At 32.8% G+C, this 144,179-nt stretch overlaps 1 protein-coding gene and 2 long non-coding RNA genes across 9 annotated transcripts; 2 read left to right on the top strand and 1 right to left on the bottom strand.

Moving 5' to 3' along the window:
• Positions 1-3,081: 3,081 nt before the first annotated feature.
• On the top strand, positions 3,082-3,449 carry LOC127723079 (uncharacterized). The gene is made up of 2 exons (XR_007991847.1): positions 3,082-3,153; positions 3,402-3,449. It is a non-coding gene; the product is annotated as an uncharacterized LOC127723079 (long non-coding RNA).
• A 4,323-nt stretch (positions 3,450-7,772) lies between these two features.
• LOC127723080 (uncharacterized) lies at positions 7,773-8,136 on the top strand. The gene is made up of 2 exons (XR_007991848.1): positions 7,773-7,840; positions 8,089-8,136. It is a non-coding gene; the product is annotated as an uncharacterized LOC127723080 (long non-coding RNA).
• A 56,647-nt stretch (positions 8,137-64,783) lies between these two features.
• LOC127723054 (PHD finger protein 3-like) lies at positions 64,784-140,564 on the bottom strand. Of its 7 annotated transcripts, none has more exons than XM_052229482.1 (24): positions 140,249-140,564; positions 128,706-128,872; positions 127,562-127,816; positions 122,479-122,750; positions 117,397-117,538; positions 115,159-115,209; positions 111,751-114,055; positions 109,947-110,094; positions 108,478-108,599; positions 107,044-107,186; positions 104,806-105,414; positions 103,598-103,738; positions 102,796-102,807; positions 97,000-97,159; positions 93,851-94,253; positions 91,866-92,025; positions 90,742-90,858; positions 87,167-87,301; positions 86,060-86,499; positions 85,552-85,702; positions 84,566-84,655; positions 79,259-79,454; positions 74,700-74,903; positions 64,784-68,200 (listed from the first exon to the last, which is right to left on the bottom strand). In XM_052229482.1, the coding sequence occupies exons 2-24, from the start codon at positions 128,853-128,855 to the stop codon at positions 65,517-65,519; spliced, it is 9,090 nt and encodes a 3,029-aa protein (XP_052085442.1). In that variant the 5' UTR covers positions 128,856-128,872; positions 140,249-140,564; the 3' UTR covers positions 64,784-65,516. The 7 variants fall into 7 exon arrangements, with proteins under 7 accessions (XP_052085442.1, XP_052085444.1, XP_052085443.1 ...); XM_052229484.1 differs by having other exon boundaries at positions 104,806-105,408; XM_052229483.1 differs by having other exon boundaries at positions 109,947-110,091.
• Between the last annotated feature and the right edge of the window lie 3,615 nt (positions 140,565-144,179).

The raw sequence follows: 144,179 nt of genomic DNA, 5'->3' as shown, positions 1-144,179 counted from the left end.
ATTAAATATTGAAAGAAATTAATATAGAATGTTATATACTTCAAATTAATTATTTACTATATTACTTGATTAGTAAGAGACTCTTAAATTTTAACATGATTAAGTATATATATGTAAGCTGAATCAATTTCATTCTAATATAATCCGTATGGAATACATGACACCTACACCAGCCGGACAGGAGCAAAAATAAGAATTATGCTAGCTAGGTATTATACTTGTCATTATTTGTTTGTTATGTTGAATAAAACAAGCACAATTTCAAAAAATCAAAATAGTAGTATCCAATTTATTGCACGTACCAGAACTAAGATGTAATTCAAAATTCACACCAAAAAACACCAATTTTCAAAAATTACCATTGATGCCAGTTAGAAGGATCCATCTTCACTATTCATTGTGAAAAGAACTATTTCCAAATATTATATCCCATATAAAATTCTCATTTTGTTCATGAAAAAAGACACATCTTTTCTTGTTGTCTGCCTGTTGATTCCAAATTCAAATTTTACTATATTGCAATACATGGGGATGTTTAAGGAGTTGTTTGATTCTGTTGAAGTGTTCCCTCAATGATTACTAACAACTGCCTAAATCTTTAAAATGTGATATATTTATTAAGAAAAAAATATCAACTTTTTTCATTAAGATACTTTTATTAAAAGTGATAGTAATTGCAGAACAATGTATTAAGATATGTGTTCTCCTTCATGTGTCCTCAATCTTTTTGTAGATAGTACTTCCTGTCCACTACACAGAGGTTAATTGAAAACAGATGGCACATTTCTACAAGACCACTGTTATCTAATTCACATTAATTATGTTTGATACAACTTCCAAGAAATAATTTGCAAATGAAACTGCTATATAAAAATAACTGCCAAGCTTAGCTGGAAGGCAATTATAACCTTCATCAATCTGGTAGCTTTATATAAGTTGAAATGAAAAAAAAAGATAACTGTCAATAAATAACTGCTCTTGAGAAAACTGCTATGGAAAACTGCTTGGAAATATTTAAACTGCTTGAATTAACAGTTATCATTTACCAGTAAGCAGTTATTTCAAATGCCTTAACAAAACTGCTTTAAACTGCTCCAAAACTGCTACAAATTCAAGAAACTGCTATAAAACTGCTAATGAAATAAGCAGTTCAATTTGACTTCGGCTAGTATATTGAACAACATCCGATATGTGAACATGATGAAATATAAAATATAATTTATAATAAGATAAGGTCTGAGATAAGGAAAAATCATACTTACAAAGTTTCAAGATTCGTGTTCGACGATAACAGATCTTTCGGTAAACTGACTAAGTTGTTGCCACCTAAATTTCTGGAAAACAATCAATAATCTTGGTTATGTAAGAACACGTTTAATTAAAACACTGATACTGAACTTACCACAGATTTCCAATTTCTATCTCCTTGTATTCAATAGTTTATTATATATTTTTTCTTTAAACTGGCATTGTTGTTGGATTTTTTAAGCTTTTTAAGCTTTCAACTGCAACCTTAAAATATTGAGTGACATTTAACGTAAGATTAGAATGCACAAATGAAGTGTGTGTACAAAATAAACCATCTGAAATGTGGACACACAAGCATATTGAGGAACATCAGTTATATGATTATATAAACAAAACAATATAAAATAAAATAAAGTCTGTGATAAGCGTAAATCACAGTTTCAATTCTTGTAACTTTGTGTTCGATGATAACAAACTATCTGGTAATCTTACTTAGTTGTTATTGGATACACTTTTGGAAGAAAATCAATCATCTTGATTATGTAAGAACGTATTAATAAAGACAATAATACTCAAATTACCAAAAGGAATTCTAAGACTAATATTGAAATAATGAATTACATCAAACGTTAAATATGCATGTAAGAAGTAGTGTTTGTAGACAATGGTGATAAACTTGCTAAGCTATTGGCACACACGTATATTAAAGAACACAGGGTACATATGAACGAGCATAAAAAAACAATATAATCTTTAATAAGATTAAGTCTGATATAAATTTCAATTACACTTTCAATTCTGGAAGATTTGTGGTCAGTGTTACAAGACCTTCTGGTAAACTTTCTAAATTGTTATTCAGTTAATATCTAATTGAAAATCAATGAGCATGAACATTTTTAAGTAACCTACTTACATTCAAATTACCAAACATTTCAAAGGGGTATCTTCAGTTATTCAATGAATCTAATATATTTGTCATCCACCTGATATTATTGATGTAATTGTATTGCTTTATAATTGAACATCAAATATTGAACGAAATTTTATATAGAATGATGGCAAACCGAGTATATTGAAGAACATCCGATATGTGAACATGATTAAATATACAATATACAATATAATAAAATCAAGTCTGAGATAAGCATAAATCATACTTACAATTCTCTAAGATTCGTGTTCGACGATAACAGATCTTTTGGTAAACAGTCTAAGTTGTTGTCACCTAAAAATCTGGAAGAAAATCAATTATCATGATTATTACAAGAACAAGTTTTATTAAAACACTAATACTGAACTTACCAAAGATTACCAATTTCCATTTCCTTGTATTCAATAGTTTAATATATAATTTTCTTTAAACTGGCATTGTTGATGCATTTTTTAAGCTTTCAACTGCATCCTAAAAATATTGAGTGACAATTAAAGTATGATAAGAATGCACAAAGGAAATTTGTGTACACAATGAAATGATGGTAAACCTTCTGAGATGTGGACACACAAGCATATTGAGCAACATTAGTTATATATGTACGTTATTATACAAACAAAACAATCTTTAATACAATAAAGTCTGTGATAAGCATAAATCACAATTACAATTCTTTTAACTTTGTGTTTATTGATAACAGACTATCTGGTAAACTTACTTATATGTTATTGGATACACTTTCTTAAGACAATTGTGTTGCCTTGGATTCCCTAATTTATCTATATATTTTGTGTAATTATATTCATGATTAGTTTATATTTTACCGGAGTTAAATCTGGACTTCACCGTGCAACATTCTATTGTTACCGTAGCCTCGCATCCGTCTTTTGCAAATAAACCTTGCCACGTCACATCACTGGACAAAGGACTGTCGCAGGATGCATTCTTAATCACAATTTGTGGCTAACCACAGCGTGAGTAACTTTTGAAATAGTTTGATTGATGCCTTCAAATTGCGCGTGATACATTTGACTGTGCAACAAAAGTATAATTTATATATTTTTACATTGGAAGTATTTTATTTCTTCATTCTGGACTACGCCGTAGCAGAGCATTGAATTGCTACATCCCGGACTACGCCGCTACTCATACCGGATGAATCATTAACTATAATAATATTATTTAACACATTGTAAAATTGTACTTTGTTTTGAATTTTCAGTTATTTACCATTTTTGGATTGGTGATAGAATAAAAGTCAGCACCTGATTGTTTTATCTTTTAGTAAACCCAATCACCTGGTTTAAACTGACTGGTCGAGCCAGCACAGTAAATAAGCTACAACTTGTCTGTTGTGTATTAAAGAATACTCCACCTTGCGGCAGTGACAACACTTACAACCAGACGTCGGCTGTGCATTCCTGTACACAGTAAATTGACAACAACTTGTCTACACATCTCCTGAACAGGAAATACAACGGAGCATCGTTCGTAGCTGTTACATTGACACTACGCAACACAGCTTGTGTGTCCTAGGCAGCAAACCAACAACGTTGAACAAACATTGCCTACAGTTAGTTGATTTATATCATGGATCCCAGTCAAGCGGAGCAGCAATACGAGGTTCAACCCCCAGAGGGAGATGTCTTTAAAGGACAAATAGAGAACCCGTCTTCTACAACACCTTTAGATGAAAATGCCAAGACTAGGCGAGTACGTGAACTTACCGAAAAGGGACAAGGAGTTTTTTACAGAGAAACGTTACAAGTTCTATTATGACTTAGAGGCCTTATGGTCAGACCTAGAATTGCAGTTATTGGAAACGACCATGCCTTCTAACGACCTCCAGCAATTGCTAACAGCACAAGATAAAATTGTACAAGCCTGTACTATTTATCGCAGGCTCACAGACGAGTACTTGAAATTTCTTAAAAATACAAGAACGGTAGACAGCCTTCAAAACATTGATACATGTAAACTTTCAACAGATATCCGAATGTCTAGCAATTGAAACCTTACACGAGCATCGCCTCACCCTGACAAAGGCTAAATCTACGAAAAAAAAGACATCTAAGAGCAAGAAAACCTCGCACAATGGGAGCTCCAACGTCTCTGACATGTCAAGTCTTGCACGGAGGAAGCGTGCCAAAAAAGAGGCTGCTAAGTCTAAAATTGCCTTTGCCGAAAAACATACCCTGATCCTTAAACAGGAGGCCTTATTAGAAGAACAAGCTCTGTTCACACAAACGGAAGTCAAAGCCGAAATGGAGCAAGAAGCCATCCGAGCAGAACAGGAGGCCGCTCAAAGAAAAGCTCAACTAGAACAGGAGGCCGCTCAAAGAAAAGCTCAACTAGAACAGGAGGCCGCTCAAAGAAACGCTCAACTAGAACAGAAGGCCGCTCAAAGAAAAGCTCAATTAGAACAGGAAGCCGCCCAAAGAAAAGCTCACGAAATACGCAGGAAAGCTCAATTGGAACAAGAGGCTGCGCGTGTAAGCCGGGAAAGAGCTTAACTAAAGGCCAATTTGAACCTTCTAGAAGCACAAAGTGAAGCTGCAGCCGCAGAAGCCGAGGCTCGTATCCTGGAATACGACGGCCGCCAAGCATTTAGCGATCTCTCTGACGAAACAGAAGACCTGCTCCAACGTGTGCAAGACTTTGTTAATAAACATCCTGAACCAACTTCCATTCATGACGTGATAGCCCCTCAACAGAAAAAAACAAACTTCTGTTAAGATTGAGCTAAGTCATGAAGCGCCAGACTTCGTGCCCTCCGTGGCATTGAACCTGCCATCACAGAAACCTGCGGTCTTGTCTACACATGCTAAGTCACCGGACGTTAATGAATTCCCAGATCTGGGAACAATAAAAGGCATAGGAAAACAGGGCGTTTCAGAAGAGATCCCTGTTGCATACCAAAAACAAGGCGTTATAGGAGAGACCCCTGTTGCACACCTGCAACAAATCAATCCTACATCAAAGATAACTAGATTTCTCCTACGTAAGGACCTGCTGTTCTCACGGCTAACAAGCTTTAATGACCGGGCAGAATCCTTCCATACATGGAAAGCCAGCTTTAAAAACGTCATAGACGAATTACATGTTTCGGACTCGGAACAGATAGACCTATTGATTAAGTGGCTAGAGCCAGAATCTGCCAAACATGCCATGAGTATAAGGGCATCAAATGCCAACAACCCAACAAGAGGCCTACAGAGGTTATGGCAGAGACTGGATGAGCGATATGGTGCTCCAGAAATGTTGGAGGCCTGTCTCACAAGTAAACTCGTCAACTTTCCTACCTTTACGAACAAAGACAGTGACTTGTCTGACATTCTATCAGAAATAGAATATCACAAGGAAAATCCCAAGCTGGGATGTTTGCTAGCTTATTTCGACTCTTCGTCCGGGATAAATCCAATTGTGGAAAAACTGCCATATGGACTCCAAGAAAAGTGGATAACAAGGGCTTCAAGATACAGGTCTAAATACGAAGTTACCGTTCCGTCTTTCACAGAATTCCCTGCCTTCATCAGGGAAATTAGCAAAATTAAGAACGATCCTGGGTTCATCTCTGGGTCAAAAGTCACACGAAATGCAAAAGGTGCTGCGCCAAAGTTCACAACTCAGACGTATTCTGAAGTCAACGTCCATAAAATAGAACCTGAACAGCAACCTGGAGACAGCAGTGAACAACAAAGTCTTTGCATTTTGCATCATACAAAGCATCCCTTAAACGAATGTCGAGCGTTCCGAGCCAAACCTATCGAGGATCGCAAAGAACTGTTAAGACAGAACAATGTTTGCTACAAGTGCTGTGAGTTAACCACACACAGGAGTCGTGATTGCAACGCGAGCATCAGTTGTAACGAGTGTGGAAGTCAACGACACACCACCGCACTACACATAACAAGGATGCAACCACTCATCATTTCTCAAGATAATTCGCCTGGAACAATCTACGGCGGGGAGCAGACAGAGTAAGCTGAAACAAAGTTAACCTTTCTAGGTTCGACCTGCACAGAGATCTACAAGGATCATAAGAGTGAGAAATCTTATGCCAAGATATTACCTGTGGATGAGTACCACAAGGACAGGACAGACAAAATTATTCGGATGTACGCCATCATTGACGACCAAAGCAACCGGTCTTTTGCCTCGCCTGAATTCTTCAGACAGTTCCACGTTCTTGAAAAACCGGAAAACTACTCTCTAACATATGCTCCGGCAGAGTAGCTACTTCTGGTAAGAGAGGAAGAGATTTCTTCATAAAATCTGTACAGAGTGACGTACAATTTGATCTGCCTACATTAATCGAATGTGATGATATTCCCAATAATCGGGACAAAATCCCTACTCCTGAAGTAACAATGCATCATCCTCATTTAAAAGAACTCAGAGGAAGCATTCCACCAATAGAGGAAAAGTGCAAAATTCAACTGTTAATTGGAAGAGACCTTATAGAGGCACACCACGTCCTTGAACAACGCCTATGACCATCCAGAACTCCATTTGCCCAAAAGTTGAAACTTGGTTGGGTCATAATTTGAAATACATATGTTGACAAGCAAATTGTTCCACTTGAATTCAACACGAAGATAACTAACGTTTCATTTACGGAACCAGAACAACTTCTTGACTCAGGACCGGAAATATCAGTCAAGGACGAGAATCCAATCGTTAGTCAGGATCACGGCCTAAACTTTAAATCGAATGTCAAGGTTGCAAAAACCCATTCCATAAAAATTCTTCAGTGTACTGGACCTAGTACCAAGTATGGTAGATTCACGAATCTTTCTAAAGGAGAAGCACTTGTGTCAACAGAAGCGAAATTTATGGCTTCAATTGAAAATTCTATGGGTAACGAAACTTTCATTCTGGAATCAACAAGACCTGAAAATCACGGAGAAGAAATAAGTTGCGTTCAGAAACAAAAACATATTCCGAAACAAGGACCAATTGCCAATCTCAATCTGCCTTTGAATAAGCTAGGACTACTCCGAGTAGGAAGTAGTATCGTCATATCTGACTCGAATCTTAATGAAAACGAACCAGTGATCTTATCTGGACATCATTACAAAGTAACACCTTTTGGCAGACATTACTTCGACAAAATCAAAAATCGAGATCGTCATATAACAACTAGATCCGCAGGATTAAACGTTAAGAGGAAACGATTTATTTCGCCAGAGACTCACAAATATGTGACTATAGCAAAGTCAGAAGAGGACTATCTTCGATCGCCGTCTCTCAACGTTGGGAAAAATTGTTCTTACCGTTGCAACAACAACAATGTGAAATGTACACAGATGACTATCATATCGTCGGATACTTCCTTTTAAAGAATGAGAAACTGTGCCGTACCAAGCTTCAATTGGGATTTATATATTCTATATTCATATGTGATTTAATCATTGAATAGTAATATCAGTCTGATATCAGACGGGGGGTGTGTTGCCTTGGATTCCCTAATTTATCTATATATTTTGTGTAATTATATTCACGATTAGTTTACATTTTACCGGAGTTAAATCTGGACTTCACCGTGCAACATTCTATTGTTACCGTAGCCTCGCATCCGTCTTTTGCAAATCGTCACATCACTGGACAAAGGACTGTCGCAGGATGCATTCTTAATCACAATTTGTGGCTAACCACAGCGTGAGTAACTTTTGAAATAGTTTGTTTGATGCCTTCAAATTGCGCGTGATACATTTGACTGTGCAACAAAAGTATAATTTATCTATTTTTACATTGGAAGTATTTCATTTCTTCATTCTGAACTACACCGTGTCGGAGCATTGAATTGCTACATCCCGGACTACGCCGCTACTCATACCGGATGAATCATTAACTTTAATAATATTATTTAACACATTGTAAAATTGTATTTTATTTTGAATTTTTAGTTATTTACCATTTTTGGATTGGTGATAGAATAAAAGTCAGCACCTGATTGTTTTATCTCTTAGAAAATCCAATCACCTGGTTTAAACTGACTGGTCGAGCCAGCCCAACAATCAATCATCTTGATCATGTAAGAACGTACCTAATCCAGACAATAATACTCTAATTACCAAAATGAATTCTAAGATTAATTTTGAAATAATGAATTACATCAAAAGTTAAATAAGCATGTAAGAAGGTAGTGTTTGTAAACAATGGTGATACACTTGTTGAGCTATTGGCACACAAGTATATTCAAGAACGCAGGGTACATATGAACGAGGTTAAAAAAACCAATATAATGTTTAATAAAACTAAGTCTGATACAGGGATTGGCACGATTACTGTCAATTGTAATCGATTAATAATCAATTACACGAAGGATTTTTTAGTAATCGATTACACTGATTTTTTAGTGTAATCGAATCGATTACTTTATGAAAAATAATTACATTTCTTTTCGATTACTGTCAATTACATGCACATTGGAAGATTTGTGGTCAATGTTAACAGACCTTCTGGTAAACTTTTTAACTTGTTATTCAATAAATATCTAATAGTAAATCGATGATCATGAACATTTCTAATTAACCTACTTATATTCAAATTACCAAACATGTCATAAGTCTATCTTCAGTTATTCAATGGATAAAATATATGTGTCATCCACGTGATATTGTTGATGTAATTTTGATTGCCCTAAAATTCAACATTAAATATTGAACGAAATTAAAATAAAAAGATGACAAAACTACTGAGTTCTCGTAACAACATAAACGGTCCCAATTTTTCTGCACCAGATGCGCATTTTTACAATCAATTTCTCTTCAGTGATGCTCTAGGCCAAAATATTTGAAAATCCAAAGCTTATTAAAAGCATGAAGAGCTATAAACCAAAAAGGACAAAAAAGTATAGCCAAAGCTGGGCAAGGAATCAGAGCTTTGCATGAGGGAGATGCATTCCTTGATTTTTAATAATTTCCCAAATCTTGTAACAGCAAATTTTAATAACACGAAATCCGTATTTTCATGCCAGTACCAAAATACTGGCTACTGGGCTGGTGATACCTTTGGGGACTAACAAAAGTATATTAAAGAACATCAAATATGTGGTTATGTGATTAAATATTCAATATAATCCATAATAAGATAAATCTGAGAAGAGCATAAATCATACTTACAATCCTCTAAGATTTGTGTTCGACGATAATAGATATGTTGGTAAACTTTCTAAGTTGTTGTCATCTAAATCTCTGGAAGAAAATCAATTATCATGATTATGTAAGAACAAGTTTAATTAAAACACTGATACTGAACTTACCAAAGATTCCAATTTCGATCTCAGTTTATTCAATAGTTTACTATATTTTTCTTTAAACTTGCACTGTTGATGCATTTTTTAAGCTTTCAACTGCAACCTTAAAATATTGAGTGATGTTTAAACACGACGGGTGCCACATGTGGAGCAGGATTTGCTTACCCTTCCGGAGCACCTGAGATCACCCCCAGTTATTGGTGGGGTTCGTGTTGCTTAGTCTTTATTTTTAAATGTTGAGTTTTGTGTACTGTTGTTTGTCTTTTTCTTTTTAGCCATGGCGTTGTCAGTTTATTTTCGATTTATGAGTTTGAATGTCCCTCTGATATCTTTCGCCCCTCTTTTAAAGTAAGATTAGTATGCACAAAGGAAGTTTGTGTACAAAATGAAATGATGGTAAACCTTCTGAGTTGTTGACAAACAAGATTATTGAGGAACATCAGTTATATATATACATGATTATATAAACAAAACAATCTTTGATAAAATAAAGTCTGTGATAAGCATAACTCACAAGTGCAATTCTTGTAACTTAGTGTTCGATGATAACAGACTATCTGGTAAACTTACCTCTTTGTTATTGAATATAGTTTTGAAGACAATCAATCATCTTGCTTATGTAAATATTTAAACTGCTTGAATTAACAGTTATTATTTACCAGTAGCAGTTATTTTAAACTGCTTAAAATAAATCTGTTTTAAACGGCTCTAAAACTTCTAAAAATTCAAGAAACTGCTATAAAACTGCTAATGAACTGCTTTAAAGGGCAGTTCACTTTGACTTCGGCTGGTATATTGAACAACATCCGATATGTGAACATGATTAAATATAAAATATAATCTATATTAAGATAAGGTCTGGGATAAGCAAAAATCATACTTACAAAGTTTCAAGATTCGTGTTCGACGATAACAGATCTTTCGGTAAACTGACTAAGTTGTTTTTCTCTAAATTTCTGGAAAAAATCGATTATCCTGGTTATGAAAGGACAAGTTTAATTAAAACACTGATACTGAGCTTACCACTGATTTCCAATTTCTATTTCCTTGTATTCAATAGTTCAATTTATATTTTTCTTTAAACTGGCATTGTTGATGCATTTTTTAAGCTTTCAACTGCATCCTTAAAATATTGAGTGACAATAAAAGTATGATTAGAATGCACAATGGAAATTTGTGTACAAAATGAAATGATGGTTAACCTTCTTATTTTTTGACACACAAGAATATTGAGAAACTACGTGATTATATAAACAAAACAATCTTTGATAAAATAAAGTCTGTGATAAGCATAAATCACAAGTGCAATTCTTGTAACTTAGTGTTCGATGATAACAGACTATCTGGTAAACTTACCTCTTTGTTATTGAATATAGTTTTGAAGACAATCAATCATCTTGCTTATGTAAATATTTAAACTGCTTGAATTAACAGTTATTATTTACCAGTAGCAGTTATTTTAAACTGCTTAAAATAAATCTGCTTTAAACGGCTCTAAAACTTCTAAAAATTCAAGAAACTGCTATAAAACTGCTAATGAACTGCTTTAAAGGGCAGTTCACTTTGACTTCGGCTAGTATATTGAACAACATCCGATATGTGAACATGATTAAATATAAAATATAATCTATATTAAGATAAGGTCTGAGATAAGCAAAAATCATACTTACAAAGTTTCAAGATTCGTGTTCGACGATAACAGATCTTTCGGTAAACTGACTAAGTTGTTGTTCTCTAAATTTCTGGAAAAAATCGATTATCCTGATTATGTAAGGACAAGTTTAATTAAAACACTGATACTGAACTTACCACTGATTTCCAATTTCTATCTCCTTGTATTCAATAGTTTATTATATATTTTTTCTTTAAACTGGCATTGTTGTTGGATTTTTTAAGCTTTTTAAGCTTTCAACTGCAACCTTAAAATATTGAGTGACATTTAACGTAAGATTAGAATGCACAAATGAAGTGTGTGTACAAAATAAACCATCTGAAATGTGGACACACAAGCATATTGAGGAACATCAGTTATATGATTATATAAACAAAACAATATAAAATAAAATAAAGTCTGTGATAAGCGTAAATCACAATTACAATTCTTGTAACTTTGTGTTTATTGATAACAGACTATCTGGTAAACTTACTTATATGTTATTGGATACACTTTTTGAAGACAATCAATCTTCTTGATTATGTAAGAACGTACTTAATCAAGACAATAATATTCAAATTACCAAAATGAATTCTGAGATAAATTTTGAAATAATGAATTACATCAAAAGTTAAATAAGCATGTAAGAAGGTAGTGTGTGTAGACAATGATGATCAACCTGCTGAGCTATTGGCACACAAGTATATTAAAGAACACAGGGTACATATGAACGAGTTTAAAAAACCAATATAATATTTAATAAGATTAAGTCTGATACAAGGATGGGCACGATTACTGTCAATTGTAATAGATTAATAATCATTTACGCGAAGGATTTTTTTGTAATTGATTACACTGATTTTTTAGTGTAATCAATTACAATCGATTACTTTATGAAAAGTAATTACATTTCTTTTCGATTACTGTCAATTACATGCTTATTTCTTTTTTTTTTAATAACTAAAGAAGCTTTTTTTTTGAATAACTAAAGAAAGTTTACCACAATTATACTGGTCAAAGAGTTTGTTAGTGAAAATTAAGAACTTTACACAAGAATTGCTTTTAAATGTCCTGTTTGTAACAGTTGTTTAGAACGATAAACCAAATAAATTACAAGTTTTTGGAATATGGGTCAACAAGATAGAGTGGTGATAAAGTTCCTGCATTGACTTCCACCAATGCACCAGTCACATCTTTTTATTATGGGTCATTTGCTTCATATTTTGTACATATTTTATAACATACTGTCTTACTGACTTAAATTTTGTTGTTCGTTTAAACTCTTTATTTGCAATAGCAGATTTTAAGTTTGAATTTTTAGATGATAATTTATAATGTTCATTACTATACAAATGTTTGATTTTTATTCTGAAACTTTAAAATAAAAGTGTAATGATTATTTTAGATAATTTGATAATTGAATACTTAAATTTAATTAAATGCATGAATTTATATTTTTGTTTGGATAATCTTCTTACTTATAGATTATAAAGCTGTCAACGGAGTAAAAATTTATATCCTAGGGCCATATAATGTAAATCTGATACTTAATAAGAGATATTTGAAATCAAAACAAAGTCTGCATGTCACTCTTTAAATTACTTTGATCATCTGATCAGAAAAGCCGAAGATGCAGTTGAGAAATTCTTTATACTCTATTTAAACTCATAAACACTATATATTTTTATTGTCAAAACAGAATACAAGTTCATGTGTCTCTTTTATTGATTTAGAATAAAAATGCATTGGTTCATTATCAAGATAGATATCAATTACACTTACAATTCTAGAAGATGTGTGGTCAATGCTAACAGACCTTCTGGTAAACGCTTTAACTTGTTATTCAGTAAATATCTAATAGCAAATCAATGATCATGTACATTTTTAATTAACCTACTTATATTCAAATTACCAAACATTTCAAAGGGATATCTTCAGTTATTCAATGGATCGAATATATTTGTCATCCACCTGATATTGTTGATGTAATTATCATTGATTTAAAATTCAACATAAAATATTGAACGCAATTATTAGAGAATGATGGCAACACTGCTGAGTTCTTGGCAACCGAGTATATTGAAGAACTTCAGATATATGAACATGATTAAAAATACAATATAATCTATAATAAGATAAAGTCTGAGATAAGCATAAATCATACTTACAACTTTTTAAGATTGGTGTTCGACGATAACAGATCTTTTGGTAAACTTACTAAGTTGTTGTCTCTTAAATCTCTGGAAGAAAATCAATTATCATGATTATGTAAGAACAAGTTTTATTAAAACACTGATACTGAACTTACCAAAGATTCCAAATTCGATCTCAGTGTATTTAATAGTTTAATATATATTTTTCTTTAAACTGGCATTGTTGATGCATTTTTTAAGCTTTCAACTGCAAACTTAAAATATTGAGTGATGTTTAAACACGACGGGTGACACATGTGGAGCAGGATCTGCTTACCCTTCCGGAGCACCTGAGATCACCCCCAGTTTTTGATGGGGTTCGTGTTGCTTAGTCTTTATTTTTAAATGTTGAGTTTTGTGTACTGTTGTTCGTCTTTTTCTTTTTAGCCATGGCGTTGTCAGTTTATTTTCGATTTATGAGTTTCAATGTCCCTCTGATATCTTTCGCCCCTCTTTTAAAGTAAGATTAGTATGCACAAAGGAAGTTTGTGTACAAAATGAAATGATGGTAAACCTTCTGAGTTGTTGACAAACAAGATTATTGAGGAACATCAGTTATATATATATATAGATTCTTACATTGATACCAGTGGATTATCGGATTTATCCAATCGAGATAGTTAAATTATCAATTTTAAAGTCCGAGCCTCGGCGAGGACTTTAAAATTTATAATTTAACTATCAAGATTGGATAAATCCGATAATCCACGAGTAACTATGTAAAAATCTGTTTCTCTAATGATTAAAAAATAAATTTTCTTTTTTTGTTAAACGAAAATCCCCTTCGTGTGCCTTTCACATTCCACGAAGTTGTCAATTTCATTAACACCTGTTAGCATATTTTGATTCATCCAGTTAGCTAAAAAGGTTATGACCCTTAAAATCATCCAAAGATCTTTTGAGATCACCGGCAACCACACGTTGATTAAATTTTTTTATACAATGGGTTCGGAAAGGGATAAATTTCCATAGAATTAGAGAAACATGATTATATAAACAAAACAATCTTTAATAAAATAAAGTCTGTGATAAGCATAAATCACAAGTACAATTCTTGTAACTTTGTGTTTATTGATAACAGGTTATCTGGTAAACTTACTTATATGTTATTGGATACACTTTCTGAAGACGATCAATCATCTTGATTATGTAAGAACGTACTTAATCAAGACAATAATATTCAAATTACCAAAATGAATTCTAAGATAAATTTTGAAATAATGAATTACATCAAAAGTTAAATAAGCATGTAAGAAGGTAGTGTTTGTAGACAATGGTGATCAACCTGCTGAGCTATTGGCACACAAGTATATTTAAGAACACAGGGTACATATGAACGAGTTTAAAAAACCAATATAATATTTAATAAGATTAAGTCTGATACAGGGATGGGCACGATTACTGTCAATTGTAATCGATTAATAATCAATTACACGAAGGATTTTTTTGTAATCGATTACACTGATTTTTTAGTGTAATCGATTACAATCGGTTTCTTTATGAAACATAATTACATTTCTTTTCGATTACTGTCAATTACATGCACATCTCTTTTTTTTTTAATAACTAAAGAAAGCTTACCACAATTAAACTGGTCAAAGAGTTTGTTAGTGAAAATTAAGAACTTTACACAAGAACTGCTTTTAAATGTCCTGTTTGTAACAGTTGTCTAGAACGATAAACCAAATAAAATACAAGTTCTTGAAATATGGGTCAACAAGATAGAGTGGTGATAAAGTTCCTGCAATGACTTCCACCAATGCACCAGTCGTATCTTTTTATTATGGGTCATTTGCTTCATATTTTGCACATATTTTAGAACATACTGTCTTACTGACTTAAATTTTGTTGTTCGTTTTAACTCTTTATTTGCAGATTATAAATTTGAATTTTTAGATGATAATTTATAATGTTCATTACTATACAAATGTTTTATTTCTATTCTGAAACTTTTAAATAAAAGTGTAATGATTATTCTAGATAATTTGATAATTGAATACTTAAATTTAATTAAATGCATGGATTAAATATTTTTGTTTGAATAATCTTCTTAATTATAGATTATAAAGCTGTCAACGGAGTAAAAATTTATATCCTAGTGCCATATAATGTAAATCTGATACTTAATTAGAGATAATTGAAATCATAACAAAGTCTGCATGTCACTCTTTAAATTACTTTGATCATCTGATCAGAAAAGCCAAAGATGCAGTTGAGAAATTCTTTATACTCTATTTAAACTCATAAACACTATATATTTTTATTGTCAAAACAGAATACAAGTTCAAGTGTCTCTTTTATTGAATTAGAATAAAAATGCATTGGTTCCTTGTCAAGATATCTTTAAATTGAATTAGGATTACATGTAATCGAAAATGGTGACGATTACAGATTACTGTCGATTACTTGGAAAACTGTAATCAATTACAATTGATTACGAATACAGATTACGATTACCCCATCCCTGGTCTGATATAGATATCAATTACACTTACAATTCTAGAAGATTTGTGGTCAATGCTAACAGACCTTCTGGTAAATGTTTTAACTTGTTATTCAGTAAATATCTAGTAGCAAATCAATGATCATGAACATTTTTAATTAACCTACTTATATTCAAATTACCAAACATTTCAAAGGGATATCTTCAGTTATTCAATGGATCAAATATATTTGTCATCCACCTGATATTGTTGATGCAGTTATCATTGATTTAAAATTCAGAATAAAATTTTGAACGAAATTATTAGAGAATGATGGCAAAACTGCTGAGTTCTTGGCAACCGAGTATATTGAAGAACTTCAGATATGTAAACATGATTAAATATACAATATAATCTATAATAAGATAAAGTCTTAGATAAGCATAAATCATACTTACAAACTTACAAGATTCGTGTTCGACGATAACAGATCTTTTGGTAAACTTACTAAGTTGTTGTCACTTAAATCTCTGGAAGAAAATCAATTATCATGATTATGTAAGAACAAGTTTTATTAAAACACTGAACTTACCAAAGATCTCCAGTTTTTATCTCCTTGTATTTAATACTTAGGTCTTTCCACTATTCTGTAGAAAGCCCTATTGCATTTGTTCTGATTATTTTTTTTTCTTCCGTCTAATTTTTTTTCCTGTGCTGTTTGGTTATTTCGCAAGATGTTGCTTAGTTATTTTATATATGATATCGAACAGTTAATATGCTTTTGAAACTGACAACGCTGAACCGAATGCTTTTCCGTGTAAGAGTTATCTCCCCGAACACTGTTTTTCTTGTTATTTCTAATACTTTGCAACTGTATAAGAAAAAAACAAATTTATTTTACCAAATTGCTCGTTATATCCTTAGGATGTTTTGATTAATTTTTCTAAACAATTGGTTTTTATTTATTTTTTTCCTCCTTCCGCCACATTAATTTCTTGTGTATAATTTTTATTTCGCAAGATGTCGCTTAGTTGTTTGGTATATGATATCGCACAGTTTATGTGCCTTTGAAATTGACCCTGCATAACCGAATACTTTTCTTTGTAGGAGTTATCTTTCCAAGCACTTTTTTCCTTGTGAGTGCATCTCCTCCGTAACCGTAAAAGAAATCGGCAAGTCTATTTTACCAAATTGCTAGATATATCCTCCAGATGTATTGTCCAATTTTGACCGAAGCGACACGAAATGACCTTGAATAAACCGGACGTAGCCATTTTTGCACTTATATAATGGAAAAAAATACCAAGAAACCACATATTTTTTTAATAGGCATGCATAAACCTATCATCTGATACCGGAAGTGACCTTCAATTAACTGGAAGTACCTAAAATCTCCCTTATTACAGACATAAGTATATAGAAACCATATATTTTTGGCATCAGTGTAAATGCAGCTATCATATGAGACCAGAAGTGACATTTTCTAAACCGGAAGTTGGCAATTATCATCCTTATTTCAGGGAAAAATATATAGATACCATTTATTTTTGGAACCAGTGTGAATAAAGCTATTATGTGAGACCGTGAGTGTCATTTCCTAAACTGGATGTAGCAAATTATCTCCCTTATTTCAGACAACAGTATATATACACCACATACTTATTGAATAGGTATGAAGAAACCTATGATTTGACGCCAATAGTAATTTTGAGTGATCGAAAGTAGCTTGTTATTTATTATTTTAAAAATTGATATGGAAAGACCTTCCAGAGAACAATTGGTTTTTAATTTAATATATGTTTTTCTTTAAACTGGCATTGTTGATGCATTTCTTAAGCTTTCAACTGCAACCTTAAAATATTGAGTCATGTTTAAAGTAAGATTAGTATGCACAAAGGAAGTTTGTGTACAAAATGAAATGATGGTTAACCTTCTTATATTTTGACACACAAGAATATTGAGGAACATCAGTTATATATGTACATGATTATGTAAACAAAACAATCTTTAATAACATAAAGTCTGTGATAAGCATAAATCACAATTACAATTCTTGTAACTTTGTGTTCGATAATAACAGACTATCTGGTAAACTTACCTCTTTGTTATTGAATATAGTTTTGGAAGACAATCAATCATCTTGCTTATGTAAATATTTAAACTGCTTGCATTAACAGTTTTCATTTACCAGTAGCAGTTATTTTTAACTGCTTAAAACAAAACTGCTTTAAACGGCTCTAAAACTGCTAAAAATTCAAGAAACTGCTATAAAACTGCTAATGAACTGCTTTAAAGGGCAGTTCACTTTGACGTCGGCGAGTATATTGACGAACATCCGATATGTGAACATGATTAAATATACAATATAATCTATAATAAGATCAAGTCTTAGATAAGCATAATCATACTTACAAACGTTCAAGATTCGTGTTCGACGATAACAGATCTTTTGGTAAACTTAATAAGTTGTTTTTCTCTAAATTTCTGGAAGAGATTCAATTATCTTGTTTATGTAAGAACAAGTTTAATTAAAACACTGATACTGAACTTACCACAGATTTCCAATTTCTATCTCCTTGTATTCAATAGTTTAATATATATTTTTCTTTAAACTGGCATTGTTGATGCATTTTTAAGCTTTCAACTGCATCCTTAAAATATTGAGTGACAATTAAAGTATGATTAGAATGCACAATGGAAATTTGTGTACAAAATGAAATGATGGTTAACCTTCTGATTTTTTGACAAACAAGAATATCGAGGAACATCAGTTATATATATACATGATTATATAAACAAAACAATCTTTAATAACATAAAGTCTGTGATAAGCATAAATCACAATTACTTTTTTTGTAACTTTGTGTTTATTGATAACAGACTATCTGGTAAACTTACTTATATGTTATTGGATACACTTTTTGAAGATAATCAATCATCTTGATTATGTAAGAACGTACTTAATCATGACAATAATACTCAAATTACCAAAATGAATTCTAAGATAAATTTTGAAATAATGAATTACATCAAAAGTTAAATAAGCATGTAAGAAGGTAGTGTTTGTAGACAATGGTGATCAACCTGCTGAGCTATTGGCACACAAGTATATTAAAGAACACAGGGTACATATGAACGAGTTTAAAAAACCAATATAATATTTAATAAGATTAAGTCTGATACAGGGATGGGCACGATTACTGTCAATTGTAATAGATTAATAATCAATTACACGAAGGATTTTTTAGTAATCGATTACACTGAGTTTTTAGTGTAATCGAAAGATTACTTTATGAAAAATAATTACATTTCTTTTCGATTACAGTCAATTACATGCACATTTTTTTTTTTTTTGAATAACTAAAGAAAGCTTACCACAATTAAACTGGTCAAAGAGTTTGTTAGTGAAAATTAAGAACTTTACACAAGAACTGCTTTCAAATGTCTTGTTTGTAACAGTTGTCTAGAACGATAAACCAAATAAATTACAAGTTCTTGGAATATGGGTCAACAAGATAGAGTGGTGATAAAGTTCCTGCATTGACTTCCACCAATGCACCAGTCACATCTTTTTATTATGGGTCATTTGCTTCATATGTTGCACATATTTTATAACATACTGTCTTACTGACTTAAATTTTGCTGTTCGTTTTAACTCTTTATTTACAGATTATAAATTTGAATTATTAGATGATAATTTATAATGTTCATTACTATACAAATGTTTGATTTTTATTCTGAAACTTTAAAATAAAAGTATAATGATTATTCTAGATAATTTGATAACTGAATACTTAAATTTAATTAAATGCATGGATTAAATATTTTTGTTTGAATAATCTTCTTAATTATAGATTATAAAGCTGTCAATGGAGTAAACATTTATATCCTAGGGCCATATAATGTAAATCTGATACTTAATTAGAGATAATTGAAATCAAAACAAAGTCTGCGTGTCACTCTTTAAATTACTTTGATCATCTGATCAGAAAAGCCAAAGATGCAGTTGAGAAATTCTTTATACTCTATTTAAACTCATAAACACTATATATTTTTTTTGTCAAAACAGAATACAAGTTCATGTGTCTCTTGTATTGAATTAGAATAAAAATGCATTGGTCCATTGTCAAGATGTCTTTAAATTGAATTAGAATTACATGTAATCGAAAATGGTGACGATTACAGATTACTGTCGATTACTTGGAAAACTGTAATCAATTACAATCGATTACGATTACAGATTACGATTACCCCATCCCTGGTCTGATATAGATATCAATTACACTTACAATTCTAGAAGATTTGTGGTCAATGCTAACAGACCTTCTGGTAAACGTTTTAACTTGTTATTCAGTAAATATCTAATAGCAAATCAATGATCATGAACATTTTTGATTAACCTACTTATATTCAAATTACCAAACGTTTCAAAGGGATATCTTCAGTTATTCAATGGATCAAATATATTTGTCATCCACCTGATATTGTTGATGCAGTTATCATTGATTTAAAATTCAACATAAAATATTGAACGAAATTATTAGAGAATGATGGCAAAACTGCTGAGTTCTTGGCAACCGAGTATATTAAAGAACTTCAGATATGTGAACATGATTAAATATACAATATAATCTATAATAAGATAAAGTCTTAGATAAGCATAAATCATACTTACAAACTTTCAAGATTCGTGTTCGACGATAACAGATCTTTTGGTAAACTTACTAAGTTGTTTTTCTCTAAATCTCTGGAAGAAAATCAATTATCATGATTATGTAAGAACAAGTTTTATTAAAACACTGATACTGAACTTACCAAAGATTCCAATTTCGATCTCAGTGTATTCAATAGTTTAATATATATTTTTCTTTAAACTGGCACTGTTGATGCATTTTTTAAGCTTTCAACTGCAACCTTAAAATATTGAGTGATGTTTAAACACGACGGGTGACACATGTGGAGCAGGATCTGCTTACCCTTCCGGAGCACCTGAGATCACCCCCAGTTATTGGTGGGGTTCGTGTTGCTTAGTCTTTATTTTTAAATGTTGAGTTTTGTGTACTGTTGTTTGTCTTTTTCTTTTTAGCCATGGCGTTGTCAGTTTATTTTCGATTTATGAGTTTGAATGTCCCTCTGATATCTTTCGCCCCTCTTTTAAAGTAAGATTAGTATGCACAAAGGAAGTTTGTGTACAAAATGAAATGATGGTAAACCTTCTGAGTTGTTGACAAACAAGAATATTGAGGAACATCAGTTATATATATACATGATTATATAAACAAAACAATCTTTAATAACATAAAGTCTGTGATAAGCATAAATCACAATTACTTTTTTTGTAACTTTGTGTTTATTGATAACAGACTATCTGGTAAACTTACTTATATGTTATTGGATACACTTTTTGAAGATAATCAATCATCTTGATTATGTAAGAACGTACTTAATCATGACAATAATACTCAAATTACCAAAATGAATTCTAAGATAAATTTTGAAATAATGAATTACATCAAAAGTTAAATAAGCATGTAAGAAGGTAGTGTTTGTAGACAATGGTGATCAACCTGCTGAGCTATTGGCACACAAGTATATTAAAGAACACAGGGTACATATGAACGAGTTTAAAAAACCAATATAATATTTAATAAGGTTAAGTCTGATACAGGGATGTGCACGATTACTGTCAATTGTAATCGATTAATAATCAATTACACGAAGGATTTTTTAGTAATCGATTACACTGAGTTTTTAGTGTAATCGAATTATTACTTTATGAAAAATAATTACATTTCTTTTCGATTACTGTCAATTACATGCACATTTCTTTTTTTTTTTTGAATAACTAAAGAAAGCTTACCACAATTATACTGGTCAAAGAGTTTGTTAGTGAAAATTAAGAACTTTACACAAGAACTGCTTTTAAATGTCTTGTTTGTAACAGTTGTCTAGAACGATAAACCAAATAAATTACAAGTTCTTGGAATATGGGTCAACAAGATAGAGTGGTGATAAAGTTCCTGCATTGACTTCCACCAATGCACCAGTCACATCTTTTTATTATGGGTCATTTGCTTCATATTTTGCACATATTTTATAACATACTGTCTTACTGACTTAAATTTTGCTGTTCGTTTTAACTCTTTATTTACAGATTATAAATTTGAATTATTAGATGATAATTTATAATGTTCATTACTATACAAATGTTTGATTTTTATTCTGAAACTTTAAAATAAAAGTGTAATGATTATTCTAGATAATTTGATAATTGAATACTTAAATTTAATTATATGCATGGATTAAATATTTTTGTTTGAATAATCTTCTTAATTATAGATTATAAAGGTGTCAATGGAGTAAACATTTATATCCTAGGGCCATATAATGTAAATCTGATACTTAATTAGAGATAATTGAAATCAAAACAAAGTCTGCGTGTCACTCTTTAAATTACTTTGATCATCTGATCAGAAAAGCCAAAGATGCAGTTGAGAAATTCTTTATACTCTATTTAAACTCATAATCACTATATATTTTTTTTGTCAAAACAGAATACAAGTTCATGTGTCTCTTGTATTGAATTAGAATAAAAATGCATTGGTTCAATGTCAAGATGTCTTTAAATTGAATTAGAATTACATGTAATCGAAAATGGTGACGATTACAGATTACTGTCGATTACTTGGAAAACTGTAATCAATTACAATCGATTACGATTAAAGATTACGATTACCCCATCCCTGGTCTGATATAGATATCAATTACACTTACAATTTAGAAGATTTGTGGTCAATGCTAACAGACCTTCTGGTAAACGTTTTAACTTGTTATTCAGTAAATATCTAATAGCAAATCAATGATCATGAACATTTTTGATTAACCTACTTATATTCAAATTACCAAACATTTCAAAGGGATATCTTCAGTTATTCAATGGATCAAATATATTTGTCATCCACCTGATATTGTTGATGCAGTTATCATTGATTTAAAATTCAACATAAAATATTGAACGAAATTATTAGAGAATGATGGCAAAACTGCTGAGTTCTTGGCAACCGAGTATATTAAAGAACTTCAGATATGTGAACATGATTAAATATACAATATAATCTATAATAAGATAAAGTCTTAGATAAGCATAAATCATACTTACAAACTTTCAAGATTCGTGTTCGACGATAACAGATCTTTTGGTAAACTTACTAAGTTGTTTTTCTCTAAATCTCTGGAAGAAAATCAATTATCATGATTATGTAAGAACAAGTTTTATTAAAACACTGATACTGAACTTACCAAAGATTCCAATTTCGATCTCAGTGTATTCAATAGTTTAATATATATTTTTCTTTAAACTGGCACTGTTGATGCATTTTTTAAGCTTTCAACTGCAACCTTAAAATATTGAGTGATGTTTAAACACGACGGGTGACACATGTGGAGCAGGATCTGCTTACCCTTCCGGAGCACCTGAGATCACCCCCAGTTATTGGTGGGGTTCGTGTTGCTTAGTCTTTATTTTTAAATGTTGAGTTTTGTGTACTGTTGTTTGTCTTTTTCTTTTTAGCCATGGCGTTGTCAGTTTATTTTCGATTTATGAGTTTGAATGTCCCTCTGGTATCTTTCGCCCCTCTTTTAAAGTAAGATTAGTATGTACAAAGGAAGTTTGTGTACAAATAAAATGATGGTAAACCTTCTGAGTTGTTGACAAACAAGATTATTGAGGAACATCAGTTATATATATACATGATTATATAAACAAAACAATCTTTGATAAAATAAAGTCTGTGATAAGCATAAATCCCAAGTGCAATTCTTGTTACTTTGTCATGTTTGTGTTTATTGATAACAGGCTATCTGGTAAACTTACTTATATGTTATTGGATACACTTTCTGAAGACAATCAATCATCTTGATTATATAAGAACGTACTTAATCAAGACAATAATACTCAAATTACCAAAATGAATTCTAAGATAAATTTTGAAATTATGAAGTACATCAAAAGTTAAATAGGTATGTAAGAAGGTAGTGTTTGTAGACAATGGTGATCAACCTGCTGAGCTATTGGCACACAAGTATATTAAAGAACACAGGGTAAGAACGTATTTTAATGAATCAAATATATTTTCATCAACCTGATAATGTTGATGTAATTCTGATTGCCCTAATTCCACATTAAATATATAACGCAATAGTATACTGAAGAACATCAGATAAGTTTGTAAATGATTAAATATACAATATAATCTATAATAAGATCAAGTCTGAGATGAGCACAAATCATACTTACAATTCATCAAGATTCGTGTTCGACAAAAACATTTATTCAATAGATCTAATATGTTTTTCGCTAAACTGATATTGGTGATTTAATTTTTGAAACTTTCTACTCTTTTAAGGCCAGTGAATGCGTCGGCATCTGAATTCATAATTTATTAGATATTAAAATGATTTGATTGAATACCATACTAAGATGGATAGACAAATTAAAGGACTGGGCAACAAGTCAACTGTAGAACAAAACGAAATCCCGTCCAACATTTGAAAAGGGTAATGTATAAAATATGTCTTAACACACTCCAATGTAAGTTCAAAAAATTGTTAGGGGTTCTGTGGAACATTCGGTCCTACTGTTATGTCATTGTCAGAAAGATCTCTGAAAGTATGAAAATTAAATCTTATATCGAAAACCAGAGTGAAGATACCAAAGGGGCGACGATCATAGGACGTAGTTCAATATAAGTACAATATTTCAAAGTTTGATACATATAATCTACATTTCTGATACTTTCCAAATGTCAAAACATTCTTTGGCATCTACATGAGAAATTTCATTCAATTGAAAATCTCCAGAAAAAAAATGTTGTTAATAATAACTGAAACTTGAGTGAATTTAAGGAATATCAAAATCATATGATTTGAACCAGTAAAATGATAGACTAACGATTGCATGCACTACATTTGAATGTATGAACTGCAAATACGAGGTCTATAGAATAGACATTATTATGGAAGACTTTCATTTAATTGTTAATTCAAAACAGTTTACTGATATATTACACAATTAGGACAATTTTGAAAAAGTGATAGACAACGTCTGACTAGTTAACACCAATTGTTATTTAGATGCAAAGCATTGGCAGTTAGGTAAATTTTGGGATATCTTTAAGTCGTGGATGAAGTTATATGTATAGATAGAAATCATCTTCATTTATGAAGATCATGGATAAAATAGTAGCTTGATAATAGTAATAAATGCCCTGGGAATATGGGCAGGTCAATAACTTAACACGTTTGGTATATCATATATACTATCCTTTAACACTTCCATTTCATAAATGTTTGACTCACATACACACAAACACAAGCTCAAAACGTATTTAAACGATTGTTGTTCAGTCATATGACTGGCATATGTCCGTACGGCGATGAGTTAAGAACGTCATAGAAACATAGTTATAACACGTCAAGTCACAAGGTCTCGCTCTCCTTCTAGGTCATTGCTGATAAGGACAATAACGAAAACACATTTTTTTTGTGTTCTTTTGAACTTTTTAAAAATGATCTTACTAAAGCTTTGAAGACTTGAGAGCGATATATTTAATATTTTCAAGGGAAACTCATTAAAAATATTTGATCAGTACTTATTTTTGTAATTGTCTGAGACAATGCTGTTTTATACCTTTGATATGAATTTGATAAAAATCTTGCAAAAATTGTACAGACGAGAGCACCTACAATGCAATTTTCCATATAATAGATGTTTCCAAGGGGCATTACTCTTTAAAAAATAATTGATCAGCACTTATTTCCGGACTGGTTAAAGACATTGCTAATATAAACCTATGATATAAGTTTCATACAAATATGGCAAGAATTGTACACATGAGGCCGCTACTAGTGCAATTTCCAAATTATTAATGTTTCCAAGTGGCTAAATTCTTTTAAAAATTATTGATCGGCATTGATTTTCGAACTCGTTTTAGACATTGCTGATATAAACCTATGATATAAGTTTTATAAAAAGACAACACGGCAAAATAACAACTGACCACAGAATGATCCACAGTTAAATAAGAGTATAATAAAAGAAATCCCAAAACAAGGCGGAATTTGTTCTGACGACATGAAAGGATAAGTAACTTTCCCATTTATAACAAGGTAAATTTTAAAAGGGGGAAGTAAATTAAACCTGACAAAAATCCAACGCTCGACCCTATCAACAAACAAAACTAATCGAAAACAACTGTCATATATTCTGCCATGGTTAGGCATTCTGAAAGGCAATAGCGAATTATCAATACTAGAGTCTAGAGATCTCATAAGTCGAGAGAAAGTGACAAGGTCATGACAAAAACCAAAAGACAACGAAAAAAGACAAACAAGTTCACAAAACACCACAAACAAAACTCGAGACTGAACAACACAGATCAACCAATAACTGGGGGTGATATCAGGTGCCTCGAATGGGTATGCATATTCTATCAGAAAGAAGTTACGTATGGCATATGATAGATAGAAAAGCTTACGGGTCTCGATCCTTCTCATTTTATATTAATTTCACTTCCTGTCTGATAGATGATTTCCTTTCACCACTGAAAAATTTTAAATTTGAAGGCTTTGCTGCTGCATCGATTCAAATGAACTTGAACTATAGGAGATAATAGATACAGTTAAGTCTATGTCATATCTTGACTTACATCTTCAAATCATCAATGAGGCTCAGATCAGAACTAAACTCTACCAACAAAGAGATGTTTTTCAATTTTCTAGTTGTGGTCTTTCCATTTCTATGCAGCATCGTCCCAGCAGCGCCTACATACGGAGTAAAGACATTCGACTTATAAGTTTGAATGTCCCTATTGTATCTTTCGCCTATCTTTCGTGAACACAAATACAACTCATACACTATAGTTTATGGTCAACATTAATCGATACAAATAGTTAGATGTTGAAGCAATATTAAGTTGATATATAAAGTCACGACCAACCAACTCGAGACGATGGATATTGACAACCACTTACATAAAATGTGTCGTTAGGTTGTTTAATATCCGTCTATTTTAACATTTTTTAAAGTAATTTCTTATTTATCATTGCAATATCATTATTGTAAAAACTTACTTCCTTGCCTGGGTATCAATACTTACAATTCTGTAAGGGATGTCAACCCAGATAGCTCATTTGTAACTACTGTTATGTTATTGGAAGAAAGATCTCTGAAAGTATAAAAATTAAATCTTTTACATGTATATCCAAACTAGAGAGAAGATACCAAGCGATCAATGATCATAGGACTTAGTTTAATAAAAGAACGACATTTTACATTCTGATATATACAACCTACATCTTTGTTACTTTCCGCAGGTCTAAAATTCTTTGGCATCTACACAAGAAATTTCGTTCAATTGAAAATCTCTATATAAAAAAAGTTGCCAATGATAAATGAAGCTTGAGTGAAAGTTATTCATTATTTAATGAATATTAAAATCATATGATTTGGACTGGTAAAATGATAGAGCAACGATTGCATGAATATGAAATGAAAATACGAAGTCTATGAAATAGACATTATTATGGTAGCCTTTCATTTAATTGTTAATTCAAGACGGTTTGCTGATAGATTTCACAATTAGGACCATTTTGAAAATGTGAAAGACAACGTCTGACTAGTTAACAACAATTAGTATTTAGATGCAAAGTATTGCCAGCACGGTAAATTATGGGATAGTTTTAAGTCGTGAATGAAGTACATAAATAGGCTATATGTATAGATAGAAATCATCGTCATTGATGAAGATCATGGATAAAATAAAAGCATAATACTAGTAATATAGCGTCCGCAGCGCTACTTAAGATTTACCTTCATAATAAATGCACAAAAACCTTGAATTATAACATATGTTATGTATAGTACTTACAAAATTGTTGTATCTGAAGGAATATTTGCCGGTATTTCATCTAAACTCCTTCCATCACAATTAACTCTTGTACCAGTACATGAACAAGATGCAGGACATCCATTGACTAAATGCCCTTTTAATAAGCTAATAAACACTAAAACTGTAACTGAGATCATCATTTTATTTGATAATTTCGTTTTTCTCGTTTTCCTTGATATATCTGTAAAATACAAAAAATAGTGTCCTATAATGTTCTATTGCTAGACAGTCATTCATTCTGATAAACAATCATGCATTTTCGTGATAAAAAGCCAGAAATACATAGATATTACCATTTCAAAGATTTTTCTTCCCTTAATTATATATAAGGGACATTCAAACTCATAAGTCAAAATTAAACTGAAAAGGCCATGGCTAAAAACGAAAAAGACAAACAGGAAAACAACAGTACACAAAACACAACTTAAATAAACTGCTAAACAGAGATATGTCTCGCCTTTTGTGAAATGAGATGTGCCAATGGTAATACAACTGCATACCAAATATCATTGACCTACTAGTGGTTCACCACAAACTAGACCTAATCAGAAAAAAATACATTGTTGACGCCGCCGCCGCAGGAAACAGCATACCTATGTTTCGCTTTTTGACTCCGTCAAGGCGAGACAAAAAAAAAAGACTGAGCAACACGAACCCCATTAAAAACTTGGGGTAATCGCAGATGCTCCAGAAGGGAAAGCAGATCCTGCTCCACATTGTCACCCATCGTGTTGCTCATGTTAATTCAAATCAGGTGCTAATTTTAATTTTTTAGGTCGCATTTGGGGAAAAGAGGACATATTGTAGTTGCGACAATTGGGACATATCCGTTGTCATCTGTAAAACGGATATTCCATACTGGTCAACCATCTCGTGATGATCACTTGGAACTCTTGGTTTTATACCTTCCTTGTGACCTGTGCAAGCCCTCTATCAAGGAAGTCGCAATAGGAAATGCAAGCCCTGGAATATCCATATCCAACTATCGCGGTCATCACGTTACTTTTATAACTAAGTTGTTTATCATAAATGGTCGTTCGTTTTATCAATGAAAATGAACGGGCTACATAGATTTAACGATCATAACCTTTTTGTTACATTGTGTTTTTACCGCCCAACCCCGCGTTTTAAAGATTTTTCTTATTTATAATTAAATTTGTTCTAAATTTCAGTTCAGAAATATGATTTCTTGTTTCAAAGTAAGTTTTAAATCTGAGGTTAACACTCGATAAAACTGCAATGGGACCTTCTAATAAAATCATTTTTCTCAATTTATTTATTGAAAAACCCATTTAAAGGTCGACAATACATTTAATTCAAAGAAATCGAAAACCAAATCAGATTAGCTACCAACTTTTTGCTTCTAAATTTGATTGCAAAGTTCATATTTTGGCATTCTTTAGCAATATTCTTAAAATGGCGGCCGCTTTAGGAAGTAAACAACGACACAACACGTATCAATTTAGTATATAATTAAAAAAGTTTTCTTTGAAATATTTTTAGTGTGTCTTATTGTTTTCAAGAAATTACTTATTTCACCTTCCCTTTGGTATATTTATTCAAAACAGTCTCTCACACACAAAATAAAGGAACATAGTTCCAATGTCCCCCGCGTCGGTCGCACTTATTTTACAAATGTATCTGTTCTGTCCAAGGACAATAATTAAAAAATAAGTTTGTTGTTCTCTAAAACTTTTTAAAGTTATCTTACTAGAGAGTTGACGTCCGATATACTTAACATTTCAAAGGGTAACTTCTTACTTCAGAGTTGAAGACTTCCGATATATTTAATATTTAAAAGGGTAAAACAACTATTTGATCGGCACTTATTTTTGACATTGTCTGAGACATTGCTGTTATATACCTTTGATATGAATTTGATAAAACCTGGCAAAAATTGTACATGCCAGAGCACATACAATGCAACTCTTTTAAAAATAGGTGATTTACACTGATTTTCGAACTCGTCAAAGACATTGCTGATATAAACTTATGACATAAGTTTCATAAAAATCTGGCAAAAAAGTGTACACATGAGAATTTAACAGTGCAATTTTTCAAATTATCAATGTTTCCAAGGGGCAGAACTCTTTTAAAAATGATTGACGTTCACTGATTTTCGAACTCGTCAAGGACATTGCTGATATATACCTATGATATAAGTTTTTATAAAAATCTGGAAAGAATTGTACACATGAGAGCGCTAACGATGCAATTTTCCAAATTATTAATGTTTCCTAGGGGCATAACTCTTTAAAAATAATTTATAGGCACTGATTTTCGATCTCGTCCAAGATATTGCTAATATTGACCTGGATATAAGTTGTATAAAAATCTGGCAAGAATTGTACAAATAACAGTGATAACAATGCAATTCTCCATATAATTTATATTTCCAACGGGAATTAATTAAGAAATGATTGTAATATTTTTTCTGTCTATGAAGAAATAACATACAAAATGTGGTGCACACTGAATAACCCTCGTAGCGGGTTATCTAAAAGTGTGCAACACATTTTTAATATTATTTCGAAAAGATAGAAAAAATATTACAGTCATTCCTTATGATTTAATTCTAATTTCCATTTTTAAGGAGTAAATCATGAAAAAACGTAGATAACGTCATGGTCACATGACAAAATTATGTCTATGTGCTGATAAACTAAAAACTTTCAGCCAATCAGAAGACCTGTTACATCCAAAACTGAATTATTAAAAAAAAAACTCGAATTGATGTTTACTGAGGTGAAATGTCTATATTTTTTTAATTTTCTAAATAATTTATTATAAAGGTAACCAGTAAATTGGACATAATCCTAATTAAACCAGTAACATGCAGAGTTATCGAAATTAATCATGACTGGAATAGTTGCATATGGCATTAACTGGGAGATATATACTCAAATTTCACACATGATTAGAAGCTTCGGTACCTCAAGAAAGGTTGATTGTTGCTAAATAAGATATGCCTTTCTTAGTTTTTTTTTAAATGCAACACAATTCTCACCCATTTCTTGCCACAGTGTATGCCAATTTAAAATTTTCTTCTTACTATCTTTTCGGATCCATATATATCATAGATAAATCAATTTATATATGTTGTGCATTTTTTTCTATGAGTGCTTGATCGGTTTTCAGGGATCACACTAGCGAAAAACAATTCTAACGAAGCAAAGTGAAAGATCGGATTTTAATGAGATTGCCGTAGCCCAGGTCTTAAATAAATGCTAATAACTTAATTTCATATCAGAAACCAGGCTTAAAAAAATAAGACACCATACAAGCGTTTTGTCCACATAAGGTTTATCAGTGGCGCTCACACCAAAGTAGCATGAAGGCCAAATTCAGTTACAAAGAGGACAAGTAAATCATTCTATCAAATCATAATTCAACATGTTGATCAAAACGTTTGGTTAAGTATAATTATCTTTATGACATGTAATAGTTCAAGAAATTATTTATCGAATTCGAAGCTAAATATGTTCAGCCATTTAAAATGAAATGATGCTGTACAAAACAACAAAGTTCGTACAATTTTTATAGATAACATCATAAAAGTCATGCAAACCATATGAAATAATGGCCTTAAATGTAAAAAAAAAATCAGACAAAGTTGCTATTTGTTGATATGACACAACTTGTAACATAACGCAATAAATGCGAGTAAGTTATAAACAGTATGTAATAAGTTAAGGACGTCCACCTCTGAGGAGCCAAAATTTCAGAAATTAAACTTTTTTCTTAACCTGATTTTTGGGTTAATATGACTGTAAGAAATTGTTGGGCTATTATCATGAAAAAAATAACACTTTCGCAATTGTTTCATACTAACACTTAAGATGAAGCGGACCAATCTGAATAAATCTAACTTAAAAAAAAACTATAGGTTGGTGTTAATATTACAAAATTTTATAAAATTTTGTTGCTTTTTTGTGTCAAATTGACCATGCTGTGAATTTTGTAAATTTGGGATTTTCTCTCTATTTTTGAATAAAAGCATATTATTTCAACTTCTTAGTATAAATGATTGAAAAAATACATATCTGAGAATTTTGATAGAACAAATTTTTTTGGGATGTACATATTTTTGGTAAACAAAATTTTTTCCATTCACCCATTTTCTCAACATTTTGGCTGCTGACACTGACCCGATTGGTTATAAAATTTGAAAAATTTATTACTCAAAAACTACTTATTGTAAAATCACAATTGTTTCACAGAGTCTAGTTTGATTATATTTTTTAAATTCATTGATATTTTCCATTTGTATCACATGTTTTGGAAATAATTACCGAACAAGATTTTAACGAGACTGAACCATCTGAAGAATACATCCTCAATAATTCAAAATATAAAGTAAAGGAATGTTGAAGGTGTACAAAAGTTAAACAGAAAAGAAAATGTGTTGAAAAAAGTATAAACTGTTAATGATAATAAATGTTATGAATTGAAACCGTTATTATCTTCTTTTAATTTTCTTATTGGGAGAATACTTAAGTATGCATAAAAATATCATACCAAAAAAGACTGCATAAAAGTAACGAAAACAGACATAAGTGGGGAATGGTATTTGTTTCATTCTTGGACAAATTAAAAGACATGATATTTCCAAACCAACAACATTTGGGGAAAAGTCAAAACTACTAGTACAATCTTAAAACAAAATACTAAGACGGGGCAAAAGGCTAGTAAGATGCACGTAGCACTACGTAGATATTATGTTACGTTTAATTATTTGATATGCAAATATGATTTGAGGACGGGGGAAAAAGGCAAGAATACTAAAAGATAGCAAAACATTTCAAACACATCGTCGTCTGTACAAATGAGAAGGCAATGATGATAGATTCTATAGAAGTTAGTTACTTAGAAAAATATGAAATTTTAATGTATAACTGTACTTACATTATAATAACGACCACAATCTGATCACACAACCGAACAGTTGAAGGTAGATTTCGTAAATAACACGTTGGTAAAGATGAAATGTTCAATATAAACGCATGGGTGGTTCGAGGATGTAACACATGCTTACTGATGTTTCAGTGGTTTAACATGAAAAATATTTTTATCATTTTTTTAGTTGAGAAAGAGCGTGAAATACAAAAATATAAAGATACGTATGAATAACGATATGAAAATAGAATATTTCCATGTAACATCTTGCAAATATTTGTCTAAGAAAGCACTTATTGACTTAAACGTTTACAATAAAGAATTTGCCATTTAATTCAATAAATCATCAATTCATCAGATAAGATAAATTGTTTCAATCTATATTTTTCACGGTTTCTCAAGCGAAGTAATATGTTGAAAATGTTTATACTATTCAGAATTAAAACAAAAAATTCAAAAAAAAGTGTGCACCACATTTTTAATATTATTTCGAAAAGACAGAAAAAATATTACAGTCATTCCTTATAATTTAATTCAAAATTCGATTTTTAAGGAGTAAATCATGAAAAAACGTAGATAACGTCATGGTCACATGACAAAATTATGTCTATGTCCTGATAAACTAAAAACTTTCAGCCAATCAGAAGACCTGTTACACAGTGTATGCCAATTTAAAATTTTCTTCTTACTATCTTTTCGGATCCATATATATCATAGATAAATCAATTTATATATGTTGTGCATTTTTTTCTTTGAGTGTTTGATCGGTCTTCAGGTCTCACACTAGCGAAAAACAATTCTAAGGAAGCAAAGTGAAAGATCGGATTTTAATGAGATTGCCGTAGCCCAGGTCTAAAATAACTGCTAATAACTTAATTTCGTATCAGAAACCAGGCTTAAAAATAAGACACCATACAAGCGTCTTGTCCACATAAGGTTTATCAGTGGCGCTCACACCAAAATAGCATGAAGGCCAAATTCAGTTACAAAGAGGACAAGTAAATCATTCTATCAAATCATAATTCAACATGTTGATCAAAACGTTTGGTTAAGTATAATTATCTGTATGCATGTAATAGCTCAAGAAATTATTTATCGAATTCGAAGCTTAATATTTTCAGCCATTTAAAATGAAATGATGCTGTACAAAACAACAAAGTTCGTACAATTGTTAGACGATTTCATATTGTTTTGTTTCGCATACTTCTCAGCATCAAGCCATGTCCCTTGCTAGAACATGGAAAGGTACAAAGAAATTATTTATTTCAAAACTTCAAACCATAAGTTTTCATTTTTTTTATAATTTATAAGCATTTTCAATAATGCAAAAGAATCTTATATGTTAGTCTGATGGTTTTTAGTTAATAATCAAAATAGTTATCAACGGTACCAGGATTATAATTTAATACGCCAGTCGCGGGTTTCGTCTACATAAGACTCATCAGTGACGCTCATATCAAAATAGTTATAAAGCAAAACAAGTACAAAGTTGAAGAGCATTGTGGACCAAAAAATCCAAAAAGTTGTGCCAAATACGGCTAAGGTAATCTATGCCTGGGATAAGAAAATCCTTAGTTTTTCGAAAAATTCTAAATTTTGTAAACAGGAAATTTATAAAAATGACCATATAATTGATATTCATGTCAACACCGAAGTGCTTACTACTGGGCTGGTGATACTCTCGGTGACGAAACGTCCACCAGCAGTGGCATCGACCAAGTGGTGTAAATAGTTATCAACGGTACCAGGATTATAATTTACAATTTACGTCTACATAAGACTCATCAGTGACACTCATATCAAAATAGTTATAAAGCCAAACAAGTACAAAGCATTGTGGACCAAAATTTCCAAAAAGTTGTGCCAAATATGGCTAAGGTAATCTATGCCTGGGATAAGAAAATCCTTAGATTTTCAAAAACTAAGGATTTTCCAAAAGTGTTGCTTAATACGAGCTAAATGTACTTTTAGTGTGCTATAAAACCAGACTCAATCAACAAATTTCTACACAAGGAAATGCCTCTACCAAGCTATGAATATGACAGTTGTTTTCCATTCGTTTGATGTGTTTGAGCTTTTGATTTTGCCATTTCATAAGGGACTTTCAGTTTTGAATTTTCCTTGGAGTTCTTCTTTTTTGTTAGTATACTTTTTTATATTTTGAATCAATCTCAGTTTTAAAAACTACAAAATAAGGGATAACCGAACAATTGTTCTAATTTTTGAAAGTAAACTTCAGTTACCAAATAAATTTGTACAATTTAAAAATAAGAAGATGTGGTAAGATTGCATATGAGACATCAATCAACAGAGTTCAAATGAAGCGTATGTAAATAACTATAGGCCACAGTTTGGCCTTCAACAGTGAGAAAAACCCATACTGTATAGTCGGCTATAAAAGGCCCCAAAATGAAAAATTTGAATCAACTCATCCCTGAAAAATAACGGACTAATTTATAACAAAACAATTTACGAAAACTTTTTCATTACAGCATTATATGAGTTCTTGCAAATACATTTGCAATCCTATTTTTCACAATTTTTAATTTTCAACCAAATAAGTAGTAAAAATAATTTGCAGTGTTACCGCTGACTTTAAAAGTAAGTGGTTGAATAGATTGAATGTGTTTGTGTTAACTGCAACAAAGTGCAGTGGCTAAGATGTTTAAACAAAGATAAGTAACTTAAACTAGAAAATGGGTATATCCATGCAGATTTATTAAACTATTTTTCAATATATTCATTAAATATTGGTTTCCATCAAAATTGTTTCTGATGATGTAGAAAGATAGTGCTAGACTGACCAAATAAAGCGTTTATTAATTAGCAACATTGCTGACTATAAACAGTGTATTATATTATGCTATATTAAATACATTTTTTTTTTTAAAAGCAATCCAAAACAACACCTTCTCTAACAACATAAGAATAAAGTTATAATTCTTTCTCTATTTCGAACTAAAAAAAAAATGAAAATAAACCTTTCAGAAAATTTATGCGTGGGAAATTTTAGGAATATACCGTTGTAGAGCTCTTTTCTATTTCATTTCATTTCTGCTCTTCCGGCCACTTTGATTCAAGCACTGATGATTCTTTGGTAGGCGCGTTTTCTCTAGATAAGAATAGTAAGTTGCGCTGGAATAAAAAGTCGACCAAAAAGTTCTGTAAATCTACTGTTTATAAAATGTAATAGTATTCTAAAGAGAGTTCATCATGACATCAATATTTTCAAGGGGCATAACTCTTTTTAAAAAAAAATTATCGGCACTGATTTTCAAACTCATCCAAGATATTGCTAATATAAACCTACGATATAAGTTTTTTTTTCCTTTTTTTTCATAAAATTCTAGCAAGAATTGTACATATGAGAGCGCTAACAATGCAATTCTCCTAATACTCTATATTTCAAAGGGGCATAACTTTTTTTGAATAATTGAACGGCACTGATAAACCTATGCTTTAATTTTCATAAAATTCTGCCAAGAATTGAACACAGGAGAGCGATACTATTGCAATTTTCCATATAATCGATATTTTCACGGGCATAACTCTTTTAGAAATAATTGATCGGCACTGATTTTCGAACTCGTCCAAGACACTCGTCCAAGACATTACTGATATAAACCTATGATATAAGTTTCATAAAAATCTGGCAAGAATTGTACACATGATAGCGCTAACGATGCAATTTTTCATAAAATAATGTTTCCAAGGGGCATAACTCTTTTTAAAAATTGATCTGCACTGATTTTCGATCTCGTCCAAGACATTGATAATATAAACCTATGATATAAGTTTCAAACAAATCTGGTAGGATTTTATACGAGAGAGCGCTACCAAGACCAGACGGACTGACGGATGCCCCGTATTTCCATGTTTTCTGCAACGCGTTGCGCGGGGGACAAAAATATTGAATAATAGAAACATCATCAAAAAGTTATACAATCATATATACTAATAAATTTTTATTACAAAATATAAAGAATTAAGAAGTTTTAGGTACATTCCTGTAATATAAAAAAAAAACAGTCTAATCTTATAACTAGATAACATCATAAAAGTCATGCAAACCATATGAAATGAAGATCTTAAATGTACCTAAGGAAAATATATACTGCAAAAAAAATCAGACATACTTGCTATTTGTTGATATGATACTTCTTGTAATATAGTGAACATAACGCAATAAATGCGAGTAAGATATAAACAGTATGGAATAAGTTAAGGACGTTCACCTCTGAGGAGCCAAAATTTCAAGAATTAAACTTTTTCTCAACCTGATTTTTGGGTTTAAATGACTGTAAGAAAGTAATTGATGAAGAAAAAATCATATGTGGTGTACTACAGCCATTTCGAAGTTCCCAATTTTAATGATTTTCTCATATTTCATCAACTTTTACCCATTTCGGGGCTATTATCATGAAAAAAATCACACTTTCACAATTGTTTCATACTAACACTGCGGACCAATCTGAATAAATCTAACTTAAAAAAAACTATAGGTTGGTGTTAATATTACAAAAGTTTTATAAAAATTTGTTGTTTTTTTGTATCAAATTGACCATGCTGTGAATTTTGTAAATTTGGGATTTTTCTCTCTATTTCAGAATAAAAGCATATTATTTCAACTTCGTCGTATAAATGATTGAAAAAATACATATCTGAGAATTTTGAAAAGAAACAAATTTTTGGTAAAAAAAATTGTTCTTCCCTTCACCCATTTTCTCAACATTTTGGCTGCTAACACCGACCGGATTGGTTATAAAATTTGAAAAATTTATTACTCAAAAACTACTTATTGTAAAATCACAATTGTTTCACAGAGTCCAGTTTGATTATATTTTTTAAATTCATTGATATTTTCCACTTGTATTGCATGTTTTGGAAATAATTCCCGAACGAGATTTCAACGAGACTGAACAGTCAGAAGAATACATCTTCAATAATTCAAAATATAAAGTAGAGGTATGCTGAAGCTGTACAAAAGATAAACAGAATAGAAAATGTGTTGAAAAAAAGTATACACTTTAATGATAATAAATGTTATCAATTGAAACCGTTATTATCTTCTTTTAATTTTCTTATTGGGAGAATACTTAATTATGCGTAAAAATATCATGCCAAAAAAAAAATACATAAAAGTAACGAAAACAGACATAAGTGGGGAATGGTTTTGTTTCATTCTTGGACAAATTAAAAGACATGATATTTCCAAACCAACAACATTTGGGGAAAAGTCAAAACTACTAGTACAATCTAAACCCAACATACTTAGACGGGTCAAAATGCTAGTAAGATGCACGTAGCACTACGTAGATATTATGTTACGTTTAATTATTTGATATGCAAATATGATTTGAGGACGGGGGAAAAAAGGCAAGAACACTAAAAGATAGCAAAACATTTCAAACACATCGTCGTCTGTACAAATGAGAAGGCAATGATGATAGATTCTATTGAAGTTAGTAACTTAGAACAATATGATATTTTAATGTATAACTGTACTTACATTATAATAACGACCACAATCTGATCACACAACCGAACAGTTGAAGGTAGATTTCGTAAATAACACGTTGGTAAAGATGAAATGTTCAATATAAACGCATGGGTGGTTCGAGGATGTAACACATGCTTACTGTTGTTTCAGTGGTTTAACATGAAAAATATTTTTATCATTTTTTTAGTTGAGAAAGAGCGTGTAGTACAAATATAAAGATACGTATGAATAACGATATGTACATGTGTAACATCTTGCAAATATTTGTCTAAGAAAACATTTATTGACTTAAACGTTTACAATAAAGAATTTGTCATTTAATTTAATAAATCATCAATTCATCAGATAAGATAAATTGTTTCAATCTATATTTTACACGGTTTCTCAAGTGAAGTAATATGTTGAAAATGTTTATACTATTCAGAATTAAAACATAAAATTCAAACCCAACAATACACATACGGAAAAATGGGATGGGAGGTCATGCTGATTATAAAGATAGTTTTTAGATATTCAATCAAGGTGTCAGACCATCAAATCACTCACTCCAATTTAGAATGCATGACAAAGTATCCTTTCTCTGACAAAAAATAGTGCTTTTGATGTCATTGTTTGCTTAAACTAACCCATTACTTTGCAGAAATGAAACTGTTGATGAAGATAAATATATTTAGACCATTTTAAGCCACAATTTACTTGTCGATGAGCTTGCATTAAAAATTTAGGAATTAATGCGATCCATAGTATACTTGTGTAAGATGTCCAGAAAACAAGGGGTTATTTTTAGTAGTAGTTACCTTCAGCATGTTGGTATTTTTCTACAAGACTTTGAACATGGGTTGAAAAATTGGCATGTAGCAATGTGATACATGTGCAATTCAGGATATACCTGGTTTCTATGAAATTAAACTTAAGGTAAAATATTTAGAAAGCTGCGATAATTGACGAATTTGATTGAATAGATAGGGATTTGTAATTGGTGGTTTGACACCTCTATGCAAAACACCTTTGCAAGTATTTTCTTGCAAATTAATAACTAAATTATCTCCAGGAAATAAAACCTATATTATCATTAAATCAATACAATAAATAGAAGTACAATAAATATATTTCAACGGTTTTTTGGTATATGTGTTTGTATGTCAAAGTATTTACCTATATTCTCTGATGCTCAGTTTGAATTCCTTTTGACAGTTTAAAATCCCCTCTTTATGCGCCCAAGCACACTTATTTGTGCGTGTTAGAAAATAGGTCGCTAATGTTTAAGGTTAATCATGCGTATTACTGTCAATGGGTACATACATATAGGATTATATAGAAAGCAAGCACGATTTCATCCGTCGTCATGACACCAATTTAGTAATATAAAGCAGGTAAATAGCAGTTACTAATGAAACGTAAGATTAAAAACAAGAATGAAAACAAAAGATGTTATACGTATGCCACAAGTTGGCGGATTTTGTAACGCTAAATTGGCAACTGTCAAAGTAGTAGGTCCGGTAAGGGCCGATTTTGGCCTCAAAATTCAGGTTCATCTGATGAAATATTTTTGACACTTTTTAAACACTTAAGTGTCTACTTCAGTCGATTCAATTAGTTTATGTGAAAGATTTGAACTGATTTAGTCATTAAAGACGCTCAAATTCAAGCTTAAATATGAAAAATCTATCAAATATACCATAATATGTCACTTTTCAAAGATGAAAGTGGCCGCATCCGTGTTCATTTTCAACCTTTATATATGTTATGTATTATCATCAAATACAACTTACATTTAAATATTAAGAATGAACACAAATGCGGCCACTTCCATTTCAGACGGAAACCGTCTAAAAATTAACCAAAATGCTAAAATTTCGAAGATTTCAGTAATTTAGCATGACTTAATGATGCTAGTACCCGATACATGTGCATTTTATTGTCAACAACAGCCCATATTTATATAACAGAAGTATTCTTTTTTCCAAAAAATAGCTACAAATTTACATTTTCACAATTTTGTAAAACTGCTATATTTTTGGGCCAAAAAGGGGTCTTACTGGGCCTACTCCGACGAGAACGGTGTTACGTTCACACGCATATCTCAATGTATAATTTAAACTTCACAACACTGCCCTCCGTCAAAATAGAATTTTGTCTCGAAATTTAAAATAATTATCTACAAAATATAAAATCATTTCATTCAATAAAGCAACATCTTAACAAGCATTCTGAGAGTATTGAATGGCAATACATAGTCCCCTACCGGTTAGAAATTAATTGTACTGGAACGAAATGCTAACTTGATCTATTACTTGTCATAGTGTAAACTATAAAACAAATATCAATTCAATATCTTAGAGCATGTCGAAAAAAAGTGTTGAAAACTGATTATTTGCGTGAGTTTTTTTCGTCCAAGGACCATAACTCTGCAAAATATTCACCCAAACCAAACAAAATTCAAACCTGGCCAGTAACTTGTCATGGTAAAACAATATACCAAATTTCAAATCAATATCTTCAAGCATAACAAAAACAAGTGTGGAAAGCTGATTATTTGTGTGAATTTTTTAAGTGCAAGGACCATAACTCTGCACAAAATCATCGGACCGGAACAAAATTTAAACTTGATTTGTAATTTCTCCTCATACTGGAACATTAACAATTTCCTCTGGAATTTCTAGCAACAGCTCAGGCAACATCTGGACATCGGCCTTGTCCGTTTGTGCACCCTCACCACTTGCACTAGTAAGAAATATGTGCACCCTCAACACTTGTACTAGTAATATTTCTAACATGTCCTGGGATCATGACTTTTGTACTCTTAACCTATCTTTCTTTTTCTCAGTTTTGACCTGTATTGGGCACAGTTCTACTAGAACATGATTTGGTTTCAACTGGAAAGGGTGGTCATCAACTTTGATTATCTTTATTGAATCAACTAGCGTACTTGCTACCATGAGATTTCTGTCATCTGCAATTACCGGCTCTACCATCAAATCTCTGGTTGACAGTAACTCACTTCTTTCCGCTTCTTTGTCAATGATTAGCCCAGAATTGGTGTCCTTTACTCAGACTCTGGCTACCCCAACAGTTTGCCTCTTAGTTTCACATGCAATCCACTGACCATTAAACTGTAAGCCTTGCTTAGGATTGATTGTGATGTTTTTTTTATATATTAGGTCACAGCCTAATAACATGTTATCTCAAATGGGTGCTACATAAACTGGCCATTTGAAGGTTTCACTTTGCAGATCCACTTCCATCTCTGTAATTCCTCTCGTCAAGTTCTTTCCGGCCTCAGCAACTACCAAATTTCTTACTGTTCTCTTTAATTTTGGCCGTTTACTCTCAGGAATCTCATTATACATATTCTCACTAAGAACCGCAACCTCTGCTACAGTGTCAATAGCTGCATTAGTCACAATCTTGTTAATGACCACTGGAACTGTAATGGTAGCTGCTGTCACTGGATCAATGATAATGTTCCCTTCTATCTCTTTGATCGGTTCTGCACTACCCATTACCTCCATTGATGTGATCTTTGGTGTGTTCCTCTGTATTTCCTGCGACACCTCAAACAACATCTCTAGGTTTACATCTAGATTCCTTATATCTAGGCTATCTTCCTCAAATGATCTGTGTGTGTGTAAGTTGTACTCACTGTTCCTTCAAATTCTTCTTTATTTGGCAAGGTTTCATGTCATCATTCAAATCCTCATCTGCAAATTTTCTTCAGGGGTAAACACTTGGTCGATAGTCTCAATCCTTAACAGTTTAAAGACTTTTCAGTTTGGTGTTCAATCATTTCATTTTTCCTTTTAAAACCACTTCTGTTTTCTTTATGACAGGGCTTCTCTTTTCTGTCGGACAATCATTTATGAAATGCCCTTCCTCATTGCAGCTAAATTATCTGGAATTGTTCATCTTTGTCTATGGTATACACTTGCTTATTTGGCCATTGACTCTTTCTAACTGAGTCAATCTTTTCTCCGTGACAAATCTCTCCCTCCTACTTTCTTGACCTCTATGTCTTTGGATCTAAGATCATCAGTGTTACTGCAATCTATTTTACAAAGCTAGCAAATGTTGCTGTCTATTGAACCCCTCCTGAAGGTCTCAGATAGTGTGACATGGCGTATTATCTCTGTTATACTTTTAATTCCTTTTGTAAGCAACTCAACTGCAATACTCTGGTCCGGAAGTCCTCTGAGAAGATACTTCACACTCAGTGTACTGTGTGTTGCTGTGTCAATTGTGGGGAGAGACTTCCTGACTAGCATCTCAAACGTTGAAGCATACTCTTGGATTGTTTCTTTCTGGTTCTTTCTTAAAGTATGGAGCTCTTGTCTGTATGTCTCAGGGTACCCATAATCTCCAAATCTTTTTGACATGACTGCACAAAGTGCTGAAAATGATATCTGTCTCCTTGGTGTAAGGAATGAGGCATAGACCATTGCTTCATCTTTCAGGGCTGTAACCAGTTCTATTGCTTTGGTTCATGGACTCCAATTGTTCATTTCCGCAATCAGTTCAAACTGCATCACGTATGTGTACAATGGATCCTTTCTGTTATAGCATGTCCCTCTTGTTCTGAGTCCATTTTCATTAAATCTTGGAACCTCTTTTGCTGTATTGAAATACTGTGGACAACTGGAATGCTGCATTGGTAGCAAGTTTGACTTTGTGATTGGTTGATGCAATGAAAAATACCTACTGGATATTGTGAAAAATTGCTGTTCAGGTCTTGATTCTGTATATAGCGGCTATTCTGTACTGTATTTTGTGAATAATTACTTCTTTGGGTTGTATTATAATGATAGGTGTTGCTAAAAAATTTACTCTGTATATATATATTACTGTTCAGAACTGGATTTGATGAAATGTTGCTGTTTGCAATATCCTGGTTAACATGGCTATGGGTACCAGCATATTCATTCGGCTCTAAATACATTGTTGACTTTGTAATTGTGTTGACCAGATTTTGGTGAGAGTTAGTTTGACTTGAACTGGTACTTGGAAAATGTACGCTGATTTGATGGACTGTTCCCTTCAAATCCAAAGTCTCATTTTTTTAAAGCATCTAATTGTCTTCTTAGTTAAGTGAGCTCATCACTATCAGAGTTTATTGATCTTGAATTTAAATCGCTATCACTTCTACTTTGCAACAAGGATGCCTTACTTTGGAATGGAACCAGGAATGGATTGGAGTTATTCTCAATTCCTTGACTTGTAGCAGGTAAGTTGACAGAATGGTCCATTGTACATGGAACTTTATCAGGTAAGTTGACAGAATGGTCCATTGTACGAGGAAATTTATCAGGTAAGTTGACAGAATGGTCCATTGTACAAGGAAATGTATGAGGCAAGTTGACAGAATGTTCCATTGTAGAAGGAAATTTATCAGGTAAGTTGACAGAATGGTCCATTGTACAAGGAAATTTATCAGGTAAGTTGACATATTACTTAATGGTACGAGGATTTTGATCAGTCAAATGAGTTATCTCCCTTTCTAGTTCAATAATTTAAGTAGGCAATATATTAGAGTATTTGTCAAAGTATTTACCTATATTCTCTGATGCTCAGTTCGAATTCCCTTTGGCAGTTGGAACATCCAAGCAGACTTATCATTGCGTGTGAGAAAATAGGTTAATCATGCTTATTACTATCAGCGAGTTCATAAATACATAGGATAATAGAAAGCAAGCACGATTTCATCCTTCTTGAAACCGATTTAGCAATATGAAGCAGGTAAATAGCAGTTACCAATGAAACATAGGATTAAAAACAATAGAGGAAAACAAACAATGTTATGCGTATGCCACAAGCTGGCAGAATTTCGTAACGCTATAAAATCGGCAACTGTAGAATTTGCTGGGAACGACATTATATTCGTACAAAGATCTCAACGTATAATTTCATGTTCACTACAGTTATCATATAAATCAAAGCGCAATGAAGTGCAAATGTTCAAAACTTGTCCTTTCACACAATTCTACCTGTCTCTATAATGTCGAGTTGAAAAGATAAGTAACTAAGCGTTTTTATATAATATCAAGACCATAGCAACAGTTTTCATATCAGCATATTTTCAACATCCTGAATGTAATTTCAATTGTATGAATACCATAAATAAACAATTAAAACCTTGCTTAACAAAATAAAATGCTTACCAGGAATTCAGAACTTTTTAAAACCCCTATTTTGCCATCTCAGGTTAAACTGGAATGATACGTCTGAAACAGAAATAAGACCAAAAATTGATTCAGGTTGTGTTATCATTTCATTTAAATACAAACTGTATTATTGAGAGAAAAAAATCAAATTCTTGAAAGTTAATCACAAAAAAAGAGAGATGCTTCTCCCTTTTTGCTTCACAATATTCATTTTAACTTTTTTTATGAGAGCAATCAGTAGTAGCTTCATAGCTGAATAGTTGAAGCACTTTGTTTTTAAAAGTTTTAATCCCCCCCCCCCTTTTTCACTGAGAAAAACACTTTCTTGTTATTTGTAAAATTTGTTTGCTCGTACAAAGTGTGTTATTTCCCTTGATTATCAGCTATGCCTGTAGACTTGAATGATAATTGCATCACTATTTTTTGAGTGTGTCATGTTGACTTACAATTTAACAATATTAAATGTTTCAATAACCAGCTAAGTCCCTTTTTCAAGTCAATGACATGTGCCTTTCAGCATCTCATGTAAACTGCATGGATTTTGACAGTGACCAAGTTAGCTTTTGTAGTGGTAGTGAATTGTCTTCTAAATCTAATTGTATATCAGTGCAAAAATATTCACTTTCAACTTTATTTAATTTAAACTGTTTATTATAGTTTATACTGTAATGATTATTAGCCTCTATAGTGCAAATATGTGAAAGTATTACTTACTGTTATTATAGTTTGTACTTTAATGATAATTGGTCTCTATAGTGCCACTATGTGGAACTACTACTTACTGTTATTAAAGTTCGTACTGTAATGATTATTAATCTCTATAGTGTCACTCTGCGGAGGTACTACTTACTGTCATTATAGTTTGTACAGTAATATTTATTGGTCTCTATAGTGCAAATATGTGGAAGTACTACTTACTGTTATTATAGTTCGTACTGTAATGATTATTGGTCTCTATAGTGCCTGTTTTTATAGTTTGGACTGTAATGGTTATTGGTCTCTGTAGTTCCTGGTATTGTAGTTCGCACTGTAATGATTATTGGTCTCTATAGTGCCACTATGTGGAAGTACTACTTACTGTAAATATAGTTCGTACTGTAATGATTATTGGTCTCTATAGTGCCTGTTTTTATAGTTTGTACTGTAATGACTATTAGTCAATAGTGCCACTAACTGGAAGAACTACTTACTGCTATAATAGTTTGTACTGTAATTATTTTTGGTCTCTATAGTGCCACTATGTAGAAGTACGACTTACTGTTATTATAGTTTGTACTGTAATGAATAATGGTCTCTATAGTACCTAATATTATAGTTTGTACTGTAATGATTATTGGTTTTTAAAGTGCCTGTTATTATAGTTCGTACTGTAATGATTATTGGTCTCTATAGTGCCTGTTTTTATAGTTTGTACTGTAATGACTATCAGTCAATAGTGCCACTAACTGGAAGTACTACTTACTGCTATTATAGTTTGTACTGTAATTATTATTGGTCTCTATAGTGCCACTATGTAGAAGTACTACTTACTGTTATTATAGTTTGTACTGTAATGATTATTGGTCTCTATAGTGCCTGGTATTATAGTTTGTACTGTAATTTTTATTGGTCAATAGTGCCACTATGTGGAATTACGACTTACTGTTATTATAGTTTGTACTGTAATGAATAATGGTCTCTATAGTACCTGTTATTATAGTTTGTACTGTAATGATTATTGGTTTTTAAAGTGCCTGTTATTATAGTACGTACTGTAATGATTATTGGTCTCTATAGTGCCTGTTATTATAGTTTGTACTGTAATGATTATTGGTCTCTATAGTGCCACTATGTGGAAGTAATACTTACTGTTAATATAGTTCGTAGTGTAATGATTATTGGTCTCCATAGTGCCACTCTGTGGAGGTACTACTTACTGTTATTATAGTTTGTACTGTAATTATTATTGGTCTCTATAGTGACACTATGTGGAAGTACTATTAACTGTTAATATAGTTCGTACTGTAATGATTATTGGTCTGTATAGTGACACTATGAGAAAGTGCTACTTACTGTTATTATAGTTCGTACTGTAATGATTATTTGTCTCTACAGTACCGCTATGTGGAAGTGCTACTTACTGTTTTTATAGTTTGTACTGTAATGATAATTGGTCTCTATAGTGAATTTTATTATATTTCGTACTGTAATTATTATTGGTCAATAGTGCCACTATATGGAAGTGCTACCTACTGTTATTAGAGTTTGTACTGTAATGATTATTGGTCTCTATAGTGCCACTATGTGGAAATACTACTTACTGTTATTATAGTTTTTACTGTAATTATAATTGGTCTCTACTGTGCCTCTCTGTGGAAGTCCTACTTACTGTTAATATGATTTGTACTGTAATGATTATGTGGAAGTACTACTGACTGTTATTATAGTTTGTACTGGAATGATTATTGGTCTCTAAAGTTCCTGTTATTATAGTTCGTACTGTAATGATTATTGGTCTCTATAGTGTCACTATGTGGAAGTACTATTTACTGTTATTATAGTTTGTACTGAATTGATAATTCGTCTCTATAGATCCTGTTATTATAGTTTGTACTGTAATGATTATTGGTCTCTATAGTGCCTGTTATTATAGTTTGTACTGTAATGATAATTCGTCTCTATAGTGCCTGTTATTATAGTTTGTACTGTAATGATTATTGGTCTCTATAGTGCCGCTATGTGGAAGTACTACTTACTGTTATTATAGTTTGTACTGGAATGATTATTGGTCTCTGTAGTGCCTGTTATTCTAGTTTGTACTGTAATGATTATTGGTCTCTATAGTGCCGCTATGTGGAAGTACTACTTACTGTTATAATAGTTTGTACTGTAATGATTATTGGTCTCTATAGTGCCTGTTATTCTAGTTTGTACTGTAATGATTATTGGTCTCAATAGTGCCTGTTATTATAGTTTGTACTGTAATAATCATTGGCCTCTATATTGCCACTATGTGCAAGTACTACTAACTGTTATTATAGTTTGTACTTTAATGATACTTGGTCTCTATAGTGCCTGTTATTATAGTTAGTACTGTAATGATTATTGGTCTCTATAGTGCCCGTTTATATAGTTCGTATGGGGATGATTATTGGTAACTGTAATTATAGTTTGTACTGTAATGATTATTGGTCTCTATAATGCCACTATGTGGAAGTAGTACTTACTGTTATTATAGTTTGTCCTGTAATGATTATTGGTCTCTATAGTGCCACTATGTGGAAGTACTACTTACTGTTATTATAGTTTGTACTGTAACGATTATTGGTCTCTATAGTGCCACTATGTGGAAGTACTACTTACTGTTTTTACAGTTTGTACTGTAATGATTATTGGTCTCTATAATGCCACTATGTGGAAGTAATACTTACTGTTATTATAGTTTGTACTGTAATGTTTATTGGTCTCTATAGTGCCTGTTATTATAGTTTGTACTGTAATGATTATTGGTCTCTATAGTGCCTGTTATTATAGTTTGTACTGTAATGATTATTGATCTCTTTAGTGCCTGTTATTATAGTTCCTACTGTAAGGATTATTGGTCCCTATAGTGCCTCTCTGTGGAAGTACTACTTACTGTTGTTATAGTTTGTACTGTAATGATTATTGGTCTCTATAATGCCTGTTATTATAGTTCGTACTGTTATGATTATTGGTCTCTATAGTGCCTGTTATTATAGTTCCTACTGTAAGGATTATTGGTCCCTATAGTGCCTCTCTGTGGAAGTACTACTTACTGTTAATACAGTTTGTACTATAATAATTATTGGTCTCTATAGTGCCTGGTATTATAGTTTGTACTGTAATTATTATTGGTCAATAATGCCACTATGTGGAAGTACTACTAACTTATTATAGTTTGTACTGTAATGATTATTGGTCTCTATAGTGCCACTATGTGGAAATACTACTTACTGTTATTATAGTTCGTACTGAAATTATTATTGGTTTCTATAGTGCCTCTCTGTGGAAGTACTACTTACTGTTAATATGATTTGTACTGTAATGATTATGTGGAAGTACTACTTACTGTTATTATAGTTTGTACTGGAATGATTATTGGTCTCTAAAGTTCCTGTTATTATAGTTTGTACTGTAATGATAATTCGTCTCTATAGTGCCTGGTATTATAGTTTGTACTGTAATGACTATTGGTCTCTATAGTGCTGCCACAATGTGGAAGTACTGCTAACTGCTATTATAGTTTGTACTGGAATGATTATTGGTCTCTGTAGTGCCTGTTATTATAGTTTGTACTGTAATGATTATTGGTCTCTATAGTGCCTGTTATTATAGTTTGTACTGTAATAATCATTGGCCTCTATAGTGCCACTATGTGGAAGTGCTACTAACTGTTATAAGAGTTTGTACTGTAATGATTATTGGTCTCTATAGTCCCACTATGTGGAAGTTCTACTTACTGTTATTATAGTTTGTGCTGTAATGACTCTTTGTCTCTAATGTGCCTGTTATTATAGTTTGTACTGTCATGATTATTGGTATCATAGTGCCACTATGTGGAAGTACTGCTTACTGTTATTATAGTTCGTACTATAATGATTATTGGTCTCTATAATGCCTGTTATTATAGTTCGTACTGTAATGATTATTGGTCTCGTTAGTGCCTGTTATTATAGTTCGTACTGTAATGATTATTGGTCTCTATAGTGTCACTATGTGGAAGTACTACTAACTTATTATAGTTTGTACTGTCATGATTATTGGTCTCTATAGTCCCACTCTGTGGAAGTACTACTTACTGTTATTATAGTTTGTACTGTAATGTTTATTGGTCTCTATAGTGCCTGTTATTATAGTTTGTACTGTAATGATTATTGGTCTCTATAGTGCCTGTTATTATAGTTTGTACTGTAATGATTATTGATCTCTTTAGTGCCTGTTATTATAGTTCCTACTGTAAGGATTATTGGTCCCTATAGTGCCTCTCTGTGGAAGTACTACTTACTGTTGTTATAGTTTGTACTGTAATGATTATTGGTCTCTATAATGCCTGTTATTATAGTTCGTACTGTTATGATTATTGGTCTCTATAGTGCCTGTTATTATAGTTCCTACTGTAAGGATTATTGGTCCCTATAGTGCCTCTCTGTGGAAGTACTACTTACTGTTAATACAGTTTGTACTATAATAATTATTGGTCTCTATAGTGCCTGGTATTATAGTTTGTACTGTAATTATTATTGGTCAATAATGCCACTATGTGGAAGTACTACTAACTTATTATAGTTTGTACTGTAATGATTATTGGTCTCTATAGTGCCACTATGTGGAAATACTACTTACTGTTATTATAGTTCGTACTGAAATTATTATTGGTTTCTATAGTGCCTCTCTGTGGAAGTACTACTTACTGTTAATATGATTTGTACTGTAATGATTATGTGGAAGTACTACTTACTGTTATTATAGTTTGTACTGGAATGATTATTGGTCTCTAAAGTTCCTGTTATTATAGTTTGTACTGTAATGATAATTCGTCTCTATAGTGCCTGGTATTATAGTTTGTACTGTAATGACTATTGGTCTCTATAGTGCTGCCACAATGTGGAAGTACTGCTAACTGCTATTATAGTTTGTACTGGAATGATTATTGGTCTCTGTAGTGCCTGTTATTATAGTTTGTACTGTAATGATTATTGGTCTCTATAGTGCCTGTTATTATAGTTTGTACTGTAATAATCATTGGCCTCTATAGTGCCACTATGTGGAAGTGCTACTAACTGTTATAAGAGTTTGTACTGTAATGATTATTGGTCTCTATAGTCCCACTATGTGGAAGTTCTACTTACTGTTATTATAGTTTGTGCTGTAATGACTCTTTGTCTCTAATGTGCCTGTTATTATAGTTTGTACTGTCATGATTATTGGTATCATAGTGCCACTATGTGGAAGTACTGCTTACTGTTATTATAGTTCGTACTATAATGATTATTGGTCTCTATAATGCCTGTTATTATAGTTCGTACTGTAATGATTATTGGTCTCGTTAGTGCCTGTTATTATAGTTCGTACTGTAATGATTATTGGTCTCTATAGTGTCACTATGTGGAAGTACTACTAACTTATTATAGTTTGTACTGTCATGATTATTGGTCTCTATAGTCCCACTATGTGGAAGAATTACTTACTGTTATTAGAGTTTGTACTGTAATGATTATTGGTCTCTATAGTGCCTCTCTGTGGAAGTACTACTTACTGTTATTATAGTTTGTAGTGTAATGATTATTGGTCTCTATAGTGCCTCTCTGTGGAAGTACTACTTACTGTTAATACAGTTTGTACTATAATAATTATTGGTCTCTATAGTGCCTGGTATTATAGTTTGTACTGTAACTATTATTGGTCAATAATGCCACTATGTGGAAGTTCTACTAACTGTTATTATAGTTTGTACTAGAATGATTATTGGTCTGTATATTGTCACTATGGGGAAGTAATACTTACTGTTAATTTAGTTCGTACTGTAATGATTATTGGTCTCTTAAGTGCCAATATGTGGAAGTGCTACCGACTGTTACTAGAGTTCGTACTGTAATGATTATTGGTCTCTATAGTGCTGCTATGTGGAAGTGCCTCTTACTGTTTTTATAGTTTTTACTGTAATGAGTATTGGTCTTTATAGTGCCTGTTATTATAGTTTGTACTGTAATAATTATTGGCCTCTATATTGCCACTATACGGAAGTGCTTCTTACTGTTATTAGAGTTTGTACTGTTATAATTATTTGTCTCTATAGTGCCACTTTGTGGGAGTACTACTTACTGTTATTATAGTTTGTACTTTAATTTTTATTGGTCTCTATAGTGCCTCTCTGTGGAAGTACTACTTACTGTTAATATAGTTTGTACTGTAATGATTATTGGTCTCTATAGTGCCTGGTATTATAGTTTGTACTGTAATTATTATTGGCTAGTGCCACTATGTGGAAGTACTACTAACTGTTATTATAGTTTGTACTGGAATGATTATTGGTCTCTAAAGATCCTGTTATTACAGTTCGTACTGTAATGATTATTGGTCTCTATAGTGCCACTATGTAGAAGTACTACTTACTGTGATTATAGTTTGTACTGTAATGATAATTCGTCTCTATAGTGCCTGTTATTGTAGTTTGTACTCTAATGATTATTGGTCTCTATAGTGCCACTATGTGGAAGTACTACTAACTGTTACTATGGTTTGTACTGGAATGATTATTGGTCTCTAAAGTTCCTGTTATTATAGTTCGTACTGTAATGATTATTGGTCTCTATAGTACCAATATGTGGAAGTATTGCCTACTATTATTATAGTTTGTATGTAATGATTATTGGTCTCTATAGTGTCACTATGTGGAAGTACTATTTACTGTTATTATAGTTTGTACTGTAATGATAATTAGTCACTATAGTGCCTGTTATTATAGTTCGTACTGTAATGATTATTGGTCTCCATAATGCCACTATTTAGAAGTATTACCTACTGCTTTTATAGTTTGTACTGTAATAAGTATTGGTCTCTATAGTGCCAATATGTGGAAGTATTGCCTACTATTATTATAGTTTGTATGTAATGATTATTGGTCTCTATAGTGTCACTATGTGGAAGTACTACTTACTGTTATTATAGTTTGTACTGTAACTATTTTTGGTCTCTATAGTGCCTCTCTGTGGAAGTACTACTTACTGTTAATACAGTTTGTACTATAACAATTATTGGTCTCTATAGTGCCTGGTATTATAATTTGTACTGTAATGATTATTGGTCTCTATAGTGTCTGTTATTATAGTTTGTACTGTAATGATTATTGGTCTCTATAGTGCCTGTTATTATAGTTCGTACTGTAATGATTATTGGTCTCTTTAGTGTCTGTTATTATAGTTTGTACTGTAATGATTATTGGTCTCTATAGTACCAGTTGTTATAGTTTGTACTGTAATGATTATTGGTCTCTATAGTGCATGTTATTGTAGTTCGTACTGTAATTATTGGTCTCTATAGTGCCTGTTATTATAGTTTGTACTGTAATGATTATTGGTCTCTATAGTGCCTGTTATTATAGTTTGTACTGTAATGATTATTGGTCTCTATAGTGCCTGTTATTATAGTTCGTACTGTAATGATTATTGGTCTCTTTAGTGTCTGTTATTATAGTTTGTACTGTAATGATTATTGGTCTCTATAGTGCCTGTTATTATAGTTTGTACTGTAATGATTATTGGTCTCTTTAGTGTCTGTTATTATAGTTTGTACTGTAATGATTATTGGTCTCTATAGTGCCTGTTATTATAGTTTGTACTGTAATGATTATTGGTCTCTATAGTGCCTGTTATTATAGTTTGTACTGTAATGATTATTGGTCTCTAAAGTGACTGTTATTATAGTTTGTATTGTAATGATTATTGGTCTCTATAGTGAATTTTATTATATTTCGTACTGTAATGATTATTGGTCTCTAAAGTGCCTGTTATTATAGTTTGTATTGTAATGATTATTGGTCTCTAAAGTGCCTGTTATTATAGTTTGTATTGTAATGATTATTGGTCTCTAAAGTTCCTGTTATTATAGTTTGTACTGTAATGATTATTGGTCTCTAAAGTGCCTGTTATTATAGTTTGTACTGTAATGATTATTAGTCTCTATAGTGCCTGTTATTATAGTTTGTACTGTAATGATTATTGGTCTCTATAGTGCCTGTTATTATAGTTTGTACTGTAATGATTATTGGTCTCTAAAGTCCCTGTTATTGTAGTTGGTATTGTAATGATTATTGGTCTCTAAAATGCCTGTTATTATAGTTTGTACTGTAATGATTATTGGTCTCTAAAGTGCCTGTTATTATAGTTTGTACTGTAATGATAATTGGTCTCTAAAGTGCCTGTTATTATAGTTTGTACTGATATGATAATTGGTCTCTATAGTGCCTGTTATTATAGTTTGTACTGTAATGATTATTGGTCTCTAAAGTGCCTGTTATTATAGTTCGTACTGTAATGATTATTGGTCTCTATAGTGCCAGTATGTGGAAGTACTACTTACTGTTACTATAGTTTGTACTGTAATGATTATTGGTCTCTATAGTACCTGTTATTATAGTTCGTACTGTAATGATTATTGGCCTCTATAGTGAATTTTATTATATTTCGTACTGTAATGATTATTGGTCTCTATAGTGAATTTTATTAAAGTTTGTACTGTAATTATTATTGGTCAATAGTACCACTATGTGTAAGTACTTCTTACCGGTTATTATAGTTTGTACTAGAATGATTATTGGTCTCTAAAGTTCCTGTTATTACAGTTTGTACTGTAATGATTATTGGTCTCTATAGTGTCACTATGTGGAAGTACTACTTACTGTTATTATAGTTTGTACTGTAACTATTATTGGTCTCTATAGTGCCTCTCTGTGGAAGTACTACTTACTGTTAATACAGTTTGTACTATAACAATTATTGGTCTCTATAGTGCCTGGTATTATAATTTGTACTGTAATGATTATTGGTCTCTATAATGCCTGTTATTATAGTTCGTACTGTAATGATTATTTGTCTCTTTAGTGTCTGTTATTATAGTTTGTACTGTAATGATTATTGGTCTCTATAGTACCAGTTGTTATAGTTTGTACTGTAATGATTATTGGTCTCTATAGTGCATGTTATTATAGTTTGTACTGTAATGATTATTGGTCTCTATAGTGCCTGTTATTATAGTTTGTACTGTAATGATTATTGGTCTCTATAGTGCCTGTTATTATAGTTTGTACTGTAATGATTATTGGTCTCTATAGTGCCTGTTATTATAGTTTGTACTGTAATGATTATTGGTCTCTATAGTGCCTGTTATTATAGTTTGTACTGTAATGATTATTGGTCTCTATAGTGCCTGTTATTATAGTTTGTACTGTAATGATTATTGGTCTCTATAGTGCCTGTTATTATAGTTTGTACTGTAATGATTATTGGTCTCTAAAGTGCCTGTTATTATAGTTGGTATTGTAATGATTATTGGTCTCTAAAGTGCCTGTTATTATAGTTTGTACTGTAATGATTATTGGTCTCTAAAGTGCCTGTTATTATAGTTTGTACTGTAATGATAATTGGTCTCTAAAGTGCCTGTTATTATAGTTTGTACTGATATGATAATTGGTCTCTATAGTGCCTGTTATTATAGTTTGTACTGTAATGATTATTGGTCTCTAAAGTGCCTGTTATTATAGTTCGTACTGTAATGATTATTGGTCTCTATAGTGCCAGTATGTGGAAGTACTACTTACTGTTACTATAGTTTGTACTGTAATGATTATTGGTCTCTATAGTGCCATTATGTGGAAGTACTACTTACTGTAATTATAGTTTGTACTGTAATGATTATTGGTCTCTATAGTGACTTTTATTATAGTTCGTACTGTAATGATTATTGGTCTCTATAGTACCTGTTATTATAGTGTGTACTCGGATGATTATTGGTCGCTATAGTGCCAATATGTGGAAGTACTACTTACTGTTACTATAGTTTGTACTGTAATGATTATTGGTCTCTATAGTGCCATTATGTGGAAGTATTACTTACTGTAATTATAGTTTGTACTGTAATGATAATTGGTCTATATAGTGCTTATTATTATAGTTTGTACTGTAATGATAATTGGACTCTATAGTGCCACTATGTGAAAGTAGTACTTACTGTTATTATAGTTTGTACTGTAATGATTATTGGTCTCTATAGTGCCACTTTGTGGGAGTACTACTTACTGTTATTTGCTATATTAAGGTTGTTCGCTCCTCTTGTTTTTTAATTTTTGTTAGATATTCGGAATCCTCTGGTTTTATCCATATAGTGCCAATAAATATTTTGCCCGCTATCCCCTACTTTTCCTTTCATTATTTTATTACATATAGTTTAAAAGCCATATTTGAAAATCTTATAAAATCCTTGATATTTTTCATAGATTTTGAAAAAAAAAAACGGTTTAATGTTTGAAAAATCTAAAGAGAATCAATTCCAGCCAATTTTACAATGGCTTATATCTCGAAAACAAGGTCACGGACCATTCATTTTTTCTGCTTTTTTAGTTCCATTATTTAAATACAATCTATGTATATCAGTCTTTTAAAAAGCTTGTTATTTTGAAACAGAGTAGCGAACATCCTGAATAACGATTCTTTTCTAAATAAAATATTCCATTATTAAAACAAACCGCATATAGAAATTACAGTAACTATCAAATACAATTGCAAGAACAATATTACATATTCCTCAATGTGCTGGACCTTGAAAAAGTTTTTAGGAGGCAGTGAAGATTTTTTTAGAGGCATAATCACTGAAATCAGTTTACAGATACATTTACTGCTGTCTGATTAGCATCCCTATGACAGGTAGGCAAGACAAAAACTACAAAAGATGCCTGTCTAAGTAACATCCCTAGGACTGGATGTCTGTCTGAGTAGCATCCCTAGGATTGGCAGGTAGGACAAAAACTTCAAAAGATGCATGTCTGAGTAACAGCCCTAGGACTGGCAGGCAGGACAAAAACTACAAAAGATGCCTGTCTCAGTAACAACCCTAGGACTGGCAAGCAGGACAAAAACTACAAAAGATGCCCGTCTGATTAGCATCCCTAGGACTGGCAGGCAGGACAAAAACTTCAAAAGATGCATGTCTGAGTAACATCCCTTAGACTGGCAGGCAGGACAAAAACTACAAAAGATGCGATAATATGAACCAACAATAACATTACAAGATATATAGGCATACAGATATACGTATCAAATATCAGAAAGTGAGTTCTTATTGCAATACTCAGCTAGTCGCATTATTCATATTAAAAAAACCTTGCAATAATTTCTGAATTGTTAGTATACAAAAGAAGCTTCTTGTTTTACTGTTGTGTTTACGTCTCAGAATACCATACAAACAAGCATTCTGAGAGTATCGCATGGTAATACATAGTCCCCTACCGGTTAAAATTTCATTGTACTGGAACAAAATGCTAACTTGATCTACAACTTATCACTATATAACAAATATCAAGTCAATATCTTCAAGAATGATGAAAAAAATTGTGGAAAACTGATGATTTGAGTAAATTTTCGAAGTCCAAGGCCCATTACTCTGCACAAAATCATTAGACCGGAACAAAATTCGAACTTGATCTGTAACTTGTCATGAAAACACTATATACCAATTATTAAATCAATATCTTCAAGCAGGACTAAAAAAGTTCGGAAAACCGAATATTTGAGTGAATTTACTAAGTCAAAGGACCATAACTCTGGACAAAATGATCAGACTGGAACAAAATTCGATTTGTAACATGTCATGATAAAACTATATACCAAATATCAAATCAATATCTTCAACCACGAAGAAAAAAAGTGTTGAAAACTGATTTGCGGACTGACGGATGGACAGACAGACAGACAGACAGACAGACAGACAAACGGATGTGATTCTTCACTGAAGGTAAAAACTGTAATACAGAATTACAAAAAAGAGAAAAAACAAAGCAACACAAAGGATATGTCAGACACAGACATATTATTCTGACTCAAGAGCCAACCAATCTTTGTTCTTACTCCTTAACGTCATGTGCTTTGTGGAGAAGTCGGAAATACCAATTTTAAAGTCTTTGGTCTGACACATTCACGGTTTTAACCTAAGACCTCCCATACTTGAGGCAAACATTCTATCACAAGACAAAAAAAAGTTAAAAACGCATGTTTATCAGAAATGACCAGAAAAAAATGTTATACCATAATATATATAGTGCCTTTTGGTGGAAATATAATATAATTCTATTCACTTTTCCCATTTTATTTCTTCACAATTTTATGTTAAATTTCAACAAATACAACAAGCAAAAGTACAAATAATAATGTACATAACACTTTATACACATAAAGTGTACACAAAATTTTATACACATATATGTGTACATATAATTCTGTACAATTCTGATAGTGAATGAAACTATGTTACTGCATGAAATGGTCCTGTATGGAATTCTATTGTAAATGTACACAAAGAATTGCAATTATAAACATACAATTCCTATATTCTTACAGCAAATGCTACAGATTAATGGGGTAAATTGCAATAGTTGTCACATGGAGATAGAATGTTACATTTCAGGACATGAACTAGTTATAAATTTGGATAATTTGTGCAATTAGATATTTTGAAAATGGAAAAGGCACAAAAATAAATAAACTAACTTAATAAGGAAGTCAAAAATATTAGCAATAAAAAGATCTGATGATATCAGAGTATAGATATAAAAAATTAAGATTTATGAGAATATTATAACAAATCGTGAAATTAAGAGTTGAGATCTCACAAAACATGTTTAACACAGCAACATTTTTGCGCCTGTCCCAAGTCAGGAACCTCTGGTCTGTGTTAAGTCTTGTATGTTTTTTTTCAATTTTGGTTCAGTTATGTTTCGAAGTTTAGTGTGACTTCTATTTTTTGTTGAACTAGTAAACATTATTGTTAAGGGTCCAGTTGAAAACCTGCAGGATTTTCTCGCTGTGTTGAAGACCCATTGGTGGCCTTGGGCTGTTTTCTACTCTTTAGTCGGGTTGTTGTCTCTATGTTATATTCCCCATTTCCATTCTCAATTTTATCTATTATTTATGACAATGATTTAAAGGAATTAAATGGTCAATATTAAAAAAGTTAATAATTTAATGGTTTATGAAGGATGAAAATTAGGATTTGTTGTATTTGTGTTGTCCTTTCAACATCCAGACAAACCATTAAATTTCTTTCATGGTAAGTTCAATAGATATAGGAAGATGTGGTATGAGTGCCAATGAGACAACTCTCCATCCAAGTTACAATTTATAAAAGTAAACCATTATAGGTCAAGGTACGGCCTTCAACACAAAGCATTGGCTCACACCCAACAGCAAGCTATAAAGGGCTCCAAAAATTACTAGTGTAAAACCATTCAAACGGAAAAACCAACGGTCTAATCAGTTTGTTCTTCATATCATAAGGCATAAACAATCTCTTTACATTGCAATGGTAAACCTAGAGAAGAGGTAGGAAATCTGATGTTAAAATCAGAATTTGAAACAACAATGAACTGAAAGATTATCTTATTCTAAAGTTTACTGAGAGGCAAACTAAAACTGGAATTATTCAATTGTTTTTAAATATTGAATAACTTAAAAATGAAGTATTCTTTTGCTCAAAGTGTATTTCTGTTATTCCATTCTGTCTGTGGTAGGGTAGTTCTGAATATATATGACATTTTTGCCACTTGATGTTGAGCCAACAACATTCAGTGAAGTTATGACATTCTTGTGTTTTAAATGCCAGTCTTTGTAAGAATCAGGCAATTTAGAAGAATTTAAAAACATGGCAGAAAAAACACACTGACCTAACCATCCTATTTTGAAGTAACCCTCATCCTGAGTTAGATATTGTAGGTCTTTAGTTTCTGCCTGTCTGGTAATTCGAGAAATCTCTGGATAACTTTTGGTTAGAAAGATAGCAAATTTCAGAGTATCCCCTTAATTGTTAATTTCTAGTGCATTTCAACCAAATTATATCTTGAAATATCAGAACAGGAAAAGGAAACAAATGTTATATTTGTTCAGCATTATACATTTTGAACTTAAATTAATGTTAAGTTGAAAAGGTTTTCACCACTCACCACTGATTCCTAGGCAGATTGGCACTTAAGTATGTCTATAGTACATGTATGTCAATTTCTCAAGTATTTCAAGCTTTAAGTAACTTTATCTTGATTTTATTACCGATAGTATTCTTCAGATGAATTATGTTTTTTTTAAAGAATGTAATTGAAAATAGGTCAACTTTGACCTTTAAACTTACAACAAACTATGATACATCCAAAAATCAATTACAAATTGAAATAAAAATATGCAACAACTTTGTATCTAGAACACAGTAAAACAAAACATCTCATTCAAAACAAATTTGTTCTTCCAAACAAACAAAATTTTCATATCCGTTTCCAACTAACTTCCATCCAGAAACACTTGTATCCAGATCATAATAGGTACAATGGCTTTACAACAATATTTTAAACATAAAATAAGATCACAATTTGGTTCAATGTGTCAAAACTTATTCATGTATTTATTTGTTTATTTGTTTGTATCTGATTTGTAATATTGCAATTTTGAAAATTTCAGTTCATCCTAACTGCCTTTTATGACCTTTGGATTTGTTCAAGAATGGACATGAAAAGGAAAACATCTACTGAATATACATTTCTTTTGTAATGTGGAATTGTATTAATCATAAATAATAATGATAAAATGAAATAATCTGATACTTATCATCTTTAGGCTAACATTCTCAAAAATTTGAAAACTGGAATTTACATCTTTGCTACATGATTATACTCATTCAATGATTTTTCTTGGATACAATTGTTGGAAAAAATTATTAAGCATTTGAAATTTCAGTTAAACATGTTAAATGGTAATTTACAGTTTTGTAACAAAAAGTTTAAATTTGTTTTAACAAGCATTAAGTTATACTTATGGGAATAAAGTTATTATCTCAATTTAAGTTTGATTATGTTAAAATGAAATAGAATGTCAGTCAACACTTATAACAAGCTATTCATTTCACATACAACAATATAATATAGAATTCAACTCTTAAAACAAAATCGATTATGCACCTTAAAATAGGTACCAAAATCTTTCATGTTTGTATTCTTTTCATTAAGGAATGACTGTTATATTTTTTCTGTCTATGAAGAAATAACATCAAAAATGTGGTGCACACTGAATAACTCGCGTAGCGGGTTATTTTAAAGTGTGCACCACATTTTTTATGTTATTTCGAATAGACAGAAAAAATATTCCAGTCATTTCTTATAATTTAATTCTAAATTCCATTTTAAACCGGAGTAAACCATGAAAAAACATTGATGACGTCACGGTCACATGACAAAATTATGTCTATGAGCTGATAAACAAAACAACGTCAGCCAATCAGAAGATGTGTTACATCCAAAATTAAATTACTACTTTATACACCATATAATTCCTACAAAAGACCTGTTGGTATGCATAAAAATTGTTATTATATTTCTTGTACTCAATATGGATATGTTCACAATGCCACTATTAACACCTTTTTCACAACAATTTCAAAGTGAAATATTAAAATAGTACTTTGTCAATATTTTGGCAAAATATTTAAACTCTGCTTTTAGGTTGTTCAAGACTTTGAAAGGTGTGAAATTTGTAAAACAGAAATTAAGCTAATAAAATATACGTTTCCTGTCTTTTAACTGATTTGATGTTTGACTACTCCTCTACTTATTTAGCCAGATTTGTGATAAATTTAGTGAAACTGTTTGAAAAATTCTGTCTTGCATGGGCAAATTACTGGTCATGTAATGAAATTCTGTATCAGACTAGAAAACGCATGATTTTTCAGCATTTCGCTGATAAGAAAATACCCCCCCCCCCCCCCCCCCCAAATAAAATTGGAAAATTAAATTTCCAACTTTATACCATCTCTCTTCATTTTCTTGACAGGATTCAGGAAACAGACATCTTTTTTTCATATTTTACATGATTAGACAACATATACCGGTACATTGAATGTATACACCAACATGATGTGAAGGTATCATTTAACAAAACTGATTAACATAAAATCAATTAAAAACATCAAAATGTGTAACAGAATATACAATGCATAATTTATGTGTGAAACATTTTGGGACATCACTATTTATATTAATTACATTGTAATATAAAATCTATACACATATGCCTGGCATCTACAGCCAGTCAAGATAAAGCTTCATTCTGACAAAATGAAAAAAATGAATAAAAAAGGCCTTAATTCTTTTAAGGCAAAGTATAGGATTTTTGAAAAAATAAAATTTAAAGAGTTTAAACCTGCATAATTTTCCTTGCTTTTAACATAATTCTGTATATCTTAAAACTTTTTAATAAGTTCTTTATTGATTGAATCTCTGGCCTTGCCGTCATAAACATTTAGAGCACGATTATCGTACTCAAGACTCAGAATTCAACCAATAAAAATACTGATTTAGTGTTTCAAGCACAAATTTTGCAATATCATTAATGATTGGCTTCACTGTACCTCACAAAGAATACCCCCACATTATCAAACAGTATCATTTTTTTTAAAATGTGAACTTTACCCTTTTTCACACTTACTTTGTTATTGAAAGAGTAAAATGTATTTATTAAGGAATGACTGTAATATTTTTTCTGTCTATGAAGAAATAACATAAAAACTGTGGTACACACTTTAAATTTAAAGTATGAACCACATTTTTTATGTTATTTCAAATAGTATTACAGTCATTCCTTATAATTTAATTCTAATAAGGAGTAAATCATGATAAAAACGTTGATGACATCACGGTCACATGACAAAATTGTCTATGAGCTCATAGACAAAACCCTTTCAGCCAATCAGAAAACGTGTTACATTCAAAATTAAATTATATATAAAGGGTGGTAAGAACTTGTGATAGGATGCAAAACTGAAAACTGATGAAAGGACGGACGGACAGACAGACGGACAAACGAACGGACTGACGAATGGACACACAGATCGAAAAACATAATGCCCCTTTACTATCGTTTTTACTATCGTTTAATCCTCAATTAATGGAACAATTTTCAATATGCGAAAAAATTGGGACTGATAATATCAAAACAAGATTTTTACTAACCCTTTGCTACTATAAGTGTAGACATTGCATTAATGGATCACTTATTCCTACCACTTGTTGATAATTTGTAGTAACATATGCACACATTGAGTTTTGAAATTAAAGTAAGTAGTTATTGTTTTGAGGAATCCTTTAGCTATCATCACTTCAAAAGTCTAAAAGTCTGAAAAGACCAGTTTTTGTCTTAATTTGCATGAACTTTTACTCAACATTCTCCAAAAGTATGACTTGTGTCTTAATTTTTCTTGACAAATTCTCATTTATATTAAATTTGTATGAAATTTACTCGACATATTCTCGACATTCTGAATGAATGTAGGACAGAAAGTCACAGGACAAAAAGTCACGGACAAAAAGTCACAGACAAAAAGTCACAGGACAAAAAGTCACAATTCAGTTTTGAGATTAATTTTCTTTGAACAAGAAAACACTTATTTTGAAAATATTTTTTTTGGATTTTTCTTGAAGTTCTATATATGACGCAACTTTTTAATTAAAATTTATTCAATAAATATCAATAATGATCAAATAATTGTTATGAAAACAAAATGTCAAAGTGGCTTGGTACTTGAATGGCTTCATTTTGCCAATAAATATATCTTTTGCAAGATTAAAATTTCATACATTTTCATTTATCAAGGTTTATGAGCAATTTCCTTAACTTAAAAATGAATATATGTTATAAAAAGAAATTATTTCAAAATATATTTAAACAATTGTCAAAAAATTATTTGTGACTTTTTGTCCTGTGACTTTTCGTCCTATCAAATTTGTGACTTTATGTCCTGTGACTTTCTGTCCGTTTACCTTCTGAATATGGTCTTAAAATTTCTTGACAAATTCTTGACATTTGAATACTGTCTTGAAATTTCTCGACATATCCTTGACATTCTTATTTTTTCTCAGTATGGCTTGACATATTCTGAACATTTTGAATCGTGTCTTAAATTTACTTGACAGTTCCGAGTTTTACAAATCATGACCAATATTCATGATATAACTTTAATCTTTATTTCTCTTTATATGATATACTGTTGTTTCAAGTTACACTTCTCTACAACAAAAATAAAAGTTGGGCATGTAAAATAATTGAAAATTTGGGTATATAAATATTTTTACAAATGCAAATATGGCTATGAAATCTAAAGTATAAAATAATTCAAATGTGGGTGTGTTGACATAAAACAATTTCAATGTGGGTTTTTAAATAATTACAAATTTTGATTCCTAAATCTTATAAATTAAATGATTCAAACCAATCATACTGTAGACATATTTCATTCTACATTCATAATATTCAATGTTGATATGGTAAATAATTATTATACCAAAATGTGGTTTATATAAATAGCAAATTATGATGATATACAAATCATTCATTTAACAGAAGAAAAAATTGTGTAATGTCATCTGTTGGAATATATTAAGTATTACACATGGACAGGATGTTCCCCATAAAATTAAGGTATTCCAAACCCCAGAGTACACGCAACTGTCAAATAGAAGTTATTGCTTTACCTGTAATCAGCCATACAACTTATCAATTGACCGACCATGCCACTACAATTTAAAAAGTTTGTTGATAGATGAAAATGAAAATCATCATTTTGATAAAAACAATTGAATTGAAATGGATTTTCTTCATCAAAATTATGAAGTTAATTATTTTAACATAAAAACAAATTGAATAATTCCCAAAGATTAAAAGAAAATTATTATCTACTCCCGGAATAATAAAAAAAATGTATTTACAATGGGTCCCATCAATGATTTCTATAGAAATCATCGGTCTTATGAAATGGTTCTCAAACAGACATGCATAATATAGATCTAAACATTTTTTTCTTTTCAGGAAGGAGTTATCACAAATATTTATTTTTGGTAAAAAAAATATTAAATTCAACACTCAAATTTGAATAAAAATGTTTTTGGGTTGTTCTAAAAAATGAATAAGGTTTTTGAATCAAGATGGGAACAAATTCTTTGATCTAAACGAAAGCCCCCCCCCCCCCCCCCCCCCCCCCCCCCCCCCCCCCTCTTTTTTTAGCCACACAAACCCAAAAGATGAATTGTGGGGTCCAAAAGAGATACAAGACACCTATTTTAGTAAAGCAAATTTGACTGGCAGATTTGCGAACGGCAAAAATCTAAATGCTGTTTGTCAATACCTTCGACTTATATTCCAAGTGAAAACAATTACTTAAATGTTTAATAAAAATAAATCAAAATTAAACTACATTATCGTCATGGGGGATTATTCAGGGTATTCCAACTTAGTTGCACCAAAAGGGTATCTTACTATACCAAATTAATCCTTGATTCTTCAAAGTTTAGTTTAGCCATAATAAAAAGGAGTATATAACAGCAATAGAATGTCATAAACAGTGCAGAATAAGTCTGTTCACATTTCAGGCGAAATTTATACTGTTGAGATAGTGTCAAGACATATTTAAGACTGTCAAGAATGAGTCGAGACATATTCAGACATTATTTAGAATGTCAAGAATATGTCGAGACATATTCAGACATTATTAAGAATGTCAAGAATATGTCAAGACAGATCGAGACAAATTTAAGACAGTCAAGAATTGGTCGAGACTAATCCAGACTCTTATCAGATGATACAGGAAGTGTCGAGAAATTTTAAGACAATGTTCATACTGTCAAGACACTTGTCAAGAAAAATCAAGAACCTTATTAGACAAATTCATACTATGTCAAGAATTTTTAAAAATTATTCAGACAAATTAAGAATGTCGAGTAAAAATTCATGCAAATTCAGACAAAAACTGGTCTTTTCAGACTTTTTGACTTTTGAAGTGCATTTAGCCCACAATTATGGAGAAGTAATTAAAAAAAAATATTTTAAAAACAGTATTGATGTAACACACTTACATGTAAGTACCTCATGCAAATCAAATACCAAGATGAGATTCAACGAAATATTCACATACTTTACTTATAAATTATAAGTTTTAATTGTTTTATAAATAAACATTTATTTTGTCCCTGCTTTAAAGCAATATTATGGAATATCATGACTAATGATCTCTGCTAAATTTACTTTGTACATTGAAAAGCAACATGGTACTGTAAATTTTGAAATTTTTGAGTGCATTGATTATCAAGTTGTTCAACAATGGACAGAATTGTGAAATTTATTATTACGATTCAGGAAATCCTGCATACAAATAATTCTATGAAAATCTAAAATTCAAGTTTTCAATTTTGGCAAAACCTATCCTGTTGCAATGTTTGCAATAATAAAAACATCACAAAAATTTCTGAATTTTCAGAAAAATAAAACTAACAAGACAATAACACTACACCTCTCTCATCAGAAAGTACTCTCTTATTTAGTTGTGTTTGACAATAAAAAAATATATAGCCTCATTTCTTAAAAACCAGCATGTTTTACGATGGCAATATTCATACTCTAAAAAACCTTCAATAACAGTTAGGTGTATTTAGATGTTAACAGGACTAGTGTTCAGACACCATCTGTAGGACAGGTTGAATTATAACATCTTCCAAGTTCAGTTTTTTAATACAAAATTCACCAATCATCAATGCCTGGGGGAGGGGGCTGAACTCTTTTTGGAGGATTTACTGGAGTGGAAGGAGTTAGTGGTTTGACTTCAATTCCTGGTGGCAATGGTGGTGGCTGTAGTGGTGGTACCTTCTGGGTACTTATCTCAGCCGCGGCTTTCTGTGCCAGAACTTGTGGAGGTGGAACTGGTACCTTATCTGCTAATCTTGGTGCTTGTGGAACTTTCTTCTCTAATTTTGGACGCTGGTCTACATCTTCAGGCAAAGATGAATCTTGATCTTTATCCCCTTTTCTTTGATCTTTGTCACGATGACGATGATCTCTGTCATCATGTCTTGAATGATGGCGATCATCATCTCTTCGCCTCCTTTTAGATTTTCTGTGTGAGGAGTCTTCATGCCTTCTCCTCCTACCTCGATCGTGACCATCTGAATCTCGATCATGTGACCCCCTTCCTTGTCCACGTTTGTTCTGATTTACTCTAAAATCCTGGTCCTCAGCAGAACTAGAAAAATTGTCTTTGCCCATTTCATTTTGTGGCATATCTCTACGCCTATAGTCCTGATCTAAAGGAGAGCAGAAATTTCTTAAATCGCTATCTTCTGATGGAAATTGTAAATCTGAACCAAATACAGGATCTGGGGTATAACGACCCCCTTTTCTATGGTCAACATCTTCTGGCCATATCACTCTTGGGGGAATAACAGGGGGTTTGTTTATTGTGGCCTGTCTCATATCAACATCCATCACTCTTAAATCCTGATCTTGTCTTAAATCTAAGTCTTGAGGCTCTTCGGCTCTCCAGTCATTATCCGCTAGATCAAGTAGTTCACGATCTAATTCATTTCCAGGTTCATCTTTCCTTATTTTTCCCATAATAAGACTTTTAGATGGTGTGACTTCAATTTCAAATAAACTTGGGATAGTCTTTTGCACAATAGGTGGTTGTTGTACTGTTTGTGAAGGCTGTGGCATACCCATTGGAGCAGCTTGTGGCATCATGACTGTTGCCACAGGAGGATTTAAAAGTGGTGTCGGTAGTAATGCTGGCTTGGCATTAGGTATTGGGCCCATTAAACCTTGCACTGCTGGACTCTGAAAAGGTGCACCTGCTCCAGTAATTGGAATACCAGGTACAGTCATAGGAACCGCCTGTGGTCCTACTACAGGAGACATTGGGACTGACATTGGTGGGACCATTGATTCTTGCTGCTTTTCCATCAGTCGTCTGAATGAAGCATCAAGTATAGCTTTGCTAATAGGATCTTTGGCTTCAAGCATAATTTCTGGAGCAGGTTTACCTTTTTTACCCTTTTTCTTTTTTTTCTTTTTCTTTCTACCTTTTTTACCAGTTTCTTCCTCTTCTTCAGATACCTCCTCCTCCTCTGGAGCATGGTCCGGTGGAGGTGGTGGAGGTTCTTCAGGTAGTGGGGGAGGAGCCTCTGGTTCAGCAGGTAATGGAGGATATTGCAGATGGGGAATATTAGCTGAATCTTGGGACTCTTCACTGGAAGATGACATGACAGAGGATGGCCTTGTGTCATCATCTTTTAGCTCTTCACTTGGTGTAGTAGACGGAATTTCGTCAGCCTCACTATCAGAGTCACCGTAATCAAATTCAAGTAATGATACATTAAATTTATTATGTCCTTCTCTCGAATTATCCACTGCTGCAGCCTGCTTCGTTTTGACGACTATTTTTTCTTGACGAGGATCTGCCGGTTTTACAGACTCTACTAGTTTTTTGTTTTCTTTTTCTTTTGCTGAATCTTGAATTTCTAATTGTTCCTGTTCAATTTCAATGTTATCGACCTCCTTTTCACTGATCTCTTCTTTCTTATCAGTTGTTATTGGATCAGCTTCTTGAAATTTAGTCACATGACTATAACTTCCTGGAATACTTGAGAATAATGATTTCAGAGCCTCAGGCATAGATGACATTTTTTCTGATTGTGCTGCAACTTCATGTGGCAAAAGTCCAATTGTTTTTGATGCAAGTAGCTGTACATCTGCTGCTCCTGCAGCAGTAGGAGCAGACATTTTGGAAGAGGTTACTGAAGGGAAAAATTCAGCTGCAACAGATGACACTGTGTCTGTCTCTATAGATGATGTAGTACTGACTTCACTAGAAGATGCTGATGAAACAGAGTTAATTTCAGAATCAGTTTTTGCACTTTGCTGAGATGCAGATGAAACACCATCACTTTCAGATACATGAGTTTTATCACTCTGTTGTGAAGCTGTTATTGCCGCCCTTTTAGGTGCTGAGACTAGAGTTTTTGAAATCTGACTTATCGCTGTCATAGCATTTGCCACAGCAACCAATGGAAGAGCTGGATCTTGTACAGACTTCCCAGCATGCTTGAGTTCAATTAATTTCTTCTGTTCACACACTCGTTGAGTAAGTTCTAACAATATTTTTTGCTTGTCTGTGATGGTTGCCATTGGAGACAATCCACCAGTAATTGTTTCATTTGCCTCTAGGGGATTTGTTGCCAGTTTTAATTTATCCATCATATGAGATACAATACTGGCAGCTCCTGGCAATGTTTTAACTGATCCAGGACTTGACGATGGGGATGAACGTTTCACCACTGGTGCTAGTGGTTTCTTGAACACAGCTTCATCACTAGGTTTTTGTGGTACTGGATCCATAGTTGGCTTCTCTGGGTCATAAGGTTCTGGCTCCTCTGAAAATATAAGTCAAATTATATATGCTGATCTATACTGTGTTTTCAAACATGGGCATACGAAAATAAAACATTAATACAACACATTTAGGAACTAGGAATTTTCACCAAAAAAAACTATGTTTATTAAAAGTTTTTTCAGCCATTCTCAAGAATTTTTTGTTGTTTCATTTTCTTCTCTTCTTTACCTTTTCAAACCAAATAAAGTGATGTGAAAGTAATCAATACCTATAGATTTTATTTTGGTTTTTTGTTATTCTTTTCTACTTATTTAGTGTGTTTTAATATATATTCTAATGACTATATACTACCTTTAAGGATAAATGAACGTCTGCTTAAAATAATCCAAGAACATCATCAGAAATTAAAACATTCATTTTGTTATTATATTTTGCTGTTACTCCACTGCCCAACATTAGTAGGAGGATTGAGCACTCACAAACATGTTTAAACCTGCCACGTTCTGTAAATGTGTTGTCATATATCAGGCTGTATGTTTTTTTTGTGCTTGAATTGTTTCACATTTCAGGGTCTTTTATAGCTGACTATACAGTATTGGTTTTGCTTATTTTTGAGAGCCTATAGTTGCTTACATCCATGTCATTAAAACTCTGATTGTTAGTTGTCTCATTAGCAATCAAACCAAATCTCCTTATTTTCGTATGGTACACTCTTTTTGAAAATGAAATGTTAATATTTACATAATGATACATCAAAATTTCTTGATAACATGTTCTGTCAACCCTAGAGTTCAAAGATCAATATCAGTACATAGTCTTAGACCAACAAATTGATATCAATCAAGGTTTGGTACAGTATATGATACAACTTTGAACAGGGTATTTAGGTTTTAATAAAGCTATATTAGTCAGATGTTCAGAACACCATAACAGAGTTATATAATGATACTCCTGCTTTAAGGATGTTTGCCATTGTTGTTTTCGACCTTTTGTCAGATATTCAGAATCCTTTTTTATCCATGTAAAACCAATGAAAATGTTTTGCCCGCTAACCCCCACTTTCCTTCATAATTTTATTACATATGGTTTAAGAAGCCATTTTTGAAAATCTTATAAAATCCTTGTTAATTTTTCACATTTTTTGAAAGAAAGAGGGGCCAATGTTAAATGTATCAAATTTCAATTGAGTATATCTCAAAACAAGGACACAGACCTTTCCTTTTTTTTTATGTTCCTTTATCTATATACTATCAATTTATTACAGTCATCTAAAAGGCTTGTTATTTGAAACAGCGGAGCGAACATCCTTAAGTATATATATGTAACAGGCAGTTGAAAAACAAAATGAATCTGAAACTGTGTCATACAGTAGAGCATGCTGACATAAAACCTGATTACAAATTTTAGGAAGATATTGTTTGTAGTTCCTGAGAAAAATGTGACTATAATTTAATGGGATAGTCATACACACAGACAGAAGGACAGACAGTGTAAAACAGTATATCAAAACTCCTTTTTTAGCAGGGGTATAATAAATTTTGGGGCCACTGACAAGATATATTCTAGGAAAAAAAGCCTGTTGATATTATTGGTTCTAAGTTTTCATCTTCTGATGATGATAATAATTCAGATATGATATGAACTCTGCTTTGCACTAGCCAGACATGCTTAATTCTTTATCATGCTAGTTCACAAGGCATCAGAACTCAGAAAAAAGTAAAATAACAAAAATACCAAACTCAAAGGGAAATTCAAAACGGAAAGTCCTTTATAAAATGGCAAAATCAAAAGCTCAAGCACATCAAACGAATGGAAAACTGTCATATTCCTGACTTGGTACAAGCATTTCCTAATGTAGAAAATAGTGGATTAAACCTAGTTTTATAGCTAGCTAAACCTTTCACTTGTATGAAAGTCACATAGAATTCAATTATATTGACAACAATGTGTGAGTAAAATAAACAGACATAATAGGTAAAATTGTCAAAAATTGGGGTACAGCAATCAACATTGTAATATAATCTTAATCACTATAAAAACAAATAACTATTTCTACAAAGAAAAACAAAAATTGCATATATGGTCCGTGTTTTTGTTTTATGTTTTTCTGCTTTGTATAGATCTGATGAGTTAAGCCTTTTTCAACTGATTTTTACAGTTTATTCTTATGTTGTGCTTTAACACCACTAACCCAGGTTAGGGAGAGGGTTGAGCACTCACAAACATGTTTAACTCCGCCACATTCTTTGTGTGCCTGTCCCAAGTTAGGAGCCTATAGTTCAGTGGTTGTTGTTAGTTCATGTCTGTCATATTTGTTCTTCGTTAATTGTTTTGTTATAAATAAGGCTATTCTCAATTGTATTGTTTCATATTTTTCATGTCGGGCCCCTTATAGCCAACTATACGGTAAGGTTTTTCTCATTGTTGAAGGCTGTAAGGGTGCCTATAATTGCTTACATCCACTTTATTTGACCTTTGGTGGATAGTTGTCTCATTGGCAATTATACCTCATCTCCTTATTTTTATATAGACAGAAAGAAATGTCACCCTACCTAAAATAAATTATTCGGACTCGTAAATGCTCTTTGTTTAGTACAGATGTAGCAAATACCAATTTGCCAGTCTTTGGTGGCCGTCGGCTGTTGTCTGCTCTATGGTCGGGTTGTTGTCTCTTTGACACATTCCCCATTTCCATTCTCAATTTTATTTGGTATAATCTGACCAAAAATCAAAACCTAAGACCTGCAGCATTGGTGACAAAATTATTGATACCAGTGGTTCTCAAGGTATTGTGAAATAAACTGGACATTTGGTCTAGTAAAAACATTCTTCTTAACTGGACCTGACTCTATTTTACTGGACATTCACACATATGATTTGGACAATATCAAAAATGTTACTTGTCATTTGATCCAGTAATGCATATCACTTAACTGGACCAAACCAATTTTTACTGGTCTATGCCCATTGTCCAGTGACCATGGGTATGACTGTTATACAACATGCTTCCAAGATTCATGCCATTTATATACCATTTGGCAACAATTTTGCCCAAGCAAGAATGTAAGTCAACATTTAAAAAGTGTAAATATCAATACAAAAACAATCATAGGGTTAAAATAAAAAGGTAAATAGAATTTTCAGGCAAGGAATATAACTTTCACTGGTTACTATATATTTGGTAATGTTATTTTCAAGTTATTGTACATTTGGATTTCATTCACTAGTGAGAGAACTTTGATGATCATCACCATTCACAAATTGCTAACTAATTGTTTCATATTTTCAAACCTTCAAACAAAACCACTCCACCACTTACAATATATTAACTTGATTGCCCCCTCTTTTCCTACCATTTGATCATTTCAAGAATATCAATTCCTCTTTCTCTCCTATTCAGTCTTCCAATTTTAAATTAAGAAATTGTTTACAAAAATATTTATGAACTAGAGGCTCTAAAGAGCCTGTGTCGATCACCTGCATTTTCAACAATGGCCTCTTTTTAGTAAAAATCATCATTAAAGGGGAATAACTCTATTAAGTGTTAGCTGACAATTTCAGTCATGTTGACATGTTTGTAGATCTTATCCAGCTGATTATTTTCCTTTTCAAAGTTTCTATTTATCTATTACAGTTTTCAAGATATTAAGTAAAAATGTGATAAATCATCATTAAAGGGCAATAACTTCAATAAGGAGTCGACTAACAATTTCAGTCATGGTGACTTATTTGTAGATCTTGTCTTGCTATTCATTTTTGCTGCTTAAGAGTTTCCATCTATCTAATATAGTTTTTAAGATAGGCAAATACGCAAAACATTTGTAGATCTTATCTTGTGGATCATTTTTTTTGCTATTTAAAGTTTTTGTCTATCTATTATAATTTTCATGATAATCAGTCAGGGGTACTACTTAAACAAGTGATTTCAGAATCACTCCCTCGAGTGATTTTGGCTGTGAAATATTAAAAATTTTCACACAGACTTTTTAAAATCACTGAAACAAGTAATTTGAGAAGTTAAAATGTAATCACTTTAATAAGTGTTTATAACATTTTTTTGATATTTTTCCCACAAGCTTGATTTTTTTATTGGTAAAAAGACAACAATTCCATTGAAAAAACAACTATGTATATGCAGAAATTGTCTTTTGCTTGATAAGCCTGACACTTTTACAGTTTTTTTAAAATATGCAAAAACTGGAATAGTTTGTTGATCAGGTCATAACCTTGAAGTAGATCATTCTAACTCAAAAGAAAACCAATCAGGTTACCTAATATTGTTGATCTTTTTCTGATAGTAAGAGTAGTTAATGAATTTTTGATTACAGAAAAATTCCCAAGGGTACTTTTAAAAGCTTTAGCGCACTAACTTACTGCCCAAGCGCACTGGTGAAATTAATATACAAAGAAAAAGGGATAATTGATTTATGTAGGAAAATTAAAGAAAAGATTGTGAAAATATGGAAAATCAATGAAATTAGCATTTGAAGATCAAAGAAAACACTAAAATCACTTAAATAGGTGATAACTGAATTTATCAAATCACTGAAATAAGTGATGATGAAATCACTTGTTTAAGTAGCACCCCTGACTGATAATAGGGGAAAAATTTTAAAAATGGTAAAATTTGTCATTTAAGGGCAATAACTCCTATAAGAAGTCGATTGAGAGTTTTGACGTAAATAGACAATAGGTAGAGCTCAACATTCTGCACATTTTTTACCCTGTCAGAATTTCTCTTTTTATAGCGGTTTTCGAAATAACAGGCAAAACTTACATTTTACCCATGTCCTATTTTTAGGCATGACGGCCACCTTGTCTGGCAGGCGGGGTCATTAGACATATTTTTTAAACTAGATACCCCAATGATGATTGTGGTCAGGTTTAGTTAAATTTGGCCCAGTAGTTTCAGAGGAGAAGATTTTTGTAAACGTTAACAGACAACGATGGCAGACATCGGACACAAAGTGATGAGAAAATCTCAGGTGAGCTAAAAAATAAGCCAATAACAATTTCCCTTGAAGTGGAAAATTTATCAGGGTTAATAAAACATGTAATACATATGATTCTAGGAATGTTTTCATTATTGCCCAACTGCATGAAATGCACTGAAATCTTTTTAAAAAATAGCATTTATGGTTCCACCCAACCCTGCATCTTTCCTGGGAATGCTGTTGTCAGTGTTGAAAAGTATTTTTGACTAACAATATTTAATTCCTTCATATTCAGGAAAATATGCAAAATAAAAATTAAATCTTAAATTTAAAAGGGTTCAAAACAACAAGGAACAGTGAAGTTAATGGGTTCACAACTCCAAGGAACAGTGAAGTTAATGGGTTCAAAACAACAAGGAACAGTAAAGTCAATGGGTTCAAAACACCAAGGAACAGTAAAGTCAATGGGTTCAAAACACCAAGGAACAGTAAAGTTAATGGGTTCACAACACCAAGGAACAGTGAAGTTAATGGGTTCAAAACAACAAGGAACAGTGAAGATAATGGGTTCACATCACCAAGGAACAGTGAAGTTAATAGGTTCAAAACAACAAGGAACAGTGAAGTTAATAGGTTAATAACACCAAGGAAAAGTGAAGTTAATCACTTCACAACACCAATGAACAGTGAAGTTAATGGGTTCACAGCACCAAGGAACAATGAAGTTAATGGGCTCACAACACCAAGAAACAGTGAAGTAAATGGGTTCACAACACCCTGGAACAGTAAAGTTAATCAGTTCACAACACCATGTAACAGTGAAGTTAATCGGTTCACAACACCAAGGAACAGTGAATTTAATGGGTTCACAACACCAATGAACAGTGAAGTTAATGGGTTCACAACACCAAGGAACAGTGAAGTTAATGGGTTCACAACACCAAGGACCGGTGAAGTTAATGGGTTCACAACACCAAGTAACAGTGAAACCTTACTATAACAGTTTGTCTTCCACTTACACAATATACTATCACTTATCAAAATACATTAAATGAACACAGATTATTGTTTTAAATCATTTTGCATCATATATATTATCAATGTAATACATTATGAATATTTGAAGCTTCTAGAATTTAAACTATATATAATCTTTATAATCTTTAAAGAATTCAAATTTATTGTAAATATCATAAAATTTATTTTCTGATTCCTGGGATACCAATTTTCGTGGGTATAGGTTAACAGATTTAAATGTTGAACAAAGCTAATTTTTTTTTATAGGCTGGTATACAAATTTGTCAAGACCAAAAATTCAAATATCCAGGAATATTCAGTTTTCATCAATCTACAAAAATTGGTATCCATAAAAATAAATGAATTTATCAATTAAATATAAACAAACTTATGACAAACTGGTACAGAAAGATTTCCTGTTATTTAATCACCCACCAACAACAGAACTATACACTTCCACAATGGGATCACTGCCACCAGATGGCATTATAGAGGAAGCAGCAGTTGTCATGGTAACCATTGATGTCACAGTAGAACTAGTAGTAGATGTTATGGTACTAGATTTAGATTTGTATTTCAAACCTATACCTGGCTTGCTTATTTTGGGGATTTTCGGAAGTGGTCCATATGATTTCTGCCCAGGAGGAGTATATGGTCGTTTTTCCTGCTGACGAACTTTGTTGACTTGACCTTGTCGATGTTTTGGTTTAGGGTCTGGTTCGACACCATGTGGCTTTAATTTCTGCCTCACTATAACTGCCAGTAACATATGAGGACGGTTCAACTCCAAACCTAAAATATATTTATAAATAATTTTTTAAGTGTTTGTTACTGTAACAAATATTAAATATGCACAGTAAAACACTTTTGTTTGACATACTTGATATACATATGAATTAAAGAAGGTTCAACTTGATGAAACAAAGTTGCCAAAAAATTGATATTAACATAGACTTTGCCTATTGTTAGAAGACTATACCTATTGTTAAATCGGTATTGCAGAGTTTTATTTGAGGGTCTCTTTATCTGAGGTATAAATATTCTGCATATTTTTTCTGTACTATGAATATTTTTTGCATATTTTCTGTACTATGAATACTTTTTGCATATTTTTCTGTTCTGTGAATACTTTTTGCATATTTATCTGTACTATGAATATTTTTTGCATACTTTTCTATACAATGAATACTTTTTGCATATTTTTCTGTATTATATTTTTTGCATATTTATCTGTAATATGAATATCTTTTGCATATTTTTCCTGTACTGTGAATATTTTTGCACACTTTATTTTCTATACTGTGAATATTTTTAGCATATTTTTTCTGTAAATCATATACTTTAAGCAATATTTTTCCTTCCTATGAATATTTTTTGCAAATTTTCCCTTACTAAGAATATTTTAGCAATATTTTATGTACTTTTGTCTAATGTTTGCCTTCCCTATTCACCTTTTCTGTCAGTGTATGCCAAAACCTGTCAAATGGGAGTTCTCTTCAGATGCAATTGATGAAAAATGGTTATTTCTCTTACATAATAGAAAAACAAGGGATATGGGGTATCCATCCATGACACAAAATCAGAACATGCACATAAAAAAAAACACACAAAAAGTAAAGAATAGCGCTTTAATTGCTACTCTTCATCTCAGAGGTCACAGTGAGGCTTTTAACACAGAGCAACAAACAAAAAAATCTCTCACCTCACTGCAAGTTTAAGACGACCCCGAGCACCAGTTTGAGCAAAATTCTTTGTAAAATCATTCGGATAGACTTTGTAAGATATAACACATAACCATGTTCCTAAAGTTGTTCATTCCTGCATGAATATATCAGCAGAATGTAGAGCTATTACTACTTAGCAATTGGACATTGAGTATATAGTATTAGGGTTAGATGGTTTATGAATTTGGTGTGAGGTTAGACAAGAGACATTTGTCAATTAGCTATTAAATAATGAAAAATCGCTGGATATGACTCATACAATGTATTTTATCAGAAGTAACATGGGAGTGTCACTAAGGGAGTACATAAGTTACCCTGTGTTTGTTTGGAGGGATCCTCACTAATGGAGTACACAAGTTCATCCCAGTATTTGGTGGGGAGAAATCCTCACTAATGGCGAACATAAGTTACCTCCAGTTTTTGGTGGGGAGGGATCTCCTCTAATGAAGCACATAAGTTACCCAAGTTTTTGGTGGAAAAGGATCCTCCCTAATGGAGTACATAAGTTCACCCCAGTTTTTGGTGGGGAGGGATCCTCACTATCGGAGCACATAAGCTAAAGTTACCTCAGTTTTTGGTGGGGAGGAATCCTCACTAATGGAGTACTTAAATTACCCCCGGTTTTTGGTGGGGAGGGATCCTCACTAATGGAGTACATAAGTTACCCCCAGTTTTTGGTGGGGAGGGATCCTCACTAATGGAGCACATAAGTTACCCAAGTTTTTGGTGCGGAGGGATCCTCACTAATGGAGTACTTAAGTAACCCCAGTTTTTGGTGGGGAGGGATCCTCACTAATGGAGCACATAAGTTCACCCCAGTTTTTGGTGGTGAGGGATCCTCACTAATGGAGTACATAAGTTACCCCAGTTTTTGGTGGGGAGGGATCCTCACTAAAGGAGCACATAAGTTACCCAAGTTTTTGGTGGGGAAGGATCCTCACTAATGGAGTACATAAGTTACCCCAGTTTTTGGTGGGGAGGGATCCTCTCTAATGGAACACACATGTCACCCCAAGTTTTTGGTGGGGAGGGATCCTCACTAATGGAGTACATAAGTTCACCCCAGTTTTTGGTGGGGAGGGATCTTCACTAATGGAGTACATAAGTTCATCCAAGTTTTTGGTGAGGAGGGATCCTCTCTAATAGAGTACATAAGTTACCCAAGTTTTTGGTGGGGAGGGATCCTCCCTAATGGAGTATATAAGTTATCCCCAATTTTTGGTGGGGAGGGGTCCTCACTAATGGAGTACATAAGTTTACCCCAGTTTTTGGTTAGGATGGATCCTCACTAATGGAGTACATAAATTATCCCAGTTTTTGGTCGGGAGGGATCCTCACTAATGGAGCACATAAGTTTACCCCAGTTTTTTGTGGGGAAGGATCCTCACTAATGGAGAACATAAGTTACCCCAGTTTTTGGTGGGGAGGAATCCTCTCTAATGGAACACACAAGTTACCCCCAGTTTTTGGTGGGGAGGGATCTTCACTAATGGAGTACATAAGTTCACCCCTGTGTTTGGTGGGGAGGGAGCCTCACTAATGGAGTACATAAGTTACCCCAGTTTTTGGTGGGGAGGGATCCTCACTTATGGAGTACATAAGTTACTTCCAGTTTTTGGTGGGGAGGGATCCTCACTAATGGAGTACATAAGTTACCCCAGTTTTTGGTGGGGAGGGATCCTCACTAATGGAGTATATAAGTTACCCCAGTTTTTGGTGGGGAGGGATCCTCACTAATGGAGAACATAAGTGACCCCAGTTTTTGGTGGGGAGGGATCCTCACTAATGGAGTACATAAGTTACCCCAGTTTTTGGTGGGGAGGGATCCTCACTAATGGAGCACATAAGTTCACCCAAGTTTTTGGTGGGGAGGGATCCTCACTAATGGAGTACATAAGTTACTTCCAGTTTTTGGTGGGGAGGGATCCTCACTAATGGAGTACATAAGTGACCCCAGTTTTTGGTGGGGAGGGATCCTCACTAATGGAGCACATAAGTTACCCCAGTTTTTGGTGGGGAGGGATCCTCACTAATGGAGCACATAAGTTCACCCAAGTTTTTGGTGGGGAGGGATCCTCACTAATGGAGCACATACGTTACCCAAGTTTTTGGAGGGGAGGGATCCTCACTAATGGAGTACATAAGTCTACCCCAGTTTTTGGTGGGGAGGGATCCTCACTAATGGAGTACATTAGTTTACCCCAGTTTTTGGTTAGGATGGATCCTCACTAATGGAGTACATAAGTCTACCCCAGTTTTTGGAGGGGAGGGATCCTCACTAATGGAGTACATAAGTTACCCCCAGTTTTTGGTGGGGAGGGATCCTCACTAATGGAGATCATAAGTGACCCCAGTTTTTGGTGGGGAGGGATCCTCACTAATGGAGCACATTAGTTACCCTAGTATTTTTGGTGGGGAGGGATCCTCACTAATGGAGTACATAAGTTACCCCAGTTTTTGGTGGGGAGGGATCCTCTGTAATGGAACACACAAGTTACCCCCAGTTTTTGGTGGGGAGGGATCCTCACTAATGGAGTACATAAGTTCACCCCAGTTTTTGGTGGGGAGGGATCCCCACTAATGGAGTACATAAGTTCACCCAAGTTTTTGGTGAGGAGGGATCCTCTCTAATGGAGTACATAAGTTCACCTTAGTTTTTGGTGGGGAGGGACCCTCCCTAATGAAGCACATAAGTTCCCCTTAGTTTTTGGTGGGGAGGCATCTTCCCTAATGGTGCACATGAGTTATTCCCAATTTTTGGTGGGGAGGGACCCTCCCTAATGGAGCACATAAGTTCACCTTAGTTTTTGGTGGGGTGGGATCCTCCCTAATGAAGCACATAAGTTCCCCTTAGTTTTTGGTGGGGAGGGACCCTCCCTAATGGAGCACATAAGTTCCCCTTAGTTTTTGGTGGGGAGGGATCCAGTTGCTTTAGGGCATACAAAACAGTTACAGAGGAGGTAATGATGCTGCTAAAATGTTATATTTTGCTACTGCAAACTGTAGCATATAATGAAAATTGACCCTTTTTTAAAATGACATTTGGTTTGATTATGTAGGAAAAATATTTGTACCAATTTTTATGAGATGCTGAAATCATTAATCTTTGATAAAAAATAAGAAAATTGTTACACAAATGTATATTACTAAAACATGTGTCTACTATTCTTTTTTTATTTTACTAAGAAAGAAAAATGAAAAAATTGCTTTTTTAATAGAATAGACTAGGTGAAAAATACCTTTGTATGTAAATTTTCGTAAAAGAATAACATTGGGATCAAAACTGTATTGTATGTCCTTAATCTTAAGTGTTCTGAGGGCTTTGGTTTGTTGCATCTTTTTGGCCTTTGTATTGTCTATTTTACTTCAAATTATTTTTTATTATTCCCTTGGTATCTTTTCCCTAATTGCTTTAATACATACCCTGTTCAACAAACGGTTTAATGACTGATGGTATTTTACTATGAGATGCAAGAGGCAGGATGTAGAAATCCTTTATGTACTTTGAGACACTCCCCACCACTCCACATCGTGATCGACTGTTGAGATATGAATATAAATTGATGTATGATGTCTTTTCTTCATTTGGTCCAGGGATGAATCTTAATACAATAATGTCCTGAGGAATAAACACAAATATTTATTAGGTTTGTCAATCGTTACGTCTGATTCTCAAATAATAAATCATTCACTAAAAAATATTATATTCTTTAAGGAAATTATCAGCACAGCAAGACCTTATCAACCATGAAAATCTCAAAAAAAATCTGGCCACCTGTTTTGTTATTGTCTCTGAAACATCCATTTTTACAAATTTAAAAACTTAGTCATATGAAACAAGTTTTTTCGTTTTAATTCTAATGAAATAAAAATTATTGAATCAATGTATGCATATATACTAAATAAATCCAGTATATATAATAATAAGAAGATGTGGTATGATTGCAAATGAGACAACTCTCGACAAGAGACCAAATGACACAGAAATTAACAGCTATAGGTCACCGTACGGCCTTCAACAATAAGTAAAGCCCACATGGCATAGTCAGCTATAAAAGGCCTGAAATGACAAATGTAAAACAATTCAAACGAGAAAAACTAACGGCCTAATTCATGTACAAAATAATGAACAAAAAAACAATTATGTTACACAGCAACAAATGACAACCACTGAATTACAGGCTTCTGATTTGAGACAGGCACAAACAGAATGTGGCAAGGGTTAAACTCGTTTGAAGGCGCCAACCCTCCCCTAACCTGGGACAATGGTGTAACAAGTACAACATAAGAACAAACTATAACAAGAGTGCACACGCTGAAATGTCTCGTCTACTAAACTGACCATTGATTTTATGTTGATAGTCCTACATAAAAAGTTTTACAAGTATCACATAATATTTATGATCCAAGAAAATGAGGTCAAGGTCAGATAAACCAAGCCAGAAATACATGTACAGCTTTAATACAATCATTCCATACACAGAATATAGATGACCTATTGCTTATAGTATAAAAGAAAGAGACCATACCATGGAAATTCTATATTGACCAATGAACCATGAAAATGAAGTCAAGGTCAGATGAACCCTGCCAGACAGACATGTACACCTTAAACATGTTAAAATCATTCCATGCATCAAATATAGTTGACCTATTGCTTATAGCTATAGTATCTAAGAAACAAAGTTAACCAGGAAAACTGAACATTGACCAATGAACCATGAAAATGAGGTGAATGTCAGATGATACCTGCCAGACAGACATATACACCTTACAATCATTCCATACACCGAATATAGTTGATCTATTGCTTAAAGTTTAAAGAAAAACAGACCAAAACATGCAAAACACAAAAACTTAACATAGGCAATGAACCATGAAAATAAGGTAAAGGTCAAATAAAACCTGCCAGACTGACATGTACATTTTAAAATATTTCCATACACCAAATATAGTTGACCTAATGCATACAGTATTAGAATAAAATGCTCAGCAGGGCGCAGCTTGATACGACCGCAGAGGTCGAACCCTGAACAGTTGGGGCAAGTATGGACACAACATTCAAGCTTGATACAGCTCTGAATTTGGATTGTGATTAAATATTTGACACAGCATAGGTTTCTGACAGAATGAATGTGGTCTAAGAACTTAAAAATTTTAAATTGGACATTCACCTATTATGGTCCAATATCCAAAATCTAAATACATGGTTAGATTCAGCATATCAAAGAACCCCAAGAATTCAATTTTTGATGAAATCAAACAAAGTTTAATTTTGGACCCTTTTGACCTCAATGTGGACAAAGTTGAAAATGGGGCCCAAAAATCAAAAATCTAAATACATGGTTAGATTCAGCATATCAAAGAACCCCATATATTCAATTTTTGTTGAAATCAAACAAAGTTTAATTTTGGACCCCGATTTGGACCAACTTGAAAACTGGGCCCATAATCAAAAATCTAAATACATGTTTAGATTCAGCATATCAAAGAACCCTAAGAATTCAATTTTTATAAATCAAACTAAGTTTAATTTTGGACCCTTTGGACCTTAATGTAGACCAATTTGAACACGGAACCAAAAATTAAGAATCTAAATACACAGTTAGATTCGGCATATCAAAGAACCCCAATATTTCAATTTTTGATGAAATCAAACAAAGTTTAATTTTGGACCCTTTGGACCTCAATGTTGACCAATTTAAAAACGGGGCCCAAAATCCAAAAACTTAATACACGGTTAGAATCAGCATATTTAAGAACCCCAAGAATTCAAGAATAAAACCCCATTGGAATTGGTCAAGAAATAAGCAACTTATACGAAGTATCTTCTTTTGCACAATACATTGCAATTGAATATTTCTTGCAATTGCGCAATACTGTACAATTGACAATTTCTTGCTATTGCGCAATATTGTGCTATTGGATATTTCTTGCTATTGCACAATACTGTGCAATTGAAGATTTCTTGCTATTGCGCAATACTGTGCAATTGAAGATTTCTTGCTATTGTGCAATACTGTGCAATTGAAAATTTCTTGCTATTGCACAATACTTATTATATAAAAATTTACACATCCTGTTTGGTGTGTATCTCCTACCATATCATTATTATTTGCTTTTAAATATAAAACAGAGAAATAACCAACTTAAAATGGAAAATTTTAAAAGAAAAAAAAAGGAAAAAAAAAAAAAATCCCCCCCCCAAATTTTTTGAACCCCCTTATGATTCATCACCCCAAAACTCAATCCAAGCCTTCCCTTTGTGGTATGGTACCTTGCAGTACAATTTCAGAGAGATCCATACACTTGAACACAAGTTATTGTCTGGAAACTAGAAAAATGCTTATTTTTGGCCCCTTTTTGGCCCCTTATTCCTAAACATTTTGGGCAATTACCCCCAAACTCAATTCCAGCTTTCCCTTTGTGATATGGAACCTTGTCGTACAATTTCAGAAAGATCCATACACTTACACACAAGTTATTATCATGAAACTAGAAAAATGCTTGTTTTTTGCCCCTTTTTTTGCCCCTAATTCTTATATTTTGAGGCAATTACCCCCAAAATCAATCCCAGCATTCCCTGTGTGATATGGAACCTTGTGGTACAATTTCAGAGAGATCCATACTCTTGAACACAAGTTATTGTCTGGAAACTAGAAAAATGCTTATTTTTGGCCCCTTTTTGGCCCCTTATTCCTAAACGTTTTGGGCAATTACCCCCAAACTCAATTCCAGCATTCCCTTTGTGATATGGAGCCTTGTAGTACAATTTCAGAAAGATCCATACACTTACACACAAGTTATTGTCATGAAACTAGAAAAATGCTTGTTTTTTGCCCCTTTTTTGGCCCCTAATTCCTAATATTTTGAGGCAATTACCCCCAAAATCAATCCCAGCATTCCCTGTGTGATATGGAACCTTGTGGAACAATGTCAGAGAGATCCATACACTAACACACAAGTTATGTCTGGAAGTTACAAAAATGCTTATTTTTGGCCCCTTTTTGGCCCCTTATTCCTTAACTGTTGGTACCATAACCCCCAAAATCAATCCCAACCTTCATTTTGTGGTATTGAACCTTATGGTAAAATTTCATAGAGATCCATTCACTTAAACTAAAGTTAGAGTGCGAAAACCAATGTGTCTTCTGACGACGCTGGACGACGCCGACGACGCCAACGTTATACCAATATATGACCGCAAAATTTTTTTAAAATCTTAAATTTTTTTCAAGTAGTCACTGAACCATGAAAATGAGGTCAAGGACAATGGGCATATGACAGACAGAAACTTCATATCATATGGCATCTATATACAAAGTATGAAGGAAGCATCCAGGTCTTCTATCTTCTGAAATATTAAGCTTTTAAGAAGTTAGTTAACGCCGCCGCCGCCAGATAACAAAAACAAAAACACAGGGTGGACGTGGACAGGTACTTATACATCCCCACAACAAAAAGACAATAAGTACAGATCTGAGAGTACTCGCAGTTACTGACAGCTAGTTCAAAGCCAATAACAACTAATAAAAAAAATCATGCATCTACGACTAAAATATGAATCAGTACATGTTTTTTTTACATTTATTATGATGAATTTATAACTTATTATCGACAGATAATATTTCATTCAGCAATTGTTGGTCGCAAGCTTATCAGTTTACGAATTTGTTGTAGAAGTTTACCTAATCATGACATTGATAAACAATCAACACAGAGCAGTGGAGTGAATTGAGAGAACCATGATATTTTTTTTTATAATTTCCATGCATTCCCTTTTGTCAGTTAAACTTTTCCTTTAAAGTTATTAAATGATTCGGTATATTGAATTTGTTATGTAGTAATTAGTTATTACTATTTTCATTCCGGTGCACGTTTTTTTTTATTCTTTAATCATGGTTTCCCCTTGCACTAGTACTTGTGCTGTGGTCGCAGTTCTAACGAAAGGTCTTGTAGTGAAGGTCACTGCATACAGGAAAATTTTGGGGATTTAATGTATGGGAAGACAATAATTCAATAGCAGTACATTTATGTAGATTTTGATAAAATAAAGGATTTCTTTTACAAGAAAGTTCAAACACACTTGTTTTATAGTAAAACTTATCCATTCAAGTATATAAAACATAATTCAAATTTTTTTATAATTTGAAGTTTCATATGACTAAGGTACAACAATCGAACAGTTTGATATAAAATATTTTGAATTTGCTACAGTTTTGATATATTCACAAACAAGAATGTGTTCATAGTACACGGATGCCCCACTCACACTATCATTTTCTATGTTCAGTGGACCGTGAAATTAGGGTCAAAAATCTAATTTGGCATTAAAATTAGAAAGATCATATCATACGGAACATGTGTACTAAGTTTCCAGTTGATTGGACTTCCACTTCATCAAAAACTTTAACCAAAAACTTTAACCTGAAGCAGGACAGACAGACAGACGAACGAACGGATGCACAGAGCGAAAAACATAATGCCCCTAGGTGGGGCATAAAACTGCAGTTTGCCCCCTACATTATATTTTTTGGCAGTGGGGCTGGCGGAATAGGACTAAAATCACAAAATTCATTAACTCTGTTAACATATATATGCAAACTTTTAAATTTTGCATAGCTAGAAGATATTAATGTTAACTTTATTTGCTCATGTTTTCATCAGCTAAATACTAAAAATGAGATGTTTGTAGCTAATTCTAATTCTGTATTTGATGATTTATCTTACCTTTGTTCCTACTTTTCTCATCTTAGACAGATAATCATACACTTGCTCTGGAGATATTCTACCACAAACATGAACTGTGTCTGGTATATTCTTGAAAAAAAATGTGTAGGTACAAAAATTATACACATGTTTTAAAAATGTATTAAACTGTTACAATTAGTATGTCATTGTTAGTTCACAAAAAGTCAACAAAAATTCAAATAGAGCATGTATGAAATGCTGATACATTATAACAAATCCATGCATTGTTAATTGTTTTATTTGGACTTTTTGTGATTAGGATATACATTTTAGAATGTAACCAATTAAAGTTGAGATTTTGGGTCAAATCAGTGAACGATGAATTTGACAGCTAATGCACCTTTAAGACATGTTGTTTGAAAAATATGCCAGATGTATGTTTCGTCTACAAAAGATTCATCAAATCAAAGACGCTCAAAACAAAAAAGTTAAAAAGGCCAAATAAAGTATGAAGTTGAAGAGCATTGATGATCCAAAATTCCGAAAGGTTTTGCCAAAAACAGCTACGGTAGACAAATTCTTAGTATATTGAAAATTCAAAGTTTTGTAAACAGTTAATTTAAAATTAAGACCGTATTAATGATAATTCATGTCAACACAGAAGTGCTACCTACTTCAAAATGGCTAGTGATACCTTCTGGGAGGAAAAATCTCCCAGCAGCGGCATCGACCCAGTGGTTTTAAATAAACAGAGTAATATACCCTTCCCACCAAAAACAAAAAATCCTAGGATGGATTTACTTGTAGTTTCTTCATTATTTACACAAAAAAGGATTACTATGAACATGTGAAAAAACAAAGAGGTTTTGCCAAAAATAGCTAAGGTTATCTTCTTCTTGTCATGAATGTGTGTTTAATTTTTTCCATGGATGTTTATACAACAACGAAAAAATCTAATCGAGTGGATTAACATAGTCCTAATATTTTCTACTATTTTCATATTTTTTACTGGTTTTCAGACATACCAGTTTATCACATGGTCCTGAGATTCTGTATGCTGTGGTAACAAACTTAGCCACATCCTGCATGGAAACAAAACCTTTCCACACTTGAGGTCCTTTTGGGGTAAAATCTGATTTTTGTTCTAAACCTGACTGCAGGGCTGAATCTGGTGATCTGAAATAAAAATAATATGGTATATAGTTTGTGTATAATGGCCGTAAAATTTGATTCCAAGTATAACAGAAGTCTAAAGAATCTAAAAAAAAAACCAATAATACATTACAGTAACAGTAGAATCAATGACTGGTGACTGTATTATGTGTTTTGGTGTTTTTTTATACTCCCTAGCTCTCTATCTAACTAACCTAACAGTAACAGTAGAATCACTGATTGGAGACTGTATTATGTGTTTTGGCATTTGTTTATGCTCCCTAGCTCTCTATTACATAACAATAACTATAGAATCAATGACTGAAGACTGTATCATGTGTTTTGGCATTTGTTTTTTATCTTTTGCTCTCTAAGACTCACCTAACAATAACAGTAGAATCAGCAACTGGAGACTCAGGCATGTGTTGCTCTGGTTCCTCTTGAGGTGCTGGTTTTTGTTCCTTTGCTCTCTTTGCTTCCTCTTCCATCTGTTCTTTCTTTGCTTTCTGAATTGCCTTCAATACTTCCTTCACTACATCCTCTTCCTTCTTTTGTTCTTCTTCACTTTTAATTTTCACTTTTTTGTCACTTGAACTAGGTTCCTCTATCTTCACTTTCCTGGCAACACGAACCTTTTTAGGTGTGGTATCTTTGAGAGGCGGGGCTTCTTTCCCGGTACATATCTTACAGTTCAGATCGAATAAATGATTTTTGTGTTGTGGAGTAGTGTCCCCTATTAACCCTCCAACAAAATCCTTTGCTTGTGTATCGGCTTTCGTCTTTTCCACTTTTTTCTGCTCTATCTTTTTAATACCATGATCCTACAATTAAATACAAATAAATATATCCAACTTTCGGGGTACAAAAACAAGTTAAATTATGACCTATTGCTCACAATTGAAACCCCCACTGTGAAGTATTTGGTGAACAAGATCAGCAATGGTGATGTGAAAAGTATCACACATTTACAGTTAAGCATGCTCACATGTAACATGATGCCAAAATTTAGTGTGCTCTAGTTTGTACTTCCTGAGAAAAAAAGTGACGAAGATTTCCTACATGGCCATAAGGTGTAAGAATATGTAAGTATTTGGCAATTCGGAAGCTGATCAACGATGACACTGAAAATGCATCATACAGTATTGTTTGATGATATCATGCCTGATATCAAATTTCAAGACAATCTCATTTAAAGTAACTGGAAAAAAAAAAGGTAGGAACATTTCATCAGAAGGATGGATGGACAATCAGATAGAGAGGTAAAACTGAACTATCAAATCTTACAGTGAAGTCATAACATAAGCATTGTGACTTCAGAAATGTACAGGAATAAGCACGAATTTGAAAGATATCTATTTAATGTTTTATAAAGCAGTTCATCTCACGGACCTGTTCATTGCTGTAAAACTACTTATTGTTTAATGAAACTATATACATACTTCCAATGTACTCAGATCCTCATCCTCTGTGGCATTAACATATACATACCTCCAATGTACTAAGATCCTCATCCTCTGTGGCATTAACCACGTCAATTTCTATTTCACCTTTGTGAGTTTTTTTAACAAAGTGTTCTCCCTCTTTCATGAGTTCTTCCTCTTGTTGAACAATCATGTCAAGTTCCTACAATTTAAGAATGGATGATCTGTCATGTCAATCTATATAAATATGTACACTTGATAATCAAAGCACTGTAAGTGCTGTAGGCAGTTAACCAAAAACCAAGGCAAACGTAATTATGAAAACTGTGGCAGTCTTGCTTCAATTTTTTTTTAAGATTTGAAAGAACAAACATTAAACATTCATATATTGTACATTTATGTTCATTAAATGAATTGATTATTTAGGCAAATTAATTAATAATTCATCAAGGTTTTCAAAAGCAACTCATATATCAATGTAAATGACCCCCATCTTCACCCCCAAGTGCATGATGTTACTCCATACCAAGTTTGGAATAAAATGACAGGTGATTATAAAACAGTTAGTCAAACATTCTCAGCTTAACACTGCTTGAATGATTTATATGTTTTCTTTAAAATGAGCCATAAATGAAAATTATTAAAGGCCCAGAAATAATTTAATAAATAATTAAAGTAAATTCAATTAACCTAGACTCATTTTTGCATCAATAAAATTTTATAATAAACAAAAAATAATTGTAACAGGATGCCGTTACGAAGTCTCCCAAACAAAGCCCCCATAATTAGTCATTCCCATGGTCTCCTGACATTGGGCAAAGTCCAGTTCATATTGGTTTGGTGTAGTAAAGTGATATGTATATGTGACACCTAGGAGATTGACCCTGTATGTCATTCAAATCTCTTTGAAATGATGAACAGGAATAAATATGGTTTAGGTGTGGGTATCTTGACCGTTTACAAGTTCTCAAACAGGAGGGGGTGGGGTGACCCCAGGGACTCCCCCTATATTTCATTTGATTTGTTATATTTTCCCATACATGAATACATATGGTTTAGGGGTGGGGATCTCGACCATTTCCAAGTTCTCAAACACGAGGGGTGGGTGACCCCAGGGACTCCCCAAATATTTCATTTGATTTGTTATATTGTCCCATATATATATGAATATATATGGTTTAGGGGTGGGGATCTTGACTGTTTACAAGTTCTCAAACAAGAGGGGGTGAGGTGTCCCCATGGACTCCCCCTATATTTCATTTGATTTGTTTTATTGTCCCATACATGATTATATATGGTTTAGGGGTGGGGATCTCGACCATTTCCAAGATCTCTAACAAGAGGGGGTGGGGTAACCCGAGGAACTCCCCATATATTTTATTTGATTTGTTATATTGTCCCATACATGAATATATATGGTTTAGGGGTGGGGATCTTGACTGTTTACAAGTTCTCAAATAGGAGGGGGTGGGGTGTCCCCAGGGACTCCCCCTATATTTCATTTGATTTGTTTTATTGTCCCATACATGAATGTATATGGTTTAGGGGTTGGGATCTCAACCATTTCCAAGTTCTCAAACAGGAGGGGTTGGGGTGACCCCAGGGACTCCTCCTATATTTCATTTGATTTGTTTTATTGTCCCATACATGAATATATATGGTTTAGGGGTGGGGATCTTGACTGTTTACAAGTTCTCAAACAGGAGGGGGTGGGGTGACCCCAGGGACTCCCCCTATATTTCATTTGATTTGTTTTATTGTCCCATACATGAATATATATGGTTTAGGGGTGGGGATCTCGACCATTTCCAAGTTCTCAAACATGAAGGGGTTGGACGACACCGGGGACTCCCCCTATATTTCATTTGATTTGTTTTATTGTCCCATACATGAATATATATGGTTTAGGGGTGGGGATCTCGACCATTTCCAAGTTCTCAAACATGAAGGGGTTGGATGACACCGGGGACTCCCCCAAATTATTTTCATTTGATTTCTTTTATTGTCCCATACAAGTATATATATTGTTTAGGGGTGGGGATCGCGACGGTTTACAAGATAAAAGTACATTTTCAAAATGAAGGGAGTTGGGATGACCCCCAGGGACTCACCCTATATTTTGGTTGATTTTTTGTTATTGTCCTGTTCTCATTACTGAAGACTGCATGTGTCTATCACTTACTGTTTTTGAGAAATAATCATTTGAAAATTTAAAAAAATAAAATCCCATAGGGTTCTATAGTAAACCCCTCCCTTCTTCAGGCCCTCCAAATACCCCTAAATAGACCCAGATGCACAAACAAAAGATGAATGGCTCTGCTAGACATGTCAGTCTAATATTTTATGAACCCCTAAGTAAATCTGATAAACGGTCAAAGTTGTCTTCTTAAGACGGTTTGAGTGGATTCGGTCTGACTTGTCTCGGGGACGAGTTGTCCACATTACTTAAAACATCCCATCAACGTCGATTTCCGCATCTGTTTCATGACCTCGTTTCATTCATAAAATAACAACAACCTTATTTGGCAAGATAAGTTAAAAATTACTGCCCACTTATATAACTTTATTTCCTCTATCATAGAGATTTGTTGTACATGAACAATATTCCTGCGCATTTTGCCATTTGGGAAATATAAACGACTTGTTATTACCGATTTTTGGCGATGAAATATTTCATACAATTGTTCTTTGACACCGTAGCCAAAAGCACAGGGGATAATAAACTACGTACTTATTTCTATTGAGCACTTATTCCTATGTGCAACTTCAAAAGTTTTGGGTAGTTCGACGATCATTTAAGGTTTTTCTGGTCATATTTTTTGTATTCCAGAAATAAAAGTATTAAAAAAGTGTCCAATTAGTTATAAATAACATAATAGCCAGCTAGATAATAACAATGGCACGTATACCAGCATTTATTGGGTAGAACACAAATCTAGGGTGCTCGCATAAGGCAGCTTAACTGCCTAAAAATAACTCCTAGAGTCATTAAAACGTTATAATAGCATTGTAATGTAAAGCATCTTACTGACACAGAATAATATTTTTGAAGCAACTGACATTTTTGCTACTGATATACAGTGTAGACTTGTGGCTCAATTCTAAACTAAATTTGAAATATTCAATTGAGAAATTGATGTTTCTTTCAAATAAATATCAGGATAATTAAACATTAAAAGAATTATTTAACTGTGCTATATTTGCTTGCCAAGACAGTTATTATCAAATACATGAAAATTAAAATCTATTTGGATGGATGGCTGTTTAATGTTCTGTGGCAAATTAAATGCACATTCAAGACGAGAACATGATACATTTATTTGGAAGAAAATATGCCCAACCATTTGCATTGTACCCGTTTAGTATTTCTTGAAATCTTGTGATTTAAAGATAATGACTAAACTGAACTTGAGGGGAATAAAAATTTGTACGGGTTCCGCGGAACCCAGTGTCTCGCCTATTTTTGCTGTTAATCGCAGGCTCAACAAACTACCCAGGGGCCTAACTAATATTCTCATTCTAGTGTCATTTACACCATTACAAAAGCATTAAATCAGCTTTGGAAGTCCAAGTGATCAACAGCAATAGATGTACAAAGGAGCATCAGCAATAAAGTAGGTAATATAATTAAGTAAAACTAACATGTTTTGTTTCAAACTCTCTCCACTTTGCTAGTTCTCTGGAGGCTAGTTCATCTGGGGTCATCCGTATCAGTTTACTTGGCTTTAACTCTCCATTCAATATCTTTCTAAATAAACCCTGAAAAAAATAGGTAGTCACAAGTGATATCATGTTTAAAGAATTTTCCGGTAAATTGTGATTTACTGGGCCATCATGGTCCGTGTATCATTTTCCATGTTATATTTTGTATTTATATATATATTTAGTTTAACCCCGCCACATTCTGTATGTGCCTGTCCCAAGTCAGAAGCCTGTAATTATGTAGTTGTTGTTCGTTGCTGTATATCATATTTGTTTTTTGTTCATTATTTTGTACATAAATCAGGCTGATAGTTTTCTTGTTTGAATTGTTTTACATTTGTCATTTCGGGGCCTTTTATAGCTGACTATGCTGTATTGGTTTTGCTCATTGTTGAAGGCCGTATGGTGACCTATAATTGTAAACTTCTATGTCATTTGGTCTGTGGTGGAGAGTTGTCTCATTGGCAATCATACCACATCTTCTTTTTTTTTAAATTTATACGGTATTGCACTTGGCACTATCTTAAACAATTCACTTACTTACATTCTATTTTGTTGGGTTTGATAATATTTTCCTATGTAATAATTGGTTTACTATCTTGGTATTTTTGGGGGGCTATTTTGCAATAGAATTGTCATTTGTTAATCAAAATATCCTTTTTGAAAACAATTTCAGTATTGTTTGCTTTTATCTATACATCTTTTTGAGACTACTCACTAGAACTATTAAGAGCTTGACATATTCTATAGATACATGTGGTGTTTAAGACTATTTGTTGCACTCTAAATGTGTTCTGATAATTTGTTTCTTTTATAATTTTTTTTATGTATGATCTATTGTTTTTAAATTAAAACTGAAAAATGTACCTTTAACAGCAGTTTTTTCTGTTTCAGATTTAATGAAAATACTTGAAAAGTTTTTCTGCAGTCCATTTGATCAATGCATATAACTTATATTGTAGTGTAGTAATCTCACTTATTTATAAAAGAGGGTTGAACAACCTCACTAGATACCATTAAACCTCGATGCACTGAACCAATAGGGAATTCCACTCCATTCCTACCTTGTTTTTAATATCTTTGATGTTAAATATCAGACTACGATATTTATTTTTATATTTGTGACCCGTTTCTTTGAAGAAGCTGAACAGTTCATTTTCAATATCTAGTGACAGTGACTTTATCTCACTTAGAGACACCATAACATCATCAGCTTTATCAGCCCTAAAAAACAACATACTTCTTTATTTGAGGAGGTTTGCTTCTCAGGGCTATTCCATTAAAATGTATGTGGGAGGGTAGGAAGGGACATACAAAATATCCCTACAACCAAGAACCATTTTCTAGATAATTTTGCATAATGGCAATAGACTCATACTGAAAAAAGACCCATGACCAACATTCAATAGTTAAACTTCCCTTCCTACCCTCCCACATACATTTTAATGGAATAGCCCTCACATTCAATTCTTTTCCTTATACATTAAAATATTTTGTCTAGCAACTACTGTAATCCAACTAATTTTGGTGAGTTATTAATCCACTTGACTTTCAACAAGAAAAATAACAAATTTATGCAAATATACTGAGTAAAAAACTTTAACAACAAATAATTTTAATTTCATATTTTGATATTTTACTATACTTCTAATCATATCAATGAAAAAATTATTGTAACAGAAAAAGAAAATAAGCAATAAGACACTATATTAACTTGACAAAAACTTGATTTTAAAATTTATTTCTGCAACTTTGAAAATTTTTAAATTTCAACTTTTATAATCAAAATATATGTTGCTAAACTTTTATACTCAGTATATGTTAAACCTGGATCTTCTCCTAAATAAATTGTACAATATTATGATACCTATAATATACATATGAATACATCAACAAAGATAGAAAATCTTAATTTTCAATTTTTTTAAGTTTAACTTGTTCTTCTTTCCTGAAGTAGATTAAGGATATTCATCTGCTAAAATTTACAAGTGATTTGAAGTCAGCCAACCACGACCGGTCTGTGTTTTTGTTTGATGTTTTTTCTGCTTTGTATGGATCTGATGAGTTAAACCTTTTTTAACTGATATTTATAGTTTGTTCTTATGTTGTGCTGTAACACCACTGCCAGGTTAGGGGAAGGGTCGAACACTCACAAACATGTTTATCCCCGCCACATTCTTTGTGTGCCTGTCCAAAGTCAGGAGCCTGTAGCTCAGTGGTTGTCGTTGGTTCAAGTCTGTCATATTTGTTTTGTTTTGTTAGAAATTAGGTTGTTAGTTTTCTCAACTTTGAATTGTTTCATATTTACATGTCGGGGCTTTTTATAGCCGACTATACAGTATGGGTTTTTCTCATTGTTGAAGGCCGTACGGTTGCCTTTAATTGCTTACATCCACTTCATTTGAACTTTGGTGGATAGTTGTCTCATTGGCAATCCTACCACATCTCCTTATTTGTCCCCTACCGACGAAGTCAGAGGAGACTTTAGGTTTGCACTCTGTCCATCTGTCTGTCCATCCGTCAGTCCAGCAAATCAGTTTTCCAGACTTTTTTTCTTCATGCTTGAAGATATTGATTTGATATTTGGTGTATTGTTTTATCATGACAAGTTACAGGTCAAGTTCTATTTTCACGATTTTAGCTTTTCTCCTTGTTCAGTTAAACCCCTTTCCCTAGAATTAAATTTTTGATGAAATACTTATTTAAAATTACTAGATTTCTGTTCAAGAGGAAATAACTAATTTTTTTTTTTTTAAAGATTTGTAAAAGACATTGTATTAAGATGAATGACATTTTGGATTTTTTTCCTTTTCTTTAGTAAATTGTTTGAAGAATTTAGTGGTAGGTTTGCTCCATTACAATGAATTTTTAACCGGTAGGGGACTATGTATTGCCATGCAATACTAACAGAATGCTTGTTTTTATAGTTATAGATCCTTTTAAATATATCTTTCTCAACATATACTTCCATATTTTTTAAACATTTTTTTCTTGAATAAAGATATCAAACTTCTATTTCTGTTTTACAGCATATCAAACCATTCTGTACCTTGATGCTAAAGCATCTCTAAGTGACTTTCTAACATTGAGTCTGATTGGATCAGGACCGCTATCTTCTGCCTTAGTCTCTGTTTTCCCCTTGTCTGTCTTCTCATCTCTTGATTCCTTTTTATTTTTATCTGTCTTTTCCTCTTTCTTACTTGATGGTTTTTTACTGGAATGTTTGTCATCATGTTTTTTATGAGTACTATGTGATTTTTGGTCTTTGGATGAATCTGAATGGGACTTTTTTCGTTCTTTAGATGAATCGCTCTTCCTATCCTTACTGCCGTCCTTTCTGTCTTTATTATGATCTTTGTTGCTATGGTGATGATGTTTATTGCCATTGTGAGAGCTCTTTTCGTGCTGTTCAGGATGATTGTGATGTGACTCTTTCTCCTGTTTGCCTACAACTAATGAAATACTTTGTTAGTAGGTGGTAAAAATGACAAAATTCTTAAGTGGAATGAATGGTCAATAACCTGAATATGTTAGCAGAAGAAATTTTGGTGAGTAGGGTTGTATAAGACACTTACTGACAGTTACCTTGACCTCTATAACACTAGGAAGAAGGAATATTGGTGAGTAGGGCTGTATAAGATACTTACTGACAGGTACCTTGACCTTTATAATGCTAGGAAGAAGGAATATTGGTGAGTAGGGTTGTATAAGATACTTACTGACAGTTACCTTGACCTTTATAACGCTAGGAAGAAGGAATAAGTATACAAATTTTCTCTCAAATGTCCACTACCAATGCACATATTTTATCTGTCCAAGGTCAATAACTCCAGTATATTTTTTTTCATAAATATCCTTAAGGAAATGAAAACATGAGATTGCTAACAAACCAATTTGGATGCTAACAAACCAATTTGCCTAATAATTCTTATTACCAAGAGGCATAACTCCTGTACAAATAGTTTTTCAGTGCTGATTATTGAACTTGTCCAGACAAATTGTTGATATAAATCTTGAATTTAAATTTAATTAAATCAGACAAGATTTCATTTTGTGAGGTAGCCTACAAGTCAAGACTGAACGACAGATACTTAGTATTTTTATGTTCCCTGCACTGCTTGGCAGATGGGGGCCAATAATCGGAGGAAAAACAAAATATGAAGGACTTTTCTCCAGCCAGGCACACAGCTCAAACTTTATTAGATACTTACTGTCAGTAGCTTTGAGATTATTAATACTAGGAAGGAGCACGGAGTATGAAGGACTTTTCTCCAGCCAGGCACACAGCTCAGACTTTATTAGATACTTACTGTCAGTAGCTTTAAGCTTTTTAATACTAAGAAGGAGCACGGAGTATGAAGGACTTTTCTCCAGCCAGGCACACAGCTCAGACTTTATTAGATACTTACTGTCAGTAGCTTTAAGCTTTTTAATACTAAGAAGGAGCACAGAGTATGAAGGATTTTTCTCCAGCCAGGCACACAGCTCAGACTTTATTAGATACTTACTGTCAGTAGCTTTAAGCTTTTTAATACTAAGAAGGAGCACGGAGTATGAAGGACTTTTCTCCAGCCAGGCACACAGCTCAGACTTTATTAGATACTTACTGTCAGTAGCTTTAAGCTTTTTAATACTAAGAAGGAGCACAGAGTATGAAGGATTTTTCTCCAGCCAGGCACACAGCTCAGACTTTATTAGATACTTACTGTCAGTAGCTTTAAGCTTTTTAATACTAAGAAGGAGCACGGAGTATGAAGGACTTTTCTCCAGCCAGGCACACAGCTCAGACTTTATTAGATACTTACTGTCAGTAGCTTTAAGCTTTTTAATACTAAGAAGGAGCACGGAGTATGAAGGACTTTTCTCCAGCCAGGCACACAGCTCAGACTTTATTAGATACTTACTGTCAGTAGCTTTAAGCTTTTTAATACTAAGAAGGAGCACGGAGTATGAAGGACTTTTCTCCAGCCAGGCACACAGCTCAGACTTTATTAGATACTTACTGTCAGTAGCTTTAAGCTTTTTAATACTAAGAAGGAGCACAGAGTATGAAGGATTTTTCTCCAGCCAGGCACACAGCTCAGACTTTATTAGATACTTACTGTCAGTAGCTTTAAGCTTTTTAATACTAAGAAGGAGCACGGAGTATGAAGGACTTTTCTCCAGCCAGGCACACAGCTCAGACTTTATTAGATACTTACTGTCAGTAGCTTTAAGCTTTTTAATACTAAGAAGGAGCACGGAGTATGAAGGACTTTTCTCCAGCCAGGCACACAGCTCAGACTTTATTAGATACTTACTGTCAGTAGCTTTAAGCTTTTTAATACTAAGAAGGAGCACAGAGTATGAAGGATTTTTCTCCAGCCAGGCACACAGCTCAGACTTTATTAGATACTTACTGTCAGTAGCTTTAAGCTTTTTAATACTAAGAAGGAGCACGGAGTATGAAGGACTTTTCTCCAGCCAGACACACAGCTCAAACTTTATTAGATACTTACTGTCAGTAGCTTTAAGCTTTTTAATACTAAGAAGGAGCACGGAGTATGAAGGACTTTTCTCCAGCCAGACACACAGCTCAAACTTTATTAGATACAATGTACTTACTGTCAGTAGCTTTAAGATTTTTAATACTAGGAAGGAGCACGGAGTATGAAGGATTTTTCTCCAGCCAGGCACACAGCTCAGACTTTATTAGATACTTACTGTCAGTAGCTTTAAGCTTTTTAATACTAGGAAGGAGCACAGAGTATGAAGGATTTTTCTCCAGCCAGGCACACAGCTCAAATTTTATTAGATACTTACTGTCAGTAGCTTTAAGCTTTTTAATACTAGGAAGGAGCACCGAGTATGGAGAATTTTTCTCCAGCCAGACACACCGCTCAGACTTTATTAGATACTTACTGTCAGTAGCTTTCAACTTTTTAATACTAGGAAGGAGCACGGAGTATGAAGGACTTTTCTCCAGCCAGGCACACAGCTCAAACTTTATTAGATACTTACTGTCAGTAGCTTTAAGCTTTTTAATACTAGGAAGGAACACAGAGTATGAAGGACTTTTCTCCAGCCAGACACACAGCTCAAACTTTATTAGATACTTACTGTCAGTAGCTTTGAGATTTTTAATACTAGGAAGGTGCACAGAGTATGAAGGATTTTTCTCCAGCCAGGCACACCGCTCAGACTTTATTAGATACTTACTGTCAGAAGCTTTAAGCTTTTTAATACTTGGAAGGAGCACAGAGTATGAAGGATTTTTCTCCAGCCAGGCACATAGCTCAGCCTCTGTGGGAGCCTTGTCACCAGTAAGTATTTTGCCAGTTGTCTTCTCAATAACCACAATTCTTTTGTCACCAGTTAGCTGTAAAACACAAAAGCAAATTGTTCCTAACATTATTTGACAATCATTTAATATAATTTTCCCACCTGACTTCATTACTGACATGCTATTAAGGTGAGCAAAATGTTTAATTATTTCAATAAAATCCTTTAAAAGTCTAGTCCTTATTAAATTTGCTATCTATTAATATCAGGTTATTGTTATCTTTTATTAGCAGGTTCTTGTTATCTATTATTAGCAGGTTCTTGTTATCTATTATTACCAGGTTCTTGTTATCTATTATTACCAGGTTCTTGTTATCTATTAATAGCAGGTTCTTGCTATCTATTATTAGCAGGTTCTAGTTTAACATAATTAATTATTTATTATTAGCAGGTTCTAGTTTAACATAATTAATTATTTATTATTAGCAGGTTCTAGTTTAACATAATTAATTATTTATTATTAGCAGGTTCTAGTTTAACATAATTAATTATTTATTATTAGCAGGTTCTTGTTTAACATAATTAATTATCTATTATTAGCAGGTTCTTGTTTAATATAATCAATTATTTATTATTAGCAGGTTCTAGTTTAACATAATTAATGTACATGAAATTCTTCCAAATTTGAAATTTCTACAGAACACTGATTCAAATTTAGAAACTTATTTACAAATCTGAGAGGGAGTTGTGGACATTTTCCTTCATAAATATGCGAATTGTTTAACACTGACGTAGGGTTGTTTGGTTAATATATTTGTATTTAAATGTAAACCTGTAAGTTGATGTGCAAGGTACATTAATCTTCTAATTAATTTAATACTTCAAATAATCAGATAACGTTAATTCAGATATCAAAATTTAATATACCGGTAAAAATAAATTATGCTAGAACCACTTCTATTAAGTAAGATAAAAACTGACAAATGGTTTATACAGCACCTAAAATACCATTAACAATTCATTATCTGAAAAAAATCAACATAACTAAATTGTACTCTTGTCTATATTCCATTCCATTGTTTCTATTTTCTGTAATGACCTATGTTCTATCGAGCAACATGAGACTAAGTCAGACAAAACCTGTGTTTCTTGCTCTTGTTTCCTAATCCCAATTAATGAATCACTTGTATAGTCCGTATTTATTTCTTTACTCTTGTAGCTATACATAACGGTTTCTTTAATAAAATATGTTTACACTAAAACCTGTGTCAATTATATAGGTACATTGTATTAACAATGGACACTCATCCAAACATACTAAGTTTATTTTTTGTCACACAATAATCTATATCCCTTGAAGAAATTCTAAAGGAAACTTTTACCTTCTTAAACAAATAAAATTGTTCGAAAAATGTTTTAAGAAGTCTGGATCATCTTTGTGGAACAATTAATTATATATATTTGTCTTCACCTTCAAACATTGTTACAGCTGTTAATTAATATAGTACTTCAGAGATCATTTCAGATATCTAAAAGTTTCCATTTTGGAATAGCTGTTGTAACTAGCTTACTGAGAAGTCCTCTTTCATTGGGAAGAATTAATCGTCATCGATGTAATAAACTGTTATCATGCTTAACTAAGTGAACAAATCATTAAGAAATGTACAAATACGGGAAAACAATCAGGGTTCAATACCATAGCAGCTAGACAGCCTCCATGTCCTAGATATCTATCTATGTTGAATGATATGCTAAATAGCTAGGCTATCCAAATGAAGTCATTAATAATTACCTATCTGACACCATTTTTGATTCTCTAGATAGCCTAAAACATTCAGGCTATCTAGATCTATTTAGCAGCTAGGCTAGCTATACGTTCAGTAGTCGAAATCTACGTAGCCCTACGTAGCAGCTATGATATTGAACGCACCCCTGATAGGCACTACTTTTATTACTTTAAGTCTGTCTATAGTGTCTACTCTCTATTGAATTATTTATCATAATCTTTTACGAATTTTATAGTATAGTATTAGTTTCATAGTCAAATGAACAGTGTTCTCCCTTAAGCATATTAGTGCCACAGTACTCTGATAGACAACTATTTAACATGGATTTTGTCTTTACACCTGACCACTTAAATTTAACATCAGACTGTGTAAAAATGTTCGACATGACAGTTTAACACATTTTCCTAAGGTATTCTACGTTCATGTTAAAGGATGAAAAGAAAATAAAAGTACTCTGTCTTCACTCTAAGATGAAAATGACACCCAAGCTTTAGTGTAGATTTTCATCCTGATCATATCAATACTAAACTTTTTTAAAGTTTTAGTTCAAAATTTAGCTTATATAATGCCAAAAACAAAAAAAAACAAGTGAAACTGCGAGCTACTGCTCACTGATGATACCCCCGCTAAAGTACTTGACGGTAAACAGGAAGTTGTTAAGTGATGAATCTGAAAACGCATCACACGGTTTAGCTGACTTATATAAATTTCAGAAATCCTTATGATGTAGTTCCTAAGAAAAATGAGACGAAAAATATTCATGGGATGGATGGATGGACGGACAGACAGAGGTAAAACAGCATACCCCCACTTTTTCAAAGCGGGGGTATTTCAAAGTGGGGGTGTGAAAATTATCTATATGAACATTTCCTCTGCACCACAATGCTATTTGAAAATGAAATTTTGGGGTAGAGTACTGCATAAATATATGAAAATGAGTATATTTCATTTATAGAGCATATTAAATATCATCCTAAAATTGGTAAATGAATTTTATTGTGCAACAATATTTATTACATGAATTTTATAGTGCAACAATATTTATTACATAACAACATATAAACTTAAGTGTATCCAAATAACAATGAAAAAAAACATGATAAATTTGTTGATAAAATGAGAAATAGGATAAGTGAAATATCTGTTCTCGGCAAATGATTGGTTGAAGTATAATTATGACGTCAGATTTCTTGATTTCTTCTGAATTTCCTATTGTGACGTCATGAAATAAAATGCTCCGCTGGGCGCAGCTTGATACGACCGCAGAGGTCGAACCCTGAACAGTTGGGGCAAGTATGGATACAACATTCAAGCTTGATACAGCACTGAATTTGGATTGTAATTAAATATTTGACAATGCATAGGTTTCTGACACAGAATGAATGTGGTCTAAGAACTTAAAAAATTTTAATTTACCTATTCAAACCATATCATTATTATTTGCTTTTATATATAAATCAGAAATAACCAATTTAAAATGGAAAATTTAAAAGAAAAAAAAGGAAAAAAAAATCCCCCCCCCCCCCCCAATTTTTTGAACCCCCTTATGATTCATCACCCCCAAACTCAATCCCAGCCTTCCCTTTGGGGTATGGTACCTTGCAGTACAATTTCAGAGAGATCCATACACTTGAACACAAGTTATTGTCTGGAAACTAGAAAAATGCTTGTTTTTTGGCCCCTTATTCCTAAATGTTTAGGGCAATTACCCCCAAACTCAAACCCAGCTTTCCCTTTGTGATATGGAACCTTGTAGTACAATTTCATAGAGATCCATACACTTACACACAAGTTATTGTCCTGAAACTAGAAACATGCTTGTTTTTTGCCCCTTTTTGGCCCCTAATTCCTAAAATTTTGAGGCGATTACCCCCAAAATCAATCCCAGCCTTCCCTTTGTGGTATGGTACCTTGCAGTACAATTTCAGAGAGATCCATAAACTTGAACACAAGTTATTGTCTGGAAACTAGAAAAATGCTTGTTTTTTGGCCCCAAATTCCTAAACTTTTAGGGCAATTACCCTCAAACTCAAACCCAGCTTTCCCTTTGTGATATGGAACCTTGTAGTACAATTTCAGAGAGATCCATACACTTGAACACAAGTTATTGTCTGGAAACTAGAAAAATGCTTGTTTTTTTGGCCCCTTTTTGGCCCCAAATTCCTAAAATTTGGAAGCAATTACCCCCAAATCAATCCCAGCATTCCTTTTGTGATATGGAACCTTGTGGTACAATGTCAGAGAGATCCATACACTAACACACAAGTTATGTCTGGAAGTTAGAAAAATGCTTATTTTTGGTCCCTTTTTGGCCCCTAATTCCTTAACTGTTGGTACCATAACCCCCAAAATCAATCCCAACCTTCCTTTTCTGGTATTGAACCTTATGGTAAAATTTCATAGAGAACACATTCACTTAAACTAAAGTTAGAGTGGGAAAACCAATGTGTCTTCGGACGACGACGCCAACGTCATACCAATATACGACTTTGCGGTCGTATAAAAAGGCGACCATGCCTGATGACATCAAATATAAAGAACACAACTTTCTGCAAATCTTTGAAAAAGAAAGGATATAAATCATTAGAGAAACAGATTCCACCACTATAACTCATGTATTACGATATTTCTCCATTCTCAACAGTTAAATTTCAATTATTTAAAAAGTTCGGCAAGCCTCGTTCTTTAAATATTAAAATTTAGCTGACTAGCTAGGAGAATTATCGTAACACACTTGTTTCAGTGGTGGAATCTATGTTTTTGTATTTACAATAGCTATTAAAATAAACAAAATTTATGGTTCAACTAACAAAGCAAACACAAAGTACAGTGTAAATCTGACTAAGCAATGTTAAGTTTGCTTGTTACTAATCAATGATCATTGTAGTGATCCATTAAATACTTGTTTCCTATTATACAGTGAATTAAATCTTCTAAAGAGAATAAAGACCAGCAGGCAGGTGTTAGCCAATTAATGACAATGACAATATTGATGATATATACATGTATATGGTCTATTCAAAATAACATCAAAAATGTGGTGTACACTGAATAACCCATGTAGCAGGGTTTTTTTAAAGTATGCACCACATTTTTGAGGTTATTTCGAATAAACAGAAAAAAAATTTCAGTCAGTCCTTATAATTTAATTCTAAATTCTCTTTTCAAAGAGTAAAACATGAAAATACGTTAATGACGTCACAGTCAGATGACAAAATTATGTCTAGACAAAAAACTTTCAGCCAATCAGAAGATGAGTTACACATGTTACATCCAAAATTAAATTATTTACTATTCAACTTTATTTGTAAAACAATTGTCACTCTTGAATTTCAAAAATTACTTTTAGTGTCCCAATATTTGTGGATTTTAAAAGTGGAAATACGAAAAATACAGAATTATTCATGATTTCAGAGAACCCTATAAGAGTCAATGTACCAGTTTATATGTAGTGCTTAAAGCAAAGACACTACATGTCTCAATGATTGCAAAGAAACTTTTAAACACAATATGAATACTAGGGAATTCAACACATTTGTTGTAGTTTTATACGTGTTATACAGTTGTAAAAGTATTAATGCTTTGCTTCAACCATTATGTTCTATGGTCATTGTTTTTACTTCTAAATGAAATTACAGATACAAAAGGATAATGGATTGATCATGTTGATTTATGGCTGTTTTGATGTCAAGCAGCAAATATTATATGCATATTCATAAAGATTACAAAAAAAGATGCAAACAAAAACAATCCTTAAATGATGTTCTAATTAATAAATGAATGATTTCCTTTCAACCTTTTTTCAAAATTGGAATTCTGTTAACAAATGCTTGTCATGTATGTTAGACTATTAAGCAAAGAGAGGAAATTAAAAATAAACAGTTGACTGTTCCCATATTTATAAGAGAGTAAACCTAGATAAGTAACAACATGCAGGTGCTCTTACCTTATTAGGCCTCTGACAAGAGTAATTAAAATAAATAAATAAAATGTGGTTAATTTGTTTACAACATTTACTGTATCTGTACCATCCAACAACTGAATTTTCTCTAGAATAAACACATTATCAAATACTGTAGGTTAACTTGTTTTAGAAATTAGTGAATATACATTTGTAATTTATTTTGTAAACTTTTATTCCGAATAAATTATTAGAAATTACCATAAGTTATAGTGAATAGATTATAATAAATATATAACAGGAAATAGTTTTATGTCAAGAAGTTATCATTTCCTCAAGTTCACGTGTGTGAATTCATTACAATTCTAAGATACTCATTTTCATGGATTTAGTTCGAAGGGTTAACCTAGAATTTTAATGCGCACCAAAACCAAAATTCCCTTTAGGCTCAAAGCATTTGTAACAACCATTATTTCAAGAGTCTATGAAAATGCCAATTTTCACTCAATTCTCTAAAATTAGTACCCATGATATCATATGATTCCACACTACTTTTGATACATCATTATTTGTTGGATACCAATTTTTGATAATTTTGAGGGTTTAGAGGAACCACTTATTTAAATGTTGACAGATGTGCAAACTTTCTACAGACTTGTACACCGATTTTAGCAAAATCAAATATCCATGAAAATACAATTTTTCCAAATCCAAAAATAAAATCAACAAAAATTGGTACCCAAGAAAATACATGAATCCACAGTATTAGAGATGAAGTCAAAAGACCACGGTTATATTTGACAATACAGATAAACATGCAATTGAGTTTAGAGATTAAAGTGACTACCTTGACAGGCTGTTCTTGCTGACTATGTATAATATTAAGCGAGTCTTGTGAATGATTGATGATACACTCGTTACTACAATACACGGAATCCCACCTCGACAGTTTGCCACATTTAGGTCCTATACATCGTGGTAAGTTTTCCTGTTAATTATATTCATTATCGTTATCTTGTTGTGTAATGATGATTCCGCTGTATTCACAAGATCTACACGGACTTGTAATCAGTTCACCATATAAAAATAAGAAGATGTGGTACGATTCACAATGAAACAACTCGCAACCAGTGACCAAATGACATAGAAATTAACAACTATTGGTCACCATACAGCCTTCAACAATGAGCAAAACCCATACTGCATACCATGTATTCTTTAATTGTGAGATACTTACATTAGTGGCAAACTTCCATGTATTTACCCAACAAATAGAAGATGGAGTTTGGTTTACCTTTAAGTCATTAAGTGGGAAATGTCAAGAAAGTCCAAATCCCGATCATAAGCACACTATTAATATATAAACGAAATAGTATCCTGCATAACAATAAAGATTTAGTTTGAAAACTGTAGGAGTTAGAAGTACAAACCATGCACCCTGTATGCATAATTTCATTAAAATGACAATGTTCAACATTCTGTTGTTTGTGGTATTTTTAAGAAAACCCAAATCCTTGAATATGAATATGCAAACCTTTTATATATGAACAAACACTGAGCATAAGATAAAAGTTCTAGCATGAAAGATGTTTAGAAATTAGCTGTACAAACCATGTACCCTGCATGCCTTTATATATATAAAAAAAATGAAGGTCAAACAGCCTGACATCAGGTCATTAGCAAAATTTGTTTAAGAAAATCAAAATGCGGATAACATGGACACCTCTAACATATATGTTCTCACATCCTACATAATAAAAGTTCTTGCTCGAGAATTGTGATTTACAGGGTCCTGCCTTGGGTTTGGGACAGGAACAAACAGAATTTGGTGGGACCGGACTATAATTTTCACAGAATTTGGTGGGACTGGACTATAATTTTCTGATTCATAGTTCCCATCAATCCATTTTTTAAAATCTTTCAAAGCAGTTAATAAATTCTGCAACTGAAAACAAAAACAGTAACTCTTAAATTGTAAGTCAACAACTGCCACAGAAACACAAACAAACAGTTCAATCATAAACAAAATCCTGTAGTATATATACATGTAGTTACCTCTGATTTTTTCTGTTCTGTTGAAATTTTCTTGACAGGTGCCAATATTTTAGCTTTATCAGGAGTAAATATTTCCAGAAAATTCTCTGATTTTTCAGCTTTCTTCTCTGATTTTCCAGGTGTGACTGAAACTTTATCTGATTTTTCAGAGGTGCTTGAGACCTCAGATTTTCCAGTTGTCCCACCTTTTTCAATTTTACCAGGTGTGCTTATTGTCTTTTCTGATTTTACAGTTGTACCAGACTCCTTTTGAACTTTTCCAGGGGTAGTTGTTACCTTGACCTCTTGACCTTTTACTGTTCCTTTTTCAGTTTTTCCAGGTAAGGTCATGGCCTTTATCTCTTGTCCTTTAGCACCGACCACTTTTTGAACTTTTCCTCCAAGTAAGGAAACTTTTCCAATTGCTTCCTTAGAACCTTTTTTCATTATAGCAATCTCCGGTTTTTGCATTGTGACCTTTTTCTCGGTCTTCAAAGCAGGTGACCCTGCAGCAAGTTTTTGGTCACTGATTTTTGTAACAGAGACAGTTTTCTTTTCAACTTTTGGTGAAGCTGCAGGACTTTTGTCTTTATTTTCTTTTTTCTTATCTTCCATGAGTTTTTTCTTGGACTAAAAAAAAAAATAGTCAGGGCTTAAAATAAGAATGTAGACCTAGCTCTGATGCAGGACTAGTATCATAATGGTACATTCTAATAGCATTTTCTTTAACATGTAGTTAGAAAATACTTATGAGAGCCCACCTTTATTATAAGGACATCCTTTTTCACAAAATGAAGTAAAATGAATTGCATTAATAAAAGGTGCTACTGTTTATTTTCAAAAATTACTTTTAATAAAAAAAATGCTCTGGCTCAAGCTTTGCAACTAAATGGGACGGACAGACGAATGGACAGAAAGACGTATGGTCAAAAGTAACACTTAATGCCCCCGTCCCCTACAGCAGGTACATATAAATTCTAAATAAGTTTTGAATAATTAGTCATCCTTTCATGAATGCCAATGAATGTTTAATGTTTTTGACGTTATTTGGTGTTTAATACTGTAAGTCAAGTTAATCTCAGTCTGTTTATCTAGGCTTGTAGGACATGATTGCTTTCGAAATGCATACTGCTACTACTTAGCCCCAAACCTTAATTTAGATTAAGCTTAATTCATTTTACTCAATAAATTTAGTAGTACATTCAACTGGTATCATGAATGTCATAACTGATCTTTATATGAAAAAATAAGATATCCTTTGTCTTGGATCTTGTCAAAGATAATAGGCAAAAATGGGGAAGACCTCACTGTGACTTTCTAGATGAAGAACAGCATTAAAAGAGCTGTTCCTTTGCTTTTTGTGCTCTTTGCTGTGCATGTACTGATTTTGTGTCATGAACGGATACCACATATCCTTTGTTTTTCATTATTATCATTATTAGGCAAGAACTTCAACATGGAGTCGACTATCAATTTCAGTCATGTTGACTTATTTGTAGATCTTGTTTGACTGATCATATTTGCTATTTAAATTTCTATCTATCTATCATAGTTTTTAAGGTATTAGAAATAATGCAAAAAATTGGTAAAAATTATCATTAAAAGGCAATTACTCTAATAAAGAATTTTATCACGATTTTAGTCATGTTGACTTGTTTGTAGATCTTGCCTTCCTGATCATTTTAGCCATTTAATATTTCTGTCTATCTATTATAATTTTCGAGATAAAAGGCAAATATCTTTTAATGATAAAATTTGTCATTCAAGGGAAATAACTCCTATAAGAAATCTTCTGACAGGTGTACATGAACAATGGTAGAGCCCAACATTCTTAATACTTTCTTTATTTTATAGCGGTTTTCAAAATGATGCAAAACATGCATTTTACCCCTATGTTCTATTTTTAGACATGTCAGCCATCTTGGTTGGTGGGGTTATCACACACATTTTTTTAACAAGATATCCCAATCAAGATTGTGGCAAAGTTTGTTTGAATTTGGCCCAGTAGTTTCAGAGCAGAAGATTTTTGTAGAAGACAACAGCAAAGGACGACTGACCCGAGGTGATGAGAAAAGCTCACTTGCCCCTATGGGGAATGAAGATTTCTGACTGCATAACACATCTACTTCATTAGCTACACATGTGACCAAAATTTTGGACAGTGTTTTCTCAAGGGCTTTTTAGCATCAATGTAATGTAGATATCTATGTTTTGCCTAATTTGTGCCCCTATCAAATTAGCAACTATGTAAATACTTACCTGTATCTCTACTTTACCAGTTTTACCAGATTTGTCTCCCTTTTTCATTCCAGGCATCTTTACAATAAGAGGTTTAGACCCATTGCTTGTTCTACTGTCTTCTGTTTTGGACTTGCCTTTGATCTTTTCTATCTTTTCTTTCTCTGTAAGATAAATGTGTAAAGGTTTTACAGCAGCCCAGTGGTTCTTGTCACATGACCTCCAATGGTATAAATCTACATGTAATCAAACAAATATTTTTAACATTTTTCTGAGCCTTAAATATCTGCTATAGTGACAGAAAAATAAAATTAGACAAAAGAAATATTTTGGTGAACAGTTGAAATATATTGCAATGTCCAATAGCAATAAAAAAATTCCCATGAAGCAATATGAGCAAAAAAAGATGCTTCATGTCACATTTTTTTTAAATTGTGCAAAAGAAAATAGATTTAATTTTTTGTGGCCTTTGTGTCTATCTATACAATTGTTACAGATGGTTTTATCTATCATTTTGGCATTGAGATTGTCATAATTAATAGAGAAATAACAACATCTCCTGGACTTCCATGATATGGTAACCCCAGTATGTTTTTGAACTGCCATGCTATGGTAAACCCAGTATATTTAGGACTGCCATGATATGGTAAACCAAGTATATTTTGGATTTTCATGATATGGTAAACCGAGTATATTTTGGACTGCCATGATATGGTAAACACAGTATATTTTGGACTGCCATGATATGGTAAACACAGTATATTTTGGACTGCCATGATATGGTAAACCCAGTATATTTTGACTGCCATGACCCAGACCTAGTATATTTTGGACTGCCATCATATGGTAAACCCAGTATATTTTGGACTGCCATGATATGGTAAACCAAGTATATTTTGGACTGCCATGATATGGTAAACACAGTATATTTTGGACTGCCATGATATGGTAAACCAAGTATATTTTGGACTGCCATGATATGGTAAACACAGTATATTTTGGACTGCCATGATATGGTAAACACAGTATATTTTGACTGCCATGACCCAGACCTAGTATATTTTGGACTGCCATCATATGGTAAACCCAGTATATTTAGGACTGCCATGATATGGTAAACCCAGTATATTTTGACTGCCATGACCCAGACCTAGTATATTTTGGACTGCCATCATATGGTAAACCCAGTATATTTTGGACTGCCATGATATGGTAAACCCAGTATATTTTGGACTTCCATGATATGGTAAACCCAGTAGATTTTGGACTGCCATGATATGGTAAACCCAGTACATTTTGGACTGCCATGATATGGTAAACCCAGTATATTTTGGTAAACCCAGTATACTTTGGACTGCCATGATATGATAAACCCAATATATGTTGGACTGCTATCACATCAATATCCCTCTTTGTTTTCTCTCTCATGGTTAATACCAATACATTTCTACCTACCCTTACAGCCATCACATATATACTCCTCTTCTTTGTCTGCCATTTCTTTTCCTCTCTCACGGGTTATCCCAATACATTTACCATGGTACCAATTCTCACATTTATCACAGCAAATCATAAATCTGTAAATACCATGGCAACATTAATGAGTCTAAAAACAAAAGTCTACAAAACATGTAATAGAAAACTAAAGACTGAGCAACACGAAGCCCAACAAAAACCAGGGGTAATTAAAATGTGTATATGGCTTGCTGATTGAATCTACTTGATTTTGTTGTTTTGTTGCTGTCTCACTAACATAAACTGCATATCTCCATTTATAAACGAATACTATGAATATGCAAAAGGTTATTACTGTGGATTTAAGGAATAACAGTATGCCAAGTGGTGATTTGATGGTCACAAATACAGTTTTACTAGTGACATTTAGAGGATTCAATATATGTAATCAATTCAATATGGCGGTTCACTCCTTAGTTACGACATTCAACTGTGGATTTGACAGTAAATTTTCACCAATGAAAACTAGATATCATTGAGATGGGAGCCATCTCTGTGGGCCCCGCTGTGAATAATGTGTGGTAAAAAAATTGTATCTTTATCATTTGACATGGGGTTGTCAAATGAAACCAAAGTTTTTGACCTTGACCTTTGACCTAGGAAGTTGTACATAAATTATGACACACCCTCTGGTGTTGGTTTATATACATATCAAGTATAAACTTTGAAATCATAACAATTCTCAAGATATAGAGCGGACACGATCTTTACCATAGGACATGGGGCTGTCAACTAAAACCAAAGTTTTTGACCTTTGACCTAGGAAGTTGTACATACATTATGACACACCTTCTGGTGTTGGTTAATATACATGTCAAGTATAAACTTTGAAATCATAATGGTTCTCTAGATATAGAGCGGACACGATTTGTTATGGACGAACTGACTATGGATGGATGGACGGACGGACAGACAGACAGACGGACGGACAGACTGACCAATATAGGGTGTCCGCCATTCAGCTGGGCCCTAATAATTGTCAATAAAAATTGCATCAGAATCATTATTATTCATGGGATATCATTTTCATTTCATTTCATGGATATAGCTGAACCACGAATTTAATTGATCAACAAAATAAAAATATTCTATAGGCATGATAGGCTTATATACAAATTGTTGCGAAACAACAAAATCAGATATCCTTAAATTTTGCTCAAACCACAAAAATGAGTACCCCGTAACATAAAAGAATAGCCAGTAAATGCAACTACATGGTGGGTCTCATTGGGGTCTAAGCGTGGCATGGGATTGGCCGATTTTTTTGTAAACTTGACATATGAAAGTCAAATTATTGTGCGTGAAAAGGGAAACAAAGTCGTGCTGGATATGTGAATCTGACAATAAGGTGGATCCAGGTTCAGACCCCCCCTAATGAGACCCCTACATGTGGCTAACTCTGTACGTACTTGTTACCATATGGTTTATTACAGATACAGTATCTACGATCTGGAGGCTCATATTCTTCTTCACTGTCCATATCTTCTTCATCATCCTCCTCCTCCTCCTCCTCTTCATCGTCTTCTTCTGACTTTTCTTTTGCTTTTTCTATCACTACTAATAGAAATAGTAAACGTTTGCAATTCCCCGTTTCCTAATTTTTAAAAGGACTATGAGCATTCTATTGTTCATAAAAAAAAAAACAACAATAGCGTAATGTCATTGGATGAATTTCCATTGTTTAGGACATTGTTAGCCAATCACAAGATTTTAGACCACATGTTGTCCTTTTTTGTGTTGTAGAGTTGCTGTCTCATTGACCCCGTAATATCAATCTATTAAGGTAAGTAATTATTAATCTTTTCTACAAATTGCTTTAAACCCTTAAATTCTATGATAGAAACAATGTAGATTTTGTTTGGAAGTTTTGATGTAGAAATCTAATTAACATGTGTAATCCTGAGTTTGAGTTACAATGTAAGTTAAGAAATGAATGCTTCTTTCTGTAATTCTATTGGGGTGTAAAAGTATTGACCAAAGCACATTTTGTATGAAGCGCTACGATTCATTCTACATGTTCTAAAAATGTAAGCACGATTAACACTTTTACAACCCTATTAAGGTAGATCATAAGTATATATTTTTTGAGACAGAATTTTCTTATAATTTTCCAAAATGAAGATTTTACTATGCTTTTTTCAAAAATATAATAAAAAGTATGGGTCACCGTGCTATTTTGCAAGCTATGAATCGTTGAAAATTGCTTAAATTTGGTTAGATTGTTCATGAAAAAACACATTTGTGTGCATAAAAAAAATTCTATGAGATAGAATTTTGAAATAAATTGTGAGAAGATAGGTTTTATAATATGTTTTAAGAAAATAAAAAGAAAAAATTGTGTCACCGAACTTGTTTTCTTGCTACAAGTAAAAATTAAAAATTTCCCTATTAGTCCAGTATAAATTTTTTACTAAAAGAGTTATTTCCCCTGAAATAGCTCATTTAAAAAAATGAATCTTAAAACAAAAAAAATTGATATTTGTTTAAATATTTTCAAAAATACAATAAATCACCAAGTTTTCTTTATATAAATAAACAGTCTAACCATTAAATTGCAAATCTGTCTCCAAATTTGCAGATTTGGGCAAATAACTAGACCGATTTTGTACTGCAATTGTACAATCCAAGATGGCGGTATACCATGAATCTACCTTAAATTACTAAAAGCAGCATTCATTTCTTATAATTACATTTTTATGCCAAGACCATGAAAAAAAAAGTTTTATCAAGTTTTTCTTTTATTTACCTGTGCACTTTTTTGTGGAAGCACGTGTCATAACGAATGTAACATTTCATTTTGATATGAAGGTTAATTTTTGAATGGCGGGCACTTGTTGTTAGCCAATCAAACTAACAGATTCTCGTGAAACATACATGTAATGTAATTATTGGTTGTTGTTTGCCATCTGCTTTATTTGGGGTTCTTTTTGGTGTTTTGTTTGATTTTTTGGGGGGTATGAGCTGTAGGTCTTTTTCTTTTGAATTGTTTCACATTTTGTTTTCCGGGGACCTTTAATAGTTTGCTATATGGTATGGGTTTTGCTCATTGTTGAAGGCCCAACAGTGCCCTATAGTTGTTATAATCCTCATCGTTTGGTCTTCGGTAGATAGTTGGTCTAAATGACAATTATACCACAACTCACTATATTTATATGGTAAGAACTATTACTCCTCTATTAAACCTTACATTGCCGATCAATTTCACAAACTTACTTGGTTCTTTTTTCTCTTTCTCTTTCTCCTTTTCTTTTCCCTTTTTCTTTTTTTCCTCAACTTTTTCTACCTCCTTATCTGTACCTTCATCTTCAGACTTTGTTGTTTTCTTCCGCTGTTTTCTTGTTTCCTTTTTAAGAAATTCTTCAACAAGTGGATTTCGTACTCTTTTCCTCCTCAAAACACGACTATCTTCTTCCATTTCTGATCCAGTTATGTCGGATGTGTCTATATCACTAGAACTCTTGACTTCAGGAACTTTTCCACGCTTTTGCACTGTTTTCACCGGTTTTGTTTCTACCTTTGCTTTACTCACTGCAGTATCTTTTTGCAACACTTTTTCATCTTTATTTTTTGTTTTGTTCTCATCTATCTGAACCTCACTTTCTGTCACACTAGATGTACCTACATCTACTATATTTTCGTCTACGTGTTCACTTCCTTGTACACTTAAAACACTTTCAGTATGTGGAACAACTTCAGCTTGAAACTGAACAGCCTCCTCTGGCAGAGAGACAAATTCAATATTTTCTATTGTAGCCTCAAACTGAATGGGTTCTTCTTTGTCAGAATCTGAAGTTACCATAGATACTGATACAATTCCAAAGTTAGAATCAACAGAAGAATTCAAATCATCCGATTTTTCAGCAACTCTTTTGTATAGTTCCTTTATTTTAGTATTTTCATCATTACCCACCTTTGAAGGTGAAACTTCAGATTCATTTTCATGCAGTGAAGTTTGTTCAACAGACTTAAATTCAGTAGCAGATTTTTCATCAACTGCAACACTATTTTCAATTTCCTTTTCATCTGAATCAATTTTCACTTCAACTGTAACTACAATTGATTCATCATTTAAAACAACTGTATGATCCTGATCATTTGAAACTGAGTCATTACTATGTTTATCAGTATCATCAGTTTTTGTTTGTTCCTCATCTTTACGGATCACACCATCAGGCTTGAACAAATCAGTCATTGTAAGGTCTAGATATTCTTCTGATTTTCTAAATTTCTTTTTTACAGATTTTGGAGTTTTCATTTCACTGTTTTCCTCTTTTTTCTTAGAATCAAGAGAATCTTGCCGTGTTATATGAGAATCTTCACCACTTTCGTGTTTTAATTTGACTTTATCAGATTTGACCTTTTTCACATCAACACTGTCTGTTACTGAATGTTTACGTTTTAATGCACTTGATTCCATAATTTGCTTTGATAATGACTCAAAAATATTTTTATCAGAGGAAGTATCTTTCTTGATTGAACTTTTAACCTTAGTATTTTCTGATTTAATAGCACTTAATGGTTCATCCTCTTCATCACTACTTTCTTTATTGTCCTTTTTCATCTCAGCTTTTGCTTTTTCTTCCTTTCCTCCATTCTTCTTGACACTTTTATTTTTCTGAGCTTTACTATTTTCTTCTTCACTTGATAAATCTTCAGGTTCTTCCTTATTTCCTTTTTTGCCCTTTGACTTTCCTGATTTGGCCTTTTGACCTTCATCTGAGCCATGTTCTGATCCTTTACCTTGCTTTTTTCCTCCTTTTAATTTTTTCCTTTTTCCTTTCTTCAGAGACTCTTCCTCATCACTACACTCCTCTGATTCTTCCTTTACTTTCCCTTTCTTTCCTTTCTTTTTAGGTGATTCATTTTCAGATGTTTGTTTCCCCTTACCCTTTTTCCCTTTTTGAGTTTTAATATCACTTTCACTTTCAGCATCCTGTTTTTTCCCCTTTGTCTTTTTTTTCTTTTTATTATCATCATCACTTTGGTCAACTTTCTGTTTTCCTTTTCCCTTCTTTGTTTTTCCTTTCTTTGGTGATTCTTCTTCACTTTCACTTTCTGATTCTTTTTCCTTCCCTTTATTTTTCTTTGGTCTTCCTGGCTTTCTTTTCTCAGTTTTAGGAGAGTCCTCCTCACTTTCACTTTCAGAACTGTCTTCTTTCTTTCCTTTCTTTTTCAAATTGTCTTTCTTTTTCCCTTTTATCGGTGAGTTTTCTTCACTTTCATCATCAGCGTCATTCTCCTGTTTTTTATTTTTACTCAATGATCGTCCTTTTTTCCCTTTTTGCTTTGGCGTCTCTTCATCACTATCAGAATCGTCTTTCACTTTTTTACCCTTTCCTTTTTTGTCTTTTTTATTTGTCTTGTTTTCTGACTCACTTTCAGATTCTTGATCTTTGACCTTTTTAGGTCTACCCCTCTTTCTTTTAACTTGTTCATCTATTGTGTCAACTTCATTCTCACTTGAAGTTTCTTCCTCCTCATCTTTTAACAAGGACTTTGGCCCTACTTTCTTTTCCACCTAAAAATATAGAATATAACATCAATGGCAAGACTTCCTTTTGACGCCTCCTTATTATGTACATGTATGTCTATGCTTATTCTGCCACCATAGGTTGTTCTACAGGAAGTCTTTCAACATCATAATTCCATTAAAGGCTGTTCTAAAATTATCTGGTGGAGGATGGGAGGCTCTCAAACTAATCAAATATGGATTGTCGTACTGTGGATTCATTTATTTCGTGGATTTAAGAAAACTTGCATTTTCGTGGATAATTGATTTCGTGGTTTTCCAAAAGTTGGCATAAAATCATACAGCAAATTTGCAATACCTTGAACATTCAAATTTGTGGTTTCCCTGTACCCAAGAAATCCACGAAAATTGATATCCAACGAATAATAATGAATCCACAGTATTTTCCTTAGAATTTTGTAAAAATAAATGTTGTCTTATGGGAGGTCAGAGTGTTCCAATGCCCACTTTAATTTTTAATTCTGGAATATCTATTACTTTTATTTTGGAAATTAGATGAATATCTTTGATACCAATTTTGATGTTCTATAATAATGGCAACTTAAAATAAAAGAGATTGGCAACTGTATTTAATGCTTATATAGTATATGATACAACTGACAAAATTAGGAAAACTTATCATTGACCAATGTACCATGAAAAACAAGGTCAAGGTCATATGACCCTGCCAGACAGACATGTACACCTTACAATCATTCCATACACCAAATATAATTGACCCATTACTCATAATATCTGAGAAATAGACCAAACCTCAAAAACTAAACATTGTCCAATGAACCATGAAAATGAGGTCAAGGTCAGATGAAACCTGCCAGGTGGACATGTATACAGTTGACCTACCGCTTATAGCTATGAGATAGACTTGACCACATATCTTGAACCTTGATCACTGATCTATGAAATGAGGTATCTGTATACAAGGTATGAAGCATCCAGGTCTTATACCTTCAAAAAACTGAAGCTTAATACAAATAGTTTACGTTGTCGGGCTGCCAGATTGTTATCCCTATCTGGCATTCTACGACTGTCGTCACAGGCTACACAAAAACTATAATATCAGACTGAACCTTAAAATATAGCCTGTTAACCTGTTTCATCTCCTCTTCCTCTTCCTCTGTTTTCTTTGGTCTTCCTCTTCCCTAAGTAAACAGAAGTTTTTTATATCACCTCTTAATCAAATAAAATTTGGCCGTTGGTCAATGTTTTAAAAAATAATTCTTTAGGTATGAAGAATTTAAATTTGATGCATGAACCATAAACAAAAAAAGTTACTTCACCCTCTCCCTTTTCTCTCTCAACTTAGACAAAACGAAAAGTGAATTGCATTTTCTTTCATTTAAGGTGGTACATAACACTACAGGGAGATAACTCTGTAAAAATCAGTTTAATGTTTTAATCACATTCTAAAGATAAGGAAATATTAAGCTTCTCAATGATCAAAATTAGTGTTTGTTAAACTGCTATATATCCAATGAAATTTTTCCGATAAAGTGTGTGGTTCAAGTTTTTTAAAATTTTTATATTTTTGTAAAAGGGTCAAAGTAAATATGTTTGTCAAAATTTTATGAGAATTAAACGAGCCAAATTAATTTAAGTCAAAGGTGTTTTGTACCACCTTAATACAGAAAAAGATGTTCAATCCATCAACATTATAAATGAAAATAATTATCTATTATAAGGTAAATTTTGTGTATTGGGTAAACTTGGTGGTGTGCACATTTGACTATATGTTATATTGTATGGTAACCTCTAGATGTCTATGGCTTAATTGTGTGGTTAGGTTGCAATTTCTTTGGCATATATCCAACAAATCCTATTTTTTTATAACGGCAGTGACCATATGTTGACCACTGGCTATGGATGTGAAGAAGGAATAACAAAAATACTGAACTCCAAGGTAAATTTAAAAAAGGGGGATCCAGAAAACCGGACAAAATAAAACGTTATCAACCAACGGAACAAATAGAAAATAACTGCCATATTTCTGACTTGGTACAGGCATTTTCTGAAGAAAAAAGTATATTTCCTAAATTAATTTATTTCTTTTCAAATATATAGCTTTTCAAGCATCTAAACCAATCATTTTTATCTCATAACCATGATTATACACACATGTATCTATGTATATTCTACATTTATTATAAATCAGAGTAAAATAAATGGGGAATGTGTCCATGGGACACAGATGATGCCCCCGCTTGCATATCATATAGTTATAAAGGGACATAACTGAAGAACGGTAAAAGTGACGCTACCCAAATTTGTACTTGATCTGAGTTTTGCGTAATAAGCATTGTGTATAAATTTCATAACATTTGGTTGAGGCAAACTTAAGTCAGCGAATGGAAATGAAAAATTCAGCAATTTTTCCCTTTGTAAAGGGGCATAACTCTAGAACAGTAAATGTGACACCACCAAAATTCGAACTTGACCTGTATTTTGTAGTAATAAGCATTGTGTATAAGTTTCATAACATTTGGTTGAGGCAAACTTAAGTAAGAGAACGGAAACGAAAAATTCAGCAATTTTCCCATTTGTGAAGGGCATAACTCTAGAACGATTAAAATGACACCACCAAAATTCAAATTTGATCTGTATTTTGTGGTAATAAGCATGGTGTACAAGTTTCATAACATTTGGTTGAGGCAAACTAAAGTTAGAGAAAGGAAACCCAACTTTGGGACGTACGGACGGACAAGGGTAAAAATTCATGCCCCCTTCGCTTCGGCGGGGGCATAAAAAATATTTACTAAATTTTGCTAGCCTAGTCTTTCCAAATCAATAGCACCCACTAATCAGTCATCTGTATTACCTTTGAAATAATTTTAAGACCGAAACCAAGAAAATTTACATAAATATGTGAATGCACATATGAATATGCAAAGTGTACTACTGGGGCTGTTCCATTAAAACATACATGGTACCCAGGGAAGGCACTTTAAAAATGGGGTAACTACCTATAGAGGCAAAATAAATTTCACTTACATTTCCACTATGTTAAAACATAGATGACACCCACCCATAGTTGAGATTTGGAAGTGCCTTCCCTGGGTCCCATGTATGTTTTTGTGAAACAGTCCTAAGGTCTTTTCTAACCTTCTTTGAGGAGAACTATAAATAACAATTCTTCCATGTATTGATTTATATTATCAAACCTACTTAAGAGACCACCTGTGTTATAAGACCATTCATTTTAGATCCCCCTGTAGTGCATTTTATATAGATTGAACATGTATTTAAAGACCGCTTGTCTTATGAGACCACTGTTTTGCTCTCCATTAAAGTGGTCTCTTAAAACAGGTTTCACAGTATTTCTATTTAAGTACCCTTTTTGGTGTTTCATCTTGACCATCACTAAATTGTCCTGAATTCAATGCATCCATTGCCTCTTTTTCTTTCTGTATATTTTCTTGCCTAATTTTTTCTGCCATTTCTCGTTGTTCGTTATCACTTATTCTATTGGATCGTCTACAAAAATAATAAATCATTTAGCGTAAAAGATATTCGCTACTCTGTTTCAAAATAACAAGCTTTTTAAACGACTGTTATAAATTGAAAGTATATAAATAAAGGAACTAAAAAAGCAGAAAAATTGAAGGGTCTGTGTGCTTGTTTTTTCGAGATGTAAGCCATTGAAAATTTGGCAGGAAATGATTCTCTCTAGATTTTTCATACATAAATTTAACATTGGCACCTTTTTTCTTTTAAAACCTATGAAAAAATAACAAGGATTTTATAAGATTTTCAAATTTGGCATTTTAAACTATATGTAAAAAATTTATGAAAAGAGAAGTAGGTGTTAGCGGGCAAAATATTTATTAGCACTACAAAGATAAAACCTGAGGATTCCGAATATCTGATAAAAATTCAAAAACAAAAGGAACGAACATCCTTAACACAGAGATATGTTGTGCCATTAAATATCATCAGTGAAATTAGGGGTGTGGTAAAATAGATAAATCTAAAGCAAAGTTTCCAAAATTCTTTGAAAAGAAAGGATGCTCAATGGATAACACAAGAACACACTCCCATGAAACACTAGTTATAATTAATTAAACAAAATAGCTGTGTTGTGGAACGGATTAGCATGAGACCATCCTTCTATCTAATACTAGAAAATGATTAACATGGTTAATGAACAAAAAAAGCAGCATTAATTTATCAAAATTGCAGTGTTGGGAAAACTATTAGCGTGGAGACCACACTCCATTGAAAAACTAGCAGTTAATTAATTGTATTTCAAAGGAACAGTGTTGTGGAATGTATTAGCATGAAACCCCACTCCCATAAAATACTAGCAAATAGTAAATCATTCAAAAGAACAGTGTTGTTGGTTGTGGATTAGCATTATACCACATTATAATTACATGAAATTTTCGAAAAAATAATTAATTGATCAATATTGCAGTGTTGTGAAATGAATTAGCATAAGACCCCACTCCTATAAAATACTAGCAAATAAATATAAATTAATCTACGGAAAGAGCAGTGTTTTGGAATGGATTAGCATGAAATCACACTCACATGAAATACTAGCAAATAATCAATCAAACAAAAGAGACCATGTCATATATGTTGAGAAATGGATTCGAAAGAGACCACTCTTCTATGAAATTATTAGAAATAAATAATTAATCAAAAGAGATATGCTGTGTAGTGAATTAGCATGACACTACAGTTACTAGCAAAATATCAAACAATCAAAAGTGCAGTGTTGTGGAATAGATTAGGTTGAAACCACTAGAAAACTAAAGACTTAGCAACACCAACCCCAACAAAAACCTGTAAATAACCAATTAATATATCAAACAAGAATGTGTCCATAGTACACGGATGCCCCACTCGCAATATCATTTTCTATGTTCAGTGGACAGTGAAATTGGGGTCAAAACTCTAATTTGGCATTAAAATTAGAAAGATCATATCATAGGGAAAATGTGTACTAAGTTTCAAGTTGATTGGACTTCAACTTCATCAAAAACTACCTTGACAAAAAATTTAATCTGAAGCGGTACAGACAGACAGACGGACAGACGAAAGAATGGACGGACGGACGAACAAACAGAAAACATAATGCCCCTAGGTGTGGCATAAAAAGCATTCTTTTTATTGCTTTCCTTCATCTTTATAATAAACTAGATCACACATTACAACAAGATCTGGATTTCTCATCTTAAATCCGACAGGATTTTTGTATTGGTAACTACATATGTATAGTTGATATGCATTATTCACTTGTAAGTCAATAATTCAACCCTAGGTGAACCCGTATTCATGTAATCCTAACTTGACCTTTAGCTGAAGATGGCTTACCCATGCCCTAAACGTGTTTAGTTTATTAGAAAGATAAAAGGAGAATGTGTCCCCATGGACACAGATGATGCCCCCACTTGCATACAACATTATAAAGGGACATAACTCAAGACTGATAAAAGTGACGCTACCCAAATTTGTACTTGATCTGAGTGTTAAGGTAATAAGGTAATAATGTTTGGTTGGGGCAAACTTAAGTTACAGAACGGAAACTAAAAATTTTGCAATTTTTCGATTTATAAAGGGGCATAATTCGAAAATGATTATAAAAGTGACGCTACCAAAATTCAACTTGATCTGTGTTTTGTGGTAAAAAGCATTGTGTATAAGTTTCATATCATTTGGTTGAGGCAACTTAAGTTAGAGAACTGAAACTAAAAATTTTGCATTTTTTTCCATTTATAAATGGGCATAACTCAAGAACGATTAAAGTGACACCACCAAAATTCAAACTTGATCTGTGTTTTGTGATAATAAGCATTGTGTATAAGTTTCATAACATTTGGTTGAGGCAAACTTAAGTTAGAGAACGAAAACTAAACATTTTGTAATTTTTCCATTTATAAAGGGGCATAACTCTAGATCTAGAACAGTTAAAGTGACGACACCAAAATTCAATCTTGATCTGTGTTTGGTGGTAATAAGCATTGTTTATAAGTTTCATAACATTTGGTTGATGCAAACTTAAGCTAGAGAACGGAAACTAAAAATTTAGCAAATTTTCCCTTTATAAAGGGGCATAACTCTAGAACAGTTAGAGTGACGCTACCAAAATTCAATTTAGATCTGTGTTTTGTGATAATAAGCATTGTCATGATTGTGTATAAGTTTCATAACATTTGGTTGAGGCAAACTTAAGTTATAGAACAGAAACTAAAAATTTTGTAATTTTTGCATTTATAAAGGGGCATATATATATATATAACTCTAGAACGGTTAAAGTGAAGCCACCAAATTTCAAACTTGATCAAACTCAAGTTAGACATGTTAGAGAACGGAAACCAATTTTGTAATTTAAATTTACGTTTTGGTATATTAGAATCAAATACATGTATGAGAATTTAAGTCAAATCGGTGATCATGAATTTGACACCTAATGCCCCTTTAAGGTTCATCATAAACTTTGGTCTAATATGGGCGTATTTACACCACAAATTTTACTATGAGTACAGACAAACCTGTGCACCTGGAAAATTTTAAAGGCATGGCAGGAACTAGATAATTAAATTTTTAATGCATTTATTGTTTCAGAAAGTTATAAACTTTTCTGAATTTTGCTACTCTTTTTTTTTCATTCCTGCAGAAGGTTCAAAAATAAACTAAGTTTGAAACGAGGTTTGAGAAGCTCCCCTCATATAATAAATGTTATGAGTAGTATTGATATAAATGGACAATAAATGGACAATAGACGATCTGCAAACAAAAGGTAATTTAAACAGTGTAACTGAGTGGACCATATCAAATGAAACTCATGTGTTTGTTTATTTTGCTATCTTCTGCAGACTTGGAAAAAATGCACATCAAAATCTAGATAAGTTTTTAATTTTCTGAAACAAAGACTACATATAACTTTTATATATCTAGGTCCAGCCATGCCTTAAAACTTTCCTAGATGCATCAGTTTGTCTGTACTCAAAGTAGATTTTGTGGTGTAAACACGGCCATTTTTCAATTCCTTTTGATGAACCTTAATAGTAAAGCAACAATTCTGCCAAAGTATTACCATGATTACCTAACTTATATACCACTTACAATTTCAAATACTTTATCATATTATTTATAATCAAAGAGAATAATTCAGTTCAGGTCTATGGTCAATTTGGAACATATTATCAGAAACCTTGCAGTGCTTAGATATCAAACACACCTTATGTACATGTAAGTGTGATTATTTGTCCAAAAATGGGGTCAGTTAAAAATTCATGACTTTATAACCTTATTACCTATCAATATTAATTCCTAAGAGATGTACATCTTGGAAATATCCATAAAAATGTGTCCTCCACATTTAAAAACATTTATTTACTTGTATGCCACATGTGAGAGACCTAGATTATGACAGGTCATAATCTAGGTCAAAGTGGGTTATTCCATTTTCATCTAAGGGTACTGCTTGGAGTAATTTATCTCCCTTGATAAATTGCAATTGGTTTTATAAATATATAAAATAAGCCAACTTTTCCCTAACAAGCTGGAACACTATATTTGTAGAACTTTTTTTGCTAATTTATAATTTTTATAGAAATAAAGAAGAACTATTTTTTCAATGCTTAATATATTAATAGTCATTAAATGACTGGTTACAGTAAGAAATAAAAATGGAGAATGTGTCCATGGGACACATATGATGCCCCCGCTTGCATATAACGTTATAAAGGGGAATAACCTCGAAAACAGTAAAAGTGACATAACCCAAATTTTGAACTTGATCTGTGTTTAGTGGTAATAAGCATTGTGAATAAGTTTTAGAAAGGAAACCAATTATGGACAGACAGACAAGGGTAAAACTTAATGAACACTCCGGTGATGGCGGGGGCATAAAAATATGCTAGATTTGCAGCTAACAGCTAAAAACCTAAAAATGAGTAGAGATGAAGGTCACACTTTCTAATGAATTTAGACTGAAACATTGTATTATTTGTATTAATATGTTAAATATAATGTGGATTCATTGATGTTTATTAGGTACTTATTTTCCGTGGATTCAGAGGGTATAGGTGAACTGTTCAATATAATACAAATTACCCACACCCTTGATTGCAGTATTTGAAATCAAGTATCCACAAAATTACATTTTTTTTTCAATCTACTTATATTAATGGTAACAAAAATATATGAATCAACAGTAATTGGATTGGAAGGAATCAATTTGAACTTCATACTTCTGCATTGTTGGTGATTTTTTAACTCTTCTTTTCATCCCTCAAGTATACAGTGCAGAAGAAGGCATAACATGAGGTTTTGTCACCAAGTCATAACAGGAAAGTTGAAAAGGGGATAATTGAATTGAGTCTGATTCCCAAATGAATCGCATAGACAGTTTCTCATTATTAAAATAATCAAAGGTTCAGATCTTGACCAGTTTTTATTTTTACCTGTTATTAGAATTCCCAAGAGGAATTTCTCCAAAGTTTTTCCTTCCACGACCTCTGCCTTTCCCACTTTTTGTTTCTTCTTGACTGATTTCCACGTCATTACCAACGTCTGATACAATCATAACTTCATCCTTTGCCTGGCCCCTTTTCCTTGGCGATGGCATCTGAGACTGGGGAGAGGCAACAGGAGGAATTGTTACACGTTTAACAGGTATGGCATAAGCATGATCAGAGAAATGAGGGTCTAAACCTGAAAGATCTTGTGCTTTAGTCTGAAAAATTTAATTAATACATGTATAATAATATAAGGAATAACTAATCAAGCCCATGTCAGAGTTGAATTGAATCTAATCATGAAATTCTTTTTTTCGTTCTACTAGTATACATATTGAATTTTTAAATGTACATATCTTTTTTTATCACATTGAATTCTAATGAAAGTATCTTTTTATAGACTTGATAAGGGACTTTTCTTTTTGAATTTTCCTTGGAGTTGGGTAATTTTTTTATTTTACTTTTTTTTTATTACATTGCTGTTTTAATGTTAATGTCTTTTTTATAACATTGACTTCAAATGTATATATGCTTTTTTATAGCATAGATTTTAAATGTAATTCTAATATGACGTGCTTCTTTCTCTTTGTAAACAAAACAGTGATAAAATTCTCGATATATCTATACTAAGCGCAGACTCAGAGATATCCATAATAATGGATGTTACAATATACCTCCCTCGTAAATCCACATGTATTGGAACCTATTTGCAAACGCTATGCCGATTTTATTGTTTTAAAAACTGCAATTGAAAAAAAGACTACAGAACTTTTATTCTTATTCGGATGCATAGCAAAAAGAATTAATGCACAAGAGCTCGGAGAAATCTACAAAATCAAAATAAAATAAAATTCCGCGAAAGTCAATTAATGCTTTTGGCCCATTTAAGTCATTTCAAAACACGACGTCATACAAATGAAAACGCTAAAGCTGAAGGTTTTTCCGTTACGTGAACCATCGAAATTCGTATAATATTACATTAAAATGGATTTTTGAGGTAGGTGTTGTTTTATTTTCTATTTTATTGCATTATTCGCATATTTACTGATTTCAGCAAGTCAACGTGGCGGCTCCTTAGTTACTAAATGTCAACTCTGGATTTGACGGTAGCTTACGAGAAAAAACATGTAAATTAAAAATGGCAAATGTTAGTTTTGAGAATTAAAAGAATTACAAAATGAATTAAGCACATTTTTTCTAGCGGTTGATTATGAAATAATTCATGCAAGCTACAGATTTATTAGAATGTTTTAGCTTTATCTAACAGAGAGTAAAAAAGAACAGCCACACACACGGCATACCCACCCTCGCTTCAGTTTTTTAATGACCGTATTTGTCCTATTAGAATCGAAATAATTCATGGAAGCCATAGATTTGTTGTAAATTTACACATGGCCGGACCGTGATATTCATTAATTTTATCCCTCGCTAACGCTCAGGATAAATTTCGAATATCACGGCCCAGGCCATGTGTAAATTTCCAACAAATCTATGGCTTTCATGAATTATTTCTTAAATAAACTGTTGACACAGAGATATGTCTTGCCTTTTTGTAATTTTGGTAGTATAATGCAAAACGTTCAAAGTCACTGAACCATTATTTAATGTGCAGGACTAAAATAACCTCCATGAAAATGACAAACAGCATACTAAATACTACTGACTTATCATATTTACATTAAAGAAGTCACAATGTAAAAGTTTCAAAGTCAATGAACCATGATGAGAGGATGGGGCCATATAATCTCCATGGAAAAGAGACTAGCAAATGCTAATACAACTGCATACCGAATAGCATTGACATAACATTAGTGGTTCCTCTTAAACTTATCTAATTACAAACTTTGTCATGTAAACTATGAAAAACATTCAAAGTCAATAGACCATGACTAAGGGGGTGGGGCCAAAAATCTCATTGGAAATGAGATGTGCCAATCGAGGTTCTGGAAATTTTTTCACACAATTTCGGTCCTTTTGAGATGACTTAAAAGTTAGTGTCCTTTTTTCAAATTGTCCAAATCACACTCAATTCATAGCATCAAGGAACTTGTATTGACTGTTTCAACGCATTTACTTCATGAATTTACTTACCATTTTTCTAAAAACGTTCAAGAACAGTTTGGGGAAGGCAACAGTTTAAAATTGAAATGATTTTAATGTCTCAAAATGGTAAATTTCTCAGACATCGCTAACATTTCTTTCGATTTTGAAGAGGAAATTAAAACCGGTAGTTTTGCGACAATACTAAAGTACGAGAAATTCTGGATTCATTTCCGGGATTCGTTTTGTTTATCAAATTGACAGGAAATCACCAGCTTTTTAAATTTTAATACCTTTAAAAGTGTTTGAAATTAATTGAATATAACAGATAACAATTGCACTCGTTTAATATAGCATGAAATCATTTTGCATTTTACGATTAAGTGTCTAATCCGCCGAAGACAATTTCACGCAAGCATATTTTATAGTAAATAAAGCACATGTGTAACTTGTGAAATTAAGTTTTAATTTTTAAATCAGAATCGACGATTGTCTTTGACCATAAGTAATTAAATAATGAAGACAGTTTTCATGGAAATTTTACTTCTTTATGATATTATATTAGTTCTGAGCTTGTGATCAATATCAGGTGTGATTTAAAAACACAGGTAAAAAGTTATTAGCGATCATTAGCCAATATTTCCTGGAGGCATTAATATAGTTATTAGGACCCTCAGGATTATCATACTATACTGGAGTGGCAGTTTTATTACAGGAAAGGGATTACAAAACAAAAACAAGCACAAAATGGCGATTAAGAAACCCAGTCTCAATGAAATGACAGAAATTATTTCTGTAGAAAAATAAAATTTGTCATAAATCCAGATCTGCCGTTTAGGACAAATAGCTTTCAGTTTAGGTCATGACTGGCAAATATGACTGTTTCCCGACCCTTGGTGCCAATGCTTATGCATCTACATACCAAATACCATTGACCTACCACTAGTGGTTCCCCATAAACTGACTTAATCGCAAACTAATACATGTAAAGTAAAAAAAAGTTTCAAAGTCAATAGACCATGACTGAGGGGGCTTGGCCAAATAATCTACATGTAAATAAATAGTGCCAATGCTAATACAACTGCATACCAAATATCATTGCCCTACCACTAGTGGTTCCCCATAAACTGACCTAATCACAAACCAATACATCGTTGATGCCACCAAAGGCTTTGGAAACAGCATACCTAAGCAGGCCTGGGGCCATTACATTGCAATGTAATGCATTACATTACAATTACTTTGTGATTCTTCCATTACAATTACAATTACAATTACATTTTTTTTCACATGTAATGCATTACATTACAATTACTTTGCCTGTGTAATGCATTACATTACACATTACTTTTTCAATATAAAAACATTTAAAAAACAGATTTTTATAAGAAATTGATAAATATTACCGGGGTATATGTACATATATATACAGTGTTAGTGACATAGACTTCAAATACTTGAAAAATAAATAAATTATCATATAATTTTGTTTCTAACATTGATCACTTAATCATTAAGACATCATAAAGGGATTTCAAAGGGATATAATAAATGTGCAATTAAAGGATTATCTTGTTAAATGCCTAAGGGCTCTGTGAGGACAAACATAATTTGAGAAGATTTGATTTCATCCAAACATTCTGATATTAATTAGGTAAAATAACAACCACAGCTTGGTGTAAAAATGTTGATTGACATATTCAATCTTTCATTGAAATACATGTAAGGTGTGTATAGAATTATGAAAATTTCATCTTCATATTTTGTCCATTCGTCTATATAGTTTTGTTTAATAATTATTTTTAGAAGATTTTTTAAGGGCAAACTTTCTATAATGATTTAATACAGTAATTAACTGTGAAAATAATGATATTCAATATTTTCTTTTGTTTTTGTTAATATTTTCTTTTTATTTTACTATATTCTTCAATTCTATGTATTTTACCAATTTGTAATGAAAAGTAATGTACATTAATGGAGGCATTACATTGATTTTTAACTAAAGTAATCATTACATTACATGTAATTGTAATGCAGAAAATGTGCATTACAAATTACTTTGCATTACATAAAAAAAATGTAATATTACAATGCATTACAATTACAAATTACCATTACCCCAGGCCTGTACCTAAGTCTCGCTTTTGACTCTGTCAAGGCAAGGCAATAAAGTAAAAAATGCGAGGAATTAGATCTTTTCCTAGGCATTCTAACTGTGTACTGATGCATTATCATTGACAGCACCTACTCTTATAGGATATCATAGGAGTAATAAATTAAAGAATTATTTCAGTGAAATATCTGGGGTTTTTTTACTGGGAAATCTAGGTATTTCATTTCATTGTGGTAAAAGTTCATTGTTATATCTTGGAAATAATCCTCTTCTACATAAGTTAAATCTGAAACCTTTGAATTCTGTGAAAGAACAATAGTTTTAGTAACTTCCTGTCAGAATTTTGGAGTAAATTCAGGATAAGACAAGTGTATGGTTGTGATAAGTCTGGTCTCCTGTAGCTATTATATTGAAGTAACTTCCAGTCAGATGTTTGGAGTAAATCAGGGTAAGACCAGTGTATGGTTGTCATAAGTCTGGTCTCCTGTAGGTATTATATTGAAGTAACTTCCAGTCAGATGTTTGGAGTAAACTCAGGGTAAGACCAGTGTATGGTTGTCATAAGTCTGGTCTCCTGTAGGTATTATATTGAAGTAACTTCCGGTCAGATGTTTGGAGTAAACTCAGGTTAGGATGAGCGTATGGTTGTGATAAGTCTGGTCCCCTGTAGGTATTATATTGAAGTAACTTTCAGTCAGATGTTTGAGATTAAGTATTGGGCAAAAACAAAGGTATAATGGTCCCTCTTAAGCTTGTGTTCAGAAAATTCTAGTGAAAGGGATAATAATAATGTTATAATGCCACGAAGTAAAATAAAAAGTGGACTGCACAAAATAATAAGATAAATGCCTTGGTTTTATATAGACAACTTCCTACCTGCTTCACAATGATAGGACTATGAACATGCTCTGACTGATCAAAATGACTCACGTCAAATATGTTTATCAAGTCCTCCGGCTGATTTCCTATCACATCTGTGTCACTTTCAGGTGACCCTGACCTCTGACCTGTGTTGTTGTAAGGTTCTACAGTGGTCTGTTGTAGGATCTTCTGAGCCTCTTCGGTGGACAGGAAATCATCGAGTCGACTCAGATGTTCCTCAGAAAAACTGCTGAAAGGATTCTTTTCTTGCTGTAAAAAATTCCAAGATCCATATTAAAGTTGGTGAAACAAACTGAAGATTTTCTTTACTTCCGCTGTTCCTCTTTACAATACATATATATATTCATTGTATCATGTATATATATATATATATATATATATATATATAATTGATAGTTCAATAAGTGATCACAGATCATTCAAAATATGAAACGATGTATGACATTAACATGACTATATAACTTCCAACCTCTTGCAACTACATGTATGGTTTTTGTCAGAAAATTGTAGTTTCAACAAAATGCAAATTTCATATAGAAACCTCTATAGATTTGATAGAACCCACAAAAAAATATCCACAAAAATTTGATTTTTCTCCAATACATGAAAAATAAATTAAACCAATAATATGCAATTTTTGGACCACATGTCGAACTCTTTACTCCGATGAAAAACTATCAATATGTGGATTGACATAACAATTTTATAAATAATTCCAGCCTTTATTTATACCTACACCTAGACCATGTAGACCCTCTAATGGTATTTATACCGACACCTAGACCATGTAGACCCTCTAATGGTATTTATTCCGACACCTAGACCATGTAGACCCTCTAATGGTATTTATACCGACACCTAGACCATGTAGACCCTCTAATGGTATTTATACCGACACCTAGACCATGTAGACCCTCTAATGGTATTTATACCGACACCTAGACCATGTAGACCCTCTAATGGTATTTATACCGACACCTAGACCATGTAGACCATCTAATGGTATTAATACTGACACCTAGACCATGTAGACCCTCTAATGGTATTTATACCGACACCTAGACCATGTAGACCCTCTAATGGTATTTATACCTATACCTAGACCATGTAGACCCTCTAATGGTATATTTATACCTACACCTAGACCATGTAGACCATCTAATGGTATTTCGCCAATGTGCTCCACATCACTGGGATCTACATCCAAAGCTGTTGCTGAAGTTACAGGAAGTGAACTTTGAACTATAGTAATGACTCGCTCTGACGTCTGGCTGGATTCAGTAGACATCACACAATGGAGTTTTTCTAAAAACGAGACAAAAAAAATCATTAAAGCATAACAACCTTATACATGTTATATATACATTCCATTTATTTTGAAATACATAAGAAGTTAAGTATCCCTAAATCCTATTGAACATTTTTTAAGCAAAAAATATTTTTCTTCAAACCATGCTACCAGCCTTTGCTCTTGGGATTGGTACTTAGTGTCTTTTTACTGTTTGTTTTTATACTTAGTTCTGATCTGATGAGTCAAGCTATATTTGCTGGTCTTCATCTATATTTTTGTTATGGTTTTCCAACTGCTTTGTGTCACTGATGAGTGACTTAAAACTTTGTCGTAAGAGTTGTTAAATGATTTGATGTATTAAAATTTTGTTTTCTTTCATATCTTGGGCAGTCTACACCAAAATCTTTTCCAACTACTAGTCAGAAGACCAATATTCCTATATTTTTTTAGGTGTCTCAACAAAATTTTTCAAATACCTACTAGTCAGAATCAAATTTTACTAGTCTGGGGCATCGGACTAGTGGCTAATCATGCTAATGGTGCAGACTGTCTTCCAACAAGGCTGTTTATCCATTTTGTACGCGTTCAGAAGTCAGCATCCTTTTTGTCGGTATTTTAGGATACATGTGTCAGTAGTGTGAGGTAGCAAAGCGATGCAATCTGCTAGGGGGGTATGGGAGCATCCGCCTCCCACAGAAAATATTTCAATAATTTAAAGCCTGTGCCTGCATTCACACAGCTGTTTGAGTGATGTTTTGCACATACAAAAAAAAACCTTTATTTCTGAACAATCTGTACAAATAAACTGCTCTGTTCCTACCACTTTAATTTACTCTTTTTACATCAGTTTTCCCTTTGAGCTTCCCCTATGCGATCACATAAGGTGTCAAGATTCAGGTAAGGTCATACAGAAAAGCTTTCAGCAAAAGAAAGTATGGGAAGACAATAATTCAATATCAGAACAGCATGAGAGTTTATGGTAAAAGGTATATCCAGAAAAACAATTCAATGGCATTTAAATTTTTTCTGAAGATTTGGATAAAATAAACATGATAAAGATTTTCTTTTTAAAGTAAGTCTTATGTACTTGTACATGTAAGTTTTATCTCTGTAACCATACATTGCCATAAGACATGTTGCCTTCAGGTTCACACTTTCTATACGTTTATGCCCCTTTGAAAATTAACCTATGTCGGTTGGTCACTTAAACTCATAAATGGTAAGTCGTAGACACCTAGGACCTTTACCAATGATCATCATTTCATGACACCTTAAAAATGCCTCAGGGTCAAATTTGTAGGTTGACCTTGACCTTATACCTTGTTAAGGGATAATCTCAGAAACTACTATATTTACAGAAGTCTTGAATAGCGAAACATGTTTACATGTAGGTCATCAAGGCACAACTTTGTTATATTTTGACCAAAGAGATATGACCTCTTGTTAAGAAACATAAAAAAAAAAAATCCCCCCCCCAATTTTTTGAAACCCCTTATGATTCATCACCCCCAAACTCAATCCCAGCCTTCCCTTTGTGGTATGGTTCCTTGCAGTACAATTTCAGAGAGATACATACACTTGAACACAAGTTATTGTCTGGAAACTAGAAAAATGCTTGTTTTTTGGCCCCAAATTCCTAAACATTTAGGGTAATTACCCCCAAACTTACACCCAGCTTTCCCTTTGCATGCTTTGTGATATGGAACCTTGTAGTACAATTTCATAAAGATCCATACACTTACACACAAGTTATTGTCCTGAAACTAGAAAAATGCTTGTTTTTTGCCCTTTTTTGGCCCCTAATTCCTAAAATTTTGAGGCAATTATCCCCAAAATCAATCCCAGCCTTCCCTTTGTGGTATGGTACCTTGCAGTACAATTTCAGAGAGATCCATACACTTGAACACAAGTTATTGTCTGGAAACTAGAAAAATGCTTATTTTTGGCCCCTTATTCCTAAACGTTTTGGGCAATTACCCCCAAACTCAATTCCAGCTTTCCCTTTGTGATATGGAACCTTGTAGTACAATTTCAGAAAGATCCATACACTTACACACAAGTTATTGTCATGAAACTAGAATAATGCTTGTTTTTTGCCCCTTTTTTGGCCCCTAATTCCTAAAATTTTGAGGCAATTGCCCCCAAAATCAATCCCAGCATTCCCTTTGTGATATGAAACCTTGTGGTACAATGTCAGAGAGATCCATACACTAACACACAAGTTATGTTTGGAAGTTACAAAAATGCTTATTTTTGGTCCCTTTTTGGCCCCTAATTCCTTAACTGTTGGTACCATAACCCCCAAAATCAATCCCAACCTTCCTTTTGTGGTATTGAACCTTATGATCAAATTTCATAGAGATCCATTCACTTAAACTAAAGTTAGAATGTGAAAACCAATGTGTCTTCGGACGACGACAACGCCAACGTCATACCAATATACAACCGCAAATTTTTTTTGCAGCCGTTTTTTTTGCGGTCGTATAAAAATTGACAGAACCATGTTGCTTGCACAAGTCTAAGTGCATACCTGTCAACCTCTGAAAATGAAAATGCAGGTCATGACCTGCATTAAAGAAGAAAATCTCAGGTCAAACTGAAACTTTTTTCAGCTGAATTTTATGTATTTAGGGGACATTTTTTCATGTTCACATGTTTAAAAAACTTACTGAAAATAATTAAAAAATTTAATTTAATCTTTTCATTGCATGTAGTCAGGGGTACTACTTAAACAAGTGATTTCAGAATCACTTCTTCAAGTGATTTTGGCTGTGAAATATTAAAAATCTTCACAACAAGAATGCACACGCTGAAATGTCTCGCCTTCTTTACTAATCATTGATATTATGTTGATAGTCCTAAATATAAAGCTTTATTACAACTGTCACATAAACTTAACATTACCCAGGTAAACTAAACACTGAGCAATGAACCTTGAAAATGAGGTCAAGGTCAAATAAAACCTGTGTGACTGACATAAAGATCATAAAATATTTCCATACACCAAATATAGGTAAACTATTGCATATAGTATAAGAAAAAAAGACCAAAACTCAAAAACTTAACTTTGACCACTGAACCATGAAAATGAGGTCAAGGTCAGATGACACCTGCCAGCTAGACATGTACACCTTACAATCATTCCATACACCAAATATAGTAGACCTATTGCATACAGTATGAGAAAAACAGACCAAAACACAAAAACTTAACTATAACCATTGAACCATGAAAATGAGGTCAAGGTCAGATGACACCTGCCAGTTAGACATGTACACCTTACAGTCCTTCCATACACCGAATATACTAGACCTATTGCTTATAGTATCTGAGATATGGACTTGACCACCAAAACTTAACCTTGTTCACTGATCCATGAAATGAGGTCGAGGTCAAGTGAAAACTGTCTGACAGGCATGAGGACCTTGCAAGGTACGCACATACCAAATATAGTTATCCTATTACTTATAATAAGAGAGAATTTAACATTACAAAAAATCTTAACTTTTTTTTCAAGTAGTCACGTGCACTGAACCATGAAAATGAGGTCAAGGACATTAGACATGTAACTGACGGAAACTTCGTAACATGAGGCATCCATAAACAAAGTATGAATCATCCAGATCTTCCACCTTCTAAAATATAAAGCTTTTAAGAAGTTAGCTAACGCCGCCTCCGCCGTAGCCGCCGGAGCCTCCGGATCACTATCCCTATGTCGAGCTTTCTGTGACAAAAGTCGCAGGCTCGACAAAAATAGACACAGACTTTTAAAATCACTGAAACGAGTAATTTGAGAAGTTAAAATGTAATCACTTCAACAAGTGTTTATAACATTTTCTTGATATTGGTAAATAAAATGCTCCGCAGGGCGCAGCTTGATACGACCGCAGAGGTAAAACCCTGAACAGTTGGGGCAAGTATGGACACAACATTCAAGCTTGATACAGCTTTGCATTTGGATTGTGATTAAATATTTGACACAGCATAGGTTTCTAACACAGAATGAATGTGGTCTAAGAACTTAAAAATTTTAAATTGGACATTCACCTATTATGGTCCAATATCCAAAATCTAAATACATGGTTAGATTCAGCATATCAAAGAACCCCAAGAATTCAATTTTTGTTGAAATCAAACAAAGTTTAATTTTGGACCCTTTTGACCTCAATGTGGACAAAGTTGATAACGGGGCCCAAAAATCAAAAATCTAAATACATGGTTAGATTCAGCATATCAAAGAACCCCATATATTCAATTTTTGTTGAAATCAAACAAAGTTTAATTTTGGACCCCGATTTGGACCAACTTGAAAACTGGGCCCATAATCAAAAATCTAAATACATGTTTAGAATATCAAAGAACCCTAAGAATTCAATTTTTGTTAAAATCAAACTAAGTTTAATTTTGGACCCTTTGGACCTTAATGTAGACCAATTTGAAAACGGAACCAAAAATTAAGAATCTAAATACACGGTTAGATTCGGCATATCAAAGAACCCCAATAATTCAATTTTTGATGAAATCAATGAAAGTTTAATTTTAGACCCGTTGGACCTCAATGTGGACCAATTTAAAAATGGGGCCCAAAATCCAAAAACTAAATACACGGTTAGATTCAGCATATTAAAGAACCCCAAGAATTCAAGTATAAAACCCCATTGAAATTGGTCAAGAAATAAGCAATTTATACGAAGTATCTTCTTTTGCACAATACTGTGCAATTAAATATTTCTTGCTATTGCGCAATACTGTACAATTGACAATTTCTTGCTATTGCGCAATATTGTGCTATTGGATATTTCTTGCTATTGCGCAATACTGTGCAATTGAAGATTTCTTGCTATTGCGCAATACTGTGCAATTGAAGATTTCTTGCTATTGTGCAATACTGTGCAATTGAAAATTTCTTGCTATTGCACAATACTTATTATATAATAATTTACACTTCCTGTTTGGTGTTTATCTCCTACCATATCATTATTATTTGCTTTTAAATATAAATCAGAAATAACCAACTTAAAATGGAAAATTTTAAAAGAAAAAAAAAGGAAAAAAAGAAAAAAAAGGAAAAAAAAAAAAAATCCCCCCCCCAAATTTTTTGAACCCCCTTATGATTCATCACCCCCAAACTCAATCCCAGCCTTCCCTTTGTGGTATGGTACCTTGCAGTACAATTTCAGAGAGATCCATACACTTGAACACAAGTTATTGTCTGGAAACTAGAAAAATGTGTTTTTTGGCCCCTTTTTGGCCCCAAATTCCAAAACGTTTAGGGCAATTACCCCCAAACTCAAACCCAGCTTTCCCTTTGTGATATGGAACCTTGAAGTACAATTTCAGAAAGATCCACACACTTACACACAAGTTATTGTCCTGAAACTAGAAAAATGCTTGTTTTTTGCCCCTTTTTGGCCCCTAATTCCTAAAATATTGAGGCAATTACCCCCATCATCAATCACAGCCTTCCCTTTGTGGTATGGTACCTTGCAGTACAATTTCAGAGAGATCCATACACTTGAACACAAGTTATTGTCTGGAAACTAGAAAAATGCTTATTTTTGGTCCTTTTTGGCCCCCAATTCCTAAACGTTTCCACAATTACCCCCAAACTCAATTCCAGCTTTCCCTTTGTGATATGGAACCTTGTAGTATAATTTCAGAAAGATCCATACACTTACACACAAGTTATTGTCATGAAACTAGAAAAATGCTTGTTTTTTGTCCCTTTTTTGGCCCCTTATTCCTAAAATTTTGAGGCAATTACCCCCAAAATCAATCCCAGCATTCCTTTTGTGATATAAAACCTTGTGGTACAATGTCAGAGAGATCCATACACTAACACACAAGTTATGTCTGGAAGTTACAAAAATGCTTATTTTTGGCCCCTTTTTGGCCCCTAATTCCTTTACTGTTGGTACCATAACCCCCAAAATCAATCCCAACCTTCCTTTTGTGGTATTGAACCTTATGATAAAATTTCATAGAGATCCATTCACTTAAACTAAAGTTAGAGTGCGAAAACCAATGTGTTTTTTTCGGACGACGACGACGACACCAACGTCATACCAATATACGACCACAAAAATTTTTTTGCGGTCGTATAAAAAGACAAAAATTCCATTGAAAAAACAAACTATGTACATGCAGAAATTGTCTTTTGCTTGATTAGCCTGTCAGTTTTTACAGTTTATTGAAAATATGCAAAAACTGGGATAATTTGTAGATCAGGACATACCTTGAAGTAGATCATTATAACTCTAAAGAAAACCAATCAGGTTACCTAATATTGTTGATCTTTGTCTGATACAGTAAGAGTAGTTAATGATATTTGATTATAGAAAAATTCCCAAGGGTACTTTTAAAAGCTTTAGCCCACTAACTTACTGTCCAAGCACACGGGTGAAATTGATATACAAAAGAAAGGGATAATTAGTTCTATCATGGAAGTAATATTGAAAGGAATAACAACGACTAATTAGCATGTATTAATGGCATGCACAGCTCTGTACTAAAGTCATATGATTTTATCCAATTATAGTCTCAGCGCCAAGACCCCTTTGGTTACTATCTGTGATACCGCGGATGATCGAATGATGTAAAAAAATTGAAAAATGGACGAGAATTGTTTACACTACAGCAGTTAAACATGGAAAATTGTATTTATTTTTGCATATTTTTGCTTTTTACCGTTCATTTTAAACTGATCTAAAAGTATTTTCCGATTGAAAGCGAATCCCGAGTAAAACAGGTAATACTGACGAAGCGATCAGGTTTCACATGATGTTTAACAAAATAATGAAGACAAATATATGAAGACATAGATTTTTTTACTATCGAATTGTGCAAAGTTTATCGAGATTTAAAAAAGGATATTTACTTTCAAGTATTTTGAATTTATGTATATGTAATAAATGTCATTGATTACATTATTGAAACTGGACAACTAAAATCAGGATAATAAGTTCGTAAATATCTATTTTAAAAAAATGTTTTAATACAGTTAATATAACACGCTACAGCAAAAATAAAAACAAACAGACAAAATGAGCTTGACCCTATCTGCCTAACCGCAAATTCATTTATACCAATTAGTTTAAAGAATAGAAACGTTTGTGAATATTTTAATTGACTGGTTTACACGCATGACTTGGATTATTCATATTTAATAAAAGGGGGTCCAAACATATTTTTGTACAATCATATTCTTAAATTTTTAAGAAATGGCGTCTTAACTGTCTGTAAATATTAAAATTTAAAAACGATCCACCCATGTTCTCCAGTTTTTAAGATTGAAATAAACAGAAATAGGAAAATTATACTAAAATCAACATTGAACAAATTACTCTATTCGGCAGCGTACATCAGCGGAATGTAACGAGTGGACTATTCAGGTTACTTTGGACGTATATACGACAACAACTTGTCTGTTCGTAATTTTCCGTGAACACGAAAACGACCGAAAAGTGTCAGTGATTTGATCGATCACATACGGAGAATCAACTACCAAAATGTACCATTCCATATCGTAAACTGATTAACGAGTAATCGAAAGATAGGCGGTAACGCAGATGAAACCTTTGAACTGACGTTGTTTTTATTCCTTTCAATATTACTTCCATGGTTCTATGTAGGAAAATTATAGAAAAGTTTGTCAAAATATGGAAAATCAGTGAAATTAGCATTTGAAGATCAAAGGAAACACCAAAATCTCTTAAAAAGGTGATAACTGAATTCATCAAATCACTGAAATAGGTGATAATGAAATCACTTGTTTAAGTAGTACCCCTGACTGTTGCATTTATTAATCATTTGTTAAATCATTGAAATATAAATTTATTATATTATCAATTTAAGCCATACCCCCTCTTATTGTTTCATTCACACTGCTTTAAATCAACCCATAACCATGATAACCTTTTGTTTCATGGTTTGATATAGCAAAGAACATGAAGAAACTCTTTATAGCTTTTCTTTATATTGTAATAACCTTTTTGTTTCATGGTTTGATATAGCAAAGAACATGAAGAAACTCTTTATAGCTTTTCTTTATATTGTAATAACCTTTTTGTTTCATGGTTTGATATAGCAAAGAACATGAAGAAACTCTTTATAGTTTTCTTCATATTCTAATTATAATAGCTTATACATGTATTAGATAATATAATTTAAAGTTTAAGCATTTTCAAGACGTAGAGATGAAAAAGTTATTTCAAAATATTAATTTTTAAATTGTCCTACGAAAGTAAAAATCATTTAACTTAAGTAATATTCTTAAATTCTTTGCATTCAATTTGCCTTAGAATTAAATCTTTTTACAAAGAAACATCAATTTTACAAGAACAATGTATATAGTGTGGCAAAATAGGGGGAGTAACTCGATTTAGTTGTCAAACATCTTTGAAATATACAAATTTGCTGGTATTTCAAACATGTCAAAAGAAAATCACGATAAAACTTAATCAAAGAGCTGATTGCTTTGAGGTTGAAGAAGATGCATAAAAGGTAACTTGAATTACCATAAAAGCAGCCCCACCAACCCAGCCTGCTTTGTCCCATTATTGCTTTTGACATATTTTTTTCTGAACTCAACCAAAACTCACTATACATTTGTACTTAACATAAAAATCTGCAAATACCGTTGATTCAAATTAAAATTTTCTATAACTAGATTCCATACATTCGTCTAAGCATGGTCAACTCGTAGCAATGCAACTTCGCCAAGCAATCATAACAGTAATTGATTAGGTTTCACTTGAAAGTTTTCTGTCAAAGGTAGATAGTTGACCTTAAAAAAAACTGGCTACCAAGATTTTAGTCAATTTTGCTTAAACTACGGTTTTCATTATAAACATATATTGAAAAATTCTAAATATATCCAATGCAGATACATGTATGTGTCAGGCCAAGAATTGTGTTTTTGGCACTTAATAGCATTTCAAACTGGTTCTGTATTCGAGCCTCGATAATGGGCGTATCTAAATGACGAATAACTGTAAAGAGCTGAACTATTTAGTTGTTAAGATCCCATTTTTTATCACTTATAAAATTTTGAATCGTAAGGCAATAAAGGCAATCATTGGGGACATTTCGTACTTTCGAAATGGAATCCATCAACTGACGTTAGTTTGTTCATTGATATTTCTGTCAACTTACAGTGCATCGTTTGATGTGTAACACACCAGCAGATTCACGTGTGCGCTCGAATCTTTATTATCGCCATAACATAATAAATATTCTAACTTTCGTTTAAAGAAACACATGTTGTCTAAAACTGGAATATGACTTGATTGCATTAAAGATCTGAATGTAGACGGAACAACTCAATCCGTGTATTTTTTCAAGCATCATTGATTTGAAGTCGTACTCTCCACGTAGATACTTGACTTATCAATATTTTGAACCTTTCGTATGCACAAATTGTCAATTAAATTTCCCATTTGTGCACATGCACAGATGTGTAACCAACATGGTTTAGATTAACCCAAATAATCCAGTTGTTTTATTCCAATAATTCCAATCATTAATCTACTAAAGACAATTATTACAACAATCAGAGAATTATTATCATGACCTATTAATGCTCCAAAACAAGCCATCAACTTTTAATTAATTTTTTTTCAGGTGTTTTCGTGAATTTCGAGAATTTATACCATATAAATATCTGAATAAGTTTATTATACTTGAATACCCTTAATTTAAATATTTTTTAACAAACGCAAGGACGTATAAAACATCCTTGATAAAAGTAAGAAGAAGGAACCCAGGGCGAACGTATTCTATAGGCGATAGAACTCAGGATGAACAGACCAAGGGCGAACATGTAAACAGGGCGAACTGACCCAATACCAAATTCACGCATGCGTACTACAAAAATATACATTAAAAAAATCCGCTTACAAGTTAAAAAATAACCTTCATGTAAGATGAGAGGAAATCTAAAAATTTACATAAATAAAAGGGTATATATTACTACATTAAACATGATAAACTATAACACTAACGATAGTGATTGTTTTTCAAGCCTAACTTATTAATGAAAATGATGCAGTTGCTTAATCATGTGTAAAATTTGGTGTCAAGAAATGGCACGGAAGTTGTTATGAAATTGTAATACGCAGAAACATGAGAAAGGGATACGGCATACAACCTGGTAACGGTTCAATGATCTTACAGCCGGCAGTAAAGGCTTTCAGAAGACTTGAAGTCTTCTTCCACCAAAAAGTCTTGAGACAAAAAGACCACTGAAAACGGGTCAAATGCCGAAATTACAGGTTATTTGATCACCCAGGAAACTACAGAAAAATCTTGGGTGAGCTCTTAAGGTTCATCATAACCTTATAGCAAATATGGACGTATTAACACCACAAATTTCACGCTGAGTACAGACAAACCTGTCAACCTTGAAAAGTTTTAGAGCATGGCTGGAACTATTCTATACATTTTTTTTCATCCTGCAGAAGGTGCCAAAATTAACTAAGTTGGGAAAGAGTTTTGAGTAGCTCCCCTCATATAATAAGTGTTGTGAGTTGTATTGATTTAAATGGACAATAGATGGAAAATAAATACCTGCATACAATAGATTTACACTGTGTAACTGAGTGGACCGTATCAAATGAAACTCAAGTGTTAGTTTATTTTGCTATCTTCTGCAGACTGGAAAAAAATGCACATCAAAATCCATGCAGATAAGTTTTTAATTTTCTGAAACATAAACTACATATAACATTTATATATCTAGGTCCAGCCATGCCTAACACTTTTCTAGATGCATAGGTTTGTCTGTACTCGAGAGTAGATTCTTGTTTACCCTCTTTAAATAAAGAATTTATTATTATTATTATAGACTTTGTGGTGTAAACACAGCCATACAGTTGACAGGTACATTGTATGTAGTGGGCACATAAGCTCGGGTTTTGGGTGACTAGTCATGCTGGTCGTAACCTCTTATGATGTGTAAAAAAAAATAAAAACAAAACAAAGGGACATTTTACTTTCCTATCTAGGGGGCTAATGCTGTATCTCGAAGAAGCATCAAGGATATTGTGTCGTCCAATCCCCATACTCAGAGCACTGACAACAATCTCTGCATTTGAGACTGCCAACCATGTGCCATGATGTGGGATGTTTGGTTCAGATTTAAGTTTTAGAAATTGATTGAGTTGCATCAGAGATTAATTCCAATGACAAGCATAATTTGAATAAAGTCAGTGAATTAGTGTTATAATATCTAATTGCTTGTCGCCTCTTATAACATGATCTAAATGTTTTCTGGAGGAAAATGCAGACTTTATTGTAAACAACAAGGGTCAGTCAAAACACATGGCTTACTGAAATCTCTTTTGTCGGCAATTAGGACACAACTTTCAACTAAAGGTACTTCATATACAAACCTTTTTCATCACAATATAAAACATTAAAGTCCGATCAAATCCAAATGCAAACGACAACGTGTAAACGTGTCATATTGCAAATAAAGAGTTGATTCATTTACACAACTTCCCACATTATGCAGTCGCCATTTTCGATTATCACGTGACCTCTATTTTCAATCTTGCAAATCTCTCTGTATCTTTTCAAATCAGGAATAATGCTTTTAAAAGAACTAAATGTTCATTAGAATATTAATATTCTTCAATTTTTTAAAATCTATAATTAACTACTTGGTAAACTAAACGGTTGTTTGCATCGCATTTTAGTTGTAAATATGACCTTCGGTACTCTCTAGACTTTCCATGACGAAAGTATTTGGCGGGAGTTTATGAAAGTCACCACACGTGTAATTTCCCGAAATAACGACTTATTTTCAAAGGAAGAAACATGTCTAACTTTCATAGACGACAATGCAGCCTACATATCAGAACCAAATAAGTTAGTTGGAAGTTATCATGTTTGATTACTCAAATCAATGAGTCAGTTTACTACTGCATCAATGTCTCTGAGCTACTATTGATATATAAATGCATGTGTTGTAATACTATTAATAGTCTCAGATAAGCTGTAGCTTATTTACAGTGAATTAGATCTCACAGGGGGAGGGGCTATAAACCTTATCACTATTTGGGAATCTTTGACACTTGACCTGAGAATCTGTGACACTTGAAAACAAAGACGTACAACAGCAAAAGTAGGCGAGACACTGGGTTCCACAGAACCATTACAAATTTTTTAAATCCATTTATTTGCCTTTTATTTTGTACACAATACACCTTATCGCTATTCCCGCTTGACCCGAGAATGTGTCCTGCTCGCACTTTTGACGTCATTATCAAACATCACTTTTCCATTGTGGCGTCAGACATTTTCTATTATGACGTCAAAATTTTACGGGAACTTGTGTGATGTTCAGTAATGGCGGACAAATAGCGATAAGGTGTATGTTAATAGCCATGATAAATGGTTGCACCTGTCACAAACTGAAAAATGTAGTGATGTCATAAAAAATTTATGATGTCATCAGTGTTTTCAGGGTCAAGTTTTGGAAAGACAGCAGGCAGAAATGGGGATATTTTTGGTCTAACACTGAAAATAAGGTCACTTCTACATGGAAAATTTGAAGTAGTTAGAATTCCATAAGGCTGATTCCCTATATCAATTAAAGCTAATAATAATTTGAAAAAAAAAACCAAGTGAGTTATTAAAAGATTTTAAATCTCATCATAATAGATGGAATGTGCCTTTATAGATTAATTAGCTATATAAATTAATCAAATTAATATACAGGAAAAAAACAAAAGTAAAAGTCAATGTTATCATTTTTCTTAGTTAACTAAACCAATTTTTATTTTTTTATTAAATTTTTCAAGAAGTGAGCAATTCTTTTATTTAGCAGTTCTGATAAACACAGCAACTTTCCCTTTCTGTTTGAGGCACCTGAACCATGCAAGATGTACCATTTCATACCAGTTTCTGGTCACATCATATCAATGGTCATCTCATTTGCATAAATAGAAATGTAAGGGCTTTTCAATGGTGTCTCCAGGATACCATTGTTTATGGTTTATCTCATTTGCATAATTCACCAAATCAAACGAATGTTTTTGAACATGTTGAATGATAAAAAACTGTTTTTTTTAATGATTTTAATCCTTTTCATTTCTTACATAGCTTATAATTTTACTTGTCAATTGCAATTGAGTAAACAAAACATAATTCTTTTCTGAAATTAGCTGCCTTGTTTCTCATTAACATAAAGATTACAAGTTTGTTCTATTACAGAGAAGCTTTTTTTAACCAGGTTTCATTACCTATCTTTTTAGTAATGGTGAAAAGATTGCTAATTATACGAAAATGGTAGTATCTAATAGCAATAGTGGTAAAACTGGTGACCATGTCAGAACTAGAGTAAACAGGAATCAGACAAACCCCAAGTGTCGCAGAGTAAATATTCAGCTGTCACAAGATGAGCCTAAACATATGACAGAACAGCAAAGTGAGTTGGAGGGAGTTGTAACACAGCAAGATAATGGACTGAAAACAGAACACAGGGATGGAGAGCATAGTTCTACTCAAAATGAAGAAAATGGTATGAAAACTAATAATGTAGAGGTGAATGGTATTCAGTCAACTTCGTCTATTGTAAGCTTTAACAGTTCCAAAGAAACAAAAAATAAAAGGCAATCCATTTCACAGGCAGAAATGCACATACAGAAAATGCCAGTCATTCATGAGGATGGCAAACAAATGGCCGTATGGACAGACATCAAGGAAATAATTTTCCCATCATGTTCTGATTCACTGTGTGACATTGTATTGACTGTATTAAAAGAAATTCTGGACTACCCCCAAAACGAACAAAATGCCAGCCCATGCACTCCAAAACAACAGATGGCATTTTTAAGGAATTTTAGGATTGTTCCATGTGGAACACTTTTGGTCAACACCAAAACAATACAAGAAAAGATTCAGACCTTGAAAAGCATGGTTAGAACCCGTCATATCACTACTGAGGAAGTCCACAGTCGAGAATGTCATTATTCGAAGGAGCACATCAGTCATGACAGTCTTTTGACACCTGATCAGAAAGTGACCAGTGAGTTCCAGAAAATGAAATTAGTGGCAAATAATAAGTTCTGCTGGTGTGTTTTACCATGGAGACAAGAAAAAGAAATCTCAAAAGATGGAGGTAAAAAAATAATTCTAATCCAATCTCACTGTCATAGTATGATTTTGCCTTCATTTATCATGTTTATATCTTTTTTAAGTTTTTATTTTTGATAAAATTAAAACAAAAACCTTCCATATCAGAGGGGGGATAGGACCTTTATCGGGACTCCGTGATCGGGTGTTTTTAAGTTCGGGATTTCGGGATTGATCCTTTCGGGATCCTGGAATTCTTTTTTCCAATTTCGGGATGTCGGGATTTAAATTTCTTTAAATTCAGGACCTCAGGATTTCATGTTTTTAAGACCGGGATTTCGGGATCAGGATCCCTCTCACCCCCCCCCCCCCCCCATATCATTAATATGATAAAATGATTTGAATAAATAGCTTAAAAATAAAACACCGTTCTGTACCAGAATTTGTTTAAATCTAGCAATTTCGATGCAGAACTGCATTTCTCCTTTAATGCCTTTTTAGTGAAAATCTTGACCAGACAGTTACAGTCATAATTTGCAATCAATGGTTACAGAATACTCCCGTAAAAAAAAATAAAAACTTTGGATAAATAATGATTTGTAATGTTTTTTACATATTATAGAATCTGATCCAATTATCTACAATGGACGGTACTTGATTCCTTCAATGAAGCTTGGTGTCAGACCATATGTTCCTATGTCACTTGTCTACCCCTACTTTAGACAGTTCTACAATTATTTGTTTGATCTGAGTAGAGACCATCTGATAGGAACAGGCAGTGACATTACTATTTGTCTATCTCCCCTGGAGGCAAACTGTATGTCCAGTTATATTGCTAGGCAACAAGGATGGGGTAAGCTTTAGCATTTTGACAGTATAAAGTATGATTTCTTTGTTTGAAACAGTTACAAGAATAGGGTATTTGTCTAGCAAGACATCAATTCAACTTCGTTTGACTACATATGTCTCATGATGTATGCTTCCTGTGATGTGACCTCAATCGTAGATTGATTGAGCATGTGCTTAGCATGTTCAGTTATTGAAAAGAATTTCAGCTGAAAAGAAAATCTTGAGAAGACTGCAGGAGGACCAATTTTGTTGAATGATTCAGACTGCAAAATAAATGCTTCTTGTATATAGGATAATGATGATAAGCTTTATCATATGAAATCAAACAAAAGTCGGAAAAGAATTATTTTTGCTAATGCATGTGCTTACCTCTGAATTTAAATTTATATAAAAAAA

This window comes from Mytilus californianus, unplaced genomic scaffold, assembly GCF_021869535.1.
Source record: "Mytilus californianus isolate M0D057914Y unplaced genomic scaffold, xbMytCali1.0.p SCAF_13, whole genome shotgun sequence".
NCBI lineage: Eukaryota > Metazoa > Mollusca > Bivalvia > Mytilida > Mytilidae > Mytilus > Mytilus californianus.
This window is presented reverse-complemented; position numbering and strand designations above follow the sequence as displayed.

Coding starts and splice junctions, on each gene's coding strand:
- LOC127723054 (XM_052229482.1), bottom strand. CDS start 128,855: ATGTCTACTGAATCCAGCCAGACGTCAGAGCGAGTCATTACTATAGTT. Junction 108,600..109,946: donor AATAAACCATATGGTAACAA/GTACGTACAGAG, acceptor TGGTATTTACAG/ATTTATGATTTGCTGTGATA. Junction 103,739..104,805: donor CAGAACAGAAAAAATCAGAG/GTAACTACATGT, acceptor TATAATTAACAG/GAAAACTTACCACGATGTAT.